The 102,239-nt window shown below is 44.8% G+C and overlaps 2 protein-coding genes, 2 non-coding genes and 1 pseudogene across 4 annotated transcripts; all 5 read left to right on the top strand.

Moving 5' to 3' along the window:
• The first annotated feature begins 6,635 nt into the window (after window positions 1–6,635).
• On the top strand, window positions 6,636–70,631 carry Sntb2 (syntrophin beta 2). The gene is given in 8 exon segments (XM_051169297.1): window positions 6,636–7,171; window positions 7,173–7,254; window positions 47,609–47,822; window positions 52,546–52,756; window positions 57,939–58,081; window positions 63,837–64,033; window positions 68,133–68,317; window positions 69,760–70,631. Coding segments are annotated over 8 exon segments (1,569 nt in total). The 5' UTR covers window positions 6,636–6,727; the 3' UTR covers window positions 69,853–70,631.
• LOC127209712 (small nucleolar RNA SNORA31) lies at window positions 15,047–15,154 on the top strand. The gene has a single exon (XR_007833223.1). It is a non-coding gene; the product is annotated as a small nucleolar RNA SNORA31 (small nucleolar RNA).
• On the top strand, window positions 23,184–23,543 carry LOC127209596 (60S ribosomal protein L39-like; annotated as a pseudogene).
• On the top strand, window positions 67,591–67,696 carry LOC127209704 (U6 spliceosomal RNA). Its single transcript, XR_007833216.1, has one exon. It is a non-coding gene; the product is annotated as a U6 spliceosomal RNA (small nuclear RNA).
• Window positions 70,632–83,956: 13,325 nt separating the features above from the next.
• Window positions 83,957–99,466, top strand: Vps4a (vacuolar protein sorting 4 homolog A). Its single transcript, XM_051169260.1, has 11 exons — window positions 83,957–84,135; window positions 90,015–90,126; window positions 90,217–90,364; window positions 91,504–91,565; window positions 91,663–91,782; window positions 93,818–93,974; window positions 94,994–95,142; window positions 95,442–95,523; window positions 95,741–95,960; window positions 98,490–98,630; window positions 99,126–99,466. Exons 1-11 carry the CDS (start codon window positions 84,115–84,117, stop codon window positions 99,225–99,227), a joined length of 1,314 nt encoding a protein of 437 aa, XP_051025217.1. The 5' UTR covers window positions 83,957–84,114; the 3' UTR covers window positions 99,228–99,466.
• Window positions 99,467–102,239: the final 2,773 nt, after the last annotated feature.

Consider the following 102,239-nt stretch of genomic DNA (forward strand, 5'->3'; position numbering starts at 1 on the left):
AGGCCATCAAGGTATTTCAGGAGGTAAAATAGAGCATCCGTGTTGATTCAGCGGCTCCCAATGGAAGCCTACAAGGCTGCAAAGTTGTGAGGCATTGAGGACTGTTAGGGCTGATGATGAGGGGAAAGTGGACATTTATTTTTAGATGGTCTTTGAATTTCATGGCAAATTATGTAATTTACATAATTGTCAATAACAGGGACTGGTGATTTTCCATAACTAAGTGGATTCAACGAAACTCAATTGCCTAGCATGTCCTTGCTAATATTTTCCTATAAAGAAAGTCACACAGTTAGAAAACTGTCCCCAGCTGTTTCCCATTAGGAATGTGGCTAGCAGATGTGGGGTTTCTTCGTCCTAAAGCAGGAGATAGTTAATCCATTTTTGTGGGTTTCAGATGGGTAGTGATTTATCTTGGTGGGATGAATTTTTTTTTTAATGTGCCCATATAAGCTTGAACGTATCTTTCCTTCTCTTAGTGTGTTTGTATTGGAGAAGAAATGCATCGTAGAATATTTCTAGCAAATGGCAAAGGAAAACTACCTTAAAAGGGGCTTGGCCTCACCGTCTTCTGAGGAGCTTAGACTTGGAGGTGAGCTGGTGACTTTATAAGCCCGTTTCTCCCTTGGCCTCTTCCTTGGTAACTTTTGTTCAGTTTTTGCTTTTGTTTCTCTGGAGTGAGGGAAGTAACCTTCAGGCTTGCTAAAAAGCTGCCATTTAGCCTGGGGCCCTCCTTCCTGATGAAATTACACAACACGCAAGCCTTGGAAGCAGCCCCAGAGCCGCTAATTCTTTACTTTGACGGCTCTTGGCAGTGTCTGTTTCCTTCCAACCGAAGTGTAGCTTTATACCAGATTTGTGTGTCATCAAAATTAATTTGGCCATTTGTCCTTTATGCCTAGAATCAAACTGTGTTGTGGCAGACTCATTCCTAAAGAACGTGGAGACTCTCAGCTGGAGGGTTTCAGCCTCCGATCTTACTGTTTGCCACTGCTGAAGGCCGACAGCTACTAACCACAACTGCTGATGCTTTTTAATGGTGCTCCATACTTCGAGTTGACATACACCAGTCAACCCTCACAGCGCCCAACTTAAAAGCAGAAGCTATCTGAATTTTTTTTTTAAAAGAAAAGAGTCTAAGGTTTCTCACCTCAGCCCCTTTTGACCATTATAGAGTTGGTAAGTGGCCAAACTGGGCTTTGGTTTTTGTTTGTATTTTGAATTTCACCGTGTTGTCCTGGGTAGCCGGAGACTCATAAACTAAACTGGCCTTGAACTCACAGAGATCTATCCACCTTTGCTTGTGAGTGCTGGCTGGGGTTAGAGGAGTGTGTCCCTACACTGATCCAAACCGGCATTTGAAGCTCACGTTCCTAATTATCAAGCTCTGCTATATAATGAGGGAGGAGAGAGTGCCCACACAGCCATTAGGATTTGAAGGAGCATACAATCAGAGCCTGACTTGGAGTTTTAGGATGAAATTACAGAAGGCAAGGAGCTACTGATAAACCCTCATTTTGAGGGAGTAATGAGTTCTGTCTGTGCTGATAGCAGAGGAAGGAGAACTATTGACAGGTGACAGGAATGAAAGGTTATAGGCGGATTTCTGTTAGTTCGAGGCCAGCCTGGTCTACAAAGCGAATCCAGGACAGCCAAGGATACACAGAGAAACCCTGTCTCAACCTAAAAAAAAAAAAAAAGTTATAAGAATTACCTCAGAGGCAGGCAGTGGTGGCGCACACCTTAACCCCAGCACTTGGGAGGCTGAGGCAGGTGGACTGTTATGAGTTCGAGGCAAACCTGGTCTACAAAGTGACTCCAGGACAGCCAAAGCTACACAGAGAAACCCTGTCTCAAAATATAAAAAATTGCCTCAGCCATTTCCTGTTTTAGAGGCTGATAAAATATGCTTGCTACAACCGGGCATGGTGGTATGCCTTTAGACCCAGCACTCAGGAGGCAGAGGCAGGCAGATCAATCTGAATTCAAAGCCAGCCTGGTCTACAAAGTGAATCCAGAACAGCCAAGGCTACACAGGGAAACCGTTTCTAAGCTGGTCTCCCTGTCCTTAGGAACCCATGGGAACAGATGTGTACCCTATTTCAATTTCATTATCCACAGTAAGTAGATTTCACCAACTACTTGAGATTCCTAGATGGTAATTTTTGTTTGTTTTGTTTTGTTTTTTGTTTTTTGGGTTTTTTTTTTTTTTTTTTTTGAGACAGGGTCTCTCTGTGTTAGCCTTGGCTGTGCTGGACTCATTTTGTAGACCTGGCTGGCCTCAAACTTACAGCGATCTGCCTGCCTCTGCCTCCCAAGTGCTGGGATTAAAGGCGTGCGTCACCACGCCCGGCTCTTAAATCTTAAAACCAATTTTTTTTTTTTTTTTTTTTTTTTTTTTGGTTTTTGGAGACAGGGTTTCTCTGTGTAGCCTTGGCTGTCCTGGAGTCATTTTGTAGACCATACAGGCCTTGAACTCACAGCGATCCACCAGTCTCTGCCTCCTGAGTGCTAGGATTGAAGGTGTGCACCACCATGCCTGGCTCTAGATGGTCATTTTTACCCTGCAAAGATAATTTACATAGGGATTATTTGAGAAAACCATAGCACTGGAAGCACGGATGCCAGCCAGTCACATGGTTAATGAGTTTCTTCTCTGCAAGGCAGTATATTTCAAATAGTGGGGAGCAAAAATAATTGATAGGTGGTCTTCGCTTTCCTGGAATATATAACTTAGTTGGGCATTCCAGCCTAAGCATTGTTCAAAGGAAAAGTTCCAAAGAATTAGAGAGTCACACAAAGCTGGAATGAAGCCTTGCTGGATGGGGAAGAAATTAAAGGTACCAGAGGTGCTGGGAACCGTGGTGCACATCTGTAATCCCAGCACTTGGGAGGCAGAGGCAGGAAGATCTCTGTGAGTTTGAGGCCAGCCTGGCCTACAAAGTGAGTTCAGGACAGCCAAGGCTACACAGAGAGACCCTGTCTCGAAAAAAACTAAACAAAAAAATGATACTGGCTGTGAAGATGGGCTTTCTCCTTGGAAGCAGAAAGATCAATTCAAGATCTTTCTTGGCTACACAGCAAATTTGGGGCTAGCCTGGGTTACACTGTCTTGGGAAAGAGGGAGTAATAGCTGGGGAGATGGTCCAGCGGGTAAAGCTCTTGCCAAATAACTGTGACAACCTGAGTTTGACTCTCAAGAACCAAAATTAAGCTGCTTGTGGTGTCTGTAATCCCAGGGTTCCTACAGCAAGAATGGAACCCCTCAAAACTCGTGGGCCAGCTAGTCTGATGGATGGAGCAGCAAACATACCTGTCCCAAAACATGGTGGGAAAGGGGGACAACCTGAGAGTTATTCTGTGACTGCTTTGTGTCTGCATGGCTTCTGTGTACCTGTGTGCACGCGCGGGTGACAACACGCGCGCGCGCGCGCGCGCGCGCACACACACACACACAGCAATACTGGCAAAAAGTACTTCAAAATAACCTTTCTTTTTCTTTTTCTTTTCTTTTTTTAAAAAACTTATTTCTTTTAAAATATTTTTTATTTAATTTTAATTTATGTGTGTTAGTGTGAGAGTGTCAGATCTTGGAGTTACAGACAGTTGTGAGCTGCCATATGGGTGCTGGGAATTGAACCCGGGTCCTTTTGAAGAGCAGGCAGTGCTCTTAACCACTGAGCCATCCTCCAGCACCCCCCTTTCTTAAATAGATTTTTCGAACACACACACACACACACACACACACACACACACACACACACACACAGCAATACTGGCAAAAACGTACTTCAAAATAACCTTTCTTTTTCTTTTTTTTTTTTTAATAGATTTTTCGAGACAGGGTTTCTCGGGACCCTGTAACAACAGCCCTGACTGTCCTAGACTCACTTTGTAGACCAGGCTGGTCTTGAATTCACAGAGATCTGCCTGCCTCTCCCTCCTTAGTGTTGGGATTAAAGGTGTGAGCTACCACACCCGGCTCAAAATAACTTAAAAGAAATACTCCCAAGTAATCTCTATTACTTACCTTCCCTGTGGGCTTAAATATTTGTTTAAATATTTTGTTATATAACTTGCTATCTTACGTAAGTGTCCTCACCGTTAAAGTTGTGACTTCCTCCAACTCTAATGACAAAAAGCCCTTCATACTCTTGGAAAGAATTCCCAGCACTTCCTTTTTGCTAATAAAGGACCCGCCAACCCCTGGATGGTCACAGATGCAAGTGTTAGAATCAGTGCTCAGACTGTGAGGAATCTGCAGCCAAATGCTCTCTAACAAGCAGAAATTTCGCATAACTCAGGCCTCTGGGGGCTCTGGCTCAGCTGGAGTAAAGCCAGAAATGCCTGTGACTGCAGGTGTACTTGGGCACACTGGGACCTGCTGGAACAACAATCCAGCTTTGCTGCAGTTGATTTAGGAGAGGGCTAGAGGGCTGAGCTTTCACTGACATTTGCAGCTTGAAAAATTATGCCCCACTAGTTGCAAAGATCTGTTATAAGGACCTTTTTCTTTTGGCAAAAAGAGGTGGTGGCGCACTCATTTAATCCCAGCACTCAGGAGACAGAGGCAGGCGGATTGCTGTGAGTTGGAGGCCAGCCTGGTCTACAAAGTGAGTCCAGGACAGCCGAGAGTACACAGAGAAACCGTGTCTCATTAAAAAAAAAAAAAAAAAAAAAAAAAAAGCATTTATTCATTCGGGCTCTGAATGCTTAACCCCCGTTCATGAATTCGCTTTGATAGGGCCATTCGAGGCTGCAGCTTTGGCTCTTCAACCTGTATTTCCTGAGGAGCCCTTTGAACTTCCCCTTTTACAGGAATTGATGCGCACTCCTTCTGTTTGTTCCCTGTCTCTGCCCAGAAGAAACCATGGGAAATTTTTCTTCTACTGCTAAAGAAAAGTTAGAGGGCATCTTGGTCATAATGATTTTGCTGAAAACTTACAGTCTCAGCATTGTGGTTTCTGGATTTATTTACTTTATTTTATTTTGGTTTTATCGAGACAGGGTTTCTCTGTGTAGACCAGGTTGGCCTTGAACTCACAGAGATCCACCTGCTGCTGCCTCCCAAATGCTGGGATTAAATGTGTGCACCACCACGCCCGGATTGGCCTTTTTTTTTTTTTTAAACTATGCTCATTACATAGAGTTTTTGGTTATTGGCTCTGCAATTAGGCAAAATCACAGACTCTTGAGATAACAACTCTTTGTACAGTTTCTGGGATGTTCATCAGCATACGCTCCCAAAAAAGCAACGGGAATCCAGACTGAGATCAGCAAGTCCTACCAGTTCAACACCAAACTCTTCAGTATTTTGCTGTCTGTAGCTTTTTACACACACTACCCACTTCCACTAACCCTATGTTTTTGTTCACATTGGAACTGAGGCAACTTCCTAAGTAAACATCACAGATGGTTAATTTCTTGTGTTCACTTGACCGGACTAAAAGATGCCTGTATAGACAGAGGTAAAACATTTCTGGGTGTGTCTGTGTCTCTGGAAGAAATCATTTGCATGGTGGCCTGAGTAAAGACGACTGTCCTCAACACTGTGAACAGACACCAGCCAATGAGGTGAGGCGGGCAATGGAACAATAAGACCTGGGGTTTGCTCCTCTTTGGGGAAACTGGGACATCCGTCTTCTCGTACACTTCAGTGCTCCTAGTTTTCCATGGCCTGGGCCAGCTTTTACGTAGCCGCTTTCCTCCTCCATCCCCTCCTCAGGCCTCCAGCCCTGTATCTTCAGACTTCTGCCATCGGTTCCTCTGGTCTCCACGTCTTTGCATTTGGATCCAGAGCATCCCAGCCAACTTTCCCGGGGCTGCAGATGGCAGATTGTGGAATTTAGTCCCATATTCTTGTGGCTAATCTTGCACCATGTTCGTCTGTTCCTCTGGAGGGAACTCTAAAACATCACCATGCTGCAAATGTCTTTGACCCTGCATACTGTGGCTTCCTGGTGCTAAAGAAGCCTCTAATTACTGGCAAGTAAACAGGTGATTTAAAGAAGCAGTGACAAAGCCTCGGATTCATGCCTTTGGATGTATGTTCACTTAAGCTGTGTCCTCTGCTTGTGCCGTTCTCTCCACTGTCATCTTTGTGACAAAGATGTGCTCGCCCCAAGAATAACCATAGGTTCTTTTTATCCTGTCCTAGGGACGTTTGTACAGTCTGTTAACCACAGAGAATCACACCTAGTTGGCTGCCTCTGCTATTCTTTCCCATTAGACCACAAGCTCTCTCAGCTGTGGTGCATTTTATTCAGCCTGTCTCCAGGGCCTTAAAAGGAGACCCAGCACACCTCAGAGCGCTCAGGGCTTTTGCAATGAACCAATCATTGCAAGAACGAATCCGCCACCCGGCCCTGCAGGATCGCAAAGTGCTTCTCCACGCTGACTTTGCTCTCCTTGCCCGGGCAGCTCTCGTAGAAGTAGTCAGGAGTTCGAAGAGGTCCCGGGGAACCATGCAAAGGACTGTGAGAAGCCTAGCAGGGCTAGCCGCTGCCCACCTACCGAGAGCTTTCGGAGAACCAGGACTTCACCTCCCGGAAGCGGCCTCGCCGGCCTTCCCCCGCCCCTCCGGAAAGTGGGCGTGTCCCTCATGAATAATGAATCCGGTGGGGGGGGAGGGGTCCGCCCCCCTCAGGCGGGAAGGGGGAAGCGCCGAGGCTGCCTGACTGGAATCGGGGGAGCTGCAGCGACGGCGGTCGCGGGAGCAGGGCCGGCCATGGCGGTGTGGACGCGGGCCACCAAAGCGGGGCTGGTGGAGCTGCTTCTGAGGGAGCGCTGGGTACGAGTGGTGGCCGAACTCAGTGGCGAGAGCCTGAGCCTGACCGGCGACGCTGCGGCGGTCGAGCCTGAGCCGCCGGCGGCCGCCTTCAACGGTCTCCCGAACGGCGGCGGCGGCGGGGGCGACTCGCTACCCGGGAGTCCGAACCGCGGCCTGGGGCCGCCCAGCCCGCCCGCGCCGCCCCGGGGCCCCGCGGGGGAGGCGGGCGCCTCGCCGCCCGTGCGCCGAGTGCGAGTGGTGAAGCAGGAGGCGGGCGGCCTGGGCATCAGCATCAAGGGCGGCCGCGAGAACCGGATGCCGATCCTCATCTCCAAGATCTTCCCTGGGCTGGCGGCCGACCAGAGCCGGGCGCTGCGGCTGGGCGACGCCATCCTGTCGGTGAAACGGCACAGACCTGCGCCAGGCCACCCACGACCAGGCCGTGCAGGCGCTGAAGCGTGCGGGCAAGGAGGTGCTGCTGGAGGGTGAGCGGGGCCGGCCGGGAGGCGGCGGGTGGCGGCCTGGGCTCGCTAGTGCGCACTTGGTTTCTGCTACCCCGACGCTTGTGCGGGGCGAGCCGGTTCACTCCACTTCAGCCACTAGTCCTCCTCTTGTGGGGCTCTGCCGTGTGGAAAAACTGATGCGTCCAGCGAGGAGAAAGTTGGGCAGCCACCGAAGAGTTGCTCTGCCGCCCCTTAGCGAGACTCAGCTGAGATTTGGGGGGGGGGTGGTGAAGGGTGTGTGTGGGGGTGGGGGGACGGACAGCAGCCGCATGCGAAGCTCACCCCTCTTGCACGATAAGCTGACACTAAGCACTAACTACCAGGAGAGCGCTAGGCTTGAGTTCTGCAGTCTCCTTTTTGCGTGCTGGGAAGCGTTGGTTGGGCTCTTTCTTTAGTCACCTCGGGCTCCCCGGGAGAGCGGGTCTATTAAATCCATCCACACCGATGCCAGCAGTTTGCTTGGGCAAACCACCAAAGCACTGGTTAATTTATGGGAATTTAACCCATCATTGGCTCTCAACAATAAGCAGAGGAGATCATAGCACTACTTGGAAGGCAGAGAGCTGATGCAGCAAGTTTGTGTGGTTAATGAGCCTTGTTTAACAGTGGAGGCTCACGTGTTTGAGCATTTTACTGCCAACTAGAGTTTCGCCTCTTTTGCAAGAGACTGGTGCCAGCTTCCTACCGCTTTCAGGCGTGCTGCCTCGAAGACCACTAGGCATTTTATAAGAATCCCGAAACCGTACCATCACAGGAAATGTGCAAATAGCCTTCTTTACCTTAAATGTGGGTGTGATCTGGGTGCTCTGTTTCATATGAATTGATGCAACTCGGAGTTTGGATTAAATCTCATCTCCAGAGACTGATGCATGTTGACGGTGATAAGAGTGAAAAGCCAGTTGCTTGCTTCGGAAATAATTGCACGTCCGGCTTCATTTCTGCTGTGGAGTCAGTCATTCCAGGAGCATTTACTGCTGCTAGCTGTATACTAGAGAATGTGAAAGGCGCTGTCCCTATTTTTACTACCTCTGTGTGGGGAAACGATAGAAAATGCAAAACAACTTCTAGGGAGGAAAAGCATTAAGTACTTGGTTCTGTAGTAGAAACTACAAGATGCTAAGGGATTACAAATTTAAGAAGTATTTGATGGTAGTGGTTGGGGTGGTTCACACTCTTCACTCAAGAGGCAGAGGCAGAGGCAGACAGATCTCTGTGTTTAAGGGCCTGGTCTACATAGAGTTCCAGAACAGCTAGGGCTACACAGTGGGACTCCATTAAAAAAATATTTATTTATTTATTTATTTTTAAATGAAAATGGGTGCGTGGTGGCCCACGCCTTTAATCCCAGCACTCGGGAGGCAGAGGCAGGCGGATCACTGTGAGTTTGAGGCCAGCCTGGTCTACAAAGGGAGCCCAGAACAGCCAAGACTACACAGAGAAACCCTGTCTCAAAAAAACAAAACAACAACAACAACAAAAAATGGGTTTAGCCTATGAGGGACTTCCAAGGAGTCTCTTTTTTGTGTGTGTGGGGGGGGCGAGGGTGTTTTGAGACAGGGTTTCGTTTTTTTGTGTAGCTTTGGCTGTCCTGGACTTGATTTGTAGACTCACAGAGATCCACCTGCCTCTGTCTCCTTAAGTGGGATTGTAGGCGTTTGCCACTGTGCCCGGTCAAGAAGCGAAATTTTGAGCCAGATCTTTAAGGAAGTGTTGCACGTAAATGTGCAGAGATGAGTCAGGAATGATTACTGGCAGGAGAACTGAAGGGAAGGGATGGGACTGGGGAGAAAGTCATCAAACTAAGAGGCCAGAATTATAACTTAGTAAAATAATTTTTATTTTTTTGCTTGTTTGTTTGGTTTTTGTTGGCCTGAAATTCACAGATATTGATCTGCTAAAGGCATGTTCCACCATACCCAGCGCATGTGTGTGTGTGTGTGTGTTTTACACATTCAGGCCAGGCTGGCCTCAGAGTGGCCATCTTTCTGCTGGGATTTACAGGCATGCATGCACCTCCACATCCACCTCAGTTTTCACTTAAAATTTTTAAAAATTATTTTGTGCATATGAGTGTTTCACCTACTTGTATAGCTGTGCCCCACAAGAGAGTGTCAGATCCACTGGGACTCGAGTTACAGGTGATTGTGAGCCACCCGATGTGGGTCCTCTGTAAGAGCAGCCAGTGTACTACCTGCTGAGCTATCTCCAGCCTCAGCTTTCACTCTTTTGTAAATCTGTGATACTGGGAAAAATTAGTTTATAAAGAAATGATATGGTAGCCACGCGCGGTGGTGCACACCTTTAATCCCAGCACTGAGGAGGCGGAGGCAGATGGAGCTCTAAGATCAAGGCCAGCTTAGTCTACAGAGTGAGTTCCAGGACAGGTAGGCAGAGAAACGCTGTCTTTGAAAAACCAAAAAAGAAGGAAAGAAAGAACATGGGGTTAGAGAGATGGCTCAGTGGGTAAGAGACCCTGTACTTTTTCAGAGGCCTCCAGTTCAGTTTTCAGTGTGCACATCAGGTTGCCCACAACTCCCCAGAACCCCAGTTTTAGGGCATCTAACACTCTGGCACCTGCACAGACATGTACACATAATTAAAGAATGTTAACTTTTTTTTTTTTTTTTGGTTTTTCAAGACAGGGTTTCTCTGTGTAGCCTTGGCCATCCTGGACTCACTTTGTAGACCAGGCTGGCCTCAAACTCACAGCGATCTGCCTGCCTCTGCCTCCCGAGTGCTGGGATTAAAGACGTGCACCACCACACCCGGCTAAGAATGTTAACTTTTGTTTGTTTGCTTGGTTTGGTTTTTTGAGACAGGGTCCTTGGGTATCCTGGACTCTCAGGAGAACTGAAGGGAAGGGTTGGGGTTGAAGACAAAAATCATCAAACTAAGAGGCCAGAGTTATAACTTAGTAAAATAATTATCTTTTTGTTTCTCTTTTCAATGCCAGGCTGGCCTTGAACTCACAGAGATCCACCTACTTCTGCCGCCCCAAGTGGTGGGATTACAGGCATGCACCATGCCCAACTGAGTGTTAATTTGTTTGTTTTTTAAGGTTTTTTGGGGGGGGTTCCTTGTTTGTTTGGTTTGGGGTTTTTTGGGGGGAGTATTTTTTGTTGTTGTTGTTGTTTTTTTTTTTTTTTTTTTTTTTTTTTTTTTTTGAGACAGGGTTTCTCTTGTAGTTCCGGCTGTCCTGGAACTCACTCTGTAGACCAGGCTACCCTCAAACTCAGAGATATGCCTGCCTCTGCCTCCTGAGTGCCAGGATTAAAGGGATGCACCACCATGGCCAGTAATTTTTTTCCCAAAGGCTATAATTGTGAAATTGCATTGCTCCACTTTTATAATGTCTCAATTTTAGGTAGAGCCAGACACTGCCCAGAAATTAGTGTTAGAAGTAAAAATGCCACAAAATTGGCATAGGTTTGTAACAGTAATTGTTACTTTAAATAAGTACCTTGACACTGGTCTAGGTAAGTAACTGGGTGTAAATTCTTAGAGCCAGAATACTGAATTTCATTCATTTTTGTGGTACACAATAATAGTGGATAGACAGCCCAACCCTTATGCCATATTAAAATGCAAAACAAGAGGTGTTTGTTTATTAATGGTTTGAACCTGGTATTCATAGCTGTAAATTGACAACCATTTAGTAAATGCTTCCCAGTATTCATTAGTTCACTCATAGGGCTGTGTGCTTTTAGAAGCAGGGTTACAAGTGGTGGCATAGTAACATTTTTTGGAAGCCTTTTTACTTCTCCTATAGACTTTATTTTCCCAATTTTTTTGCAAGACAAACAATTTTTGTTTATATGAGTGTGGGTAAGTTGGTATGGGGAGTTTGTAGTGTTCCGTGTGTAAGCCAAGGAATGTAAAAATAAAATTGCTCAAATACAAAATCCCCTAACAGAGTCATTAATGAGCCAGTGGAACGATCTAAAATTAAGAACTGTTGTCTCCTCCAGACAGGCTACTTTTTTCGTTTTCTTCTTCTTTTTTTCCCCCTTAAGCTAGAGTTTCTCCTCATGTTGTGAATCTGGTCTTGAACTCCTGATCCTCTGCCTCTACTTCCAAAGGGCCATGGTGGTAGGTTTCTGCTACCATGCTTGCCTCTGGTAGGCCACTTGTAAAAAAGTTTAAAGCAGAGGCAGGCGGATCGCTGTGAGTTTGAGGCCAGCCTGGACTACAAAGCGAGTCTAGGACAGCCAAGGCTACACAGAGAAACCCTGTCTCGAAAAAAAAAAAAAAAGTTTAAAGTACGGTTGCATGGATCTTTAAGCTCAGCACTTGGGAGACAAGCAGGATTCCTGAGTTTGAAGCCAGCTTGTCTACATAGTGAGTTCAGGTTAGACAGGGCTATGTAAAGGAACCCTGGTTCCACCTCCCCTCCCAAAAAATCAGCAAAAAACCTGCTACATAGGAGATTAATGCAGGAAAAAGGGTTGCTTCAAGGGCACCACAGGATCACTGATGAAACCAGCAATTGAAGGGTGGAGCCAGGAGGATTGACAGCTGTTTGAGGACAGCATAGTTTAGAGGATGGGAGTGCGGGAAGCAGTGGAGTGGGCCATTACTCCTTAAACATTCGTAAGTGATGCTGTCCCTCTGTTGGATGCCTGGAACCTTGCCTTGACATAGCATACTAATATTCTTCTGGTAGTGTGGGCAGGGAATTTCAGGCACGTTCTTGCCACCCGCGTGTCAGCAGCAGCCTTAGTGTCTGGTTGCCTGAGGCTAGGGAATGGGACTAAAGGAGTCCTCTCTTAGCTTGGAGAGGTAAAGGCTTTGTTCCTACAGCTTCTTCTCAAACATTTACTCAGTTTTCTTTTTTCTTACCCTGACTCTCCCCAACTCTGAAAAGAAACCCCTATTAGTGGTTTTGTTTTCATTTTTTGTTTTTGGAGACAGGCTGGCCTGGAACTCCCTGTGTAGACCAGGCTGGCCTTGGACTCAGAGATCTGCCTGCTTCTGCATATGCTGCCATGCCCAGTCCTCATTAATCTCTTTTGTTTGTTTGTTTGTTTGTTTGTTTTTTCGAGACAGGGTTTCTCTGTGTAGCCTTGGCCATCCTGGACTCACTTTGTAGACCAGGCTGGCCTTGAACTCACAGTGATCCGCCTGCCTCTGTCTCCCGAGCGCTGGGATTAAAGGCGTGCGCCACCACGCCTGGCTTAATCTCTTAAAGAACAACCAAATTGTTAGGCTGTGTTTCTTTTTGCCTTAGCCTCTCTTTGCTTCCCTTCAATGACTGCGTGAGAAACTGTCTCCTGTAGCACAGCCTGGCCTTGAGTTGGATATGTAGCTGAGGATGGCCTTGAACTCCTGATTCATCTGCTACTTTCCAGGACATTTCTTTGTTGTTGTTGTTGTTTTGTTTTTGAGACAGGGTTTCTTTGTGTAGCCTTGGCTGTTCTGGACTTGCTCTGGATACCAGGCTGGCTTCGAACTCACAGAGATCAGCCTGCCTCTGCCTCCCAAGTGCTGGGATTAGCGGCTGCACCACCACACCCAACTTGCAAGACATTTCTTATAGAGGCTCCTTCATGCTAAATATACCCTCTGAATTATTACCATGATATGGGAAAGTAAGTAATTCTAATAGAACAGTCATGAAACTTCTGGGAACGTTTTCTAGGAACCATATCTAACCTATGATTTAGGTCTCGATCGACAGCTTAAACTGCTGTCTTCCTACCGTGGAGCACTTTCTGGATGAGAGTTACTAGGCTTGGCATCAAATGTGTGTCTTTGTTCATGGGTGTGAGGTATAGCTGGTGGTTGGGAGAACATTCTGTGGTTTGGAGCTGACTTTAACAGGCCAGTTCAGTGTCTTGGCTTGATAGCACATTAAGGTAACTAACCAAACAAAAAATAATACTCCCTATCTATGAGGTGGTTTTTGTTTTTGATATTTTGTTTGTTTGTTTGGTTTTGGTTTTTCGAGACAGGGTCTCTCTGTGTTAGCCTTGGCTGTCCTGGACTCTGTAGACCAGGCTGGCCTTGAATTTACAGAAATCCACCTGCCTCTGCCTCCCAAGTGCTGGGATTAAAGGTGTGTGCCACCACACCCAGCTTTTGTTTTTTATTTTTGGGACAGGGTTTCTCTGTGTAGCCCTGGTTGTCCTGAATCTCATTCTGAAGACCAGGCTGGCCTCTGCCTGCCTCTGCTTCCCTAGTGCTGGGAGGCCCATGCCACCACTGCCTAGCTATGAGTTTTACTCTGTTTTCTATTTGCTCTCTATATGGCTCTTTTAAAAGATTTTATTTTGAGTGTGTGTATGTATGCCGAGGGGCACACATTGGAGGTCAGAAGGTGCCTGTGGGAGTCTGTGCTCTCCTTCCACCACGTAGATGAGAGGTTGTCAGGGCTGGTAGCAAGCACTGTTAACCTGCTGAGCTGTCTCACTGGCCTTTCCCAGCAATTTTAAGAGCTGTAACGTCTGCTCTATGGAATTGGGGAATAAACAGCCAGTGAGGTTAAGTGAGATGGTTGAGGTTACCTAAGGGCCTAAAACCTGTTCCAGTGCCTTCTCTTTTCCACAGTCGACTTACACACAGGCTCCTGTGTCTTATTGTGCTGCCATGCACTGAGAAGTTTGTGTGCAAAAAAGCTGTAGAAAAAGCTTTGGTTCTTGGCAGCGTGAAAGAGGTCATGTAGTTGAGGAGAGAGAGCTAGGTGTCTTGGCACATGCCTAATTCGAACAGTCAGGAAGGTGAGGCAAGGGAATTGCAAGTTGTAAGGCCTTCCTAGGCCACATAAGCAAGATCCTGTCTTTAAAAAATAAAAATAGGACCAGAGAGATGGCTCAGTGGTTAAGAGCACCACCAAAGGGCCAGGGTTCAATTCCCATCAACCACATGGCAGCTCACAACTGTCTGTAACTCCAAGATCTGACACCCTAACACCAACGCACATAAATTAAAATTAAATAAAATATTCAAAAAATAAAAATACAAGCAAATAAGTTGGAGAAAGAAAAGATCATCAACTAGAGAACAATTGTTGAAATGTGTAATCTGATGAGATTTCTCTGAAGGGAATAATCAGTTGAGGGATCGAATAGTTGAATGTGACTTCTAGAAGGACGGGGGAATTTGATCCTAGGCTGGAAGGGCAGACAGCTTCACTGTAGATGGAAGCCAATCCAAGTTGAGGGGGAAGTTTGAAAAAAAGCCAAATGAGCATGAAATATAGTAGGAAATGGAGTAGAGAGCTAATTGGTACAGGCCCAAGGGAAGAAAGGGAAGTCAATTAGATTTATGCAAGGCTGTGAAAGCCAGGGGAATTTGGATCGTTTTCATTCTGTCAGTCAGCATTTAACTAGTATCCATAGCGAACAAGGTATGTGGTAGATGCTGGGAATTCCAAATTGGACGTGATCCCTGCAGTATACCCCTTAGCCTAATAAAGGACAGTTATAGCCTGTTTTGGTAAATACTTTCCTTCATAGAGGTGAGACTGCCCTGCAAACAGGTAGGTGGTAAGAAAGCTGGTGCCGTGTGCAGTTTACACACGGTCCTTCACAAAGCATGATCAGGTGGTCATTTTGAGACAAGATCTTGTGTAGCCAGCTGGGTTCCAATTCTTGATCCTTGTGCCTCAGGCTCCTGACTGATAGCTTCAACTTAGGACATGTATGTTAGGAGAGAACACCAGAAGGTAGAGGCAGATCCCCAGGGCTGTGTATGCGGTGCTAAGGGTGGTCTCGAACCTTAAAAGAAAAGGAAAGCTGAGCTTTATGAATGGTTAATCTGTAAATGACATTGGTTCTCTCATCTTAAGATGTGACATTATGTTTGCACTAGGATGCGAGAGAAAACCTCCCTGCACTTCCTGCTTGTCTCTGTGGCAGTCCAGATTGAATTGGGGAGTACATCTATATGTACAGAAAAAGAAAAAAAAAAGATGTGACATTACACACTTAGCACACCAGGCAAGGTGCCGAGGGAAGGAGCAGGAGGTGGCTGAGGTGACCTTCCTCATGTGCCTGCTGGCCTCAGGTTGGAACATACAATTCTTGACTTTACAGTTTACTTGACTTTAGCTGAGTAGATTCATCTTATATCATTTGCTTTGAACTAATCTTCACAAGATGAGCATATGGCATAGAGGTTTGCATGAAGGAGCCATAGATTGAAGGCTTTGTTTGTTTTTCAAGACAGGGTTTCTCTGTGTAGCCCTGGATGTCCTAGAACTCTCTGTAGACCAGGCTAGCCTCAAACCCAGAGATCTACCTGCCTGTGCCTCTGGAGTAATGGGATTGAAGGCATACCACCACACCCAGATTTAGGTTTTTATTCCTGTTTATTCTGTATTCATGTTTTACCTGCATGTATGCCTGTGTACCATGCATGTGCAGGGCCCACAGAGGCCAGAAGACGGCATCACATCCTCTGGAACTGAAGTTACAGGCAGTTGTGAGCCTTCATGTGGTTGCTAGGAACTGAACCCAAGTCCTCTGCAAGAACAGCTAGTGCTTTTAACTGCTGAACTATCCGTCCTGTTCCTATATCTTTCTTCTTTTTCTTTTTCTTATTTTTTGAGGAGGGGCTCCCTGTGTAGGCCATGCTGGCCAATGCAGAGTTCCTTCTACCTCTCAAGTGCTGGGATTAAAGGTATGAATCACCACACCCAGATCCAATATTTCCCTCTTAATGTTAGCTCTTTCCCACAGGATGAGGTCATTATATCTGTCAAGAACTCTGTCTGGAAAGTGAAATTGTCAGGAGACCATTTGAAAACAGATATGCTTATATTATCATAAACAATGAACTTTACCCTAATATATATTGCACTTTGAGTCACCTAACTGCTGATTCTAGAATGACCTCATGTGTATTTTCTTCTTTTTTTTTTTTATTTTCTTCTTTATCTTATTCTTTCTTGATTTCCATATTTTATTTATTTATTTATTTTGTATGATGGTATTTTGCCTGAATGTATGTCTGTATACCACATGTGTGCCTGGTATCCACAGAGGCCAGAAGAAGGTGTTAGATTCCATGAGACTGGAGTTCCTGATGCTTGTGAGCTACCACATGGGTGCTGGGAACTGAGCAGGGTCCTCTGGAAGAACAGCCAGTGCCCTTAACCACTGAGCTCTATTTCTATATGTTATATATGCTTTATAACATATAGCATTAATAGATGCTCACTCTTGAGAGTCTGCTCAAATTGTTAGTGATTAGGGATGTACTGTCAAAAAGGCTTAGGCCTGGGAAGCTGCACGTGTGCTTAAGATGAGGGAGGCCTGCTGAAGGGTGAGGGCAACAGATAGAGGTGAGAAGCTCAAGTTCTGAGGCTTTGCCAATAACATAAAGACGGGACAGGGGAGTGGAAACTTAAGTGTTGATATTGGTCAGGGTGGTGGCATAGCCTGGAAGTCCCAGCTATCTGGGAGGATCGAGGACCTGCTAGAGCTGCAAAGGGAATCTGGCTGGGGTGAGCTTTGACCACTTAGCAAGGCCTTGTCTAAAAAGAAAAAATGAAAAGGGAGAGCTGGCTGTATGTAGTGGCTCACTCCTTTAATCCCAGCACTCAAGAGGCAGAGGCAGGTGGATCTTTGTGAGTTCAAGGCCAATCTGGTCTGCAAATTGAGTTCTAGGACCTTCGGTGTGCGTGGGGGGGGGGGGGGAGGACCAAACCAAACCAAAATATTTGAAATATGAAAGAATTGGAGCATAAGTCATGGGTTTCTGGCTTGGGAAGCTGGACAGTTGTGAGCCAGAAGAAAAGGGGAGCACACCCCATGTGCATAGTCCTTGGGAGTCAACAGTAGGAAACTTGAGACTTGGGGACCCTGACTTAAATAACAAAAATGAATGGGGGTGGGGGACATTAAATGAGTATGACAACTAGTTTGAGGTAAAGATAAAGAACTTCATTTCAGGGCATGTTACATTGAGTTACTTATGTGACATCCTGGTGGGAAAGGCCAGAAGCTGGTCGGAAGTACAAGTCTACTCAAGAGAAATGTCAGAACGGTGATGAATATTTATGGGAGACCGGGGTAGAGGTGGTAATTGTGGATGAAGTCATCGAGAGTAATGTAAATGAAAAAGAAGTAGAACCAGGATGGAATCTGGTAGGAACTCTGCTTTTAAAGCCAGGGTAGAGGAAGAAGTGGCACAGGAAGACGGGAGCAGAACATGGCACAATGGCCATCTGATAGGCAGGCACACTTACAGGGGGTGGAACTGTGAAATAAGGAGTGCACTGGGTCTGATAGAGAATAGCAGGGTGCAGAGAGCAGAGGGCAGGGAGTGGACCATAATTCTAAAGAGCTCAGCAGAATGAAAGAAATGTGGTGGCAGAGTTGAACACAGTTTCACTTTTGTGGTTGTTTCTTATATCGTTTTAAGTAGGGAAGAGTTGGGGCATATTTGTTCACAAGAAGGAAAGGACAGCAGAGGGAGGGAGGGAGAGGTTGCAGAGATGGAAGGGCTGGTGCAGTTTGTGAGCCAGGAAGTGACATGATGGGAACAGAATTCTAGGTTGGCAGCAGTGGATGCACTGGATGCTGAGCAAAGAGGAAAGACCAGGGGTAGGAGAAGCTGCAGCTGGTGCAGTAAAATAATCCAAACCAGAGTTGACAGCCATGGGGTGGGACTGAGGGGGACTCTTGCCAGAGGACATAGCAGAACACACTGGAGACCTTCTGCTAGATGGCCTCTTCCTGGCTGTCCCACAGACTTGACACTTGGTACAACATTCTGCAGCACGCTAAGTCCAGATGCTTTGATCCCAGAGATGCTGAGGTTATTTCAAAGGAAGAGATGACAGGATATAATGATAAGTGGACTACAATGAATTTAGCTGTGAGATTTCCATCCAGGGACAGTTAAGGAATGCTTACCAGCAGAGAAATGCAATAGTATGGAGGGTGATGCACTCATACCATTCCACTTTGTTATGAGGCAGTCAGACAGTATAGGTCTACTGTGTGTGGCATTTGAGGAGGGACGTTTGGGTTCACAAACAGTGCAGAGCGGAGGAATAGCTGCAAGTTTGCCACTGGCTTGATCCTCACAGTGAACTCCAGGCCAGTAAGAAGAAGAAAAGAAAGAAAGGAGGCTGGAGAGCCCTGGCTGCTCTTCCAGAGGACCAAGACTCACGTGGCAGCTCACAACCACCTCTAATTCTAGCTCTAGGGGATCTGATGCCCTGCAGAGAGCACTAGACATGCAAGTATTGAACACGTGTGTGGGCAAAACGCCTGTCCATATGAAAGAGTATAAAGCAGGTTTTAAAAGGAAAGAAAAAAGTAAACTTCCTAGGCTAAGGAGATGAGAACACTGATTTTTAATTGACGACATCTTACTATATGGTCAAAGCTGCCTCTAACATGCTTTGTAGCCAGACTGGCCTTTTTATGTGTGGTGGTTTTTAGTTTAGAAAGAGGGTCTCCTATAGCCCTGGCTGGCTCAAACTAACTGTGTGGCTGAGAGTGACCTTGATCTCTGATCCCCCTGCCTCCACCACCTGAGTGTTGGGATTACAATTGTGTGCACTGTGTCAGTGTATTCTGGTTTTGTTGGTTTGCAAAAAACTTTATCTGTCATCTCCCCTCCCCAGGCTTTCTTGTCTTTTTGAGAGTATGCCCTTCGCAACAGCTTTTTCCTATCTTTTAATGGGGCTGATGCACTGCCAGTTGTGCTAGGAAGGCTCTGGTCTAAGCCAGGCATGCACCACCACACCGGGCCCCCATTTTTCTTTTTTTCAAAAAGTCAACTGGTTGTCTCAGCATTATTTGTCAGTCCTTTTATACTCTGTTTGATAATTGATTGTGGCTGTCCTGAGTGCCATATGGAGAAAGGCAGATCAAAGCCATATTTGGAGTCAGCTGGAATGACTGGTATGCTTACTTAGTGCTGTCTGCTACCCTAGGAATAACCTGTCTTTTTATTATTGATTTGATGTGCATCTTTTATTTAACTTTGTCATCATCATTATTATTTTGAAACAGAGTCTCACTATGTAGTCCTGGCTGGCCTAGAAGTCTCTATGTAGACCAGGCTGACTTCAGACTAGAAATTGTCTTACCTCTCTCTGTGATTAAAGCTGTGAACCACTGTGCCCAGCTGAAGTGCATCTTTTTATACACCTTTGTGTGTGTGCCCTGATTCTGGATTTTCTATTCTTTTTCTTCCTTTCTTTTTTCCTATTTGAGTTGTTGAGCTTTTTTGGTGTGTGTGTGTAGTGTGTTTTGGTCGGTTAGTTAGATTTTTTGTTTGTTTGTTTGGTTGGTTGGTTTTTTGAGACAGGCTTTCTCTATGTAGACCTGGTTGTTCTGGAACTCACTTGGTAGACCAGGTTGGCCTTGAACTCAGAGAGCCACTTGCCTCTGCCTCCCCAGTGGGGGTTAAAAGAGTGTGCCATCCAGTTTTGTTTTGTTTTTTTTTTTTAAACATATTGTATGTTGTAGTGTAACACTTAACATTTGGTAATTAAAGTACATTATTACGATCAAAAAAAGTTTAAGGGCCAGGCGGTGGTGGTGCACACCTTTAATCCCAGCATTCGAGAGGCAGAGGCAGATGGATCACTGTGAGTTCAAGGCCAGCCTGGTCTACAAAGCAAGTCCAGGACAGCCAAGATACACAGAGAAACCCTGCCTCCAAAAAAAAAAAAAAAAAAGATGATAGAGCTATGGTCTAGGCTTGGGTCATGTATCTGCCTTGTATGGATATTCAAAATGCATCAGGCTGAAATATTATGGGGTGGCTGCTACACACATTTATGTCCACTATAATAGTACAGACAGCTAAAACTACTTTCATATCTAAATTGTAATTTAAAATGTTTTCTTTATTTGTCTTTTTTTTTTTCAAGACAGGGTTTCTCTGTGTAGCCTTGGCCATCCTGGACTCACTTTGTAGACCAGGCTGGCCTCGAACTCACAGCGATCTGCCTGCCTGCCTGGTGTTTGCAGAGCAAAGTGTAGAGAAGGCCAGTGGAGTCCCTAAACTGGAATTATAAATGGTTGTGAGTAGCCCTGTGGATGCTGGCAACTGAGCCCCTCTGCAATAGCAACCTCCTACCTCTAATTTATAAAATTATTAAGTGTAGATCTGATACGACCCCAGCAAGGGAAAAAGTGGTGAAAAAGAACTAGGGAAGTGAATCTGTTAGCTGTAGTTTCTGCTCCTCAGAATTCTGAGGCAAGAGGGTCACAATTTTAGGGCCTGCAGAGTAAGTTCAAGGCAAGCCTGGGAAGCGTAATGACCTTGGGTCAAAATAAAGAGGACTGGGAATATAGCTGAGCAGTAAAAGTCTTGCCTAGTGTGTGCCAGCCACTGGGTTCAAGCTCCTATAGTGCAGTAAATAATGAAATAAGTAATAACTGGGGAGGCATGGCCATGAAAGTCCTTTAATAGTGTTTAGTAAAGTATTAGTTTGTGAGATTTTTTCTATTGTTTTTCATTATGTGTGTGCATATGCAAGTCAGGTCCTTCCCCCAAAGGCCTGAGGTATCAGATCTCCATGGAGCTGGAGTCGTACTGTTGTGAGCTACCCAACATGGGTGCTGGGAGCGAGACACAGGAGCAGTAAGGCCCATTAAACCTTGAGTCATCTTTCCTGCCCTAAAGTATTCATCTCCTTCCCTTGGAAAAAAAAACCCTAAGATTCTTTATGAAAGGAATGCATTTTTCAACTTGGGGTGGGGAATGTAAGTATTGCTAAATCACTGGATATTGCCCAGGTTTAGATAGCACATGAATTGAAAGGAATGTTAATCCATTCACATTGTGCTCACTGCCAAAAACAATAAACTTCAAAATCCTGAGCAAACAGAAGAAAACCAAAAACACCTGAGAAATTGTTCATGGATTGCCAGAAAGAAAAATTTGAACATTATTTTTACTTACCTGGAAAGTAATGCTTGAGTTTGAGTAAAACATCTATGAGTAGTCTTCATCATTTATGTAAGTTAATCAATTCTGCAGATAATTTTCCTAAAATATTTTATCTTAGGCCTCTCTTGGCCTAAGAGAAGCCTAACTCATCTTCTACCCAGAAGATGAGTTACACAGGCCATGAGGTCAAGCAAGCGTGATGGGAGGAAACAGTGTTGTTTAAGCATCGGTTCATTAACAAAGCCATGATGAGTGACAAGATGCATAAAATTCTTACCATGTAGGCCTTTAAAAACACAAATTTTTGGCTGCTGGTTTTGCTCTGCACCGTGAGCCACACTTCTCAAGCCTTCCTTACTGCTACCAGTGGGGGACAACCCCCAAACTATGAAAGATTCAAGGAAGAATATGAACTGGCTGAGCTGGGGGAACCCCATGGATCAGCTTCTATTAGAACCCAGAGAGGTCTCTGTGCCTGACCATGTGGTCTGGTCTCTGTGGTACACTCTTCATGAACCTCTGCTGCCTGGGTTTCATTGCCTATGCCTACCCTGTGAAGTCTAGGGACAGGAAGATGGTGGGTTATGTGACTGGAGTCCAGCTCTAAACTTCCATTGCCAAGTGCCTGAACATTAGCACCCTGGTTTCCAGCATCCTTATGGTTGTTATCACCATTGCTCCTGCCATAAGCTATGGTCCTCTTTATACTTATTAGAGGGTTCTGGCTTTTGGTCCTGACATGTGCTCCACTATCCACAGCTGCCCCCCTCCTCAGTTCCTATATACAGATGTAACACTCACTCATCTAGCCATAGTGGATTCAATAAAGTGCATTAATAGTGACACTCACACACACACTACAGATTTTCTTCCCCTTTTACACTTCATTCCCAGATGGAAAGTGACTTTAGAGTGTCGGTCCACCTGTCTGAAAAAACTGTTATTAGCTGGTTTAGGATTATGTCAATGTAGTGATGTAGGCTGACAGGCCATGATTCAAAACTCTTGTGTACCTGATATTTAAGTCCTGTTCCCTATAATTTCAGCATTTAACCTGAATATTGATAATATTTTGCTGTATCTTTCTGTCCCCGGTCCCAGTGCCCTTCCTGACCAGCATGTCAGACTGAGCCATGCATGACCTGGCAGATCCCTTTGTAGTGTAATTGTGTAAAGGGCTGGGGGGTTCTGTTCTTTGTGGTAGGGAAGTTTTCTATTTATTTCCTCCTTACCAACTTCCGTGTCAAAAAAAGGAGTAGCTTTTCAAGTCTCTGTATTATTTTGAATACAGATTCCAACTGTGCTGGTTAGTTTTTGTCAACCTTACACAAACTAGTCACCTGGAAAGAAGGGACCTCAGCTGAGAAATTTTCTCCATCAGACTGACCTCTGGTCATGTCTATGGGCATTTATTTTAAATTGCTAACTTACGTAGGAGGATCTAGCTCAGTATGGCAAGACATTCCCTAGACTTGTAGGCCTGGACTGTGTAAGAAAGGTAGTGAGCTGAACAAAGCAGAAAGCAATATTTTTCTGTGGTTTTTGTTTCAAGTTCTTTTTTTTTTTTTTTTAAACTTTTATTTTATGTACATTCGTGTTTTGCCTACATGTATGAGGGGGTCAGATCCCCTGGAACAGGAGTTACAGACAGCTGTGACCTGCGTTTGGGTGCTGAGAATTGAACCCCGGGTCCTCTGGAAGAGTAGTCAGTGCTTCTAACGGCTGAGCTGTCTCTCCGGCCCGGTCTTCTTCAAGTTCTTAAATCACTGCCCTGGCTTCCTTGGATACTGAACCGTTATGTGGAAGTATAAGCCTTTTCCTCTCTCAAGTTGCTTTTAGTCAGTGTTTTATTATAGCAACAAAAACAAAGCAGGACATTTGTCTTTTTTGTTTTTTGCTTTTTGTTTTTTTTTTTTTTTTTTTTTTGAGACAGGGTTTCTCTGTGTAGCTTTGGCTGTCCCAGACATACTTTGTAGACCAGGCTGGCCTCAAACTCACAGTGATCCACCTGCCTCTGCCTTCCCAGTGCTGGGATTAAAGGTGTGCGCTGCCGCCACCACCACCCAGCTGGAACTTTATTTCTTGTCAAATAGAAAAACATGCTGATCTCTCCTTTCCTCTGCCATCACGCGCTGTGTGTCAAACTTGGCTTCTCGTCATGTCTTCTCACAAGACTTTCAGAATCAAGCAGTTCCTGGCCAAGAAACAAAAGCAAAACCGGCCTATTCCTCAGTGGATCTGGATGAAAACTGGTAACAAGATCAGGTATAACTCCAAGAGAAGACACCGAGGAGAACGAAGCTGGCACTGTAAGGATTCAGAGTGGCGAGACTGACTGAGGCTTTATACTGAATCTATCAATCCTACCAGATGGAGTTCAGCATTTTTAACCCTGGGGGGACTTAGTCCTGTCTAAAGTGGGAGTGCGGCTTGTCCACGCCAAAAAAAAAAAGAAAAGAAAAGAAAAGAAAAACATGCTGAATAGTAGTTTTAAACATCAGATTTTTGCCACTGTCCTCTTTACAAAACAGCACTTCAGGCCTTGCCTAGAATGGTCTTAAAATCAGAGACACAAAGCCTTCATTAGAATGATGCTTCATTAATCTCATTTTGTGGAAACAAAGCACCTCAGGGCCATCAGCCTAAATTAGCCTCTTTGGGTTTAAGTTGGGGAAACCTAGAACGTATTTGGGAAGGAAAGTTTTTCAAATGACCCAACAACATGTGGAGCTTTGCAAATCGGCCATTCTTGTAAGCAGTCTCAGTTATGTGCTCTGTGGCCTAGGCAAGTATTTACCACTCTCCAGCTGACCACACTGTTTCTTGGAATTCTGTCTCCTTCTACATAATTTAAACAGAGCTTGTTTGTCCCACTAAATCCAGTGGTGATAGCAATCATTTTGAAACAAGGCATCATGTGTCCTGTGGCCTAGGCCGGCCTTGGTGCTCCTTGCTCTTACCTCCTGCTCAGGTCGTGTGCTGTGCTGATGATCTTGCTTTGTTTCTGTAACTTGATTTTAAGTGGCTAGGAACACAGTGTAGAAGACTTTAATAAAAAGGAGATTCTAACTGTGCACAGCACAGTTGACTTCCCTCGAGTTAAGGGGAGAAGTATTAAGGACTTTCTTCACAGCCTGCCCTCAGTTCCACCCTACCCAGAGACCATTTACTAGACTTCTTATTTGACAGATATGTCTTCTCTCCCCGCCCCCCACCATTTTGTTGTTGTTGTTGTTTTGTTTTTTGAGACAGGGTTTCTCCATGTAGTCCTGGCTGTCCTAGAACTCAGAGATCCACCTGCTTCTGCCTCCCGCGTGCTGGAATTAAAGGTGTGTTCCATTGCCGCCTGGCTCTTCTCTTCGCGCCCCTTCTAACACTGGGACAGGATCTCCTGTTGTATCTTGTTTTCCTTCCTTGTCACATCTACTAATCCTTGGATGTTCATTCCAGCATCTGGTTTAGTGCGTGTGACATCACAGCCTTTTATTTGTGTTAGTCTTTCCATTTCCTCTTCCCTGCATCTGAAACAACACATTTCCCACTATGGCCCCTACTGATCCAAACAAAGGATGTTAAAACCTGCTTACATACAAGAGAGGATTTGAAAAAGGGAGAGATGAAATATGTAAACAAACAAACAAACAAAACTACGCTTTCTAAGGTTACTTCCTAAAAGTACTTTAATGCAGCCCATGTGTTGCTAAACACAACTTGTTATACAAAGTAAAATCCTTCTTTTCATATCCTGTACACAAGTATAACTTTATTTTTTGAGACTGGGCCTCTGTAGCTCAGGCTGGCATGAAACCACAGCAGTCTTTTTAGCTTAGTGTTCAGAATGCTGCAATTATAAGCATATATGACAAAGCTGTGTTCTCAACTACACTTGTTAAAAAGTGATGAGAAGCTGGGCATAGTGGCATATGCCTTTAGTTCCAGCAGAGGCTGGATCTGTGAGTTAGAGGCCAGTGTGGTCTACAGAGGGAGTTCAAGGCTAGCCAGGGCTACACAGAGAAACTCTGTCTCAGGGGAAAAAAAGATTCGTAAACACATTTTCTCCTGTGCTCAGGGTGATGCTTTGCACGGGTATTTGTTAGCTGCATGAAGAGGAGGTACTAGGGACACTAAGTGCTTTTTTTTTCCTTTTCAGCAAGGAATTCAACTTTTAAAATTACATTTGTAGTGGGATGCTTTAATCTCCGCACTTGGGAGGCAGAGGTGTCTTAAGGTTCAAGGCTAGCCTGTTCTTCATAGTAAATTCCAGGACAGCCAGGGTTACACAAAGAAACCCTGTCTTGAAAAACCTAAACAAACAAATGAATGAATGAATAAATACGTAATATTTGTATACTAATGTCGTGTGTGTATGCACTCATGGCGTACATGTGGAAATCAGAAGACAACCCTGAGGGAGTTTGTTCTTTCCCACACACACGAAGGCTCTAGGGATCAAACTCAGGTCGTTAGGCTTGGCAGCGAGCACTCTTACCCACCGAGCCACCTCACTGGAGACAGGATTTCATGTATTCCAGGCTGGCCTCAAACTTGTTATGTACTTAGTGCTTGTTAGGTGCTGAGTGCTGAGATGGACCTTAGTCAATAATGTGCTAAGGGCAAGCAAACTAAGCTTGGTTCAATTCCTCATGAACTGGATGTGTAATCCCTGGAGTAATGTGGGCAAAAGAATCATAAATTCAAAATCATTTTCAAATACTTAGGTACATAGGGACTTTATGGTCAGTCGGGGCTAGAGATCCTATCTCAGACAAAAAAGAAAAATAAAAAACCCTTGTGTCTTTGTTATGGTTACTATTGCTGTAGTGAATCACCATGACTAAAGCAATGTGGGGAGGAAAGATTTATTTGGCTTACACTTCCACATCACAGCTCATCATCAAAGGAAGTCAAGACAGGAACTAAAGCAGGGCAGGAACCTGGAGGCAGGACCTGATGTGGAGGCCATGGAGGGGTGCTGCTTACTGGCTTCTCATGGCTTGCTCTGCCTGCTCTCATATAGCACCCAGACTCACCAGCCCAGGGATGGCACCACCCAAAAGAGGCTGGGCCCTCCCCCATCAATCACCAATTAATAAGAATATCCCCTACGGGCCTGCTCACAGCCCAGTCTTATGGAGGCATTTTCCTAATTGAGGCTTCTTCCTCACTGATGACTCTAGCTTGTGTCAAGTTGACAATAAAACTAGCCAGCACACCCTGAATAACCTGCACTTAACAGTGTGGATAAAAATGAATGAAAATGAATGAGTATTAATAGTACTCTTAAAGAGATTACACTGTTTAGGTTTAGAGATTTCCTCAATATAATCAGAGTGACTAGTTTTTTGTTGTTGTTGTTTGTTTTAATTTTATTTTTTAGCTTAAAATGGTAGTCTTTCCCCTATCCCAGGTTTTTTGGGGTAGTGTACAGGATCTTAACACCTAGCCCCTATTATCCTTAGACTTGTAGCAATCCTTCTGCCTCAGGATCACAGGTATGTGCCACCATGCCTGTTTCTTGGTTGCTTCTTTTTGTTTGATTGGGATTTGTTTGTTTTTCATCATTTACATTTATTTATTTACTTATTTACTGGGTGTACATTAAAGACTATATGGAGGTCAGAGGGCAACTTGTACAACTTAGTTCTCTGCTTCTACTGTATGGGTGCTAGGGATCTAATATAGGTCCTAAGGCTTGGTAGTGCCCTTAGTCTCTGAGCACCTCACCAGCCCTGGTTTTTGTTTTTTGTTTTTGTGGTTGCAGTGGTTTGTTTGAGACCAGATTTTGTTTAGCTCAGGTTGGCCTTGATCTGAAGATCCTCTTTCCTTAGTGTGCCAGGTATCAGGTCAAAGGCACATGGCTTGTTTATTGACAGCATTGCTTTTTGTGTTTTGTGTTTTGGCTTGTTTGTTTGTGTTCGTGAATGTGTGTGTGTGTGCGCGCGCGCGCGTGTGCGTGTGTGTGTGTTTTGCTGGAGATAAACCTAGGGCAATTAATTATACATGTTAAGTTTCCAGTCTTTCTTAAACTGTCTCTGTTTGCATTGTGACTTGGTGTCATGTAAACCAGCTAGCTAGGAAGCAGATTCAGTGCTGACCAGTTTTGACATGTTTTAAGATGAAATCTCATCTTTGTGGAGTAAAAATATAAGACGATCCTATAGGGTTACACAATAGATTTAGCATGTTGCACCCTAGCAGAGCTGAGGTTAATTCAGAATCGCCCTTAGAAATCAAAATACTATGACAAGTCTAGAAATACTTCAAACTTGGTTTATTTTTGTTTTTTAAAAAGTATTTATCTTGTACCAGGCGTGGTGGCACACACCTTGAATCCCAGCACTTGAGAGACAGAGGCAGGGGCAGATGAATCTCTGTGACTTTGAGGCCAACCTGGTGTACAGAGTGATTCCAGGATAGCAAGGGCTAAACACAGAGAAACCCTGCCTCGAAAAACTAAAAGGAAAAAAAAAGATATTTATCTCTAATTAGTGGTGGTGTGTGCCATTCAAAAGGCAGTAGGATCTCTGAGTTCAAGACCAGCCTGGTCTACAAAGCATGTTTCAGGACAGCTAAGGCTACACAGAGAAACCCTGTCTCAGAAAAAAAATCCTTTATTTTTGTGTGTGTATGGTTGTGTGAGCGTATATGTCCCGTATGCATGCAGGAGCCTGTGGAGGAGAAGAGGCATCAAATTCCTTAGAACTGGATACAGACAGCTATGAGCTGCCACCTGGGTGCTGGGAATTGAACCCCGATCCTCTGGAAGAGCAGCCAGTTCTTTTAACCACTGGGCCACCTCTCTAACCCTGGTTTATTTTCAGGAACTCTGAGGGACAGTTACGTGCTCTGTGCTGTTTACATGTCTTTGGATCAGTGAATGAAAGAGGAGACAAGACATAAAAAGTCACTAAGGAAGTTAAGGGTATGTTTACCAAAATGAGAAGCGATAAAAAAAGATGACATTGACTGGAGGATCTAATTTTATTTGGTACAGAGGATCTAATTTACTTAGACAAAGCTCCAGAGATGCTTTTTGAACTTAGTTTTATTTTTTAGACCCCAAAATACTACTATTCTTCAGAAGGTGGGTAGTGCCTAAATTAGCTATCATTCATTAAGCGGAGAGCTTGCTAGGCCCTGTTCTAAGTGCTGTGCAGCGGATGCTCCTGACTCCAAAAGAGATATTCTTGTTCCTCCATAAGTAACCTGAGGCGTTGGGATCTGCCCAAGGAGGAAAGGTCTGAGAGAAATGCAGGCAGCCTGGCCCGAGAGCCTATGGCGCTTACTGTGCTAGCTAAGGTAAGACTCATCCCAAACATTGTTCATGCTATGTTAGTCACGTAAGTTGGAATACGTGCAACTTTGAAGAACAAAAATATGCAGTGTGTGACAAAAGTGGGTGCAGGGATAAGAGAGTGTATCACTCCGCCCTTCTGGGTGTGTCTGCAGTACGTGATGCCTTGTCACGGCATAGCTATAGGAGAGCATCCTGTATTCCCATGCTGTCCACAGAGATTGTTTAGGTAAGCCCACAAAGCTCTTTCATCTACTCTTCTATATACTACTGCAGTATTGCTATGGTTACTGAATACCCAGTTCCTTTTACCACAAAGAAGGATAAAATTATTTAAATGAAATGAAATAAAAAGCTGTTATAATTTATTGAATTAAATCTTAAGATAATCTTCCAGGACACTTTAGGGAAACAGTGTTTCTTTTAAATTGTATGTACATGTATTTATATGTGTATGCATTTGTATGTTTGTGTGTATTCATGTGTTCGTTGTGTTTGTATATATGTGTGTGTGTGTGTTGTAAAGGTTTTTGTTTGTTTTTTGCTTCCATTCTTCATTTTTGTTTTGTTTCATTTGAGACAGTGTCCCACCATGTAGGCCAGGCTTGCCTATATCTTATTGTATAGATCTGGCTGGTCTCTAATTTGCATTGATCCTCCTCACCTTGCCTCCTTTTAATAGGCATGGGCCACCACATTCTGTTTTCAAGGTCTTTTATTAGCCATTTCAAATGTAGAAGTCTTTGTTAGCTATTACTGTAAAAGTTGCTTTCAGCAAATGTATGGTTTGTAATGAGCAGAAAGGTTTATTTGGCTCAGTGTTTCAGAGAGCTTGGTCCATAAACAATTGGCCTTCTTGCTTTGTGGCCCATGAGGCCAAATTTCCAGTGGGAGCATGTGGTGGAACAAAGCTGCTCCTTATTCTGCCAGGAAGCAGGGAGAGGAGGGCCAGAGGCCCCAACTTTGCTTTGAGAACAAGGTGCCCAGTGACCTGACTTCTTGACACTGTAACCATCTTCTAGAGACTCGACCATCTGTCTGTTTTAGAGCATCTTACCCCTGTATCCCTTCAGCGAGGCTGTGACGTGCAGGATGAATGCGTGAGGCTTGTTTTTAACTAAACTCTTTAAAAGTCCACCTTTATCTACTCTCTTCTTTTGTTGTTTTGTTTGTTTGCTTGGTTTTTTGTTTGTTTGTTTGTTTGAGCTAGGGTCTCCTTGGCTGGCTTGGAACTCACTTTATAGGCTTGGAACTCAGAGATCCACCCGCCTCTGCCTCTCATGTGTTAGGATTAAAGGCCTGTGCCACTAAACCCAACTGTATATTATATCTTCTGTGTTGTAGAAGTGATTTCAAACTCTGCTTTGAAGGAACTGCCTTTTGTTATTTGGGAGAATGAGTACTTCCATTATTTTTATTTTTGTTTCTCCTTAAAGAAACTGCCCCCCTCCCCACCTCAAAAAAAAAAGAAGAAAAGAAAAAGAAGATATCTTTGATATCTTTGACAAGGAAAAGATGCCAGTGACTATTCAGGCTCCTCCTTCTGCTTTTTTTTTTTTTTTTGGCTCAGAAGCCACTTGCTACTTCTGTAGAGGACAGCCTGGCAAATTAAATATTAAGCCTGATTTTAACTCTTATAAAAATAAGTCTGATATTCAAAAAATGAATTGCCATAGGATGAAAAATCTCTGGCCCAAGGAGTTTCTGTCTATAGTAAAGTAATAGTTTAAGGGATTATAGTCTTTCGATAAGCCTGGTGGTAGCATGTGAGAGGTAGAAGCAGGATTATGAGGTTGAGGGCAGCCTGCACTACTGCCCAGCAGGACTGTCTTAAAACACCACCAACAGGGGCTGGAGAGATGGCTCAGAGGTTAAGAGCACTGTCTGCTCTTCTAGAGGTTCTGAGTTCAGTTCCCAGCAACCACATGATAGCTCACAACCATCTATTCTGGGATTTGATGCCCTCTTCTGGCCTGCAGGTGCACATGTAGATAGAGCATTCATATATATTAAATAAATAAATAAATCTAAGACAAAAACAAAAACAAAATGTAGCCTTCTGTCAGGTCATTTGTTCATTATTTATTTTTGATAGGTTGTTATATATTTCAGGTTGTTGCTATGTATTTCAAGGTAGCCTCAGACTTACTGCATAGCCCAGGCTGGTGTTGAACTCTTGATCTACATGCTTTAGTCCTCCAAGTACTAGGATTACAGGTATGCGGCACAATGCTTGGTTTATAGTGAGACAGATGGATTTGTTTGTTAATTGCTTGATTTTTTTTTTTTTTCTTTTTGCTTTTTGAGACAGGGTTTCTCTGTGTGGCCTTGGCTGTCCTGGACTCATTTTGTAGACCAGGCTGGCCTCAAACTCACAAAGGTCCACCTATCTCTGCCTCCCGTGTGCTGGGATTAAAGGCATGCGCCACCACTGCCTGACCTTTTTTTTTTTTTTTTTTTGAGTCATGGTGTTATACTGTGGTCCAGGCTGTTATCAATTTTTAAAAAGATTTTATTTATTTTATGTATATCAGTGCTCTATCTGCATGTACACCTGCACGCCAGGAGAGAGCATTAGAGGGTATAGATGGTTGTGAGCCACCATGTGATTGCTGGGAACTGAACTCAGTACCTCTGAAAGAGCAGTCAGTGCTCTTAACCAATGTGCCATCTCTGCAGCCCTCCATCAAACATTTAACAATTTTCTTGCTTCAAGTTTCTGGGTACTAAAATTATAGACATGAGCCCTCATTCCTAGCTGTTTGTTGTTTATTTTTTCAGACAGGGTCTCCTATACAGCCCAGGCTAGCTTAACTAGCCACCCTCCTGTCTTAACCGCCAAAGTGCTGGGGTAACAAATGAGTGTTATCACGTCTGGCTTTTTTCTCATGTTCCAAAATAAGAATTAGATGAGCTGCTCATTTGCTCTCACACTAGTAAGATTATTAAGTTAATCTTGAATAAGACCTGACTACTGTTTATATGTATAAGGACCCTAGGAACAAATTTCTGAGTCCTGACTCATTGTACTGGCTGTTGAATAATTTGTACATGTGGTAACTGCATGCTATTGTAAGACTGGACACAGCTAAAAAAAAAAAAAAAAAAAAAAAAAAACCAAACAAACAAACTGAGAATGAGATTGGAAGCTCAACTGTGTGTGTACAAGGCCGTGAGTTCAGTCCAGGAGAGGATAAGAAGAGAGGACAGGAGAGAATGACAAGTGTTTTCTAATTTCTTATGCTTCAGTTAGTTTGAGAGAGAGAGAGAGAGAGAGAGAGAGAGAGAGAGAGAGAGAACATGAGAGAACATGTGACGACACACAGCATACCTTTCTTTGGACGTGGATGGAACCCAGGGCCTTCCAGATGCCAAGAAAGCCCACTACCACTACATCTTCCAACTCCTCAACATGCTTTAAGAACCATTTTACTCCCAGCTCTTGGGAGGCAGAGGCAGGCAGATCACTGTCAGTTCGAGGCCAAGCTGGTCTACAAAGTGAGTCCAGGGCAGCCAGGGCTACACAGAGAAACCTTGTCTCAAAAAAACAAAACAAAACAAAAAGAACCATTTTACTAATCTTATCAAATGTGATCACTTATAAAGCTGTATAAAGTGCAGTGGTGACTCTCCTTTCCTAGAAGAATCTCCAGGAAGCAGAGGGGGATTTGCTGTGCACAGAGATAAATATAATCTCTGGATAATCACTCTTACTGATTCTAAGATGCTGATACTAACACAAATGGGCTGTCCCTTCCAAGGACAAACCCCGACATATCCAGATCTGAGCATGATGGTGCATGCCTGCAGTCCTGACACTTGGGAAACTGAGGCAGAAAGATAGAAAATTGAAGACCAGGCTTTATTATATTATCTAGGGAATTTGAAGTACCCTAGGCTACATAATGAGACCTATTTCAAAGCAATGAAGTAGGGACTGGAGAAATGGCTCAGTTGTTGAGAGTGCTTGCTGTTTTGGGTTTTTTGTTTGGTTTTGTTTTTTGTTTTTGTCTTAGAACTGTAGACCAGACTGTAGCTCTGTAGACCAGGCTGGCCCAGAGCTCAGAGATCCACCTGTGTCTGCCTCCCAAGTGCTAAGATTAAAGTTATGCACCACCACCACCCGGCATCATGAAATTTTTTAATTAAATGAAGATACTTGAATGACAGTATCCTTTGGCTTTGTCAAAATATTGCTAACTCTGGACTGGTTAGATGGCTCAGTGGATAAAGGCATTTGCCACCAGACTTGGTGACCTTAGCCAAACCTGATGACCTGAACGATTTCAATCCCTGAGACACCCTTGGTAGGGGAGAACTGACTTTCACAAGTTGGCCTCTTTCTTCCACATAGACACTGTGGTATATACATACATGTAAGAATATAGATAGATAAATAAGTTAAAAATGCCATTGCTGGGCTGGAGAGATGGCTTAGAGGTTAACAGCTGACTGCTGTTCCAAAGATCCTGAGTTCAATTCCCAGCAACCACATGGTGGCTCACAACTGTCTATAATGTGATCTGATGCCCTCTTCTGGCCTGCAGGTGTACACACAGGCAGAGTGCTGTATACATAATAATAAATAATTTTTTTTTAATGCCATTGCCGGCCAGGCGGTGGTGGTGCACATCCTTAATCCCAGCACTCGGGAGGCAGAGACAGGCGGATCGCTGTGAGTTGGAGGCCAGCCTGGTGTACAAAGTGAGTCTAGGACAGCCAGGGCTATTGCACAGCCTTGTCTCAAAAAACAAAAATAAATAAACAAAAATGCATTGCCTATTCATCAGTCTGACATCTCAAATTTACCCTGGCCCTATAAGAATGAAGCATCACAGAGAAACCCTGTCTCCAACCCCCCCCCCCCAATAAGAAAGAATGAAGTATCACAGAGAAATCCTGTCTTGGACACCCCCCCCCAAAAAAAGAAAGAAAGAACGAATGAAGTAAAAGGAGACAGAAAGAAGCAGTGAATGCTGCCACCCCACTGCTGTGAAGGTGGAAACAGGGAGAGTCAGGTAAAACCAGGCAGAAACAGCATAGGGAGACTTTGGTTCAAAGAAGTGAAAACAGCCAGGTGTGGTGGCACAGCACTTAATCTAGCACCCAGGAGGCAGAGGACCCTGGCTTGGTTCTCAGAACCCACATGATGGCTCGCAACTATAACTGCAGTTCTAGGGCTTCCTATGCCATCTCTGACCTCTGTGAGTACACAGGCACACACACATAGTGTCTAGACATACATAGAGGCAAAACAAGCATTTAAAGGTGAATAGGGATGTTTTCTGTTTCTCTCCCTTTTTTAAAAATAAGATTTTAAAGATTCATTATTATGGGGCTGGAGTGATGGCTCAGAGGTTAAGAGCATAGGCTGTTTTTCCAAAGGTCCTGAGTTCAATTCCCAGCAACTACATAGTGGCTCATAACTGTATAATGAGATCTGGTGCTCTCTTCTGGCTTGCAGAAACACATACAGGTAGAATACTGTATAAATAATAAACACATTTATTTATTTATTTTGGTTTTTTGAGATAGGGTTTTTCTGTGTAGCCTTGGCTGTCCTGGACTCACTTTGTAGACTAGGCTGGCCTTGAACTCACACTGATCTGCCTGCCTCTGCCTCCCGAGTGCTGAGATTAAAGGCATGTGCCACCACACCCGGCTATAAATTTTTAAAAGATTTATTATTTATGTGAGTGAATATGCATGTGTGTGTATGTGCACGGGCACCTGCCTGCAGAGGCCAGAAGAAGTTGTCTGTGTTTTGAAGCTGGAGTTATAGGCAGTTTTAAGGCCCCTGACATGGGTACTGAAAACTCAATTTTGGTCCCCTAAAAGAAGCAAACCTCTTCACCCCCCCACCCCCCCCCCCCCCACCCCCCCGCCCCACAGACAGGGTTTCTCTGTGTAGCGTTAGCTGTCCTGGACTTGCTTTGTAGACCACACTGGCCTTGAACTCACAGCAATCCACCTGCCTCTGCCTCCTGAGTGCTGAGATTAAGGGCGTGCGCCACCACCACCCAGCTAAAAGAAGCAAACATCTTAACTTCTGATCCTCGGCCCCTTCCTTTCTTTGGGTAGGGTTTCACATATGCCATGCTGGTGTCCAACTTTTTATATATGTCTGTCATATGTGTATACATCAGAAGAGGGTATCAGATCCGCTGGAGCTGGAGTTACAGGCAACTGTAAGCTTCCCAACATGGGTGCCAGAAACTGAACTCTGGACCTTTGGAAGAGCAGTTCACACTCATAGCTGCTGAGCAATCTTTCCAGCCCTACAGCAGACATTTTAAAAGACTTGGTGACTGTTGATGATCTGCTGCTGTGTGTTATATTTGAAGAGTCAGTATAGACCAAAACTAAAGGTGACATTGGTTTCTTGTTTGGGCGATACCATCAACTGTGTCAAGTAATTTATACTGAAAGTATGATGCTGGAATTGAGTTTGGACATCCTGTAGGTTAGGAGTGTGCTTGGCTACCAGCAAAAGAAAACCCAACCAAGGATGACTTAGGTATTAAAGAATGTTTTCAGAGGCCTGAAGCAGGTAGCTTCTTAGAGGACTGAAGCAACACCCCATGATGTCATATTTGTCATGTTATTTGTGTGAGTTTGCGTCTGTTATAGTTGTAGATTCTGGCACATCTAAAGCTCCTTGAGATGTAAGTTAAAGGTAGAATGAGGGGGGGAGGGTTTGCTGGTGGATCTGTTCTCTGTATCAAGGAAAGCTTTCCCAGATAAGTATGGTGACTCATACCTATAATCCATCATTTGGGAGATGGAGGCAGGAGGATCACCTCAAGTGCAAGGCCAACTTTGTCTACACAGTGAGAGGCCCAGCTGGGTTACAGAGTGAGACCCTGTCTCATAGCAAAAGAAAGAAGGAAAGGTGTGAGGGCATTAGTATGTGTAAAACCTCAGATAAGACCAAGAAACCCACTGGGTGTTGTGGCACACGCCTGTAACCCTAGCACTTGGGAGGCAGGGGCAGCCTGGTCTACAGAGTTCCAGGACAGCCTGGGCTACACAGAAAAACCTCTGTCTCAAGAAACAACAACAAAAAGAATGAGAAACTTTATTTCTTAGCCTTGGGTCACCTACAGAACTATTATTGGTTGATTGTATGAAGAATTCATTGGCTTAAGGAAAATTATATCAGTACCTGCAAGTGCCAGCATGAAGGAGCTGGAGTGCAGGTATGTGTTTTGCTTAGTGTCTGGATTTCTGTAGATGTCAACTCAAGGAGTATCCTTATATACTTCTGGAATCATAAGGTCTCCCCAAAGGCTGAATGAGTAATGATACTTCAGTGTGTGGTGATTTACATTTAGATGAGACTCCTAAGAGCATGTCATATCAATATTACAGTCATTACACAGATGATTATAATACAAGACTAGAGATTAAGTAATTTGTTTATGGTTGGGTAGTGAGTCAGTAACAGAGCCAGGTCAGGGAGGCAGGATCTCAGATCTGAGATAGTGATATGTATGTTTCAGGTGTATTGGAAGCCCTTTCATTTAATTATATCTTTTTAAAGGTGTGGTGGCACATGCACTTGGGAGGCAGAGGCAGGTGAATGACTGTGAGTTGAAGGCCAGCCTGGTCTACACAGTGAGTCCAAGGTAGCCAAGGCTACACAGAGAAACTCTATCTCAGAAAAAAACTAAAAAAAGAAAGAAAGAAAAGAAAAAGAAAAGAAAAAAGAAAAAAAATGAGCCAACCATAATTCTAAGAAACCTGGTTATTTATTTAAGCTTCTTGATGGTTTTACGTTAACAAAAATATGTATTTGGTTGAGTTGTTTTTTGTTTTGTTTTGTTTTTTGACTCCTATGTTATCACAGTTGATTTTATTTTGGGAAGTCTCATGCAACCTAGGCTGCTCTTGAGTGACCTTGAAGCTGTATTCGTCCTGCCTCTCCTGAGTTCCAGGATTACAGATGGTGGACTGGGGTTGAACTAGGGTGTCATGTATAGTCCGCAGTCTTTCCACTACCTTAGCTATATGTCCAGTACCCACTCTGGTATATTTTAATTGTAATTCTTCTGTAAGAAAGAGCTGAGTTTTTTTTTTCCCCCTGTGTATTTACTCAGTTTGTTTATATTAGTATGGACTCGTGGTTTTTATTTTATTGTGTTATAATCCCTGCCATTACACTAATAATTTCGATGTTGGAATTGCCCTACTCAGTGTCACTGAATTGTTATTTGATCTTAATTGACCAAAATATTACACTGTAGCTCAGCATTCAGTGTTGGTTGCAGCGTGCTGCAGCCACATTTCTTAGTGATGTCATAGGAGGAAGGAGGGAGGATGGTCACATCTCTGTCTTTTCTCCTCTTCCTGAACTTGGTTATTCTGCCAAATTGGTCAGAAAATCTCTAATAACAATAAAAGCCTGGCAGTTACAAATAGCAGTCCTTTTGTACAATTTAAAACGTTGCAAAGTGATTGCAGATATGGAAACTTGGATGACGTTCTTATTCCCAGTGGTGGCTCTCACTGGATGTTCAGGATGGAGTGCTCGCTGACCCCATGAAGGCAGCTATTGTGCTGGGTTAATACTGTGTTTCCGTCCATAGTGTATCACTCAGTGTGCTGATCTAAAACAAACCATCCGGTTTATCCAGCTAGTCCAAGATACATCCACTTAGCAACAAAGAAAGAGGTGGATTTCCTCGCACTTAAATGGCTGCAACTTTTTATGTAATAAAGAACATTTTCCTTAGTATTTTCCATTGTCCTTTGTTTTGCTAATGTTTACATTCAATTATGTATAATATTTTATTTTTATGCCTCTATAGTATTTATTATGTTTTACATCCCAATTTTACTTTATCTGTTGGCCTTGAACTTGGGGGGAAGGGGCATAGCTCTCTTGCTCTCTGGGGTTTTTGTTTTTGTTTTTTGGGAGGGTTAGTTTTTGGTTTTTGGTTTTTTAACCAAACAGGGTTTCTCTGTGTAGCCCTAGCTGTTGTGGATTCACTTATAAACCAGGCTGGCCTCAGACTCTCAGTGATCCGCCTGCCTCTGCCTGGGATTAAAGGTGTGGAACACCACACCTGGCTTTTCTGTTTATTTTTTGCAGTTAAATTTATGTGAGACAGGGCTTCATGTAGCTCAGTCTGGCCTTAAGCTCCTCGTCCTCCTGGCTCTGTTCCTGAGTCCTGGCATGGACTGGCACATCTGGCTGAATCTCATGGCATTTTAATCCTTGGTGTGCCATTGGGCAGGTAGAAGAGATGACAAAGCAAAGCTGTGACACGACAAGTGCCAGGACAGTGATACATGAAGGTCGGGGATTATTAGTAGGAAAGGCTACATGCCGTCAGAATTTGGTCTTCTTGTGAACGGGGAGACAAAGAACAACTAGCTTGCTATCTTTGGGGAGCTGTCTGGATTCCCATCTCCAGATATCATCAGTCTTAGATAGTGATCTCATTCTAGAGATCATTTATGTTCAGTGCCTGCTGCCTTCCAGAACTGCTTATATGTATTATTATATGTACTGGATAAGCTTCTTTAGCTCTCTCAGTTATTTAGTTGGTATTAGAGTTAATATTGCATTTTTATATGTTCTTGGTACGTTATTTTTTTTTTAAGATTTATTTATTTATTATTATGTATACAGTGTTCTGTCTGCATGTACACCTACACACCTGAAAAAGGCATTAGATCACATTATAAATGGTCATGGACCACCATGTGGTTGCTGGGAATTGAACTCAGGACCTTTGGAAGAACAGGTGGCGCTCTTAACCACTGAGCCATCTCTCCAGACCTCTTGGTGCGTTATTAAAGAAGAAAAAAGAAAAAGAATGACGCATTGAGATGACTCGGCAAGAAAGATGTGTCCCAACAAGTGAGTTCAATTCCTGGTATGGTAGAAGCATGACTTCTACACATGAGCCATGACATGTGTGCACCCAGTTACATATATACATCTACACAATACTTAATAAAAAGAAGAGGATATAGGGCTGGAGAGATGGCTCAGTGGTTAAAACACTCAGTGGTTGCTCTTGCAGAGGACCAGAGCTCAATGTCCAGCCCCTACGTGGTGGCTCACAGCCGTCTGTAACTCCAGTTTCAGGCAATCCAGTATCCGCCTCTGGCCTCTGTAGGCATTGCAGGCATGTGGTGCACAGATGTGCTTACATGCAAAAACTCCATACATATAGAATAAATTTAAAAAATTTTTAAAATGAAGATATGAAAGTAGGCGGGGACACCTGAGAGGGGGCTTCCTAGGGGAAGGTGGGGAGAGTGGAAGGGAGGAGATATTAAAGTGAAATTAAATTAGGGGCTGGGGATAGCTCAGTTGGTAGAGTACTGTGTTTGATTCCCAGCACTGTATAAACCGGACATGGTAGGTACTACATGCCTGTATTCCCCGCACTTGAGCGGTAAAGGCAGCAGGTTCAGGAACCCAAAATTATCCTCTCATATATAGCAAGTTTAAACCCTGCTTTGGCCTATGGGACCCTGTCTTGAAAAAGGTTTTGTGTGTGTGTGTGTGTGTGTGTGTGTGTGTGTAGTTACTTTCCTAAATTATAAAGTTTGTAACTAATAGAACTAGTTTACATCTGTATATAAGTTCAAGTCTTAGATTCTGGGTTTGGGGGTGTGGTTTATTGGTAGAACAGTTGCCTGAGATAATCAAGGCCCTGGGTTATCTCCCTAGGACTGTAAAAGGAATTAAGATTCTGTTAATTACATTGTAATCTAGTAGTTCTCAACCTTCCTAATGCTGTAACCTTTTAATACAGTTCCTCATGTTGTAGTGACCCCAACCATAAAATGATTTTTGTTGCTACTTTATTACTTTAATTTTGCTACTGTTATGAATTGTAATGTAAACATATGTGTTTTCTGATAGTCTTAGGTGACTCCTGTGAAAGGGTCATTCCCCCACCCCCCACCCCAGCCCCAGGGGTCACAACCCACAGGTGAGAACCACTGCTGTGTCCTTTGGAAGTTCATTCTATTATGCCAGGTCTGGCAGTTCATACTTGCAGTCTCTGCATTTAGAAGTTCACGGCATGAGAGCTATAGAAGGTCCAGTCTGGGCTGGAGTATGACACCTTATCTCTTAGGAAGGTGGGAGAAAGAAGACTGTTGGCCCTCAAAAAGCTGAGACAAGAAGGATCAACGCAAATTTGAAGCCAGCCTTGCCTAGAAAATAAGATCTTGTCTCAAAAGCAAAAAAGAAAAAGGGACTGGAGCGATAGCTCAGTGGTTAAGAATAGTGGCTCCTCTCTCAGAGGTCATGTGTTGATTTCCCATCACCATGAGATGGCTCACAGCATATGTAACTTCAGCTCCAGTAAGCTTGATGCACCAGGCATGCAAGTGTGGCAGACACACATGTAAGCAAACTACACACACAAATAAGGCTAGACCAGTACGGGCTAAATCATATGGAACTTTGTCTCCCGAAAAAAGGTAAATGAAGAAACAACACATTGTTTGAAATGAAGCAGTACTTTGTGGAGTGGGAAAGAAGCAGCAGAGGCGTACTTAGCTGCAGAACCCAGGAAGGCCGCAGAGAATAGGTGTGGACAGAGGCGGGTGTGGTGCTGTACGCCTCTGATGCCAGCGCTTAACCAGCAGGCGCAGGAAGATCACTGCAAGTTCAAGGGTAGCCGGGGACTTGTCTAAAAAAGTAAAAAAGCTGTGGAGAAGGAGATGCCAGGAAGATCTGCCCTGCTGAGGAGAACAGCAGATCCTGTGGCCCAATTCTGCACCTTGAACCATCTGACTAGAATGACTTGACTAGAGAGAGGAGGGTGGGTAATGAACGAGTATGAGTTAGTAGAAAAGGAAAGCAGTTTCCCATTTCCTTCCTTATATAAGGGTCTTAAGCATGCGTGCTTATTGTGTAGCGGTTTCCAAAGGCAGATTTACTAATAAAAGCTCTCTCTTCACAAAAACACCTAAAAATATAAACCCAGGATGTTTAAAACAAACTCAAATATTCTGTTACAGTTTGAGGAAACTAGTGCGAAGAAAAGCATTTTTAAAAATCTGTTTAATAAGTATTTACTTTATGAATAGCCCATGGCTACTTGACCATATTAAATTATTAGTTGAGCTGGTCATGGTGGCCCACTTTAACCCCAGCACTTGGTAGGCAGAGGCTGGAGGATCTCAGTGAGTTCAAGGCCAGCCTGATCTACAAAGCTAGTCCAGGACAGTCAAGGCTACCCAGAGTATCGGTGTCTAAAAAAACCAAGAACAAAAAATAAAAAAATTAGTAGTTGAAAGTCTTCTACCAAGAAGAAATTATACAGTAAATAGACCAAAGCCCAAAATTATTTCAATATAGTTGGGATTTCTATGTTTATGTATGTGAAGGTGTGAAAGCTGATACTTCTGTGTTAATGTAACAGATAATCCATGCAGAATCCAATTAAAGACAAGGAAATACACACACGCATGCATGTGTGTGTGTGTGCGTGCACGCGCACACACACACACACACACTGGAGGTGGCAGTTTGCAAAATTTAAAAATTTTAAAAAGGGGGGGCCATGGTGTTTTTGAGACAAGAGTCTCACTATGTATCTCTGGTTGACCTGGAACTGAACTCAGAGATTCAAGTTCAAGGCCAGCCTGGTCTACAAAGCAAGTTTAGGATAGCCAAGGCTACACAGAGAAACCCTGTCTCAAAAAACAAAACAAAACAAAAAGAACTCAGAGATCCACCTACCTCTGCTACCCAGTGGCGCTGGCATTAATGGTGTTTGCCATTGTGCCTGGCTAAAAGGCTGTGTTACTGTTTTTTGGCTCTTTGAGATAGGGTTTTTTTTGTTGTTGTTGTGTGTATAATCCTGGTTGTCCTGGGACTCACTGTAAATCAGGTTGGCCTCAGATCTGCCTGCTTCTGCCTCCTGAGTCCTGGGCTTAAACATGTGTGCTACCATAACTGGCAAGACCATGATTTTAAAACCCTGAAATTTTAGTTGCTGGGGACAAATCTGGTTTATTTGGACTTGTTCTACCACAGCCTACAGATTTAAAAGAAAACCTATATTCGCCCTGTCTTCCCAGTAGTAATTTGAGCTCTTCAAAGAGAATAGTTGTGGGTTGAGTCCCAGCACTTGGGAGACAAAGGCAGGTGAGTTTGCTGCCAGCCTGGTCTGCAGTGAGTTCAAGGCCAGAAGAGCTGCATACAGAGGCTCTGTCTCAGAGACAGGAGGATGGGGGAAGAGAGAATAAAAGTAGTTTTGCTGCTTCCATTGGCTTTGACAGGGCTTTGATTGCACTAGAAAGGAAGCATGCATAATAAACTGAATGGAAAATTCTAGGACCTACATAGACTGACTGCATTTGCTTCCCCCATCCACTGTTGAGCTACAGCCACATACCATTCCAGAAAACGTTGAGATCGTGTCTTAGAAGGGTAAGTGCACATTGTGTTTCTGAAGGAAGGCCTCTTTTTCTCATTAAACCCTTCCCTGCCTGGATGCCTGGCATGAACAAGCTTACTTCCCAGTGTGTTAGTTACTTTTCTCATTGCTAGGACAAAATATCTGGCTACAGCAACATGTTATAGTTCTAGGGCCAGTGCAGTGGGGTACATCATGGCAAACAGGAGTTTGAGGCAGCTGGTTATATTGTGACCTCGCTTGGGAAGCAAAAGGAGATGAATGCCACGTTCTCCTCTGTGTTCCTAGGACCCTAGCCTGGTGCTGCCTACAGTTAGCGTGGTCTTTTCTCAGTTAGCCCCTCCCAGGCGTGCCCAGAGGCTGGTTACCAGATCTACCAAGTTGACAGAAGTAACTATCCCACTAGACTTAAGGATAAAGTGAGGAGTCTCTGAAGAGAAGGAGAGGGGAGGTGGAACAAGAAATGGGGTTTAGAAACAATATCATATTTTCTCTCATGCAGAGTCTGCATTTAATAGTACAGACATATAAGTAAGAGGTCTGGAGAGATGGCTCAGTGGGTAAGAACACTTGTTTTTGCAGAGGACCTAAGTTTGATTCCATGTACCCATATGGTAGCTCACAACCACCTGTAACCCCAGTTCTCAGGGATTCAACAGGCACACATGTATGTGGTGCACGTAGATGCACGCAGGCAAAGTATTTGTGCACAGAAAATAAATTCTGAGAACATTTTTTATATTTTATTTATTTAATCACTTTACAGCCTGAACACAGGTAAAAACATTGTTTGTTTTTAATATTTTTTGTTTTTGTTTTTTGAGACAAAAACAGGGGTTTCTCTGTGTAGCCCTGGCTGTCCTGGACTCCCTTTGTAGACCAGGCTGGCCTCGAACTCACAGAGATCTGCCTGCCTCTGCATCCCGAGTGCACCTCCACTCCCAGCTGTAAAAACATTTTTAAAAGAGACTTGTAGATTTCTTTTCCTCATGCCTATAATCTCAGCACCAGGGAGGTGGAGCAGAAAGATCATCATAAGTTCATGGCTAGCCTGGGCAAGATCCCTTCTCAGAGAGGAAGGGACATTTTGTGTGTGTGGTGAAGTGAGAAGGACTATTTACAAAAAGGAGGGGCTAGTGGAAAGAAGAGGAGGAGGGAGTGTAGTAAAGGGTGAGTAAGAAAGATACAGTGATAAAGGCAACATGAGACTCACTTTATATTCTAAAGATAAAGGATGACTCAATTTTGTACTAAGTATTGCCATCAATGTCTCCGTGTTCTAGTACTGAAAAGTACTTTTACTTCTTGAGAGCAAAAAGAAAAAAAGTGGAATTTGTGTTTCTCAGAAGAAAATAACATCCTGTATTTGTTGAGATTCAGTGGGCACATATACAGTTTATCATCTGTTAAAATGATAAAGATTTTTTGGTTTTGTTTTGTTTTATGAGAGGGCCTAGAACTAACGGCAGTCCTTCCACTGCTAGAACTGCAGTGTGCACCACTATTCTTGTTGGCTGCCAAGATGGTTCTAGATGATAGTTAGTCAGAACCTTTAGATAGTTAGTCAGAACCATTAGTCAGGGTTCTCTAGAGGGGCAGAACTGATAGAATGTGGAGATAGTACAGAGGAGCTTTGTCAGATATGGACTGGATAGTCCTATGATGGCTTGTCTGCATGACAGAGAGGCTGTGACCCCAGCAGCTGATCAGTCCACAAGGCTGGTTCCTGAGCAGTCCTAATCTGGCACTTAAGGCCTGGAGGATTCCTGGAAAATCACTGGTCTTCTGTCCATGTCGAAGGTTGAAGAAAGTGGGTTCCAGTGACAAAGTAGATACAAGCACCAGCAAGGAGCAAAGGTCAGCAGGTGAAAATCTAGCATGGGCATGGGGAAGGACCTCCTCTCAGCCAATCCTCCAGGAATATCCTCACGTACCCACTCAGAGGCGTGGCTTTACTTGATTCTACATCCAGCCAAGTTGATAACCACAATTAATTGTCAGGTACTACTTTATGAGACCTGGACATACTATAGAGAGTAGAAGATGATAAAAATCTGGCTTTAGGGGGAAAAGGTTTGTCCATGATTATCAGAAGTCTTGGTTATTTCTCCCTGAAAAAGATCATCAAAACTAAGTACTAAATAATTAGGGAATATCCTAGTAAGGTATGATAAACATACAGTGGAATTTGATAGAGTGATTCTTTTTTTTGTTTTGTTTTTTTGTTTTTTTCGAGACAGGGTTTCTCTGTGTAGCCTTGGCCACCCTGGACTCACTTTGTAGACCAGGCTGGCCTCGAACTCACAGCGATCCGCCTGCCTCTGCCTCCTGAGTGCTGGGATTAAAGGCGTGCGCCACCATGCCCGGCGATATAGTGATTCTTAAATAAAGTAATACTTTATTTAAGAATCAAGTTAGTGTATATAATATAGAAAATATACTAGAAAGTTTATATGGTGGTTTAGTTAGAATTGGTAATTTTCCATTTTATCTTTTTTTCCTTCAGTTTTTTTTTTTTTTTTTTTTTTTTTTTTGAGACAGGGTTTTTCTGTGTAGCCTTGGCTGTCCTGGACTCGCTTTGTAAACCAGGCTGTCCTCGAACTCACAGTGATCTACCTGCCTCTGCTTCCCGAGTGCCAGGATTAAAGGCATGTGCCACCACGCCCAGCCCTTCAGCATTTTTTATTTAATTATCTTGGGTAAAAGGATGAGATCAATTGTGAATGTAAATGGGGCTGGAGAGATGGCTTAGTGGTTAGAGCACTGGTTGCTCTTGGGGCAACCCAGGGTTAGTTCTCAGCATGCACTTCAGGTGGCCACAGGCACCTGTAAATCCAGTTCTAGGGAATATGACAGCCTCCTCTGGCCTCTTCAGGTGCTATGTGCAAGTGGTGCACATACAGAGTCACACACACAAGTTTTCTTTTGAGACAGGGTTTCCCTGGCTGTCCTGGAACTCTGTAAGTAAACAAGGCTGGCATTGAACTCACAGAGATCAGCCTGACTCTGCTGGGATTAAAGGCATACAATGCCACCTGACTTTTTTGGGGGGTTGGGGACATTTCAAGCCTTTTTGGTTTTTCAAGACAGGGTTTCTCTGTGTAGCCTTGGCTGTCCTAGACTCACTTTGTAGAGCAGGCTGGCCTCGAACTCACAGCAATCCACCTGCCTCTGCATCCTGAGTGCTGGGATTAAAGGCATGCACCACTGCGCCCGGCTTGGACAGGAGCCTCTTTCACTTTGCTTTTTCTTCTCATATTTTTTTTTCGGATGGAACCTCAAGTTCTGGCCAAGAATTCTACGGCAAGTGTTTCAGCTCAATTGACATAGGGCAAATAAGGTTTGGACCCTGCCCTAAAAGAATGCTACAGCTAGATGGGGTGAATGGAGACATTTAAACATTATACTGTGCTAAAAAGAAAATATGTCAAAAGTCTATGTAAGCACACTCAACTGTCCCCTTTGCCTTTTCTAAAGTCTTTCCTATTAAATTCTCTTTTGAATTTGTAACATAGGTTGGTGTCCCTTATCTGATAGGCCAATTTTGAAGTGTCCATATATATACCGAGATTCCTTTTCACATAACCAGTGTGCATACGCTTGAAGGTGACTTAGGCAAGAACACCTTCGTTTGGGCTGCTGTATTAGATGAGGTGTGGAATTTTCCATTTGTGTCAAGTCTGTGCTTGAAAAGCTGCAGGCTTCCGGGTTTTTTTTGTTTTTGTTTTTGTTTTTTTTTTTGTTTTTTTTTTTTTGTTTGTTTGTTTGTTTTTGGTTTTTCAAGACAGGGTTTCTCTGTGTGGCCTTGACTGTCCTGGACTCACTTTGTAGTCCAGGCTAGCCTTGAACCTACAGCGATCCGCCTGCCTCTGCCTCCCGAGTGCTGGGGTTAAAGGCATGCGCCACCACGCCCGGCTAGGCTTCAGATTTTTGAATGAGGTATAGTTGATACACACATTCACATAAAACAAAACCCGGAAGTACTAGGTTTTACAATAATGATAGATTTCCATCTCTAACTTGTGTGACCTTGTAAAGGTGCTAGATATGCTAAGCACAGTGCAAGGACAGACACATTTGTCTGTCTATCCACTAATTACACATGATGGTAGTATATTATGCTTACTGCTCACTACTTGTATTTTTATTTAGTAATCCTGACAGCAGTCACTCAGTCATTATTCCCCTCCCCCAACCATGCCAGCCAATAATGGTGTTTTATGAATACTTTTACAACACAATGAAAACACCTTTGGGAAAGAATGTGAAAAATAAGAGTAATTCTAAACAAGTGCAAGCTCCAGGCACATAGTAAATATTCAGTAACCAGCAGGTGCCTTTCTTTTACCTTCCTGTCTTGGAAAGCTAGAGAAATTTGTACAAATAACCCTATTCAGTAGAAGAGCTGAAGCCACTATCTTACATTCTTAACTTAAGCACTTGGGAGGAAGAGACAGGCAGATCTCTGTGAGTTCAAGGCCAGGTAAGTCTATATAGAGTTCCAGGCCAGCCAAGACTAACTTGAGACCCTGTCTCAAACAAACAAACAAACAAAATGGCGCACCAATACTACTGAAATCAAGCATAATAGTAGGAAATATAATGCTAATGCTAGTATTTAGATGTAGGACAGATACTTGCATATGTGTGCATGTTTTTCCTGAATGTTTTTATACAAATTCATTTCTGGGTGGAGAGAGTAAAAGCTAGCTGCCTTAGTTCACCAAGGAGATTCTTCATCCTGGAAGACTGAGCAGGAGTATAGCCAGTCTACCCCTCGAGCAGCTGACTCAGGCATTTCAGTATACACTTGAGCTTTGTGCTTACAGGAGAGGATGACATCACGAGAACTTGGCAGAAATTCCCAAGGTTTTCAATCAATGCCAATGGCTGAGACACGCTTTTGAGCACTTAAGGCGCCATGCCAGCTACTGGGCTACCAACTGAGGGAAACAAAGCCATTCTAAATGGGCACTCTTGAAAAGTACAGTGCTTAGAAGAGTCCTAATGATCTACTCAGAATTAGTATCTCTAATCTGATTACCACAAACATGCTAAAAACGAAGCAAAGCAGACACACACAACCTAAGGCCCACTGTATTGAAGGAACATGGATATGGGCTGGGGACACCACAGTTGGCAGACTGCTTTCCTGCCATGAACAGAGCCCTCAGTTTGATTCAGCATCTCATAAACCAAGCATGGTGGTATATGCCTGTAGTCTCAGCACTCAAGTAGTAGAAGCTCATGCTACATACCAAGTTCAAGGTTCAAGGCCTGCCTATGCTACATGAGACAATTGCTCAGAAAAGAAAGAAAAGAGCTGGGTGTGGTGGCGCATTTTAATTCTGTTTTTCTCTTTGCTCAAGATGTTGCATGTATGTGACTTTTTTTTTTTTTTCAAGACAGGGTTTCTTGTGGTGCCAGCACTCAGGAGGCAGAAGTAGGTGGATCGCTGTGAGTTCAAGGCCAGCCTGGTCTACAAAGTGAGTCCAGGACAGCCAAGGCTACACAGAGAAGCCCTGTCTCGAAAAACCAAAAAACAACAACAAAAAACAAGACAGAGCTTCTCTGTGTAGCCCTAGCTATTCTGGAACTCACTATAGACCAGGCTGGCCTCGAACTCACAGACACCTGCCTGCCTCTGCCTCCAAAGTGCTGGGATTAAAGATGCGCACCACCACTGGGTGTATGTGAATATTTTGGTTTACATTTGATCAGGAACATTGATCAGGTTACATTTGATCAAATACTAACCTCCTTTGATTTTTTTTTTTTTCCATAGTCAAGTTCATCCGAGAAGTGACACCATATATCAAGAAGCCATCTTTAGTATCAGATCTGCCATGGGAAGGTGCCGCTCCCCAGTCACCAAGCTTCAGTGGCAGTGAAGACTCTGGCTCTCCAAAGCATCAGAACAGCACCAAGGACAGGAAGGTCATCCCTCTCAAAATGTGCTTCGCTGCTAGAAACCTAAGCATGCCAGACCTGGAGAACAGGTGAGCACCATACGCTCAGCCTGTAAACCCAAGGATGCATCAGTGCCTCCTCCTGACCAGGAAGTTACTGAAGAGGGAAATGCTGTTCTGAGATCAGAGATTTGTCCTTATTTTGGAGTCCAGACGGCCTCAAACCTACCATCTCCCTGCCCACCCTCCCATGTCTCTTCATAAAGAAATTTCTTTCTCCTCCTTCTCCTCCTCCTCTTCTTCCTACTTCTCCTCCCCTTTCTCCTCCTCCTCCTTTTCTTCCTGTTCTTGTCTTTCGAGACAGGGTCTCTCTGTGTAGCCTTGGCTCTCCTGGACTCACTTTGTAGACCAGGCTGGCCTCGAACTCACAGAGATCCACCAGTTTCTGCCTCCCTAGTACTGAGATTAAAAGCATGCGCCACCATGCCCAGCTTGAAGACACTTCTTTTGTGTGTGTGTGTGTGTGTGTGTGTGTGTGTGTGTGTGTGTGTGTGTGTGTATACATATTGTGATAATGATGGGTTATAATTTTCCTTCTTGTTCTATAGCTATTTGTGCTTTGTGATTACTTTGATTTTATTAACTTTGTGAAAAGTATGTGTAGATTCAGTGTTAGGCCAGAGATTTGTCAAAGTGGGAGTGACTTTTAAAAAAAAAAACAAAAAACAAACCTTGTTCAAAGCACTAAAGACAGGCCTTGTATAACATGCTTTCATTCTGTGGTCTCTGATCTGAATGCACCCAGGTTCCTAAGCAGAGTAGGATAGAACATGAAGCACATAGTAGCACATGCCATTAATTCCAGCACTAGGGAGGCAGAAGGAGGCAGATATCTGCAGATATCTGAGTTTAAGGCCAGCCTGATCTACCTAGTGAGTTCCAGACCTGCCAAAGCTACACGGTGAGACACTCTTTGGGTGGGGGTTGAGGGGGCAAAGTTTCAGACAAATCCTGAATGACCTTCTTGAGCATATAAGGCTCAAGATTAAAACTTCTGCTCAGAGCGGTTTACATACTATCTCAAGAAATTGTAGTTCTCTGGGCATGGTGGCCCACAGCTTTAATCTTAGTACTCAGGAGGCAGAGGCAGGTGGATCGCTGTGAGTTTAAGGCCAGCCTGGTCTACAAAGTGAATCTAGAATAGCCAAGGCTACACAGAAAAACCCTGTCTCAAAAAAAAAACAAACAAACAAACAAACAAAAAAAACAAAACAAAAAACCCAGGAACATCCAGGGCTAAAGAGACAGCTGAACACTGGCTGTTCGCCCGAGGACCATTCATTGCAGCACCTATGGACACCAGGCACACAACGGTACACACACATACATGGAAGCAAAACATTCAAACATATTAAATAAAATAAATCTAAGAAAGAAAAGAAATTTCTTTTTTTTTTTTTTTAAGATTTATTTATTATGTATACAATGCACATTTAATCACATTATAGATGGTTGTGAACTACCATGTGGTTGCTGGGAATTGAACTCAGGACCTCTGAGAAAGCAGTCAGTGCTCTTAACCGATGTATAAACATTCTTCCAAAGTGACTGCCATTTATGCTGAAGCCAACAGCCGCCAACAGTGTAAGAGTTTCAGTTGCCCCATGTTCTCACCAGCATTGATAGGATTTTCCATTCTGGTGGGTTTGTGGGGGGATCTCTATGGTTCATCTTTTAGTTTTATGTAAAGTCTTCACTAAAACCAAAAGAGAAGCAGCTTGTTTTTATTATCACTATTTTCTACTGTGATTTGGTTCTGTAATTATAAAGCTGGTGGGAGTGTAACTATCAAATGAGTGAATAAATGAAGGTTACTACCTTTCCCCACCTCAAGTTTCTACTGCCTCTATAGATGCTTCTGATAATCCTGTGTCTTGTTGTAAAATGTGAAAACTAATTAATTAAGGATGAAGTCCAGGAAGAGAAAATGAGCCCATTCCTTAGCATGCAGTACAGTGTCCTGTAGAAATGTAGCAATCTTAAATTTTCCCTTTGCATTGGCTCACAGTACTGCATTTTCATTCTGACTGTTTTTCTAGTAAAAAGTAAACTTGAATTTTGTGACATATAAAAATTTAACTCACAATTTATATCAAAGACATAAGCACATAGATACATTAACATGGTCTGAGCTGACAGTCCAATGCTTCTGTCTACCTAAATATTGATTTGACTTGTCTGATCAAACTGGAATTAAATTCCCAGGAAATCCTCAGTGGTTTGACTCGAGTCCAAAACCTTTAACATTGTAGCTGCCTCCTCATCTCTCGGGTGGGCTCTGTTACTGGCAGACTGCCTCCATGTTTGCTATTAACAGGGTTTTTATTTTAATTTTTCCTTTAAAATTTCAAGCAGTGCAATGTTGCTTTTGTCAGTTTTGAGGACTGCTGCAAGACAGACTCTTTTGGATCCTAGACTCAGTTATGCTTGCGAGTGTATTGGGTTTTATTTGTTTTTGTTGATTTGCTTTTTTTTTTTTGTTTTTGAGACAGGATTTCTCTGTGTAGCCCTGGCTGTCCTGCAACTGGGCTCTGTAGACTAGGCTGGCCTCAAACTCAGAGAGATCTGCCTGCCTCTGCCTTCCAAGTGCTGGGATTAAGATACTTCATCTGTTAGAATCTTTTTTTAAAATATTTTATTTTATGAGGATTAGTGTTTTGTCTACATGTATGTCTGGGTGAGGGTGTCAGATCCTAGAGTTACAGATAGTTGTGAGCTGTCATGTAGGTGCTGGCTTTGGAAGAGCAGTCAGTGCTCCCAACCCATCTCTGCAGCCTTGGGGTTTTGTTTTTGTGGCGGTGTGGGGGCGGTATGGGGGAGGGTTATTTTCAGATGGGGGGGTTGGTCGTGGTGGTTGTTTTGTTTTTTTGGGGGAAACAGTTTCTCTCTGTTTTAGCCCTGACTGTCCTGGAACTTGGCACTGTAGGCCAGGCTGGCCTTGAACTCACTGAGATCTACCTGCCCTTGCCTATTGGAGTGCTGAGATTAAAGGTGTGTACCACCAACCCAGCTTCTCCAGTCTTGCTTATTGTTTTCTTAATTAATTGTAATTGTTTCTTATCTTTTCTACAATCCCTTTCCAAGAAACTACAAGATTTCTCTTTTCATAAATGCTGATGATCCTGCCTACAAAGCAAGTTCCTGCCAATTTCATTTGAGCCCTCTAGTTCTAGTGTCCTCTCCTGAGTAATGAGGCTTAGTTTTATTTTATAGCACATTTGTTTTCATTCTTCCAGCTATTTTTAGTTATGGTCTAATACAAGGATTTTTAGAGGCAATTTTCTGTTAAAGAACCTATCTGAGAGACTGTCTCAGGACTGTGTATGGTGTAAAGGATTTTTATTTGCTGTTGTCATTTTTTTTTTCCAGAAAGTAACTGTTTCATGCCTAGAGAAGGCTGAACTGATTTCTATCTTTAGTGCTAAGTAGGTCAGTAGGAGGAGTGAAGGAAATTTCTTGCCTGGTTCTTGCCAGTGAACTTCAGCATATGTCTAAAGAATGTTACGCTGGCCTCAGTGACAGAGCAGTGGGGTGGAAATAAATAAGCCTTGTAGAAAATGATCAGCCTAAAAGACATGCAGTCTGAACTAAGAATTGATCCTTCAACCAGTTTGGGAATGAGAATAGCTCTGACTCCTTCTAGGATGAGGTCATGGCAGTCATTGGCCACTGTTTGTTACAGTCTGATAATTATATCCTAAGGTGTCTTAGCCTAGGCTGGCCTCAAATCTTGTAATTTTGCCTTAGCTGCCTGAGAACAGGAACCGCCATGCACTTTTTGGTTGGGGGTGTTTTTTTGTTTGTTTGTTTGGGTTTTTTGTTTTGTTTGTTTTGTTTTGGTTTTTGGTTTTGTTTTGTTGTTGTTGTTGTTGTTGGCTTGATTTGCAGTGGTTGGAATTTAGGGTCAAACATTCAACTACGGCATGTCCCCAGTTTTTGTTTTTATCTTTTGAGATATAACTCACTAAGTAGCCCAGGCTGGCATAGACTTCACAGTCCTTCTGCCTCTCTCTGTGGTGCATGCTTTAGTCTCACTTTGAGGAATATAGCCCTGCCACCAATTCCCTACCCCTTGAAGGTCCTTGACTCACTTGTAGACCAGGTTAGCCTTGAACTCACAGCGATCCTCCTACCTCTGCCTCCCAAGTGCTGGGATTAAAAACGTGCGCCACCACCGCCCAGTTAGTCATTGGTTTTTCAAGAGAAAGTTTCTCTGTGTAGCCTTGGCTGTCCTGGAACTGGCTTTGTAGACCAGGCTAGCATCTAACTCAGAGATCTTCCTGCCTCTGCCTCCCTGGTGAAAAATATCAGTTCTTTTAGCTTTGTGTGGTAACATTAATCTGTAATCCCAGCACTTAATAGATGAAGGCCAGATCAAGGTCATCCTCAGCTATATAGCAAAATGATGCCAGCTTATATGAGACTCTGTCTTTCACATACACACATATAATATTCATACAGTGTGTGTGCATACATGTTGATGTCCTAGAAGACACTGGTTGGTTCTGTTTCTTTGACATGGAAATTAAGGCAAAGTGAAGTGTCTGGCTGTTGGCCATCCCAGTACAACACCAAGTCCAGCTGTTAGTCTCAGTTGTTGTCCATCCATTTTCTCTGGAGTTGAACTCTGGGGAATTAAAGTGTTACTATTTGAAAAACAATATTAGAGGAGATTTGCAGTTAGTATGTTAACTCTGGTTGGTGTGATGACTTGGAACCTAGCTCATTTTTCTCTTTTTCTCTCTCCATACAGATTGATAGAGCTACATTCTCCTGATAGCAGAAACACTTTGATCCTACGCTGCAAGGATACAGCCACAGCACACTCCTGGTTCGTAGCTATCCACACCAACATAATGGCTCTCCTCCCACAGGTACTGGCTGAACTCAATGCCATGCTTGGTGCAACCAGTACAGCGGGAGGCAGCAAGGAAGTCAAGCATATTGCCTGGCTGGCAGAACAGGTAGGTGGGAGGCAGAACAAGGCTATTTATATCTATACGTATCTACATGTTTAATTAGTATATCTGTCTGTGTCTGTGCTTATGTGAGTGTGAGTTTAAGAGAGGGTCTCACTGTGTAGACCAGACTGGCCTTGAGCTCACAGACAATTGCCTGCCACGACTTCCTCAGTGCTGGGATTAAAGATATGCGCCACCATGCCTGTCTACAGATAACATCTATAGATTGTGTAGTGCTCAGTTCCTAGATGCCCACTTTGCGACTCCTCTGTTAGTCTCTTATTTTTCCTCCCTCCCTCCCTCCCTTTCTGCCATTTAGCTACTGGTTTCTAATCATCACCCCAGCAGCAGAATTAACCTTCATGGTATCATCACAATATAATTAAAAGAAGTTTCCTGTTATCATCTGTCTTTCTAAACAGCTTTCCCTGTGCCTTTTGTGATTTAGGACTAGGATCAAGGGACTGGAGGGATGTCTTTTTTGGAGCCGGGCATGGTGGCACACACCTCAATCCCAGTACGCAGGGAAGGCAGAGGCAGGCGGATCCTGTGAATTCAAGGCCAGCCTGGTCTACAAAGCGAGTCCAGGACAGACAAGGCTACACAGAGAAACCCTGTCTCAACCCCCAGCCTCCCAATCTACAAACTAACTTTATCTTCATTGTTTGGGATTAATGGCATATACCACCACACCTGGACCTAACTTTTCTTTCCTAAAACTTGCTGTCCTGGAACTCAGATCTGCTTGTCTCTGTCTCCTGGATTAAAGGTGTGTTTGTATTCCTTCTAGCCGGGTCACAGGGACCTAGAAGGTCTTTGGATGTGATCTCTTGCCAGAGCAGCCTTGTTCTGAATAGAAATTCCTCTACATGTGGGTGTGCATATCATAACACTCATGTACAGGTCAGAGGACAACTTGAAGTTCTTTTCCACCATGTGAGTTTCTGGGAATCAAACTCAGGTCATTGTCCTGACAGTAAGCACCCACCCAACTTCTGACCTGGGTTGAATCCTGGGAGCCCTCATAAACATGGGAGTAACCAGCTCCACAGCACTGTTCTCTGACCTCTGTATCCACAATATTTTTTTAAAAGCACCACCTTCACAGGGTGATGGTGGCAAGCATCTTTAATTCCAGCCCTTGATAGTCAGGTGAACTGCTGTGAGTTCGAGGCCAGCCTGGTCTACAAAGTGAGTCCAGGACAGTCAATGCTACACAGAGAAACTCTGCCTAAAACAAACAAAGAAACAAACAAACAAACTCAAAGAATCACCACTTCTAGTCGTTGTTGTTGTTGTTTCTCAAGACAGGGTTTCTCTATGTAGCTTTGTAGACCAGGCTGGCCTCTAACTCCCAGCGATCCACCTGCCTGGCAGTCTTTTGTATATATGAGTGTTTTGCTTGCATGTATATGTGTGCCTGGTGCCTAAGGATGTCAGAAGAGGGTATTGAATCCCCTGGAACTAGAGTTATACATAATTGTGAGTTGCTATGTGGATGCTAGGAACTGAGCACAGGTTTTCTGCAGGAGTAGTAAGTGCCTAACCCTCTCTCCAGCCCTAAGAATCAACACTTTAACAAATTGTAATTTAAACAAAATGTTTTCTCCGCCATTCCCTTCTCCTCTCTGGAAATAGGACATTACTTATTGATATTGAGGGCCTTAAGTACCTTCTTTGAGAAGAAATACATTTAATTTCAATTTTCTAAATTATGTAATCTGATATAGCCTTCAAAATCTCTCATAATTGGCTGGACATGGTGATGCATGCCTTTAATCCCAGTACTGGGAAGCAGAGACAGGCAGATCATTGTGAGTTCGAGGCCAGCCTGGCCTACAAAGTGAGTCCAGGATAGCCAATGCTACACAGGGAAACCCTGTCTCTAAAAACAAAAATCATAATTTAGTGGAAATTTTTATTTTTAAAAATAAGATTATATAGCTCCATTGTGGGTCTTGGGGTTTGAACTCAGATTGTAGGGCTGAAGCAAGCAACCCTCCCTGCTGAGCCAGTCAGGTGCTGACTGGCTTTATAGACCTGATAACTTATAAGCTTCCACCAGATTGCTGCTAGCCAGAGATGAGAGTCTTAGAAAACTAGGATGTACTGGTCCTCTCACAGGCTACACTTCATTTCTCATTGCTGAGATCAACTGTAGGTTTTGATAAGAGAAAAGAGACCCAGAAATGTGTGGTGGTGCTTGCCTTTAATCCCACCACCCACAAGGCAAAGGTAGGCAGATCTCTGTGAGTTCAAAGCCAAGCCAGAGTGAGACCCTGTCTCAAAAGAATCTAAGACGCCGAGTTAAGTGTTTTCAGCATACGCTGGGCATGGTGGTGTATAAGAAGTAGGGACAGGTGGGTCTCTGCGAATTTGAGGCCAGCAAGGGCTACATAGAGCCTGACTCAAACAAAACAAAAAAGAAGGCTTAGGCCTCTTTGATAGTCTTAAGTGCATGTTTAAAATACTCTGCCACAACCAAATTACCTTCAGAAGTTCCCCCCCCCCCACTCTCTCGTCTGTCTGTCTGTCTGTCTTTCTTTTTTTCTTTCTTTCTTTCTTTCTTTCTTTCTTTCTTTCTTTCTTTCTTCTTTCTTTCTGTGTTTGGATGTTTTTGCCTACATGCCTTTGTTTTTTCTGAGACTGGGTTTCTCTGTTTAGCCCTGGCTGTCCTAGACTAGCTTTGTTGACCAGGCTGGCCTCAAACTCACAGCAATCTGCCTGCCTCTGCCTCCTGAGTGCTGGGATCAAATGTGTGCACCACCACACCCGGCACCTACATGTCTTTGTACCCCGTAAATAACCAGTCTTAACAAAGGCCAAAAGGAGCACATTTTTTGATCCACTGGAATTACAAGATGGTTACAAGCTGCCACAATCAAAATCAGGTACTTTGGTAGAATGGCCAGTCCTCATACCACTGAGCCATCTCTCTAGTTCCCTTCAGAAGTCTTAAAGAAGATGAAAGATGATTCTTAAGACAGCTTTCAAGAGACTACACCAACTTGAATTCTGGAGGCAATCGGGGACAGCCTGGAGGGAGGACAAGGGTTTTGATGGCTTTTCTTGAGCATCGTCTTCTCCATTCAGGCCCTTGATCGTTGACGTGTGACTAGGTGGCTGTATAGTAGTAGTGTAGGGGAAGGGGTCTGCTATATCGTGTCTTGTTTCTAAATATCTATTTGGAGCTTCTACCCCAGTTTAGACTGTTTAGTTCCCAAATAAAAGACACAAGGACCAACCAGGATGGTGGCGCACGCCTTTAACGCCAGCACTCAAGGAGACAGAGGCAGGCGGCACTCTGTGAGTTCGAGGCCAGCTGGTCTATAAAGCAAGTCGAGGATAGGGAAGACTACACAGAGAAACCCTGTCTCGGGAGTGGGGGGAAGACAGAGGGACCATTTAGATTTATAATATGCTTTAAAGCTATTTCTCAGCTATACACCCCAGGTTACTTACCATAATTGCTCTGCCTGGGCTGCTTCTGTTCCTTCAGGCCATCCCTCATGACCATGTGTTCATGGTCCATACAGCCCCGTGCCATTTCCTTCTCTCTGGCTTCCTCTTCTCTCTCCTTCCTTGTCCCATCTCAGATCCCAAGCCTGGGAAAAGCTCTGCCTCTTTCTCTTCTGCCCAGTTATAGGTTTCTAGATATTTTTATTAACCAATCAACTTTAAATTGGGGAGCAAGGTACTTGTGTACATGAGAATTTACTCATCTGGACTGAAACCAGATTTTGGGACCCAGTATTTATCATTTGAATACATAGCACCAGACTAATCTCCAACACGACTTTTTTCCTAACTGACCTTTATGTAGATAAACGTGTATATTTGAAACCAAAACATGTACTTCCTCAATATAACGGAGAACTCTTGCAATTACTCAGAATGAGGCCCATGCTTAAATCAGAATATTAGAAAGACAAGCTACGTCATGGTCAACAGTGACTTACTATTGTGCGTGTGTTTGATGCATGTGTAAGTGCAGGCTTCTGCCTTCCACAGTGAAAGTGTGGAGCAGTCAGAGGAAAACTTTTGAGAGTCAGTTTTTTCTATCCACCCTGGGCTCCAAGCGTCAGACTCAGGTTGTCAGGTTTATATGGCAAGCACTTTTAAAATAATGAGCCATCTTATTGATCCATGGTCAACATTTTAAAAAATAGGCTATAACTTATTTTTGTTGTTGTTGTTGTTGTTTGAGACAGGGTTTCTCTGTGTAACTCACTTTGTAGACCAGGCTGGCCTCAAACTCACAGAGATCCGCCTGCCTCTGCTGCCTTCTGAGTGCTGGGGTTAAAGGCGTGTGCCACCATGCCTGGCTGGCTATAATTTGCTATAGCATACAGAGTTGTGCTGTTTTGTAATGTATTATTTAAAATACTAATTAATATACATTTTGTGTGTTAGATTGTAATGCATAATATGTTTATTAACTGTAGATTGGATTTTTTTTGTTTTGTTTCTTGAGGCAAGGTCTCACTATATAACTTAGTCTATAATTGAATTCATAGAGATCTACCTGCCTGTGCCTCCTGAGTGCTGAGATTACAGTCGTGCACCACATGATATCTGGCTTTCTTATTGTAGATTTTAATCAAAACATTGCTGTATAGATTCTGCAGTAGAAAACATGAGTTTCCATCTTGTTTTTTGTTTGTTTTCTCTATTTTTTTTTGGTTTTTTTCAAGACAGGGTTTCTCTGTGTAGCTCTGGCTGTCTGGGACTCACTTTGTAGACAAGGCTGGCCTCGAACTCACAGTGATCCACCTGCCTCTGCTTCCCGAGTGCTAGGATTAAAAGTGTGCGCGCCACCACCACCCAGCTTTCCATCCTGTTCTTAAAAGATATCATACATTTGACATCCAGAAACTTTTATCATTTTGAGCATAACAATGTATATTAATTAGAAATAGTAATGCTCAGTTGTTATAGAATGGGGTAAAATTGTTATGTGACTAAATAATACCTGTGGCTTGTTAGGCGTAAGGTTTTCAAATACACCACCCCTCACATCTGCTGACCTATGGAAGTCACCTAATGGGGATGATCCTGTATCTCAAGTCTGTAGTGGGGAAGTAAAACAAAGGCTCCCCGTGTTAGGCCAGTGCCCAAGTCACTTCTGTACAAAGCTCATCGTTTTTATGGTTAGCTCTGATTCTGGATCTTACTGTTGTAACAGGCAAAACTAGATGGTGGAAGGCAGCAATGGAGACCTGTTCTCATGGCTGTGACTGAAAAGGATTTGCTGCTTTATGATTGTATGCCATGGACAAGAGATGCCTGGGCATCACCATGTCATAGCTACCCTCTTGTGGCCACAAGGTAAGATAAAAAGAAAAATGCTCTAAGTCTACTAAAGATTCATGAAGTGAATTCTACTGCCCTTGTTGCCTAAAATAGCATTTAAGAAGCTAACATAGACAGAATGTTTTTCCCCCAACTTACTGATCAGTCACTTGTGGTGTTTGTGTGTGCTTTTTAAATTATCGAAGACTTGCTTAGTCATGGAGATAATAGGAGCTTTGGGGTTTGGGGGTGATTTTGTTTTGTTTTGTTTTTATTATTGACTGTGACTGAAAACCACTGAAATTGTAGCAGCCTTTTGAGTACATTATGAAATAACTTAAACCAGAATGTGGTACAGTGAATAAACCACAAATGAGCCGAAATATCTTTGTAGCACTCATTGCAATGCAAGAACATATAGCCATAAGCATTGCTTTTCCCTGAAGCCACAGAATGTTCCCTATGTCACAGATACTGGGAATTGGGAGGAGAACAATTGAAAATGTAGATTTGTGTAAGGGTAACTTTTATTTGCCAGATATAATTGTCATCTCCAAGGCTTACTGCCTCTGTCTGCTAACCTAGGCCTAGGATGTTTTCAGCCTCTGAGACTTACTGCTGAATAAGCTCACCTTTTCTGGCTGGCTGGTTCAACTCAATTTTTCTGGCCCAAACTCCTCTCTAAGATGACTGATTCAAACTGGCTTCTCTCAGCTTCTGACTGAATTGCTCTGCTTGGCCTCAAACTAACTCTGGCAGTCTGTTCTAATCTTCTGGCTTCTTCTCATTCTCTGGCTTGTTGTGTTTTTACCTGTGTCTAGCTTGTTTTTTCTTCAATCTGTCCCTATAAATTCTGGTAAAATAGCCTTCTCTCTCTACTGTACCCTACTCTACAGTCTCAAATCTCCTGTACTGCTCCTAAGTGGCTTCACTTTCCTGTCTGTTTTTAGAGTTGGGCATGCCCTATCTCTGACTCTTTCTGTCAAATCTTTCTCTGATTTATCACTTTGTCTGCCCCTCAATTAAATATCACTTTCAAATGGATGCTTCCTTCTACAAACTAACTTTAACTTTCATTGTTTTGGATTAAAGGTGTGTGCTAAGGGTTTGTCTGTATTCCAGCCAGAGGGGTTAAAGGAGTGTCATTCCAGCCAGATCACACAGACCTAGAAGATCCCTTGTCAGAGCATCTATGTTGCTAAAATTCCTCTACATATTTGGGATGCTTTAAGAGATGATAACTACAACTAGAAGCATAATTCAAATTTAGTTTTACTTGGATTTTAAAGAGTCAGGTGTTGCAATAACTGAAAAGGCCTATGAGCTGTGCTTTTGGGAATCATTCAGAAGTTTCTCTCAATGTATTAAACCAAAATCGATGAGAAGTCACAGTGTTCTCTCCTGGGCATGAAGTTGCCATTTGTCCTTGACTAAGAGAACAAGTGGAAGACAGTCTGCTGGTTTCACTAAAATGGGGTTGGAGCCACTCAGAAAAGTAGTGAAAGAGGGAAGTGATGGAGCCATCCCCTGTGCCTCACAGAGAAAGAACACTGCACTTTTCATGTTTTGAACAACAAAACAATTATATTTTGTTTTTGTTTTTTGTTTTTAACAATTATATTTTGTGACAGGCTTTCACTGTGTGTGGCCTGGCTAGCCATGAGCTTACAGAGGTCCACCTGTCTCTGCTTTCCAAGTACTGGGAGTAAAGGTGTGCTCCTCCACGGTCAGCATGGCAGCATTCTTTTTTGAAAATAGAATTTTAAATTGTCATGTAGCTTTTCTGGAGTTTCTCTAATGCAGAGCTGGAGTTCCTCAGTCACCAAATAGAATGAAAGGATCTCCTGGCCTTTAGACTAGGATGGTGTGCTCTCCTTAAGTCTACCATACATGGAGGGCAGAAGCATCTTATAGAAGACTGAGTTTAAGCATCAGTTTCCATGACCTCACCGAGGTAAAGCTAACTTGACATAAAAACAAAACAGAACAAAACCAAAAAAAAAAAAAAACCCTGACATCATCTAAGAATATCTTTCTGTGCTTGTGCACAGTGCCCTTCACAAAACCTGAGCTTGGGTCACCACCTTTAACCCCAGTGCATACCTTTAACCCCAGCACCTTTGAGGCAGAGGCAAGCAAATTTCTGAGTTGAGACCAGCCTAGTCTACAGAGTGAGTTCAGGTCCATCAGCGCTACACAGAGGAACCCTGTCTCAGAAATCAAACAGACAAACAAAACCAAACCTGCGCTGCTGTCATCTTATTCTCCTTAGTCTGCCTCATGTGCACTGAGAGCAGGACAAGAATCCTACAGAAACAAGGATGTGTTTCCACAGTTACAATTAGACCAATTAACATGCATTCCAAAGATGCAGAGCACTCTAAATAAGCCTTTGTTCCATAATCTAGAAATTACAGTCATCCCATAAACAAGCAGTTTCTGTCCATTGGATGTCACTCATCAAAGGACTTTACTAGTAAAGTAAATAAGGCAGTTGTGTATTTAAGGAGTAGGTCTGCCCAGAGCCTTCTCAGGTATGACACCAAAACACATACAGTGCCAAGCATGGCGGCACATAACTGTAATGCCAGCACTTGAGAAGTAGAGGCAGTAAAACCAAGGTTGGGCTGGATTACATGAGAGCCTGTGAAAGGAAGGAAGGAAAGAAAAGAAAAGAAGCCATGTGAGACAAAAAGGGTAAGACAAACAGTGTTTGTACGGAATATCATCATCAAGAAAATGAAGCCAGAGGGGCTGGCAGCCAGCTCAAGTTGGTGAATTACTTGCTGTATAAGCAAAGAGACCTGAGTTCAGATACCCAGGACCCCTGCAAAAAGCCAGGTGTAGCTGTATCCCAGTCCTGGGGAGGCAGAGACAGGCGGGTCCCTAGAGCTCCCTACCTGCCTGCCTGCCTGCCTGGTGGAGTCAGGGAAAGACTCTCAAAAACTAACATGAAGCTGCTGTACTGACCTAGACTTCACATGCACGAGTGCACCACGTGCCCAGACGCATACACACATGTTCTTTTCAATGAACAGACAGAAAAAAATAGCAGAAACACATACGAAAGGAAAAGAGAGATCTTGATTGTCTACAAAACTAAGTAGTCCCTGATATATTTAGAATTAGTTATGCTTCTAATTTGAAGATCAAGTAACAGTGTTAGATTGGTGTAAATTAACAGAAGCTAAAGTTTTTGTTGAATTACACATTTAGATTCTTAGAAATCAAAATGCCCTCCACACCCCACTGTGTGTGTGTGTGTGTGTGTGTGTGTGTGTGTGTGTGTGTGTGTGTTTTCTGTCAATACATGACATTTTTGGCCAATGAGGAATTAAGTAATGATGCCTGGAGGTGTTGAAGGGAATTTTTATTCTAGATCTTTCCTAAGATCAAAGTTAGGTCCACAGCACAGGTGGGAAGATGTTGGTGCCCTAAGTGACCTGGGTTTTGCTATAAGCCTTTGACTGGGAGAGGCAGAGCCCAGGGACAGCGTGACTCCTGTACCATGTGGACAAGGAGTGATAGTGAGCTTTTGGGACTAATATGGCCAAAACTGCTAACGCTCGTCTCGGCATGAGCTCATCTAGCCTCCCCACAGAATTGTGGGTGTGGGGCACTTGGCAGTGTGTCCCAACCAATGGCTGCTCCCCAAGTCCGGCAGCTGGTTTGAATTAGAGCTCCTCTGACAAATATTTCAAAATCAAATCTAGAAGGAAAATATCCTCCTATATTGTTATTTTGTAATGTCTGACATGGGATTACCAATCAAACCAAACATGGTACTTTCCTCTGTACTCCATCTTACTTGGATTGTATGTAACTTTAAAGCTTAACTCTTTCTGAGCTAGCTCATGTTCGCCTGGCATGTAGGTTCTATAGGGATCAGTTCAGTAGCAAGCTTCTCAGAGGTACTCAGAAGGCAAGTCTGCAAGTTTGATTGTATCTCATAGTAATACCAAAATGTTACTTGTGGTTTTCACTGTGCTGACAGTTGCCCTGGAGATAAGTTAAAGTCCTGATACCTTTACATGTTTCAGAGTAACTGGTAACTTTAAATATTCTTTTTTTTTTTTTTTTTTTTAATATGTATTTATTATGTATACAGTGTTCTGCCTGCATGTACACCTGCAGGCCAGAAGAGGGCACCAGATCTCATTATAGATAGTTGTGAGACACCATGTGGTTCTGGGAGTTGAACTAAGGACCTTTGGAAGAGCGGTCAGTGCTCTTAACCTCTGAGCCATCTCTCCAGCCAATATTCTTTATTGAAATATTAAATATTAGAGACTCAGTTTGGAGCAGGGAGACTGCTCAATTAGTGAGAGTGCTTGTTTCTGATTCCAGCACCCAGGTAGAAAGCCAGGCCTCTCACACCTGTGCCTATATCCCAAAGCTATAGGAGTTGAAGACAAAATTCTTAGGACTTTCTGGCCATCAGCCTAACTCAAGACTCAGTAAGAGACACTGGCTCAAGGGAGTAAGGTCACAGAACAGGCATCATAGACCAGAACACCTTATGTCCCTCCGCGTAAGTCCAGGTGCTCATACCCACACATGGCACATTCACAGCACAAATGGTCAGTTTTATTTCATCTTAACCTTGGAGTATTCATCTTTTTAAGATTCTACATGATGAAAAAGGAATTATTAAGCTGAGAAATACTTGTACTTCATTCTTAAAAGTATGATCCACTGATCCACGCTTCAAGGAAAAGGACCCGTGTCATTGAGTTCTGAGCTGAGCTTGAACTGTTCTCATGACCCACCAGTTTCCACTTGGAAAAAGGGCTGATTAAAAAGCCACCATGTTTTAAAACGACTGAAGTAAAAAAATAAAATAAAATAAAATAAAATAAAATGACTGAAGTATCTGTAACCTAAAGAAAATACTGGTGCTAATTTTTGCCTGTGACAAAATTGTGCTGTTCAAGGAAAATTATAATTCCAGATCAAGTTTGGGTGCTACTTATATATTGACCCATAAAATCCTCAAAGATCACCCATGTAGTTGGTCACAGGACTTCTTCTTCCTAGTCCTGAATGAACATGCCTTTGTTGGGGTTTTTGTGGTGGTTTTTTGTTTGTTTGTTTGTTTGTTTGTTTGTTTGTTTGTTTTGAGACAAGGTCACTTTCTCCTGGAGACCAGAAAAGGGTAGCTGAAGAGATAGGATTGCTTCTGTGGGTGCTGGGAATCAAACTGGAGATTTTTAGAAGAGCAAAGTATGTGCCTTTAAAAGTTAAGCCATATCTCACCAAGCTGGCCTAAAACTTGGAATCTTCCTGCCTTAGCTGCTCAAGTGCTGGAATTACAGTGCCACATTTGGATGAATTTTTTTTCTTATTCTTTGGGCTTTGTTTTTGTTTTCTATTTTTTCTGTAAATGGATGTTTTTTCCCCATGTGTGTCTATGCACCATGTGTGCCTGGGACCTGTGGAGACTGGAAGAGGGTATTGGAGACAGTTTTGAACTGCTGTATATCAAGCCCAGGTCCTCTGAAGAGCAGAGTGGTCTATCTAGCCCCTGGCAGAATTTTCTGCATCTCTTTTTTTGTTGGTAGGTATTTTCTTTATGAAGACAGTATCCTGTCCCCTGTGATACCAGGCACTATTTTGTCACATTAAAGGGCAGAACCTGGTTCACAATATTATGACGTGGCTTTGAAGTGCATTCATTTAGAAGCTGCTGAGGATTTTTATGAGTCTCTGCCTACCATGAGCATAGACGCAGGGCATTTTCTAACAGCGATGCAGCAAGTACCTTAGCTCTCTGTCCTGTTTGTGCTCCTAGGTTGGTTCATTCAGGTTCTGGATGTCGATCGCCTTCCCTCGGCTCTGACCTGACCTTTGCTACCAGGACGGGCTCTCGGCAGGGCATTGAGATGCATCTCTTCAGGGTTGAAACACATCGGGATTTGTCGACCTGGACCAGAATACTTGTTCAGGGTTGTCATGCTGCTGCTGAGCTCATCAAGGAAGTCTCCCTAGGTAGAGATGCTTTTGTTTGACCTTTCTCTCTCTCTCTCTCTCTCTCTCTCTCTCTCTCTCTCTCTCTCTCTCTCTCTCTCTCTCTCTCTCTCTCTCTCTCTCCCCCTTTCTTCCTGGCCCTGACCTTAGATTTCTGATAGTAACTTTTTTTCAATACTTACTTTTATTGATGTATGTGCACAGTGTTTATGTGTATGTACCACATGTGTGTAGGTGCCCCTGGAGACCAGAAAAGGGCAGCTGAAGAGATAGGATTGCTTTTGTTGGTGCTAGGAATCAAACTGGAGACTTTTAGAAGAACAAAATATGTGCCTTTAAGAGTTAAACCATGTCTCTTGCCCTCTAACAGTAATTAAGTAAAACTACTCAGATTTAAAGTAAAACTATTGTTGTGTGTACCAAGAACAAACTGGGAGTTGAAGTGGTGATGGCAGAAAGAAATCTGGTATCTGTCTCACCAGCAAAGCTTTCCCATGCCTGCCATGTGGCATTAAGCACCATACTGCCACGTGGCTTTTTTTTCTGTCCATCATTTTAATCTACATTTAATAGTGTAAGAACTCAGGCAGTAAAAATTAGATGCACTGACTATAGTTACGATTTGGCATCTAAGGTATGGCTAGACACCCTTAAATACAAGCATCTGGCAATATTATAGCTACAGAAAATAAAGTGTTTGGAATATGAGCTTCTCTCCTCAAAAGTTTGAAAATGTCTAACACTCTGAAGTTGGTTGAGGTTCAACTATGGTAGCTCCCTCTGGTGGCTAGTCCCTGCTGGCTGTCATGGTCCGCTGTGGAAGTGCCCCCTGGTGGCTAGTGGATATGAACTTGGTGTTGTTTCACATATACTCTGTTAACACACAGGTATTCCAGTTTGACTTTCAGTTTCTCAAAAAGGAGGGTCAGTGTGGCTGGGACATGAATTGCAGTTCTTACATACAGCCAGTGACTTCAGCCCCTCCTTCCCTCTCCAGGTGACTCACTCATGACCCAATTAAATGCCTGAAGGGCAGACATTATCAATCCCCGACATTCATTAAATCAGCAAATACTTGCTGAGTACTTTAGTATTTACCAAGAGCTGGGTTTTATTATGAAGGAGATAAAAGTAAATAAAACCTGTTTTCGTGTCCTTGACCAAAGAGCTATGGGAAGAGCACAATGTCCTGTGGCTGTCTGTAATTATTAGGTTGTTGATTAGACTTGATAGTGTGGCCTTTCTTACACTATTGACCAGGAATGCTACCCCAGCCTTTCCTTGACCTACTCCCTTCGAAGGGTTAGGGTTAGTTGCCCTGCAATGCTCAAAAGAGCCTGAAAGAGTTTCCGTCTCTGTCTCTCTATGTGTGTGCGTCTCTCTGTCTCTGTGTCCCTGTCTCTCTCTATCTGTCTGTCTGTCTCTTTCTCTCTCTCTCTCTCTCTCTCTCTCTCTCTCTCTCTCTCTGTCTCTCTCTCAGTCTCTTCCTCCTTCCTTTCCCTCTTGCTCTGTTTCTATTTTGCTGTAGGATAAGGCCAAAGAACTCTCTAGAAACACTGAAACTCCCTAAACTACAAGGTAACAAAGTAACTGCTTACAGAGTAGTAGAAGCAGAATTTGTGGTGTAAAACATCTGTATAACTAATAATACCAGTCATTGATTTTAAGAAATACAGAGTAGGGATGGGAATGTGGAGCTCAGTAGTGCCATGTAGAAATGAGCTGTGCTGGCCCGTGTGTGTGCGTGCGTGTGTGTGTGCGTGTGTGTGTGTGTGCGTGTGCGTGTGTGTGTGTGTGTTTCCAGTGCCGAGCAGGTAAGGGACAAGGACCCCTCCGACTCACCGGCCAGCCATCTAGCATACTTGGTGAGCCCAGATGAACAAGAGACCTTGTTTCAAAAAAATAAGGTGGTTAGCACCTGGGGAGGAACAGTCCCCAAGGTCTTCCCTCTCTCTACATGGATGCATCTGTGTGTGCAACACACATACACACAGTACAAAACAGGTAACACAGTTGGTTATATTCATTTCGTTGTGACACTGATTGATTGACTCCTGGCATTAGTGTGTCTTTCTACTCAGCAATGCCCCTATGATGTAAAAAGGCCAATGTCCCTTCCACTTAGGAGTTAAGACATAGTAACCAGAACAATGGAAAGAAAACTAGGTTTGTGGGGATGCTAAGTGTCATGGAAGTAAAAGAAAGTGTGTGTCAACAAGAGGAATGGTAGTGACATCTGCTGGCATGGATTAGACTGAAGTTAACATGCCCACCACAACTAGATTAAGTGGCTTTTTTGTTTTGTTTTTATTTTTAAGAAAGGTTTTCTCTGAGTAGCTATGGCTGTCCTGGGCCCCAAACTCACAGAGATCCTCCTGCCTTTGCCTCCACAGAGCTGGGATTAAAGGTGTGTGCCACCACCACCCCACTGTGTTTACTTTTTTAGCTAACATACAAAATAATAGATTTCATTTTGACTGTTTGTTTGTCACGTGTGTCTGAAAGGCCAAAGGGAAGAAGGGCTTCTTCCATAGTCACAGCTCTTCTTATTGTGCTGGGCCATCTGCTCCCCAGAGAAGAGCCATCCCCAAAGATTGGCCTTCCAGGAAACACAGGAGGACGGGCAGAAGCCTGTAAGTTCCTATAAAGGAAGACTGGGGAAATAGACACCGACGCTTCATGTAATTCAGTTGGACTTAGCAACTTGGAGATAATCAGTGCCTGTGGGGAGAGAGATACTTAATGTTGGGATGACAGGAGCAGGTCGCAAAGTCCGAGGGGTGATGGGACAGTAACTCTTCCAGAAGCGTGCTGTGCAGAGAAGAGAAGGGAGTGCTGGGAAGGAGTTGTTGGTTGCTGAAGGTGCAGTCCTCAAACACAGAGTGTTTGCCAACTATGGGTTCAATCCCCAGCACCACACAGGCAGATACACTGGTGTGTTGCTAATTCCAGCATGTTCTAGTTTCCTTCCTATTGCTACGATATGGGGGAAAGGACTTATTTGGCTTATACTTCCGGGTCACAGTCCATCACTGAGAGAACTCAGGACAGGAACTCAAGGCCCTATCTTACTTTATATTTTTTGTTTTATTTATTTTTACACGGATGAGCACTTTGTCTGCATTTATGTCTGTGTACCATGTGTATTCCTGGTAAATCCCCTGGGTCTGGAATTACAGATTGTAGTGAGCCTCCTTGTGGGTACTGGGAATCAAACCTATCTCGAGAAGAACAGCCAGTGCTCTTAACCCCTGAGCCATCTCCCCAGCCCCTCATTTTATAGTCTCGGTGTAGCTCAGGCTGGCCTGTGTAGCCAAGAGCTTCAGTTCCCTGATGTCCACCTCTCAAATGCTGTGTCCTAGTTACCTTCAGCTGTCAACCTGACATAGTTAGAGTCATCTGAGAAAGGAGTCTCAATTAAGGGACAGCTCAGATCAGACTGGCCTGTGACCATGTCTGTGAGGGACACAATTGATGACTGATGTGGGAGCGTCCAGGCTGTATAAGAAAGCTAGGTGAGCATGAACCCGGCAGCAAGTCAGCAAGCAGTGTTCCATAGCTCTCGCCTTGAGTTCTCTGCACTTACTTTGACAGCACAGATACTAAAATTGGAATAAATAAGGGCAGATTAGCATGCTCCTGTGCAAGAATGACATGCAAACTCATGAAGCGGGTCTTTTTTTTTTTCCCTAGGCAGGGTTTCTCTGTGTAGCCCTGGCAGTCCTGGACTCACTTTGTACACCAGGCTGGTCTCAAACTCACAGAGAACTGCCTGCCTCTGCCTCCCTGAGTGCTAGGATTTCAAGCATGCACCACTGTGCCTAACTTAAGACAAGGTCTTAAAAGGCCTGTTATTCTTCTTTAGATTTAGAGACAGGGTCCAATGTATTCCAGCCTGGTATGCAATTACGTACTCCTGATCTTCCTGCTTATGCACACCAAATGCAGAGTAATAAATCTTTTTCAAAGTTTATTTTAGGACCTTTTAAGCAGCTTAGGTCTCATATATTCTCAAGGAAAGATTGTTTTCCTTCTTTGAAACCAGAAGAGGAAGAGTCCTTTTCTACTTGATAACTGAAAGGGGGCTTCTATTATTTATGAATTTTTTTGTCATTGGCAGGCTGCACCTTAAGTGGCCAGGAGGTAAGATTCACTGTCCACTATGAGCATGGGTTCACTATCTCCAGAGACAGTGGAGGCTCCAGCAGCGTATTGTACCGCTACCCCTTCGAACGGCTGAAGATGTCTGCTGATGATGGCATCAGAAATCTCTATTTGGATTTTGGTGGTCCTGAGGGGGAACTGGTGAGCATTTCTGAAAACCGTGGGCATGACGACATGCATGTGTCTACACAGCCTCTGTCTTTCACCTTGCTCCTGAGTTGTTTGCTTGCTTTCCTTTATGGTGCTGGGCCAGTGCTTTACCACTGAGCTACATCCCTGGCCCTCTTACTCACTGCTTTTTATCTCCTGTGTAGGAAATTATGACCTAACATTTGACATCCCATTAGAGCTTGGAAATTGTTCATTAGTATTCAGGATGACACTGATATTGGGTTGTTGTTTTCTTTTCCCCACATTAGGAAACCATTCTCTTTTAAAGTTTTGTCTGAGAACTGGGGAGATAGTAAAGTGTTTGTTCCATATGTATGAGGAACCTGAGTTCAGTCTCCCAGAATATCTACATTTTAAAAGCTGGTTGTAGGGCTGGAGAGATGGCTCAGCAGTTAAAAGCACTGCCTGCTCTTCCAGAGGTCCTGAGTTCAATTTCCAGCAACCACATGGTGGCTCATAGCCACCTACACTGGAATCTGATACCCTCATCTGACATGCAGGTGTTTGGAGATGGACCACTCATATACATAAAATAAATAAGTAGATCTTTCTCTTTAAAAAGCTGGATGTGTAGCACATGTGTGTAATCTCCAGCATTAGGGAGCCTGTTGGCCAACCACCCTAACTTATGTGACAAGTTCAAGGCCAGTGAGAGACCCTGTCTCAAAAAAGGCATGGGAAGAGCACTGTTAAGTCAGAGGAGATCCTGGCACTGGTCTTTAATGGCCCCAAAGTAGTAAGGACAGGTTGCTTCCAGCTCAAGCTTAACATTGGCCTTCCAGCACACCCTGAGCAAGAAAAGGCATTGCTGCCAAACCTCATGACCTATGATGGATCCCCAGGGTCCACATGGTAGGAGAGAACCAAATTCCATAAACTGCTTTTGTTGACACATGTGCTGTGGTACTCTTGAGCTAATATAAACACACACACTAATAAATGGAATTTAAACATGAGCATGTAGCTCGGCTAGTGGAGTGCTTGCCTAGCGTGCACAAAACCCTGTGTTTGACCCCTGCACCACATGCTGCATCCCTATAATCTCAACACTTGGCGATCTGGGCAGGCACATCAGGATTTCAAGGTTATCCACAGCTATGAATAAGTTCAAGACTCCACTGGGCTACATGAACTGCCTTAAAAAAAAAGTGGGCCATCTTATCTAAATTTATTTAATAAAGTATGTGTAGGGCTGGAGAGATGGCTCAGCAGTTAAGAGCAGTGGCTGATTTTCCAAAGAACCCTGGTTCAACTCCCAGCACGTACATGGCAGCTCACAACTATATCTCAAGTTCCAGTGGATCCAACTCCTTCACACAGACATACATGTAGGACACACACCAAATACATATAAAAATAAGGAAGGAAGGAGTGTGTATATTACAGTGATAATCTATGTCCTTTCTCCACAGACTATGGACCTGCATTCTTGTCCAAAGCCAATTGTATTTGTGTTGCACACATTCTTATCCGCCAAAGTCACTCGCATGGGATTGCTTGTATGAGCAGCAAGAGTCAGGGAAGAGCTTGGACTGTCACAAGAAGTATTTCCACCTCAAAAAAATGAAAAATTTAAAAAGCAACAACAACAAAGAAGCACAAAAAGAAGCCCTTGCTCTCCGCCATCACAGTGCCTTCCCAAGGACCTGCAGACCTCTGCTGGACCACAACAGGGTTTAAGGAAGGGCTGACCTTTCCCACACAGCCTTGGTCAGAAATTCTAGAACTGTAATAAGCTCCAAATCAAAGCTGTCGACTTATCTTCTCCATAATGTGATCTCTTAAGAATTATGTTTGTTTTTCCTGCTATGAAGGCTGATGCTTTGAGGTTCTCCTTTTCTTCCTGGCCTTGGCCTTGAGCTCTCACTAGGGTAACTGTCGCTCCCTAGGTGCTAGTGTGCAGCAGCCGTCGCTCAGGCATATCCCATTAGGTTGGTTACACCACAGTGTTACTGTCATTACCTTGGAAATGTTTGAGCATCGTCCCCAAAGGTCCTTGCACCCACCCTGACTCCGCTGGCCCCAGCCTGCCCCATACTCCACTCTAACGCCAGCTCTGCCACTCATAAGCGCTGCCTTTAGGACTCAACCTGCAACATCTGATTGCTTTTGCCTTCAATCCCCATTTTTTGTGAGTCCAAGTTGAAAAGCAAGTTGGGCTGGGCAGTGGTGGTGCATGCTTTTAATCCCAGCACTCAGAGACAGAGGCAGGTGGATCTCTGTGAGTTTGAGGCCAGCCTGGTCTACAGAGTGATTCTAGGGAGCCAGGGCTACACAGAGAGAAAACTCTGTCTTGAAAAACTAAAAGAAAGAAAGAAAGAAAAGCACGTTGGAAACCACTGTTCTGAAAGGGGGGTTTTGCTTCCTTTAGTTTCTATTGAGTTTATATTTGGTAGGAGCCAGGGGATGATCTATGGTTTATTTGGAAAGATCCTCATTTTCAGCAAAGCCATTTCTTATTGCTTACCAAATGTGCCTTTGGTTAGGTTCAGTGCAGCTTTGTTAGTGACTGTTCAGATGACGGGATCTCACTGCCATTCCAGGGCTACCATCTAGTTTTGAGGTCAGTTCCTTAATAGCATCTTTCAGGGGTGGCTTTGTGGGTCAAGTTAGGTTTGCAGCACAGACATCATATGGAGTGGCACAGGGCCCTGTGAGGCCAAGAAAGACCCTGGCACTGATCTTTTGTGGCCCCAAAGTAGTAAGAGCAAGTTGCCTTCAGCCCAGGGTTAACACTGGCTTTCCAGTACACCCTCAGTGAGCAGCTGATGAGAGAGACAGCAGTTTTCACCTGCGTTTGTCCAGCATGGCCAACTGTCACCATGACTCAGCTGGAAGATCATCCTCAGCTTGCTTGTCCTGGTTTGGAAGGAAATAGGTGTGTCGAGAAACATTTGAAACTCTATATATAAAATACCCAGATTAGCACAGCCCTCGAATCTGAAACAAAAGGAAACAACTTACAGTTTTCTGTGCTCTCTGAAAACATGTCTAGAAATAGCTCTCATTTTCTAGATTTCTCTGGAGTGCTATGCAAGGATGTACGGCTTCAAATAGGGTGGGGTGGGGGGAAAGGAAAGAAAAAGGAGCTGTTAATGCAGAACCTGAGCTGTGGGGTTTGAGAGCCTTGACTGACAGATTAGCCAGAGGAAAGAAGAGATGCCCAAGCCAGGGTGTGACCACTGTCCTCACTGTCCATGAGTCAGGCCTCCTGCTCTGCACTCAGACTAACAGAATACAGAGCCTAGAGAGCAATGCATCAGATAGGTGTTGGAACACCAAAACTGAATGTTCGATCCACTTAAGACTGTAAATTAAAATTTAAAGAACAACTTTTAAGAACTTTAAACAAATTTTAAATTTTTTAAAAGTCACAACCTCAAGATTGGTTCCATCCATGGTACTTCATCAATTCAAAGAAAAAACATATGTCTAGCTCCAAGTACAGAAAACACAACTACAGCAAGAAACCTCAGGCAAAGAGCTTGGCCGCTCTTGTTACTCTGAGCAACAAACGGCTCGGGGCTTCAGTTGTAGACTTGAAGTCGGCTGTGTTGGTGTGAAAGGCCAACCCACCAGGAAGATTGACAGGAGCGCCTGCCCCCCTGTTCCTTACGAGAACTGTAGCAGGTATGATGCCTGGCAGGTAAGGTATGCATCTGGTTTGGCTGAGGACTGTGGCCCTTAGGGTTTTTAAATGCTGTCATTTGGGTGGTCTTATGGTGATTTATTTGTCAATAGCAGCCCCAAGAGCAAGGGTCCTAAGCTGCTTCTTTCAGAATCTGTAGCAGCCCCCCAGGCATGTGATCAATTAAGTGTGTGGAATTTTCAAACCACAAATGGAATGCTTTTTGTGAGTTTGGGACACCTTGATACACACCCATATTATCAATTTTGTACTCTAATGCCAAAATATAGCAAAATATTTCAAATACTAACTAAAAATGTACATCTTCCATAATTCACCTCTTTTATGGAATCAGCTAAATTTTCTTTTTCATTTTGAACATTGTTGGAGATGTTATGGGCTCCTCAGTAAGAAGTGGACAGGAATAGCCCCCTGTTCAGATGGACCACTTCCTAGGCATCTTTGAGTTCCACACAGTCCCAGGCCAACCCTGCATATGAGAAACCACCTCCCCATAAGAAAGAGGACTAACAGAAGCTCATGTTATCAACAAGCCTTGTCTAGAAATTGGTATCAAATATTTTATATAAAGAAATGCTCATGTGTGTATATGCTGTATTTATTAATAATTAAAACTAGAGTCACTGATTTGTAGACAGTTTCGGGTTAAATATTGGGACATGTATGGGCGACCAGAAATGTTACTTTAAATGCCATCTGCCTCGTTTGAAGCCATGTTTAGCACTTTTTTGACTAGGGTAAGTCTGATAGTGCCTGGTGGGGTTTTTGTTTTTTTGTTTTTGTCTGAACTCTCAAAGTTTGTTACTGGAAATTATTTGGATGGTAAGAGAGATTGAATTATTTATTTTTTTATATGCAGAAAAATCTCTCTAACCAACAAATAGCTAACATTGTTACTGGTTTATTTGTTTTCCTAACTTATTCTCCTGAACAGAATGGTAGCAAAGCTTTGTTCAGCTGAATAAATGCACTTAGCTGATGAACCAAAATTTATTATTTCAAAATAAGAAATTATCTGTTATCACCAAAAAAAAAAAAAAAAAAAAAAAAAAAGGCAATGTAAGCAATGTGGAATCTGAACACAATTACCCCAACTCCCATAAAAACGGTTCTACTATGAGTGGTTTTAATGAACAAAAATAGGGGAGGGGACTGCTGATGTCTTATAATTTTATAAGAAACTCAAAGTCTTCTTTAATTTAAATGCCTCTGGATTTGTTTGTTTTCAAAACCAGGGAAGATGCTGCCCATGTGTGTTAATGCAAATCACCCTGCAAGCTTCTATGCAACTTGTATTAAAAGCCCTACCTGCTTTTGAAGTGTTCAGGGAAGAGCAGTAGACTCCAGAACTGTCTCTGTTCTTTTGTATTGTGTCTTGGACACCTACCTGGATTGTATTTTACTCTTCGTTGGTTCAAGCTATTGATTGTACATCCAAGCAGTCTGCTTCCATTCCACGTGGCTGCTGGCAGCTCTAGGAGCCGAAATGAACTGGCTCCTTAGAAAGCTGGCCTCGACAGGCGTGGTGGTCCATACCTTTAATCCCAGCACTCGGGAAGCAGAGGCAGGCAGATCGCTGAGAGTTCAAGGCCAGCCTGGTCTACAAATTGAGTCCAGGACAGCCAAGGCTAACACAGAGAGACCCTGCCTCAAAAAACAAAAACAAAACAAAATAAAACAAAAGCTGGCCTCAGTGGTTAAGAGGGCTTGCTGCTTATTCATGGGACTGCAGTTCAGATTCAGTGGCCAAGGAAAGCGAGGGAGGGAGGGGGAAGGTCAAATGCCAGGTCACTTAGTTTTCCCCCCGCCCCTAGACAGAGTTTCTCTGCGTAGCCTTGGCTGTCCTGGAATCACTCTGTAGACCAGGCTGGTCTCGAACTCATAGAGATCCGCCTGCTTCTGCCTCCTGAATGCTGGAATTAAAGTCATGTGCCACCACTGCCCTGTGTTCACTTAGTTCTTAAAAGCACATTGCTTTGGACAGATTTTTAGTACGTAGCACTACAATGGTGTCTGTGTACTTGGGAAGCTAAGCCAGGTTTGCCAGGTACCAGGGATATACAGCAAGACTCAAAACATCAGCAATAAAATTCTAGAACTTGGGATCTGCAAACAAAAAATTCAAGATTAGTTGTATGGCCAATTCAAGACCAACTGGACTATATGTGATCCTATGTCAGAAAAATAGATAAATTTGAGGTTGTATAAACTTCATTCATTTTTACTACAGTCACACTATTTCAGGTGTTTGTTAGGCACTTGTTCCAGGTGGTGTTATATTCTACTGTGAGTTTAAGAATGTTTCCCTGGCATTACAGTTGTTTTGTGGCTTTTCCTCTGCTGAAGATGAAAGAAACTATACATTTTTCTATTGTCCCTTCTCTATGCCTTGTTTTTACTGCTTGGTAGTCTAGAATCAATTTGACTTTCTACATACACTCCTTAAAAGCTGATATCAAGCCAGGAGTGATGGCACACGCCTTTAATCTCAGCACTAGGAAGGCAGAGGCAGGTGGATCTCTGTGAGTTTGAGGCCAGCCTGGTCTACAAAGTGAGTCCAGGACAGTCAAGGCTGCACAGAGAGACCCTGTCTTGGGGGGGGGGAGGAGCTGATAGTAGTCCACCCTGAACTGCCTGTAAGTTCCTTCTTCCACTCTTTTAGGCATCTAGATGTTTACTAAGAGTGTAGTCATTGGTAGAAATCCTGCTGCATTTCAGGACCATGTGTATTACATACTTGTTCCATACTATAATGATGCAAGTGGGATTTATTGGCTGCCTAGTAATTGGCTTCCTAAGTAGCTGATCTGAAACCTGTTCTCTTTAAAAAATGAGATAGCCTGGAGGTTAGCTCAGGAGCAGAGTATGTGCAAGGCCTTGGAATCCTCTGGAACACCACTAAAACCAAACAGAAACCCATGTCTAGCTGGTCAGCGACACAAGATTATCAAAGGTGAGAATTTCAGGCTGAGGTTTGGAAACAGATAGCCACAAAGAGCACATTACTTATTGTCCTGGCTCCAGCACTGACCGGGTCCACTAGGTGGCAGGGGAGGTTGTTTATTAACTCAGAAAACACGTGTTCTGGCCAGGCAGTGCTGGTGTATACCTTCAATTCCAGCACTTGGGAGGCAGAAGCAGGCAGATCTCTAAATCAGAAGCCAGACCAATCTACAGCATTCCAGGACAGCCAAGGCTACACAGAAACCCTGTCTTAAAACAAAAAAACAAAAAAAGGAGCTCTTTCTTCTTAACGGTAGGCACTGACATCGACTCGAGGGCCTCGGCATGCTAAACACATACATTCATATATTCCCGCTGCTTTCATTTCAGACTAAAAACCTGGGGTTTTCTTCTTGGTTTTTAGGCATACTCTTTTGGTTTTTTGAGACAAGGATTCTCTGTGTATCCTTCGCTGTCCTGAACTCACTTTATAGACCAGGCTGGCCTCCCCAGCTAGACATACTGTTATACAACCTAGGCCGGCCTCAAATGGCTGACCCTCCTGCCTCCAGCTAAGTGCCGAGGATCATAGCTGTGCACCAACTTCAAAATGTAAAGTTGAGTTTAATTTCTTGCCACCTCTATTTTTCCATCCCACTTTGGGTGACTGGATAAAAGCATTTTCTAAGGCTTACTTATGTTTATTTTCTGTATATGAATATTTGCCAACATATGTATCATATGCACACCTGGTGCCTGACAAAGCCAGAAGAGGACATCAGATCCCTTGGAACTGAAGTCAGAGAGGGTTATAATACACCATGTTAGGGACAGGTTGTGGTGGTGCACACCTTTAATGCTATCACTCAGAAGGCAGAGGCAGGTGGATCTCTGATTTTGAGGCCAGCCTGGTCTACAGAGTAAGTCTAGGACAGCCAAGGCTACACAGAGAAACCCTGTCTCAAAAAACAAGACCAAAAAACAATCACAAAGTCGGGCTTGAGTTCAAGGCCAGCCTGGCCTATAAGCCAAGGCAGTAATACAGAAAAACCCTTTGAGGGTGGGGATGGGGCACATTGTAATAGATATTTCATTCCTTCTTTATAACATTGGGAATCCTGGTTGGACTTCAAAGCTCTTGAGTTCTCTGCACTTTTCTCAGCCTTGCACTGACTTTACCTCCATGCCATTAACATGACAGTGTTCATCCCAGTCACAGCTATGCTCTCAGGGCCCAGTGACTCTGCCCATCCTTCTGAAACAATGAAGGCTGTAGATACGCAAAAGGTCCGTGAGGCTAATTCATGGTTTATCCCTATATTTCTTTCAATAAGCATTTTGGAATATAAGCCTCTGCATCAAGCTTGCTGAAGGATCAAAAAGGAACTTCATGGGCCTGCAAGCTGCCTCAGCAGGTAAAGGCATTTGTTATTGGGCTGACAACCTGAACTCAGTGCCCAAGTACATATGGTAGGAGAGACCTGACTCCCAAAAGTTGCCCTCTAACCTCTCATGCTAGAGCGTCCACCCACAATAAATTAAATGCATGTGGTAGGGAAACACTTCTTGGACTCAATTAACTTACAGTCCTTTGTTGCCCATCATCTCTTTATTAGCTACTTTGCTTTTCTTTTATGTATGTAGGTGTTTTACCTGAAGGTATGTGTACTGCATTTGTGCAATGCTTGCAGAGACCAAAAGAAAGAACCAGATCCCTGAAACAGGAGTTACAGATGGTTGTGGGCTGCCATGTGGGTGCTGGAAACAGGACCCAGGTCCTCCGAAAAAGCAGACGGTGCTCTTATTTGCTTATTTTCAGCAGCCACTTAGTATGTTTTCCCAGAATCCATTATTGTATTTACCTTGATCTAGCAAACTGATTGTTTGAAGGCATGATCGGGCTCTGACCAGGTTACATGGAAAGATCAGCCAAGCGTGTTTAAGGAAGCCAGAGTTTTCATCATGCTTTTTTGTTTTGTTTTGTTTTTTGTTGTTGTTTTGTTTTGTTTTTGGTTTTTTGGTTTTTTGGTTTTGTTTTTCAAGACAAGGTTTCTCTGTGTATCCTTGGCTGACCTGGAATCACTCTATAGACCAGGCTGGCCTCATACTCACAGAGATCCACCTGCCTCTGCCTCCCCAGTGCTGGGATTAGCACCACCATGCCTGGCACATCTTAGTTTCTAAAGGTCCCTATGGACATCATAGCTGAACTGTTTCTCCATTAATAAGCAACAAAATTGTATTAAAAATTAGCAAGATTACAGAGCTGAAGAGATGGCTCAGCAGTTAGAGCACTTGGCTCCTTTTCCAGAGGTCCTGAGTTCAATCCCAGCCATCTATAATAGTAGTCCCATGAGATCCAATGCCCTTTTCTGGTGTGCAGATGTACATGCTGACCAAATGCCCAGGCTGGCCTTGAACTCACAAAGATCTGCCTGCCACTGCCTCCCAAGTGATGAGATTACAGGCCTGCGCCACCACGCCCAGCTCTTTCGCTAATTTTTCAAGTGTACTAGAGTCACACAGGAAAATCAGATCATGCCTTCAGTGTCTTGCTCTTTAAACCTGCCCTCTGACAACCAAAACCAGCACATGATATTGCTGCACGTGCAGTCCTTCAGGAAGGAAGAAATGCTTTTTTTCTGCCTCATCCTGTTAAAGAGTGGACATTTGTTCAATCTTCTTGCTGATGCTTTCGGAATTAGTAGGACTGGGGAGAGAAGAGTTCAGGTTTGCACAATCATAGTCTCCGAGATCCTCAATTACATCATATCCTAGGCATTGGGTTCAGGCCTTCTCCTTCAGAATGGGATGCTAGTGTTAGGATCACAGCCTGTTGGGTGAGTTCAGCATGAGACCTCAGTGCCCAAACAGTCTCTTTCCTCTTTGGTGCCAGCTCTAAAGTCTAACAGAGTATAACCTATTATTTCTCCTATGCACACTCTGATAATGCCCACGTGTGTATATTACTTCCCACACTACTCATTTTTGTTGAGTGTAAAGACTTGAAAAGCTAACTTAAGGGTGGCTGGTGTTGTAGCTCAGTTGAAAGAATACTTGCCTTGAATACTGGAAGTCCTGCGTTCTATCCACAGCACCATATAAAACCAGGTGTGGCGGCCACATCTGTAAACCCAGCACTCATTTGGAAGGTGGGCAGTAGGAAGTTATCAGCAGTTACATAGTGAATGCCAAGCCAGTCTAGGTATATGAAACTGAAAAAACAACAACTACCAATTGGTTGTTTGGGTTTTTTTTTTTTTTTTTAATCCTTTATTTAAATAAGACCTCTATTCAAGGCTTATTTAAATTGTTTCAAGTTTTCTGGCTACCAAATCAAAGACCCATTACATAAAACAGAACAATATGTGTTCTTAATTTTTACAAAAGCTTTATGTATACGCAATTAATATAGATGCTTAGACAACGCTTCCCTTGGGTTGCACATCAACATATAGCATTGTATATTACAATGAAAAATTGTAACTTAAGGGTATTATATATATATATAAGTATATATGCCTTTGTAACCTTTATATTGTAAATAAAAAATTGCTTTTAGACATTGTCTCTTGGTTTTTTTAAAATATGGACATAGTTTCAGACTTACAGGAAAGTTTCAAAAAAATTAGAGAAATGATATGGTGGCTGTAATCCCAACACTTGGGAGGGTGAGGCTAGAGAGCTGTTGAAAGTTTGAGGCCAGCCTCAGCCAGTGTGACCTGCCTAATAATAGATCTCCCCTTCCAACACCTTTCCTAATTATTAGCATTTTCTACATTGCCTTGATGTGTCTGTTTTGGCAGACACTCTGTTGCCCTTAAATTCCCTCAGGAGTGTCTGTCTTGCAATACAAGGCACTTTGGGTGGACACCGTCTGGCCCTCCTTGTTAGGAAACCAACATGGGCACAAAACTAACACCCTTACCCAGCCCATGCAGATGGTGCCGTGTGGTGCCTTCGGTTGTCAGGCCTCATCAGTCTTCATCTTGGACAGTTCCTCAGTCGCTCCCTAATCATAGCAGGGACCTTCAATGCTGACTTGAGTTCAGTCCCTGGAATCCCACATGACAGAAAGAATGACTCCCAGAAGTTGTACACACATGCACACACCCACACCCCACAAGAAATGCTTTGAAAAAAAATTAAAATCCCATTGGTAGTGGTAGTTGGAGGCAGAAACAGGTAGATCTCTTGAGTTTGAGGCCAACCTGGTCTACTGAGTGAGTTCCAGGACAGCCAGGGCTACACAGAGAAACCCTGTCTTGGAGGGGTGGGGGTGGAAAGAAAAGGTAGCTTTCACAGGTATGCCTAGCCATTTGGGTTTTAGTTAATTCCAGATGTAGTCACATTGACAAGAGTAGCCACCAGATTTGCTTACTATAATTAGTACTTCAGCCAATGAAGCCACTACTCCACTGTCCACTCCACACTCAACCAGGACACCACAGATGCCTCTTGGAATCTGAAGTTTCAGAAGCAGGGGCACAGTTGGTGAAGAAGTGCATTGCTTTTTGGGGGAGGGGAGGGGTTTAGTTACAGATGGTTGGGAGCCACCATGTAGGTACTGGCTATAAACCCAGGTCCTCAGTAAGAGCAGTACATGCCTGAAACTGTTGAGCCATCTCTCCAACCCAGCAACCCCACTCTTGAAACTAGTTTTGGAGCCAGGCATGATGATGTACACCTTTAATCCTAGCATTTAGGAGGCAGAAGTAGGGTCTCTGAGTTTGAGGCCAGCCTGGTCTACATGGCGACTTTCATGCATGCTAGGGCTGTGCAGTGAGACCCTGTCTTTAAAAAGTAATGGTAAAAGCCAGGTGATGGTGGCACAACCCTTTAATCCCAGCACTAGGGAGGCAGAGGCAGGTAGATCTCTCTGAGTTCAAGGCCAGCCTGGTCTACAAAGAGTCCAGGATAGCCAAGGCTACACAGAGAAACTCTCTCTCTCAAAAAAAAAAAAAAAAAAAAAAAAAAATCAATAGCAAGCACTCAACAGATAAAATTCTCAATAAGTAAAGCTATATGATTAAAAGCATTTCATCCTCATTAACCTGGGTTTGGTCCCTTTCCTGTTCTTCACTTAACCTGTTGCGTGTTGTTTTTGTACAGTGCTGGAAGTCAGCCTGAGGCCTCACCAGTGTTAGGCAAGCTCTCCCACTGCCCCACATACTCAGCTGTTCTGTTGGGTTTTGTTTTGTTTGGTTTTGTTTTGGTTTTGAGACAAGATCTTTGGGGATCAGGTTGACCTCAAACTCGTGGTGGTGATTCTACTGTCTCTGGTGTTACAAGCAAAAGCCTAAGATGTCCCTTAACAAGTGTTAAGAGCACATGTGCCAGTATGAACCCTGGGACACTGCTGTTTACATCCTCTGATTTTAGTTGGTTTTATTGGCTAACTGAGGAGGCTCTCTGGTCCAAGCTTGGGTTTACAATAAAAGCCGTGTTTTTAGAACGAGCAGAACCCAATCTAGGACAGAAAGCTGTGAGGAAAAGGAAGAGATTGGAATTAACTGTGCATTTACAAGTCAATCCTGTTCTACTGAAAGTGTGGGGGCTGATGGGGCTGGAGAGATGGCTCAGAGGTTAAGAGCACTGGCTGCTCTTCCAAAGGTCCTGAGTTCAATTCCCAGCAACTACATGGTGGCTCATAACCATCTATAATGAGATCTGGTGCCCTCTTCTGGCTTGCAGGTGCTACATGCAGGCAGAGCACTGTATACATAATAAAAACTCAGAGAGAGAGAGAGAGAAAACACGTGGGGGCTAAGAATCAAATATCTGCTATAGTAAGAAAGAATGTGAAGTTATCAAGTCTAAACATGTCATGTGGGCCAGCCCCCCAAAACATAAGCTTTTTTTTTTTTTTTTTTTTTTTTTTTTTTTTTTTTAATGAGTGCTTTTATCTGCAGAAGAGGGCATCAGATCACATTGTAGATGGTTTTGAGTCACCATGTGGTTGCTGGGAATTGAACTCAGGACCTCTAGAAGAGCAGGTGGCACTCTTAACCACTGAGCCATCTCTCCAGCCCCCAAAACAAACTTAGCACCTCTCGCTCTTTCTTCCCCCTGGGACTTCCCACTCCAGCATGAACTCCATAACACAGTGTGTCTCCCTGGCTGAGTTCAGGCTGTCACCTGGGAGCCTGGTGAGATGAAAGCCCTGTCCCTCGGAATGGAGTTTTCTCGGAACATGCCAAAGGTGAGGTGGGAAGCAGTCTCTAAAAGCAAAGCAAGTCACCAGAGAATAGTGGCTTGGCCAAACCAAAAGAAGGCAGACAGCAGGCCAGGCATGATGGCTGGTACATACCTTTAATCCCAACACTGGGTAAGGTGGAGGCAGGCAGATCTTTGTGAGTTCAAGGCCAGCCTGTTCTACATAGTGAGTTTCAGATCCATCTGCCAGAGCTACATAGTGAGACCTTGTTTCAAAAACACACACTCATACAAACAGTCTGTGGTATTTCCTTGCAGTAGCTTTAGCTATAACACTGCCTCTTTCTAATTATACAGGGACTTTAATTTTTTACTTGTTTTTTCAACTCCTGCAGACCACCTGATGTATTGGGGTATTGCTTCACCTCTCTCACAATCTCACCTCTCTCACTAACTATCACTTCATCCAGTAGATAGTGTCGTGAGCTTGACACCTGGTAACTGTCCTAAGAGCGAATAAAGTCCCACTCCACTCCCACTCCCAGCTCTGTGGCTAGCCAAGCCAAGTGTGGCTGCACTGCAGGCCTGTTAGATGAAGAGAGGAGGCTTCCAGTAAGGGAAGTGGCTATTGGAAAAGCCGGTTAATTGGAAGGATGGAAGGTTTTGGTCCAAACTCCCGTTTGCAGGGAAGTTTGTTTAGGACTGGTTTACATAGGCAGCCGGCAGGTGAATTTTTCACAGGGTGACCTTAATCCCAAAGTCACCAATTGCTTTTTCATTTCGGCAAATCTCCAAGGTAGAGGTTATTTTCTTTTGGTTCTTGTTGCTGGTTAATTTGCTCATGTGTGTTTTCTGGCAAGTTCCATGGTAGACAGGTCAGAAGGGGGCAGCTGCCCTGAGGCCCTTTTGCTGGTGACCAAACACAGAAAATGATACCCTACCTGGTTATTGTGGAAGGTGAGGGTCAGGTGAGGGTGGCCAGGGGATCCGATCGCCGCACTGTCTTCATCCTCAGCGCCTAGAAGAGCAGAGCGTTCAGGTGGAAGCTGAGAAGCCATGATGATACAAAACGCCTTCCTGTCATCAGACGCTTCAAGGCCTCCTCCTGTCCCAGAGTTCACATCCCCACTGCAGGGCCTGCCAGTCCCTTGACTTGGTGTGCAATGATTACCCCTTCCACCATCTCATCTCTATTGTGCTCCATGGCTGCCCGTGGCCTGCATGGCTGCCAGGAATTGCCATTCTGACGCTAATGACAGGTACCCTTTCTAGCACACTGCCGTGGCCACCCTGAGAGGAGAGCTGGGTCCAATCAAGCTGTGCATGGCATTGTGGTGCATTGATGTCTTGTCTAGGGAAGACCTTGACCCTTGGTCAGCCTGTGCTTGTGGTGGGGACCTTGAACCTATCTATGCTCTACACCTGGGTCTGTAGGTAGAGAATTGGGAATTTCCCCTGACACCTGTTCCCATAGTGACTGTCCAGGTGAACTACCCCATGCTCTCTCGTACCTCAACACTGACTGATGGATGACTCCATTCACTTCCCACTTTTGGGGGCTTGGCCACAGAGCCATTTCAGGTCACATCTGTCAACTGTCAACCTTTCCCTCAGGAGTCTTTTATTGCAGCCACCTGGACCCCCTTGCTTTGCCTGCAGCTGAGGACTGGGAAGCCAAGTCCAAAGCAAGCTGTGTACACATATAGAGAGTACCAATTGCCACGAGGCCTTCCCTTGGCTGCTCTCTTCAGGTCTTTGGCATGACTTTAAGCCACTCGCCCTATTACCTGTGGGAAACATTTCTGGCTGAAGTCATTGGTGCCTTCCTTGTCACCCTCTTCTTTCTTGGCCGCATCAGGTACTGTGGCCCCCACTCTATATCAAGTCTCTCCCATCCCCCATCTCTGTGTGTATGCATGGTACAGAGATTGCACCCATGGCCTCACATATGTGAAGCATGCATTCCACTGCTGAATACTCTCCAGTACTCTTTACTTTTTATTCTAAGATGATCTCTCTGGCTTGCCCAGGCTAGCCCAGTCTGACTTTGAACTTTCAGTCGGCCCCACAACCTTCCTGTGCGTTACTGCTTTTACCTGCTGAGCTATCTCGCTGGACCAGAAAGGTTAATATGTAAAAACTAGTACAAGTCCGCCATGGATGGCACAGACCTTTAATCCCAGCACTTGGGAGGCAGAGGTGGATCTCTTGAGTTTGAGGCCAGCCCGGGCTCAGTTCCAGGACAGCCAGGGCTACACAGAGAAACCCTGTCTGGAAAAAAAAAAAAAAAAAAAGCAAAAATAAAAACTATCACAAACTGGCTCGAGAGTCATTGTATCATAACAGTTAACAGGGATTGAACCCACCGTATGGTATTCACTGTGTATGCACTAGCTCATTTATTGCCCCCTAAAAGCCATACACGGGAAATACTAATTAACATAACCTATTTAATAGCGAGAAAACAGCTAGGGGTGTTAGATTTACTTTCCTGGTGATGTTAACTCAAGTGGGGTCCAGCATCTACTTGTTTGCCTTGCCCCACCCCTCACTCTCTCACAAGACCCGCCCTTACCCGGCCCTACCTGGGCCCTAACAGGCCCCGCACTCCGCCCAGGACTCAAAGCGTCATCCTCTGCTGGCCCCGCCCCTCCTCACGCCCGGATCCGACCAGGCCCCGCCCCCCTTTGGCCCCACCCCCCCACCCAGGTCTTACTAGGCTTCGGCCCCTCACCGGTATCCCGACAGGCTCCGCCCCCGACGGGCCCCGCCCCTCTCGGAAGAGAGATGCCTGCAGTTGCGGAGCATGGCCGCTGGGCGGCAGCCGCTTGGCTCGGGCTGGGCCTCTCTGGGCCGCGCTCCTCGTTCACCTTCGGACTCCGACTGCTAGCGGCAGCCCTGCCCGCGCCGAGAGCCGACCCGCTGGGCTCCCAGCGTCGGACCCTTCACCTCGGTTCCTCCGGGCCGGACCGAGGCCGCAAGCAGCACCGCGGGGTGTGGGGCGGACCCAGGAGATGAAATGACAACGTCAACCCTTCAGGTACTTGGGTGCGGCGCGCCCGCGGAGGCCGAAGGCGGCTGGGCCTGCGGGCCGCGGAGCTGGCGGGCGGCGGCCTCCTCCGAGCCCGGCCTGGGGGTCCGTGTCGGGCCGCCTCGTCTTACCCGTGCAGCAGCTTCTCCCGCGCTCGGAGCCCGAGGGCCGTCTCCACCGGGCCCCGGCACAGGCCAGGCCGCCGGGGCCCGAGCCCACTACGCGCAGCAGGGGCTGAACTGCCGCCTCGCAGCGGCGCCGCCTCCCCCCTGAGCGCGCCCGGGACCGGCAGGTCGTTCCGGGAGCGGCTCACTCGCTCCTGCCACGCGCCCGGGCAGCCCCAGGTCTCTCGGCCAGCCACCCTTCCTCGTTCATTCCCTAGATCGTGCAGGGTGATGCAGGAATGGCGCCGCCCGGCTGAAGGAAGGGCTCATTCTAGGGCTGTCAGAAATCGTAAACACGTTCAGGCCTCAGGCTTGGATTTAAACCCCAGCCAGCCCTGCCACTCACTAGCGTGTCTAGGATTTGCATCTTGGAACGTTGGAGCTCCTGCTCAGTACAATGGGCAGTGCCCTCGTTGACGGCCCAAGGCTGAATAATTCAGGGAAAGCATTTGTAACATATAGGTTCAGCATATCGTGTGCTCCGGAAGCCTTTGCAAATCAAGTCAGCACTTGGGCGGAACCAGGTAAGAATTCATGAAGGAAGGGACTTTAGCCAGAGCATCAGAATGAGTAGCATTCACATACCTGGTGGTGGTGGGATTCCTGCTCCAAGTGGCAATACAGGAGTGAGAATAAATTGGAGTGCGAGGTTTGGAATTAGCTGGAATCCAGAGCCGGAACCCGCCGTCCATTTGGTAGAAACGGAGCAGTTAATTACTAAGGGTTAAACCAACTTCAGCCCGGTCTCGCGTGCCTAGCTAATGCGAGACAAGGGTATTTTTTCTGGCTTTTTTGAAACAGTTTTGGGAAGATATGGTATTGGTGCTTTACCGTTCGCCCACTTACACTGTACCATTCAGTGCGTTTAGAGGTTGGCATCATCACCAAAGAAATTCTATGCCTTTAGGCATTGTTCCTCAGCCTTCTGTCCCATGTAGCATATGCTGTCTGTAGAGTTGCCTATTCCAGACACTTTATTTATATGTTATTACTATGTATATCTGTATATGTATGGTGTGTGTGTGTGTGTGTGAGTATGCCAGTGCCGGCATACTCCCGTTCCACTGCCTGTGTGGGAAGTTCAGAGGAAAACTTTCAGGACCCCGTTCTCTCCTGGATGCTGAACTCAGGTTGTCAGGCTTGGGGAGCAAGCAGATTTTTATTTTCCTGGAATTTCCTTTAGTCTTTGACATTTCATACATGTAAACAATGCATCTTGGTCCTGTGCACTTCTAACTCCCACCAGGAGCCCCCTCCCCAACTCCTTCCCCACTCCCCTCAGCCACTGCCAACACATTATCTCCGAACTCCTGTATTCTCTCCTCTCCTTTATCAATAACCCACTGAGTCAGTGCTTTTTTTTTTTTCCCCCTCGAGACAGTTTCTGTGTAGCCTTGGCTGTCCTGGACTCCCTTTGTAGACCAGGCTGCCCTCGAACTCACAGCAATCCAGCCGCCTCATGCCTCCCCGAGTGCTGCGATGACAGGTGTGCTCCTTAAATGCTGGTTGGTCTTGGTGAGTTCATCTTGCGCAGTTAAGCACAGCTGCGGTGGCTGTGTTAGCCCAACAACAGCGTTTCACAGCACTCCTGCATCTGGATCTTTCTTTCCTCCCCTCTTCCAAGTTTGTTCCTTGGTCTTTGGGGACATGGATTGATACGGATGTCCCACTTAGGGCCAAGCCCTCAGTAGACACTTATTTTCAGTTAGGAGTGACTGCATTTACTGCTAGCCACTGAGAAGAGAGAGAAGCGTCCCTGGCCTAGGCTATATGTGTGGATAGAAGCCTAAGTATTTAGAAGACAGCTCAGCAACAGCCATCTAACAAAACAACAGAAGTGGGCTCTTCCTTAGGGCCTGGGATCCCCAAACCCTGAGTTTCTGACCAAGTTCACAGTACCAGGTCTGAATTCTCTTCCGTACAGCAAGCGTCAGGTCCCAGGCAAATCTAGTTGAGTACCCCAGCGCCTTCATGCTGCTATTGCTCCAGTGTGCACAGCTTGCCTGAAAGGTCAGCATTGTAGGGTTGATGTTTTCTCCCTCCTGAGACTAGCACTGTGAAAGCTAGTCAGCACGTTGTTTTCTATTTGTTTTTTTATGTTTTTGGAGACAGGGTTTCTCTGTGTATCCCTGCCTGTCCTGGAGCTCGGTCTTTAGTCCAGGCTGGCCTCAAACTCTGTGGTCACCTTGCCTCTGCCTCCGAGGGCTGGGATTAAAGGTATGTGCCAACACTGCTCAGCTTCAGCTTGGTTTTTTTGTTTTGTTTTGTTTTTTTGAGATAGATTTTCTCCTGTAGTCCTGGCTGTCCTAGACTTGATTTGTAGACCAAACTGGCCTGGAGATTCACCTGCCTCAGCTTCCTGAGTGCTGTGATTAAAGGTGTGCGCCACTGTGCCCAGCTCCGGCTTGGTTTTTGAGTTTGGGTTTTTTTTAATTTGTTTGGTTTTGGTTTTGGTGTGTGTGTGTAGCCCTGGCTGTCCTGGAACTTGTACTGTAGACCAGGCTGACCTTGAACTCACAGAAATCTGCCTGCCTCTGCCTCTCTGAGTGTTGCGATTAAAGGGGACCACCACCACCGTCTGGCTTCAGCTTGGTTTTTATTTTACTTCAGACAGGATCTCAGTATGGGGCTCTAGATGGAACTTGCTATGTAGACCAGGCTGTCTTCAAATGCACAGATATCTACCTGTCTCTGCTTTCAGAGCTGGGCATAAAGCCCCAGCTTGATTGTCTTTGTCCTGAAACCAGGCCCGCACCTTTAACTGATGAGCCATCTTTCTGGCTCAGGAATTTGCTTGTTTTTGGTTTTGTTTAGTTTTGTTTTTGAGACAGGTTCCTTTGTGTAGTCTTTTTTTTTTTTTTTTTTTTTTTTTTTTTTGGTTTTTCGAGACAGGGTTTCTCTGTGTAGCCTTGGCCATCCTGGACTCACTTTGTAGACCAGGCTGGCCTCGAACTCACAGCGATCCACCTGCCTCTGCCTCCCGAGTGCTGGGATTAAAGGCGTGCACCACCACGCCCGGCCCTTTGTGTAGTCTTCGTTGGCCAGGAACTCAATTTGTAGACCAGGATGGCCGTGAACTCAAGAGATCGGCTTGCTCCCCAGACGCTGGAATTAAAAGTCTGCACCACCACCACCCAGCTGAAATTTTCTTTAAATAGAATTATACAGTGTGTGATTCTCTGTGACTGACGTGGTTGGCTTCACCTAATGTGACAGTTGTTTACATTGTTTAAGTGACTTGGGGTCTGGGCTTTCATGACAAAATTTGAATTTCTGATTTTGGTGTCTATAAATAATGTTTTATTGGATGACATCCCAGCTCATTGCTTTGTATGTAGTCTGTGGCTGTTTTTGTGCTGCAGAGATTATATGGCACACAAAACCCAACACACTTGCTCACTGGCCTTCTACAGAGAAGTTTGTCAGGCCCCTTCTAACACACCTTTGTCACTCCCTTCCCTGCGCCATGCTGTCACTGGATATGTGGCTAGGCTGGCAGTCTAATTTGTCACCTGACTCCTGTTATGCAAAGTTTTCTCTCTCCTTTGAAACTAAGACCTCCTACAAGTGAAAGCCAGCATTGGTTGCCAGAAAAATGTAATGTACCAGTAGGTGCCCTATAGTGTTAGCAGAGATGAGACAGGCCTGCTTTGCTCTGTGGGGACAGAGGAACCTCAGGTATTATTTTGAGCCTCCACTTTATTATTTTTAAAAAATTTTATGCACCTTGTTGCATGCCTGGTACCCTCAAGTTCAGAAGGAGGTGTCAGATCCCTTAGAACTGGAGTTACAGACAGTTGTGAGCCACCACAAGGGAATCAAACTCAGGTCCTCTGCCGGAGCAGCAGTGCAGCCATACTGAGTGGCATACAAGCCTTTCTCTTAGTGCTTCTCTGGAGGCAGAGGCCAGCCTCATTTACATCCAGGGCTCCAGGCCAGTCAGAGCCACATAGTGAGACCCTACTTTAAAACAGCAAAAAAAGAGCAGCAAGTACCTTTAGCCACCAAATCATCCTTCCAGACTCTTAACTTTACTTACTTTAATATAGGTGCTCTGCCTTCATATATGTCTGTGCACCACTTATGTGCCAGGTACCAGGGGAGGCCAGAAGAGGGCACCTGACCCCTTAGAACTGGAAACAGGTGTGAGCTGCCTTGCAGGTGCTGGCACTTAAACCAGCGTTCCCTACAAGAGCAACAAATGCTCACAACTGCTGAACAATCTTTCCTGCCTTTTTTTTTTTTTTTTTTTATTATTTGCGTGGGGGTCAGAGGGCAACTTTCAGGAGCAGCTGAGTGGACGGTCTCTTCAGGAACTAGCTGTCTTCCTCCATGGACTCTAGGAACCGAACCCAGGGCTCCAGTTTTCATAGCCAGTGATTTACCCAGTCATCTCAATAGCCCTGACCCTTCCCTCTGTCCTCTATTTGAAAAGGGCAGACCTGGGACTAGAGAGTGGCTAAAAATACTGGCTGCTCTTCCAGAGGGCCTGGGTTCAGTTCCCAGCACCCACATACAGTTCACAACTGTCTGTAACCCCAGTTCCAGGGAGTTCCAGTTCCAACACCCTCATGCACGCAGGGAAAACACCAATGCACATGAAATTAAAAATAAATAATTTAAGGGGGGGGGCATACCCAAACAAGTCATAGAGTGGAAAGTCCAAAGAACTAAGAATATTGGTTGTAGAGAAAAGAAGCCACCAGGATGAGGTACTGTTTCCATGGTTTATAAAGAGCTGCCTTGGGGTGGGGTTGGGGTGGGGCATAGGGGTTGGAGTCAGCCCTACTCTCACTTTGCCTGTCTCCTCACCCCAGCCTGGCAGTCTTACAGAGCTGTCTGTGTGCCTGTCTTACAGATGAGGATGGCTAAACAAATGCCCTGGCCCTGCCAAGCGCTGGTCAGGAGGTTGCTGTTGGCTGTGGCTAGAGCAGGGTCTGCAGTGGGATCTGCCTGCCAGGCGGCTAGTGCCACACCAGATGGAGGAGGAATCCCGCCAGGCTTTGTGGATTGAGGAAGCTGCAGTTTTTGAAACTGGCTATATAGGGCCTTCAGTCCAGCTGGGAGCACGGGCCTGCCGGGCCTTTGAGACTCAAAGGCAGCACTGACAGAGCTCTTAGAGCCAGCAAGCAGTCTCCTCCTTTGGCACTTTTATTTCTGGAGCTACTGGCTTGTAATGTGGCTGAGCCGTTCCCCTCAGGCATCAGCTGTAGGCAGGTTAGGAAAACTCTTCTCTTCTGTGCCTCGAGTGAGTGGCCTGGGTGGTAGAGCGGGCTAGAGGCGTCAACATCTTTCTTTTGCGTTGAAACTAGCAAGTTCATGAAGGGCTTTCTTAGCTGGCTGCATCTTTTTGGCACCTGGGTCCAGAGTGACTTCCGGCTTTGCTGAGCTACAACAGGGAATCCATCTTTCCCTTGGGGCAGTGAAATAGAATGTGGACCTGTTGCGCAGGCCTGCCCTTGGAGCCGCTGCCCTAGACGTTAGCCACGCTGTGCGACATGATGGAAGAAGGGAGGCTTCTGACCGCCGAGCTCCCTGGGAAGGCCAGCTATCTTTTCAAGCTCTTCTAGTTGGTGACAGGAAAGTAGGGCAACGTAACGGCCTGCAACCTATAAATCCGCAGGCCTGGCACTGACTCTCGTCTTGCCTCATCCTGCTGCTTGTGACTCCAAAGGCCCTCTGAATCCCATGGGGAGCACTGAGCCATATGCCTTGCCTTTCCAGAAAGCCATCGATCTGGTGACAAAAGCCACAGAAGAGGACAAAGCCAAGAACTACGAGGAGGCACTCCGGCTCTACCAGCATGCTGTGGAGTACTTCCTGCATGCCATCAAATGTGAGTAACTTGGGGCCACCTGGCTGCAGTGCTCTGGAAGGAGGGCAGGCACACAGGGCTCAGGAGGGCACTGAGTTTCTGCTTTTGCAGATGAAGCACATAGTGACAAGGCCAAGGAGAGCATTCGAGCAAAGTGCATGCAGTACCTAGACCGAGCGGAGAAGCTGAAGGATTATTTACGAAACAAAGAGAAACATGGCAAGAAGCCAGTCAAAGAGAATCAGAGTGAAGGCAAAGGGTGAGTGTGCTGAGTTGAAGCCGCTCAGGGGCCAGAGTGCCCGCTGCATGCTCCTGCTTCACTGTTGCTGGTAGTCTCTTTTCTTTTCTTTTCTTTTTCCGAGACAGGGTTTCTCTGTGTAGTCTTGGCTGTCCTGGACTTGGTTTGTAGGCCAGGCTGGCCTTGAACTCACAGAGACCTGCCTGCCTCTGCCTCTGCCTCCCGAATGCTGCGATTACAGGCGTGCACCACCTTGCCCAGCTTGCTGTCATTTTTGATGCTAGTGCTGCCTTGGATTTCTGTTGTTCCCTTCGTGTGTGGTGCCTTTCTACTCATGACAGAAACACCAATAGCTGCTTTCATTAAGCAGTCCACAGCACTGATTTCTCAGTATGAAACACAGATTGAAGAAGGGGCAGGAGACGGTAAGCAGGAGGGTTTGAGGATGAAAAAGAGGGATGCCTGGCAAGCAGCTGGCTGCTGGCATGAGGGCGCGTCCCCATTTGCCATTTTATTCTGTTTTGTTTTGAGACAAGGTCTCACTATGTAGTTTTAAACTTAGTAAATTTTGTTTGTTTGTTTTTTGCTTGTTTTTGATACAGGGTTTCTCTTGTAGTCCTGGCTGTCCTGGACTTGCTTTGTACCTCAGGCTGCCCTCCGACTCACAGAGATCCACCTGCCTCTGTATCTCAAATGTAGTGATTAAAGGCGTGCGCCACCACACCCGTCCTTAAATTCGTTAATTTTAACTTTATTTAGTTATACTCTATGTCTTTTCAAATGCCTTTGAATTCTTTGGAGTTGTAACAACATGTTGCCTGAGCTCTGTTAAGGTCTCTGACAACGGCGCGGCTTGACTTGGTGGTGTTCTTTACGTTCTGCCGAAGCACATTTCCCTTGTCAGCCCTTAACAGGCAGCTGCAGCTCTCTCAATTCCTTTAGTGAAGAAACAAGGAGGGGTACTGGTGTTTCCAGAAAGAGTGTGGCGCTCACATTTGGAGGCCCTTGTTTGCTTTGTCCCTCAGCAGTGCTGAGCCGGCAACACACACGCAAGTGACCACGCACATTCATGTGTGTTTGTATTAGCAGACCTAACCTCACTCAGAGCCTCCTTGCTCCCAAAATGGAGAGCCAACTTGATCTTCTGTTTGCTTTCTTAGTAGTGACAGCGACAGCGAAGGGGATAATCCAGAGAAAAAGAAATTACAAGAACAGTTGATGGGTAAGAGGCCTGAGGCCCATGGCAATAGGGCTGTGGCATGGGTCCGTTTTTGGGGTCCACTTGTGCTCATGGGTCAGTCTGGGGGTCCTCCTTGCAGGTGCTGTTGTGATGGAGAAGCCCAACATACGGTGGAATGACGTGGCTGGACTGGAGGGGGCTAAAGAGGCTCTCAAAGAAGCTGTGATTTTGCCAATTAAATTCCCACACTTATTCACAGGTGAGCAAGCAGCACAGCGCACACCCTTGATCACACTTATTCACAGGGGAGCAAGCAGCACAGCGCACACCCTTGATCACACTTATGCACAGGGGAGCAAGCAGCACAGCGCACACCCTTGATCACACTTATGCACAGGTGAGCAAGCAGCACAGCGCACACCCTTGATCACACTTATGCACAGGTGAGCAAGTAGCACAGTGCACACCGCTGATCCCAGCACTCGGGGGGGGGGGGGGGGGGGGGCAGAGGCAGGTGAACCTCTTGAGTTCAAGGACAGCCTGATCTACAAATCAAGTTCTACAACAGCCAGAGCTATACGGAGAAGCCCTGCCTTGAAAAACACAAAAACTAAGCCAGGTGCTGTAGCACACACCTGTAATCCCAGCACTCGGGAGGCAGAGGCAGACAGAGCTCTGTTAGTTTGAGGCCAGCCTGGTCTACAAAGCGAGTCCAGGACACCCAAGGCTACACAGGGAAACCCAGTCTCAAAAAAAACTCCAAAAAATTAAAAGGAAAAAAGAGGGACTGGAGAGATGGCTCAGCAGTTGAGAGCACGGTCTGTTCTTACAGAGGTCCTGAGTTCAATTCCCAGCAATCACATGGTGGCTCAAAACCATCTATAATGAGATCTGGTGCCCTTTTCTGGCATGCAGGTGTACATGCAGGCAAACCATGGTATACTTAATAAATAAATAAATCTTTAAGTAAATAAAAAATTTAAAAAGAGTACAGTTACTAGTCCAGGTATAAAGTGACAGGCCTGAAGAGCCTAGCTTGGGTTCCACCCTAAGTGTCCCAGCACAGATGGCAGATAGCCTCATGTCCTTAGCATGAGGCTCACAGAAAGTAGGCTCTGGCCTTGCGGCATTTTGTGTCTGTCCCCCTCAATACTGCCATCTACCATATGACTGGTTGTCCCTTCCCCCTCTTTTGCTGGGGATGGAACCTGGGACCTAAGCAACTATACCACTGACCCTAACCCTAATTCTCTGGCTTCTTGCAAGCATCAAAAATGTCTTTGTGAGCTGGGAATATAGCTTGAATGGTAGCTTATGTAACATGTAAAGTCCTGGGTTTGGTCCTCAGCGCCACATAAATTGGATATGGTGGTATATGTCCATGATCTCAGCACTTGGGAGGCCATTCTTGGCTGCATCATGAGTTCTAGGCCAGCCTAAGATACTTGAGACTTGAACTTTGAATAGACCATTTCAGCCAGGCGGTGAGTTCAAGGCCAGCATGGTCTACAAAGTGAGTCCAGGACAGCCAGGGCTGCACAGAGAAACCCTGTTTCAAGAAGAAAAAAAAAAGTGTGGAGTGGAGAGTTGCCTGTCACCCCAGTGTTAGCTAGACTAGCTAAATCATTGAGTTTTGGATTCAAGTAAAGGACCCCATCTTTATAGCTGAGAGCAACTCAGAAAGAAACCTGATAACCATCCTCTGACCTCCAAACACATGTACAGTACACACACACACACACACACACACACACACACACACACACACACGAACACATAATTATACATGAACACACCAGGCATACACAGTCAGTCAATCAAGTCAGTTGTGGGTTGGAGAGATGGCTTGGTGGTTAATAGCACGGGATGCCAGCCTGGTGTACAGAGAGTCCAGGACTACAAGAGAAACCCTGTCTGGAAAAAAATAAAGTAGAAGGCTTTTAGTCACCGTCAATACAAGAAAAAAAAGAGAAAGTTCTATAAAACCACTAATATTAGGGTTTTTGTTTGTTTGTTTGTTTGTTTGAGACAGGGTTTCTCAATGTATCCTTGGCTGTCCTGGACTCACTTTGTAGACCAGGCTGTCCTTGAATTCACAGCAATCCACCTGCCTCTGCCTCCTGAGTGCTGGGATTACAGGCGTGCGCCACCACGCCCAGCTCAGGCCTGCACTCTTGCCTGGTATTTTCCTGGGTGCTGGGGAGCTGCACTTCAGCCCTCATGCTCGAGGGGTTAGCATTCTGTCTCCTGAGTCGGCTTCTTTAGCCCCGCTGTCAACTTTTTCTTTATTGCAGGCAAGCGCACTCCTTGGCGAGGCATACTGCTCTTTGGGCCCCCAGGCACAGGCAAGTCCTACCTGGCCAAAGCTGTGGCAACAGAAGCCAACAACTCCACCTTCTTCTCTGTGTCTTCCTCGGATCTGATGTCTAAGTGGTTGGGGGAAAGTGAGAAGTAAGTCAGCTATCAGCTGTGCCACGGCAGCCCTGGCAACTGCTGGTAGTCCAGCTTCCTGGCCCCTTGGAAACCATTTCCCAGCGCAGCTGCTGTTGGATAATCAGGGATATTAGTCAGAATAAGCACTTTGTTCCTGAGATGCCATCTTGATGCACAGACATCAGGGAACTTGCAGAAGCTGAAGCAGCTCCGTAATCCTGGCACTCGGGACACAGAGGCGGAAGGGTCACAAGCTCAAGGTCAGCCTGCTCTGTGTAATAACACCTTGTCCCAAAACAAAAAAGAAAAGGATAGAGGGTAGAGAGAGGGCTCAGCAGTTAAGAGTGCTGAGTGCTCTTCCAAAGGACGGGGTTCAAGTGCCAGTACCACATGGCAGTTGACAACTGTCTGTAACTCCAGTTCCAGGGGAATCTGACACCCCACACACAGACATACATGCAGGCAAAACACCAAGGTATGTAAACTAAAAAAAAAAAAGAAAGAAAAAACCAAGAGAAAAAGGCAATTATAAGTATGTATCATTTTCTTTTCTTTTTGGTTTTATGATTCTGGTGTACCCCAGGCTGGTCACAAACTCCATCTGTAGCAGAGGCTGTCCTTGAACTTCTGATTCTCCTAGCATGACTTCCTAAGTGTTAGGGTTGAAGACGTGCTGCCAAACCTGTAGTCAGTTGTGTATCCTCTTTGGGGGCATTTCCTGGGTATAGCTTATTCCTCATGGATGACCTCCATTTTTTGACTTAGAACCGAGGCTCAGAGAAAAGGATTCAAAAAAAGGAAAAGGAAGGATTCTTCTCAAGTCTAGAGCCAAGAATGGGGCACCCCTCCCAGGATTTAAGGCTGATGCCACAGCAAGTTTTGGATTCACTACTGTTTGAGGACTTGTCTGCCCTGTTTTCCCTGTTGCCATTTTTTTTTTCAGCCTGTGAGAGAGGCATCAGATGGAACAAGTGGGTCTCAGGGTGGGCATGTTTGGGAGGAGTGTCCAGGGTTTGACCCCTTTCTCACTCTCACAGGCTAGTCAAGAACCTGTTTGAGTTGGCCAGGCAGCACAAGCCTTCCATCATCTTCATTGATGAGGTGGACTCCCTCTGCGGGTCACGGAATGAAAATGAGAGTGAGGCTGCCCGAAGGATCAAGACGGAGTTCTTGGTCCAGATGCAGGGTATGTGCCGGTGCCTCGACACTCCTGGGCTGTCTTCTGCCTAAGGCCAGCCCAGAGCTCCATTATGTAGCAGCCCTGGGCACAATGGAGAAGGGCACTTTTGATGCTATCTCTGCCAGCCTTATATGGGCTTGTATCAAAGAGAGGGTACTGAGGCCTTTGTGGTGTGGCCTCTCCAGCCCTCCCAGAGCAGGTGGTGCTGTAAGTCTCTACTCAGAAAAACCCAAGATGTGCAGTTTCCCATGGGTCCTGGCTGCTCCCACAGGCATCTTCAGTTACTTGTCTCCCCTTCTTCACAGGAGTGGGGAATAACAATGATGGGACTCTTGTTCTTGGTGCCACAAACATCCCCTGGGTGTTGGATTCAGCCATTAGGAGGAGGTGAGTCTCCCCTAGAAGGAATCTGATATCTTTGTCCAGCAATGGCCAGTTTGTGACTAGCCGTCAGCCCCTATTTCTCTGGAATCCTCCCAAGTCTGCATGTCAAGCAGCCCTTGGTAAAGCTGGGCATTGGGTTTGGATCCCACACTTCAATATGCATGTGCCCTTGCCCTCCCCCATTCTGCAATCAACTCTCCTTTCACATGCATCTCTCCAGGTTTGAAAAGCGAATTTATATCCCACTGCCAGAGGAAGCAGCCCGTGCCCAGATGTTTCGGCTACATCTGGGAAGCACACCTCACAACCTCACCGATGCAAACATCCATGAGTTGGCCAGGAAGACAGAAGGCTACTCAGGAGCAGATATCAGCATCATCGTGCGGGACTCCCTCATGCAGCCAGTCAGAAAAGTACAATCAGCAACACACTTCAAGAAGGTGAGTGGCTGCCAGTGTCACCAGTCAGGAGGTGGGGGTAGCCTGGTTTCTTTACAAGCTTCCTGGCTGCTCAAAGGAAATTCTGTGGGTAAACCAAGGGTTGGTATTAAGTACCCTTTGCTGTAGGACTGAAGCCGTACCACGCGTGCTGCCTGTAGGAACTGCAGTTACAGCTATGGGAAAGAGGTGGGCAGCCAGCACCGTGCTGGAGGGCAGGGTGCATACAAGCACACAGCAATGCACTAGATACAGCAGGTGGGAGGAGGAGGAGGACTTGCCCATTCACTCAGGCACGTCTTTGCTGTGTGCCTGCACTATTCTGGGCATAGGAAAGGAGTACTGAGAACAACTAATAGGAGAAATGCTGGGTTGTTTTTTTTAAGATTTATTTATTTTATGTATACAGTGCTCTATCTACATGTACACCTGCACTCCAGAAGAGGGCACCAGATCTCATTATAGATGGTTGTGAGCCAGAATGTGGTTGTTGGGAATTGAACTCAGGGCCCCTGGAAGAGCAGACAGTGCTCTTAACTGTTGAGCCATCTCTCCAGCCCTACTGATTCTTCTTTATTGTAGAAAATTTATAAATTCAGGTGGCTTTTTTCTTTCTTTTGGTTTTTCAAGACAAGGTTTCTCTGTGTAATAGTCCTGCTGTCCTGGACTCACTTTGTAGACCAGGCTGGCCTCAAACTCAAAGCGATCCATCTGCTTCTGCCTCCCGAGTGCTGGGATAAAAGGCATGTGCCACCTCGCCCGGCTCAGAGGGCTTTTCTATTCACCTTAAAAGACCTAGATGCGTTAAATTTATTAATAAGCTTTAAGTTTAATAACTGGGCAGGTCTTTTATACTAATTTTTTAAGCTGGCTACTTCCCAGCCATATGCCCCAAGTCCTGTCTGGGCTACATCTGCTTGATCGGGCCATGTCCTTTTTCTTTCTTCCTCCCTATCTCATGGCCCCTACCTGAGACTCCAAGCCCAGGAACAGGAGCGGAGCTTCCCTCTCTTCTGTCCAGCTCTTTTACTACCCAATCAGAGACAATTAGGAAGCAAAGTTTACACGTTGTTCAGAGTACCTGACAATGCCCATGTCCAGACTGCAGCCACATCCCAGGGCACAGAAGTCACATCTAAATAGACAGAGCACCAGACCAAACACTTCCTTACGTAGTGAGTGCCCATCAGGGCAGTTTGGAGACACCAGCAGCTCCAGAAGTGTGGAGAAGACAAGCCACCTGGAGTGTCCTGAGCCAATTCTTGGGGATTGGTGTGCTTCGGGTGTTCCCGATCACAGGGGACTGCAGTGAGAGGAACATTTTTCTTAAACTACATTTATAGGATGGGTCTTGTGGCATTACTGGGAAAGATGAAACATTTGGACTACAGGTAGGTTCTGGAGACCAGAGGCTAGAAAAACATGCTGTCCGTGCACCCCTAAACCACATCAGTCCTCTTGGACCTCTCAGCCAGTGCGTATTGGTTGGTCTGTTGTGTGTGCAGAGAGGTCAAAGGATAACTTTAAGGGGTTGGATCTCCCAGATCATATGGTGGACGGGGAGAGCCAACGCAGGACTTCAGGCTGGCTACAGAAGCCTTTCCCTGCTAGGCCATCTCACTAGCCCACATACATTTTTGTCTTTTGAGACCTTTTCAATTGGTCTACACCAACCACAGCTCACCCTATAGTTGAAGATGACTTGAACGCAAATATCCTGCCCGTGCTTCCTCAAGCGCTGGGACCACAGGTGTTCCCCACCACACGGTTCTTGTTTGACCTACTACAGGGGTGGGGTGAGGGCTGTCTGCAGGTCCCAGGGCATGTTTTAAGGATAAAAGGACAACTTTTGGGTTTTTGTTTTTCTTTTAGTTCTTGAGACAGGGTTTCTCTGTGTAGCCTTGTCTGTCCTGGACTCACTTCTGTAGACCAGGCTGGCCTCGAATCAAGAGATCTCTCTGCCTCTGCCTCCCTGAGTGCTGGGATTACAGGCGTGTGCCACTGCGCCCAGCTGGTTTTTTTTTTTTTAAGACTTACTTATATGAATGTTCTGCCTCCATGTACACATGAAAATTAGTAGAGAGCATCAGACAGCATTACAAATGGTTGTGAGCCACCATGTGGTTGCTGGGAATTGAACTCAGGCCTTCTGGAAGAGCAGAAAGAGCAGTGTCAACTGCTGAGCCCTCTCTCCAGCTCCCAAAAGTAGAACTTTGGTTTGTTTGTTTTTTGAGATAGGGTTTCTCTGTAGCCTTGGCTGTCCTGGACTCACTCTGTATACCAGGCTGGCCTTGAACTCACAGTGATCCGCCTGCCTTTACGTGGTTCCCCAGTGGTAATCAGGTCCTCATGGCAAGTGCCTTTACACAGTGAGCTATCTTTCAGGACCTCAGACTGTTTTAAACATCTTTTCCCTCCTCCCACTTTGATGATCTAGAAACCCCAGTATCCCCTTCAGGCCATCCTTGGGTCCTGATGTCCACTTCCACCAAGGACAGCAATGCTAGTCTGATGATCTCTGCTTGGTTTCAGGTTTGTGGCCCTTCCCGCACCAACCCTAGTGTTGTGATTGATGATCTTCTGACCCCATGCTCTCCAGGGGACCCAGGGGCCATAGAGATGACTTGGATGGATGTCCCTGGTGATAAACTCTTAGAACCTGTGGTTTGCATGGTAAGTGACCCCCTGAGAAACAAAGTCCAGAAAACTGGGGATCTGAGTCTAAGAATGTCTTCCTATTGTCCTGGCTCACAGCCCTTCAGAGAGTAGCCTTTGGGGTTGTGTGTGGCTGAGGTTATTCCCGAGACTCTGGCGGCCTTAAAGTCCAGAAACTATCATTCCCGGGCCTGGCTTCTTGGTCCAGATGGAACCAGTGGAAATCTTTTCACATGGCTCTTACCTGAACAGTCTGGACCTCTCCTAGTTTTGTCATTTGTAGCACCTCTTCTCTCCTGGCAGCTGTCTGCACTATAGGCGAATAGAGTAACAGAAGCTACTGATGGGATGGGAGGAGTTACCAGGTGAAGAGTCTTTCAGAAGTGCCTGTGCGGACATGATCTGCAGTCTGCAGTGGGGTGACCTCAGGGCAGGGCTCTTGTCAGTGGACTGCATAACAAGGAGAGGTGCCAGGACCGGGAGAGCTTTGCAGCTGCACATTTGTCTTTGCAGTCGGACATGCTCCGGTCTTTGGCCACTACCCGGCCCACAGTGAATGCAGACGACCTCCTGAAAGTAAAGAAATTCTCTGAGGACTTTGGACAGGAGAGTTAAAGCTTCATGTTGATAATGAAATTGGGAGTTTGACTGGAGCAAATTCATGGGACTTTCTACACCAGAGGCCAGGCAGGGCCTGAAGTCAATAGTATCCCCTCTGCTGCCTGGCTGCCAACCTAGTGGGATGAAGGGCCTCTGCAGCAGAGATGCTTCACCACGTAGGACACTGGACCTGCACACTTCACTCCTGGATGCTCACATCCCTTGCCCTGATTTGTTTTTTGTTTTGTTTTTTTTAACTTTTGTTCCCCTAAATTAATGCTGCTTTGATTTCTTCTTGTTTATAAATAAAGAAAACAAACATCTAGAAAGAGTTAAGGACTGGGAGCCACCAGGCCCCTACTCCTACTCCTTAACTTTGAACTTTGGCTACTTGTGAGCCGACTGTGGGAACGTAGGAAAAGCCATCCCACCCTCCTCAGTTTGCACCTGGAGCTTCAGGCCTTCCTTGCAGGAGCTCATGGCAGGCAGGCAGGTCTTCATCCTATCGCTGCCTCCACTGACTGAGAGTTAGGCCCGGCTGCTGCTGGCCCTGTCCTGGAGCTGTCTAATAAATCCTTTTCCTTCTTGAGCTACTGGAGTCTTCTTTTGCGTCGAAAGAGTCATACTTGCTTCTGGTAAGACACTCTTGATTCTGTTTTCCTTAACAGGGCAGGAGTGCCCATCAGGCCTGCTCTCCGGTCAGGTGACATGGCCTGCGCGCCCTAGGGCTTAGAAGTGTGGCTGTAGTTTTGCAGTCTTTTTGTTGTTTTGAGACAAGTTTTCAAGTACCCATGCAGGATGACCCTGAACTCCTGATCCTCTTCCTGCCAGCTCCCAAGTGCTGGGATTATAGGAGTGAATGCTAATGTGAGGTCTATGTTCCCATGAGACAACGTAGTACCTGCTACTGGCTAGATGCTGCCCAGTTTAAAAGGACCCAGAAAAGGCAGCCCTGGAAATGCTATGTGACACAGATGTACAGAGATATATATACACACTATGAAAGTAGAACTCTAACCTCCAAAAACTGGTATCCCCCTGTATTTTACTTCTGATACCAGGAATCAAACCCAGGACCCTCCATGTTAAGTACTGTTCCACTCATAAGCTATATATACTCCTAGCTGTAGCAGCCCTCTAATTTGAAAATCTGAAAGGGCCAGAACTGATTCTGTAGCAGTGATTATGTTGGCCTTTCATTGTTTTCTTTGCTCTGATCAAAGTGGCTACTGATGGAAGCTTTGTAAACTTTCCCTGTGTGTGTGTGCACGCGTGCGTGCGCGTGCAGCTGGAATTACAAGTGACATGAATGCTCAAGACTAAACTCAATCTTCTGCAAAAGCATACACTTTGTTTTGGTTTTTTGAGACAGGGTTTCTCTGTGTAGCCCTGGCTGTCCTGAATTCACTTTGTAGACTAGGCTAGCCTCAAACTCAAGAGAGATCCACCTGCCTCTGCCTCCCGAGTGCTGGGATTACAGATGTGCGCCACCACGCCCAGCTTAAGCAAGAGACTAGTCTGGTATAGAGCAGTATCAGATAAAGAAAAGCTTAGTAAGTCCAGGTGTGGTGGTACATGCCTTGAATCCCAAACGAAGGTAAAGTTAGTTGGTAGAAGGAAGCACCGTGTTTGAAAGATGTCTAATTGAGTGGCAGGAAAGGTGATGAATCAGAGATGATTTGACAGACTAGGAATATGCCCAACTCTCAAGAGAGAGGAAAGGAAAGCTACTTAAGAGGCAGTTTTACATGCTGCGCATGATAGTTCATGCCTTTAATCCCAGCACTTGGGAAGCAGAAGCAGGTGGATTGCTGTGAGCTCGAGGCCAGCCTGGCTACAAAGTGAGTCCAGGACAGCCAAGGCTACAGAGAGAAACCTTGTCTTGAAAAAAAAAAGGAGGGGGGGCTGGAGAGATCGCTCAGCAGTTAAGAGCCCTGTCTGCTCTTCCAAAGGCCCTGAGTTCAATCTCCCTGCAACCACATGGTGGCTCACAACCATCTATAGTGCGATGATCTAGTGCCCGAAAGATAGAGCACTCACATACATAAATCTTTTGGGTTTTCGAGACAGGGTTTCTCTGTGTAGTCTTGGCTGTCCTAGACTCGCTTTGTAGACCAGGCTGACCACGAACTCACAGAGATCCTCCTGCCTCTGCCTCCCGAGTGCTGGGATTACAGGTGTGCACCACCACGCTTTTTTTTTTTTTTTTTTTTTTTAAAAAGAGGCAGTTTTACAGAAACACGAAAAGTTTTACCAGGACAGTAATAGAGAGATGGGTTGTAGAGAGAGAACTCAGGTGAAGACAGAATGAGCCAGAAAATGAGAACCCAGAAGATTAGGTTGCTGAGTTAGTTTGAGGCCAAGCAGAGCAGTTCCAGGCCCAGAGAGAAGCCAAATTAAGTCAGCTGGGAGAAGAGTTTGAGCCAGAACAGCTGAGTTGAACTAGCCAGCCCAGAGCTCAATAAGATGAGAAAGGGTGAGCTTATCATGCAGTAAGTGCCAGAGGCTGAACACATTCTAGGCCTAGGTTAGATTGTATAGAGGCTACAAGCTTCCAGGACCAGGCCTAGGTTAGGAGAAGGCAGTAAGCCTCCCAGACAGCAACTGAGCCAGGAAAATAAAAAATACTTTTACAGATCCCCTAACTGCTGAGCCATCCCTCCCTGGTTTAAGTTTTTTCTTTTCTTTTTTTTCTTTTTTGAGTTTTTGAGACAGGGTTTCTCTGTATAGCCTTGGCTGTCCTGGACTCACTCTGTAGTCCAGGCTGGCCTCGAACTCACAGCGATCCGCCTGCCTCTGCCTCCCAAGTGCTGGGATCAAAGGCGAGCGCCACCACACCGGCTCTTTTCTTTTCTTGAGACAACCTCACTATGTACCTCTGGGTGGCCTCAAACATCAGCCTGCCTCTGCCCCCCAGAGTACTGGAATTAAAGGTGTGTCACCACACCCAGACTTTACCTGCTTTTAAAACAACTTTCAAGGCAGGCTGTAGTGTGGCACACTTTCAGTCCCAATACTTGGGAGGCA

The sequence above is a fragment of the Acomys russatus genome, chromosome 26 (assembly GCF_903995435.1).
Source record: "Acomys russatus chromosome 26, mAcoRus1.1, whole genome shotgun sequence".
NCBI lineage: Eukaryota > Metazoa > Chordata > Mammalia > Rodentia > Muridae > Acomys > Acomys russatus.

Excerpts from the sequence above, each read along its gene's own strand:
- Vps4a (XM_051169260.1), top strand. The coding sequence starts at position 84,115 with ATGACAACGTCAACCCTTCAG. Across the intron at positions 95,143-95,441 it reads GTTCTTGGTCCAGATGCAGG|GAGTGGGGAATAACAATGAT; the intron begins GTATGTGCCGGT and ends CCTTCTTCACAG. Across the intron at positions 95,524-95,740 it reads GATTCAGCCATTAGGAGGAG|GTTTGAAAAGCGAATTTATA; the intron begins GTGAGTCTCCCC and ends GCATCTCTCCAG.